This window comes from Pelophylax lessonae (genome assembly GCF_965119305.1).
Source record: "Pelophylax lessonae genome assembly, chromosome: 11".
Classification (NCBI taxonomy): Eukaryota; Metazoa; Chordata; class Amphibia; order Anura; family Ranidae; genus Pelophylax; species Pelophylax lessonae.
The window spans coordinates 34,186,070-34,309,227 of record NC_138778.1 but is presented as its reverse complement, the minus strand read 5'-3'; the positions used below and the strand labels follow the sequence as shown (position 1 = coordinate 34,309,227).

The 123,158-nt window shown below is 43.0% G+C and overlaps 1 protein-coding gene across 2 annotated transcripts; it reads left to right on the top strand.

Moving 5' to 3' along the window:
• Nucleotides 1-22,887: 22,887 nt before the first annotated feature.
• On the top strand, nucleotides 22,888-107,898 carry LOC309567151 (protein-glutamine gamma-glutamyltransferase E-like). Of its 2 annotated transcripts, XM_082272497.1 has the most exons (14): nucleotides 22,888-22,984; nucleotides 42,177-42,365; nucleotides 56,166-56,378; nucleotides 59,074-59,192; nucleotides 64,138-64,266; nucleotides 71,243-71,417; nucleotides 75,711-75,846; nucleotides 81,731-81,834; nucleotides 85,283-85,525; nucleotides 89,832-90,146; nucleotides 96,219-96,281; nucleotides 99,615-99,772; nucleotides 102,359-102,492; nucleotides 107,690-107,898. In XM_082272497.1, the coding sequence occupies exons 1-14, from the start codon at nucleotides 22,957-22,959 to the stop codon at nucleotides 107,844-107,846; spliced, it is 2,163 nt and encodes a 720-aa protein (XP_082128623.1). In that variant the 5' UTR covers nucleotides 22,888-22,956; the 3' UTR covers nucleotides 107,847-107,898. The 2 variants fall into 2 exon arrangements, with proteins under 2 accessions (XP_082128623.1, XP_082128624.1); XM_082272498.1 differs by lacking the exon at nucleotides 96,219-96,281.
• Nucleotides 107,899-123,158: the final 15,260 nt, after the last annotated feature.

Here is a 123,158-nt window from a genome sequence, read left to right as displayed (position 1 = left end):
TAGGAGTTTAAGTCACTCCAGACCCCTCCAGATATCTGGAACTTAATTTGCTCCCTTTGTTTAAACAACTGCAAGCTAATGGCAGTACATGGTGTAAACTCCCCATGTCAGTTATTGGCAGGGTCAATCTTATAAAAATGTCCCCGCATTTACATTACATCCTTCATAATCCCCCACAATGGGTTCCTCGTAGATGGCTTATGCGCATCGAAACTCTTTTTTTAGATCTTGTTTGGAAGAAAAAGGTAGCTAGAATATGGCTTTCAACGCTGCAGTATGGTAAAGACCAAGGTGGCCTAGTGTTTCCCAATCCTAAACTTTATTTTCTGGCCTCCTAGCTCCAGCATATTGGGGGCTGGAGTCTTCCAGATACTTCAGACCTCATTCATAACATAATGCTCACTGGTGTTTCCAAATACACAGCTCTATCCTAACTAGAAGTGGGGTTCCCAAATATCCCACACAAAGGACCCACTATCCTTCTTTTAAAGAAACTCGGCTGATAAAAATAGTCTGGGAATCTCTGGCTTTACTTTGGAGACACCTCTATGGCGCAACCCTACGTACACTGAATTAAACAAATTAGAGGGGTTTCAGGCATGGGACTTGGCGGGTATTCGCTACTTCTCATAATTGTATACACAGATCGTATTGAAATCTTTTTCTGAACTACAAGATGAATTCGCCCTACCCAGGCAACAATTCTTTAAATATCTATAACTGTACCACACCCTTCAAGAACAAGCACACGTGTCTACTCTGACACTGTCTGACCACCCTCTAATGCAGGAAGTATTTATTGTGCCCCAAAACAAAGGCATTCACCTGCTTTGGTGATGCCCCAAATTATTGCGCTCCTGGAAGGATGTGACCGATACTAGATACCAGATCCTATCATTTGTCTATTGAGAGCAGTAGATGAGGAGGTTTTTGTTCCCCCATGTCATATAGCTATACACAGACTTCTGTACATAGCCCAGAAACAAATGGCTCAATTTTGGATTTCCTCTCACGTTCCCACTAGGAAATATTGGATAGAACAGGTCAATTGCATTATGATAAGTGAACTACTGACATATCAACATAAAAATGCCAATTGCAAGTTTTCTTCTATCTGAGGCCCCACCTCAATTGATTATGCACAGATTATTGCAAGTGTAAGTATCTAGTAATTCTGTGTCCCTTACTCATAAGCGGCCTTAGGAAAATTATCCATATTAGCACACCTCTCGTCAGATGAACTGAGAGTCACATCGTCTTTTCTTTCACTTGGAGGATGCTCTAGTTAGTTTGTTTTTCCAGGGATGGCCAAACTCTGGGTTGTATACGGGCTTTTGGCTGATGGTTTAACCCTCTGGAAGAGGGTAAAAAGCATATTCTTGGTTCTATTGTTCTGTTTTGAGTTTTGTTTTTTGTTATTGCCTTATACTACTGTGCCTTTATACTCCTTCCATATTTCATGTGTACAATACTCCCCACGTACCCAACTATCCTGGGGTAATGTGATATCCGAATCATATTGGCAGTTCATATGATGGCAAATATGTAGAACTCTGTAATTTATTTTTGTTTTTACTTTTATTGTTCACTGTACTGTATAGACTTTTGGTACAATAAACATTTCTTTGATTTAAACAAAACAAAAAAACGTGTGTATATGATCAGTTGTCTAAAAACCCAGGCATCCCTACAATGAGGTGATAGCTGTTGGGAGTCTTTCATCTTGTACACCTTTCACCTGCGTTACTCCAGGCCAATGTAGGCAAAAATGTAGATAGGTGGTTCAAAATTACCAAATTCGGGAAATGTGTAGGAGTTTGGTTTTAAGTGGTCATTTTAATCACCTAACTGTCCACCATTTTGTTTTAAAGAAATAAAAAAAAAAAAACAAATGTATGTAAATTTATGTTTTGAGAATGAGGCAAAGTCTAATGTTCTTAGACTATATTTTCTGCTGATTGACTTCTTTTTTATCGAAGAAGAGTCAGAATGAGGAAAATATCACAGTGATGGTCTCTGCCCCTTATGCTAATACAAGAGCAGAATGACATACTAAGCCCATGATCTCTGAGCTGTTCAGCCAACAAAGATGAAGCCAAAAGATCATAGAAAAAACCCAGATCCTGCTGCTATGCCTGAACAGCATCTGGGAAACCTCCTGGAAAAGTCACAAGACTGTTTTGCAAGTATGCACGCATATTGTGTCCCGAAAGACAAAGTTCTGCATTTATAGAATTTGCATAGTCATTATAACTCAGCACTACCTGACAACTTACAAGAACATTTATGGCCCACTTGAAGGAACCCCGCGCCCTTTTTTCAAGAAGAACAGATCTGACTTGTGCAACTTTTTACTAAGCCGACTCCTCACACGTCACACATGTGTACAGCGGGTGTTAACTTCTTCAGATCCGCGCTATAGCCGAAGTACGACTACAGCGCAGACTCGAATTTCCGGGAGGCCATTTTTAAACGGCCTCCCAGAGACAGGCTCCCTGCGCGTTCCCACGAGCGCGCATCGGGGAAAATCTGTGTCGGCCGTGTCCCTTGGACACAACCAATCACAGATCGTGGTAAATGGCCAATCACAGCGGCCATTTACCAAGTGATCGGCCCATGCAATGAGAGATGATCTCATATGTAAACATATGAGATCATCTCTCATCGCCAGCACTCCTTCCTCACACAGAGACTGCATTGTGAGGAAGGAGCAGAGCCGATCAGCCGCCGGGGACACAGAGGAATGTAATCAGGGCACTGATCACCAGTGCCCTGATTACACAAGGTAAATAAAATACACAAAGTGCCCACCATCAGTGCCCACAGTGCCTGCCATCAGTGTCCCCGATCAGTGCCCACAATCAGTGCCCATAGTGCTGCCAGTCAGTGCCCATCAATGTCTGCTCATCTAGGCACTGATGAGCACTGACTGGCAGCACTATGGGCACTGAGTGTGGGCACTGATGGTGCTGCCCATCAGTGCTCATCAGTGCCGCCCATCAGTGCTCGTCAGTGCCACCCGTCAGTGTCAATCAGTGCCATCCGCCAGTGCCCATCAGTGCCGCCTATCAGTGCCCATCAGTGCCGCCCGTCAGTGCCGCCTCTCAGTGCCCAGCAGTTCCACCTCTCAGTGCCCAGCAGTGCCACCTATCAGTGCTCATCAGTGCCGCCTATCAGTGCTCATCAGTGCCGCCTATTAGTGCCGCCTATCAGTGCCGCCTATCAGTGCTCATTAGTGCGGCATATTAGTACCTCCTCATCAGTGCCACCAGTGCCCATAAGTGCCACCTCATCAGTGCCCATCAGTCGAGCCTATCAGTGCCCATCAGTGCCGCCTCATCAGCGCACATCAGGGAAGGAGAAAAATGTATTTATTTTCAAAATTTACTCACAGAAAATAAGAAAAACTTTTTTTTTTTCAAAATTTTCTGTATTTTTTCTTTTTTTTTGTAAAAAATAAAAAACCCAGAGATGATTAAATACCACCAAAAGAAAGCTCTATTTGTGTGAAAAAAAATGATAAAAATTTCATATGGGTACAGTGTAGCATGACCGCGCAATTGTCATTCAAAGTGTAAGAGCACTGAAAGCTAAAAATTGGTCTGGATGGGAAGGGGGTTTAAGTGCACAGTAGGCAAGTGGTTAAATAAACGTATCTGATTTGAAACTACTCACCGGAAGTTGATTGCTGCCTGGTCATTTTGCATACATTTTCAGCCGGTAAGTCATACTCTCACCTCCTAACTGGTCTATCTTTCGCTGCCCTGGTAAAATAAAAATAACATGCTTACAGAGATCAGTAACTCAAGCTGAAATGTACACTTAAAGCCCATTTCTGGGCAAAAAAATTTTCCCATGTAGTGGGGCTATGCCCGCACTGCGCTGGTTAATTTCTCTTTTTTGTCTAGGGTAGGGGAGAAAAGAGATTTACTTACCTAATCCCCAGTACAAGACCCAGGACCCCCACTCTCCAGTGATCTTGTATTGTTCCTGACATCAACAAGCCCAGAGCAGGCTCCAACACTGCGCCATAGGGAAGCATCGTTTTCCGATGGAGCAAAGAATTGGGTGAGCATAAGCTTTCTCCTCACTGGTAGACAAAATGAGCAGCTGATTCGTGCTCTGCAGGCATAACCCCACTGCATAGGAAAATGTTTTTTTTGCCTAGAGTTGGTCTTTAATACAGCAGAGGAATGACTCCTATTCTCTCCCTTGTTCTCTTCGGATGAGACCATATGGAAATTCAGTTAGTGCTGGTTCACATTGCAGCGACGCTACTTCGCACCGCGACCTCCGAGGTCGTGGTGCGAGCAGCGCGCCGCGACCTCGGAGCTGCCGCCACGGACTTTATAACATTGAAGTCTATGGCGGTCGCCTCCTGGTCACCCCAAAGAAGCTCCGGACCCTTTTTCTAGGTCGGAGCTACTTGTGTCGCTCCTATTAGAACGGGTCCACAGCTTCCCTATGGGAGGCGACCTGCGGCGACCTGTGAGGCGACCAGGTCGCCTCACAGGTCGCCCTAGTGTGAACCGGGACTTAGAGAGTAGGAAAGCTTCTGTTGCTCTTTAACATTAAATATTTAATACACATAGAGAAAACAATATATAAATCACTTGTTTGAAAACTCATAAAAATGAAATGTAGCACTACTCCCTTGGAAGCTGCTGGTTATGGGTTCCCCTGGGTTACCATTAGCAACAACATAACAGTTTGACATTTTCCCAAGTGTTTCAGCTCAGTCAGGAAACAGTCCAGTAGCTTTGGTTTTTGTGTTTTTATTTGGAACTTGGATAGGAAAAGGGAATGAGCGGGATACTCCAACTTTATACAACTATGCACAATAGACTGGGACGACTCGAAAATGCTGGTCACGGCTAGGCCGCTACTTCACCTTATCAGTAGCAGTGAAGTACTAAGAAATGAACTATCTGAGGTAATCTGTACTGTATTGCTGAACAACTTCAGGGCCCTTCCTGGCACCCCCTTTGTTCCTATCCTTCAGGGTCAACTACACGGCACCCCCTTTGTTCCTATTCTTCAGGGTCAACTACACGGCACCCCCTTTACTGATAAACTTCCTGTGTGAGCTAGCTCCTTGATCCCCTGACTTCTCTGGAGTGGTCCCCTCTCTTAGGCAGACCCTTAGGCAGAACTCCTGATACTCACGATACTGTTTTTTCCAACAGTCTCTGCCAGCAGCTCCACTTGTCAGCGTTCTGGATCCTCTGCATCTCAGCTCCACACCTGTTTTACTAGGCCTGAACCACCTTCCCCACACCTACAGGGGGAGAGACAGCCGTCCACCTCCTCCTGGGACTTTGCTCCTGCCAAAAGACACCCTGCCTCATGCGCGCCCCGCTTTTATCATCAATCCCATGATGCACCTGTCCAGATGCCAACCCACTGGGACAGTACAAAAGCTTGTGTATCATTGGCCAGGTTTCCTCCACTGTCCAACAGGCCTTCTCATTGGATACAGTGGGCACACTCCCTCAGACCAGATTAATACACGCTAAGCGCAGAGAACAGACCTAACTAAAGATCAGGCTCCCCCTGATAAGCATTAGATGCTTTTACCTAGCACCTGTCTAGGAGGGTGCTACAGAAATTTCCCCTCAACCATTATATATAAAGCATGCTTGTTTAGGTGTCAAAAACAAGTCAGATCACTGTCATCTGATGTCTCCAGTTATCTTTACATGTTTGCCACTTTGAACTTTAGGATTATTGCGCCTTAATGATGTCATAGAACTATTTTTATTGAGTAAAATCTTCCTCTTGGAGAATGCAGTTGTTGACTCAGAACAGTTGCTAGAAGGCTCAAAGAGTTTCAAATGAAGCCTTAAAACAATAGAAACTACAGGCCTGACAAATACTTCATCAATGAACAGTAGCTTGGAATACATTTTTGACATTGTCTGAGTGTTGTGTCTGCAAATGAGACTTTGTAATTAGTTCATGACTCATGAAGCTTTATATCCTCAGAGCATACCTATCCAAACAACAACGAATGCAACTCGTACCAGCGTCTCACAACTTACAGGAAAATAGCCTCATATTTCACTCAGGGCTGTCATTTTCTTAATCACGTCAAGTCGCTCACTTATGCCTCCTCCCTATTCTTTCCCAGCTTACCTTTCTATTTGGAAACAGTTGTCACACCCGCCATAAATCACTTTTTTAAAGCCGGTAATGGAAATGTATTATGCTTTATTCTTACAAATTAAGGGCTGTTTTATGCAAATCAAAATTTTGTGCTAACCAGTGAAAGCATGCATGAAATGCTTTTATGAACTGAGACCTAGACAACATATTTCATAATCTCCAGCCTGGGAGGAAGCACAACATAAAGCAGTTGTGGTTCTTCTTGCTGTCTTAGATAGCACTACAGGATATAGAAACTGTTGAGAAGAACCACTACATGCAGTGGGGGGAGAATGTATTTGACTCCCCAGAAGTGTAAAATAATTGCAGTGGTCAGGGAGCAGCAGTGTTTCAAAACACGGGTCATGGGAAAGGTAAGTATAAACCTTCTTCTTTAACTACTTCTGGACCGGAAGGATTTGCCCCCTTAATGACCAGGCCATATTTTGCGATTTGGCACTTTGTTACTTTAACGGACAATTGCGCGGTCGTGCGACACTGTACCTAAATAAATTTGATGTCCTTTTTTCCCCACAAATAGAGCTTTCTTTTGGTGGTATTTGATCACCTGTGCGATTTTTATTTTTTTGCTCTATAAACAAAAAAATCGACAATTCTGAAAAATAAAAAAAAAAAAACAAAACAATATTTTTCCCTTTCTGCTATATAACATTCCCAAAAAATTTTTTTTTAACATTTTAGACCAATTTGTTTTCTGCTACATATTTTTGGTAAAAAAAAATTGCAATAAGCGTATTTTAAATTGGTTTGCGCAAAAGTTATAGTGGCCACTAACTACGGAAAGATTATTGTTTTTTGGGGTTTTTTACCAGTAATGGCGGCGATCTGCGATTTTTTGCGGGACTGCGACATTGCGGCAGACAGATCGGACCCCTGACTGACATTTTTGACACTTTTGGGGAGACCAGTGACATTACTGCAGTAATCAGTGCTAAAAAATATGCACTATTACTGTACTAATGACACTGGCAGGGAAGGGGTTAACACTGTGGGTGATCAAGGGGTTAAATGTGTACCTAGGGGCGTGTTTCTAACTGTGGGGCAGCGTGGCTTGTGAAATTATCATAGAGACCTGTGTTCCTATATAGAAGGATCACAGGCGCTCTGTGATCATTCCAGGGAGAAGAACGGTCAGCTGTGTTTACAACAGCGGACCGTTCTTCTCTCTCAGCGGGGAATGATCGCAGGTGTCAGGCGGCAATTGGAGCCACCTGCCCCATGCATCAGCTGCCTGCGCGCACGCGCAGACGTATACCTATGGCGGTTTGCGCAGGAGCGGCTGCCTGCCGCAGTATAACTGCAGCGGGCGGTCGTAAAGTAGTTAACAGACATTGTTTTTTTTCAGATTTGACCTTGTAGTTATAGGGTCACTTAAAGGAGAAGTACAGCCAAAGCTTATTTGGCTGTACTTATCCTGTGGATCACAGGATTTCAGTTCGTTCTGGTCCAGGTTCGGCAAGATCCCGTCAATAAAGTCAAGATCTGCCCACATGCCTGGACAGGCACCTGGCTCAGCATCTCAGCGAAATGCTGAGAGCCTGAGTAGCCTGCTCCCACCCCCTCCACAGCCAAGCGCTCCAGTGAGCATGGGGGGGGGGGAGGCAGAGCAGACATTGGAGACTAACAGTCACCAACTCTCTGCTCAGGGAGCCCTGAGAACCGAGTGATTGGCAGTGTTTGGTTGCTTGGTTCTCAGTGTTAGCGGTGCCAGGGGACAGATTCAGTATTGTAATAAAAAATGACAGTGTTGCGCTACTTGAAATAACAAAACAAAATAACATGAAATTACATATGCAATCTTATTACAAAGGCTAGTGCAAAAAAATAATAAATGAGTAAACAGATATGAGACCCAAATTTCATAAGTGATCCATATTGTCAGAGAATTCTGGTCCATAGGATAGATGGAGTTCCTCAGCGCGTGCATACGCGCATGCGCAGACCAGCAGCTGGTCAAGCAAACATTCTTGTTCGTGAGTTAGGGAGCACGCATAGACGTATGCGCATGCGCACCCGCGCATCAATGCGCGCACCCGTCACTAATGTTGGCGCCAGACTAGCTATATAAACTAACCTTCTGCATGAACTCATTGCTGTTTGGTCTGCAGCTTCTGTGTATCGTCCCTGATTCCGTGTGACCTCTGATCTTGTTCCGGCTTACCTCTAACCTGTGATTGTCTGCTTCATACCCTGGCAGCAAGACTTGCCCTGACCCCCGCTTGTCTACTGGATTTCCATCCTGCCTTCTGATCCTGCCTTACCGTTCTCCTGGTACCGACTTGACTTGTGACCCGACCATCCTGCTGTCTACCGTCTATGTCCATTCTGCCGTACCATTGCCGACCCGGCTTGTCTGACCTTGCATCCTGCTTATCCGGCCTGCTACAACTTCAGCCCAGCAAGTCTTGCTTCCAGTTGTCTTCTACCAACCTGTTCACTGCAGCCACGCAAACTACATTACAGGCACTCCTACGTCACCGTGCTCCTGTGGCTTCTGTCTCACTATTAGTAGTCCTCGAGTCAGAGTTGTACAAGAAGCCCTCCTCTATACGTCAGGCTCACTGACCAGGTACGTGACACATATAACTATAACAGTTCATAAGTGACGGAATATCGAGTGCATCAAAATATATCCCAAAGCTATGCAAGATAGCAAAACAAGTGCAAAAAATGTATAAAGTGCTTGTGCTCTCCTCCACCAATAATGGATGGCTGCTCACCTCCTGCTCTGACCCCTTTTTTAAACAGCAGTTTAGAACTAACATTTCCCCTCTGGGGATATATGGTGTTCCTCAGTGTCTATGGGCGTTAGGGATCCTAATAATCCTCGTCAATCTTCTCCCGGCAAACACAACCGTAGGTGTATAGAAAAGAGAGGGCAAGATCTAGTGCCCTCCGTTTAAGAAATGTATTGGTAAAAAACATACGTAAAAGCAAACACTCACATAGACAGCACATAAAGCTGTGTGAGCTGGATACACAATTGTAATCGCATAGAGATGGCCGCAGAGTGACCAGAGTGTATCGGATCGATGCTGCATCCACCTAGGTAAGTATGATTCTGGAAAAATAAAACATACTTCTCTTTCAAAGTGATACTAAATACGTGCTGTATCATTTATATTGTCCCTTCTATTTATGTACATGGATGGTGTCACTGTAATTATTTTAATTAAAAAAAAAAAAATCTTAATACCCTTTTCCTTATTGATATAAATCTGTCACATGACTCTTTATTATTTTGTGGAAATAACATGGTGTGGGCGGATTTTTGTCAGTCAAGCCCCTCCAGCCTGTGTCTTAGAATAAGAGGGAGGTGAAGCCACCATTATTCTACATTTAATATCCCACCCCCATTGTGTTTAGCTGGTTAGTGGGCATGGAGGAGGAGGGAAGGAGTGTGCGGTCATTTACCACTGTGTATACACCCACATGTGTGACTCTATAGTAACATGGGCTGCTCAGATGTGATAGGGAGGAAATTCCCTGTATAGAAACTCACTGAAAACTGAGCATGTGCAGAGTTGCCACCTCAGCTGCAAAATCCCTAGCTGAATTGGGAACATGAACAGAAGGTGGAGATAGAGAGCAGAAGGATCAACCAGGTTTTTTGCGGAATACAGAAAGCAAATCTCATAGTGACTGAGTGAGTATGAACCACATGTAATACAGCGTTTACTAATAGTTTTTTATGATGTAATTTAGTGTCACTTTAAAAACGTAAACTTTCACTGCAGTGAAAGTAATTCACCTGCTTCCTGTGAAATCAGGCATTGGGGCAGCGCCATCACATTGGCTTTGCACGTGAATGTTGCAGAGAACTGCTGATGGAGTAGAACTCCTTCCCCAAAGATTTTTTTTTAATAGGAAGGGGAACAGTTAGAACCTCTGTGTTGTTTTTTCCACTATAAAGGTAACTGAGAAAAAAGACATCTGCAATGGGGTCAAAGCAAATAATTATTTTTATTTATTAAAGAATAGAAGGATTATGACCTATTTTCGTGTTTTAATGGCTGTCTTAATTCTTGCTGGAGAGATTTCATCTACTAAGAAGTTATTAAAGCCAAGCAATAATTCTAACCTTTCTCCACTCTATCATAAACTTACATGAATTGAGCCTCATTAATTCATAGATTGCTGATACACCCAGGTGCTGTCTGGTATTTTATCAGTTTGGGAGGAGAAAAAAGCACCTGTTGCCAATGTTATAAATAGATACGTAAATGGATAAATGAACCAATGCGCTAACCAAAATAGGAATATAAATCTCAGTGTGATAAAAGATAATAGCAGTCAATTTCTAGTAGTGTCACTACATACAAAAAGGATTAAACAATATTATATAAATCGGCGCTAAAATCGCATTAATAATAGTTAAAATCAAAAATCACATAAATATAGGTGTGATAATAAGTGCAAATACCCGCTCCAAAGTGGATAAGTGAGGGTGCAAATATACTCAAGAATAGTGAAAATAAATATATAAAACATGAAATGTGCAATCTTCAAAAAACATAAATAAATGTACTCAGTGTAAAACACAATAGTCCAGAGGTTCCAATGAGAAACCAAGAAGTGAGTGGTTTCCCAAAAGTTATTGCGTCTAATTAAATAACTACGGCAAAGATTTATGTCATTTTTATTTATTTTATTTTTTTTTTACTAGTAATGGCGGCGATTTGCAATTTTTTGTGGGACTGCGACATTGCGGCGGACAGATCAGGCCCCTGACTGACATTTTTGACACTTTTGGGGGGGACCAGTGACATTACTACAGTAATTAGTGCTAAAAATATGCACTGTTACTGTAATAATGACACTGGCAGGGAAGGTGTTAACATTGTGGGTGATCAAGGGGTTAAATGTGAGCCTAGGGGAGTGATTCTAACTGTGGGGGGCGTGGCTTGTGAAATGACCATAGAGACCTGTGTTCCTATATAGAAGGATCACATGGGCTCTATGATCATTCCAGGGAGAAGAACGGTCAGCTGCGTTTACAACAGCTGACCGTTCTTCTCTCTCGGCGGGGGAAACGATCTCGGGTGTCAGGCGGCGATCGGAGTGGCCTGCCCCGCGGCATCGGCTTCCCTGCTGCCGAGCGGGGGCGGGATTGCACCGCCGGTGGCACGCACTCTCCCCCTAGGCTCCTGCTCGCGACAGCCGTACAGTTACGGCGATTCGCGCAGGAGCGGCTGCCTCGGTCGTAAAGAGGTTAAATGTGGGCGGTCGTAAAGAGGTTAAATGTACATAATATAACTGGATACTAACATTCATAGGTATAGTTGATCCAGGGAATATCCAATTGCCTCTCAGGGGATCAGGAAGGATTTTTTTCCCCATATAGTTTGAACTATATGGACTTGTGTCTTTTTTTCAACCTGACTAAGAATGTAACTATGTAATGCATTACAACGGCTCAAAAATTGCAAAAAAAGCCCTTAGCCCGTAATAATTACAGCATTTAAAGAGCTTGCCTAATCATTGTATACTTCTGACACCCATATGTGCCAATACAAGAACTTGTTTATTGCCTGAATAATTATAGCAATTACACTACGTCAGTATCGCACCAATTTGGGGCACTTGCATAACATATGCAGATGATCAGCAGGGGACCCTCCACGTTTTGGACAGTCCGGGCTTTCTCTGCGGTTCCGTAAATGTAGTTTATGAGATGTTCTATATGCCCTGTATTTAATAGAGAGTTGTGACAAAGGCCGTATCGGGGAAAGGGACACCAGTGGGACCTGTTCCAGAACCAATTGCCAATTCTCTTTATCTAAAGTAGCTATATCTGTAGCCCACTCTCTTCTGCCGGGAAGCTGCATGTTACCTAAAATGCAATTCAACAATGATCTATTAAGAGAGGAGATAAGACCCTTCTTATCCATGGCGGTAGCTAACTGATCTATTACCGGAGTGTTAAAAAGTCAAAAAGACATTTGCCTAGCTGGTACAGAGAGGGCATGACAAAGTTGGAAATACTGGAAGAATCTGCAAGAGGGGATACCAAATTCGCCCTGTATATCTTGAAATGATTTCAGATGGTCAGTGTCAAAGAGCTGATAAAGGAACTGGGTTTCCCTGGAGTTCCACCCATCAAAACCTTGCAGTTTACCTGACTCCTTCAAGCACGCTTCCCCCAAATAAGAAGGTACCTGGATATCCCATCGTATCTCATTATTCGCTTCATCTTATCCTAAACTTTGTTCATAAGAATTAAGGTAGGATATGAAGAACATTCACAAAATCTGCCCACCTCCAATTGTGCCAACAAATGGTATTTACTGGATCTGGACAATAAAGGAACTGGGTTTCCCTGGAGTTCCACCCATCAAAACCATGCAGTTTACCTAACTCCTTCAAGCACCCTTCCCCCCAGATAAGAATGTACCTGGATATCCCTTAGTATCTCATTATTCGCTTCATCTCATCCTAAACGTTGTTCATAAGAATTAAAGTAGGAAATTAAGAACATTCCCAAAATCTGCCACCTCCAATTGAGCCAACAAATGGTATTTACTGGATCTGGACAATAAAGGAACTGGGTTTCCCTGGAGTTCCACCAATCAAAACCTTGCAGTTTACCTATCTCCTTCAAGCACCCTTCCCCCAAATAAGAATGTACCTGTATATCTCATCGTATCTCATTATTTGCTTCATCTCATCCTAAACTTTGTTCATAAGTATTAAGGTAGAATATTAAGAACATTCCCAAAATCTGCCCACCTCCAATTGAGCCAACAAATGGTATTTACTGGATCTGGACAATAAAGGAACTGGGTTTCCCTGGAATTCCACCAATCAAAACCTTGCAGTTTACCTAACTCCTTCAAGCACCCTTCTCCCAAATAAGAAGGTACCTGGATATCCCATCGTATCTCATTATTTGCTTCATCTCATCCTAAACTTTGTTCATAAGAATTAAGGTAGGATATTAAGAACATTCCCAAAATCTGCCACCTCCAATTGTGCCAACAAATGGTATTTACTGGATCTGGACAATAAAGGAACTGGGTTCCCCTGGAATTCCACCAATCAAAACCTTGCAGTTTACCTAACTCCTTCAAGCACCCTTCCCCCAAATAAGAAGGTACCTGGATATCCCATCGTATCTCATTATTTGCTTCATCTCATCCTAAACTTTGTTCATAAGAATTAAGGTAGGATATTAAGAACATTCCCAAAATCTGCCACCTCCAATTGTGCAAACAAATGGTATTTACTGGATCTGGACAATAAAGGAACTGGGTTCCCCTGGAGTTCCACCAATAAAAACCTTGCAGTTTACCTAACTCCTTGAAGCACCCTTCCCCCAAATAAGAAGGTGCCTGGATATCCCATCGTATCTCATTATTTGCTTCATCTCATCCTAAACTTTGTTCATAAGTATTAAGGTAGAATATTAAGAACATTCCCAAAATCTGCCCACCTCCAATTGAGCCAACAAATGGTATTTACTGGATCTGGACAATAAAGGAACTGGGTTTCCCTGGAATTCCACCCGTCAAAACCTTGCAGTTTACCTTACTCCTTCAAGCACGCTTCCCCAAATAAGAAGGTACCTGGATATCCCATCGTATATCATTATTCGCTTCATCTTATCCTAAACTTTGTTCATAAGAATTAAGGTAGGATATGAAGAACATTCACAAAATCTGCCCACCTCCAATTGTGCCAACAAATGGTATTTACTGGATCTGGACAATAAAGGAACTGGATTTCCCTGGAGTTCCACCCATCAAAACCATGCAGTTTACCTAACTCCTTCAAGCACCCTTCCCCCCAGATAAGAATGTACCTGGATATCCCTTAGTATCTCATTATTCGCTTCATCTCATCCTAAACGTTGTTCATAAGAATTAAAGTAGGAAATTAAGAACATTCCCAAAATCTGCCACCTCCAATTGAGCCAACAAATGGTATTTACTGGATCTGGACAATAAAGGAACTGGGTTCCCCTGGAGTTCCACCATTCAAAACCTTGCAGTTTACCTAACTCCTTCAAGCACCCTTCCCCCAAATAAGAAGGTACCTGGATATCCCATCGTATCTCATTATTTGCTTCATCTCATCCTAAACTTTGTTCATAAGAATTAAGGTAGAATATTAAGAACATTCCCAAAATCTGCCTACCTCCAATTGAGCCAACAAATGGTATTTACTGGATCTGGACAATAAAGGAACTGGGTTCCCCTGAAGTTCCACCCATCAAAACCTTGCAGTTTACCTAACTCCTTCAAGTACGCTTCCCCCAAATAAGAAGATACCTGGATATCCCATCGTATCTCATTATTCGCTTCATCTTATCCTAAACTTTTTTCATAAGAATTAAGGTAGGATTTTAAGAACATTCCCAAAATCTGCCACCTCCAATTGATCCAAAAAATCGTATTTACTGGATCTGGACAATAGTAGAACTTGAATAGGATTTCTGTCATTCATAGTTTCCCACCCAGAAAAGTTGTGCAATTGAGGCGCGGCAATTGAGGGAATGCCCAAGCCCCTGCTATCTTTAGGAAGCTATAGAATGGGTAGGCTGATTCTAGGGTCCTTCCCTTTCCATATTAAGTTTCAAAAAAAAGAGTCTACCTTTTTAAATCACAAAAAGTCCCAAGCACTAGTCGCTATGGCCAACCTCACTTTTTACTGTCCCAAACCAATCCGGTGCAGCCATCAGAAATTGGTACAAAATGACCATCCAACAAGCAACCAGTGTAGACAGCACTATCTGGATATGGATGATATCATGGAAGCCTCCTTTTAAATAATTAGGGGTTTGGGTCTACACTAAGGTGGAGGACTACTTGCAGTATAACCTACAACCCCTGCTAGAAAAATGTAAATCTAAGAGCAAGGCATGGTGTAAACTCCCTCTGTCTGGTATGGGATGAACAAACCTAATCAAATTATTTGGGCTTCTCAACTCTTGTATGTTCTAAACAACTCACCTGTATGGATTGCATTGCATTGATTTAAAAAGGTAAGCAACCGGTGTAGACAGCGCTATCTGGAAATGGATGATGTCATGGAAGTTTCTAAATGACCCAGTGGAAAATTAAAAGTATTTATTGAGCACACAGTTGATATAGGCATTTTTTGATGCGTGTGCTGAAATTGCTCTCAAATTGAACCCAAGTAGATTCCCACATCCCTAGAAAACATCCATTTAATGTATATTTATACATTTTTTTTTTACTGGCTTTAGAGTTTGATTCAACCACTTGCCGACCACCCGCCGCAGATATACTGCGGCAGGCATGCTCAGCTGCGTAAATCGTCGTACCCATACGTCGCTCCTCGGGAGTGAGCATGAGGGTCATGTGCGATGATTCAGGAGAGGGGAAGCTGATCTGCGGGGCCGGCAGCCGCGATTGCTGCCGGGCACCCGCGATCACTCCCTGGGAAGACAGTACGGCGGTCTGCCGTTGTAAACACGGCAGACCGTTGTTCTGTCTGTTATCTTCCCAGGGCTCATGTGTTCCTCCTATTTAGGAACACAGGCCCCTGTGTTGATCCAATAAGCCCATCCCCCTTACTGTTAGAAAACACCCCCTAGGCTCACATTTAACTCTTTGAACCCCTTCCCTCCCAGTGTCATTAGTACAGTAACAGTGCATACTTTTAGTACTGATTACTGTAATAATGTCACTGGTCCCCCCAAAAGTGTCAAAGATGTCAGTTAGGGGTCTGATCTGTCCGCCGCAATGTCGAAGTCCCGAAAATTGCTGATCGCCGTCATTACTAGTATAAAAATAAATAAATAAATAGAAAATGACATAAGTCTTCCCCCTAGTTTGTACACGCGATAACCTTTGTACAAACCAAAATACGCTTATTAGGATTTTTTTTTACCAAAAATATGTAGCAGAATATAAATTGGCCTAAAATGATGAAAAAAAATTGATTTTTACATTGTTTTTGGGAATGTTATATAGCAGAAAATGAAAAATTCTATGTTTTTTTGTTTTCTGTTTTTTCAGAATTGTCGCTCTTTTTTTGTTTATAGCGCAAAAAAAAAAAAAAAAATCGCACAGGTGATCAATTACCACCAAAAGAAAGCTCTATTTGTTGGGAAAAAAATTATATCAATTTTTTTTGGGTACAGCGTTGCATGACCATTAGTAACGCAGTGCCGAATCGCAAAAAATGGCCTGGTCATTAAGGGGGTAAATCCTTCCGGTCCTTAAGTGGTTAAAGTGGTTGCAAACCTCAGACATGAAAAATGAAACAAAGCACATCCCTCCATATTGTGTACTTACCTGAACCCAAAGAATCAAGTCCAATTCTTCTCTGATCCCTCTGACATCTGCATGAGTCTCAGATAAAACTCTAAGCCCACATCCCAGTCTCCCCAGAGATAGTCCACATCCCTCCAGTACACGGCTGATGAATCAGACTCAGCTCTGTGTTTTCCTCTGTGCTCCAGTTACAGGGGGGTGTGTCCCTTCCTTCCAATTAGCTGTCAGATTTCACAGAGCTGTGTGTTCTAGCTTTAAAGTGTATGTGATGTCAGATCCCTGCCCCCTGCTTTCTACTGCTGAGAAATGCTTTGTAAAATGTGTGCTTTGGAAGGCTGTAGATCAGGGCTAGGCAATCTTTCAGAGGTGGAGATCTACCTTAACAACATGAAAGAAATCAAAGATTACCAGGGTTTGGCACCCTTTTATTTTAATAAATTAACTAGCAAGGCCTAACTAAATAGTAAGGAAAACTTAAAGAAATATTAAAGATCAATATAATAAAACAAATATCTATCACTGTAAAATCTAAACTTAGCCTATCCACTGTCAGTAGGGCAGTGGATGGTGTCAGTAGGGCAGTGGTTGGTGTCAGTAGGGCAGTGGATGGTGTCAGTAGGGCAGTGGTTGGTGTCAGTAGGGCAGTGGTTGGTGTCAGTAGGGCAGTGGATGGTGTCAGTAGGGCAGTGGCTGGTGTCAGTAGGGCAGTGGTTGGTGTCAGTAGGGCAGTGGATGGTGTCAGTAGGGCAGTGGATGGTGTCAGTAGGGCAGTGGTTGGTGTCAGTAGGGCAGTGGATGGTGTCAGTAGGGCAGTGGATGGTGTCAGTAGGGCAGTGGATGGTGTCAGTAGGGCAGTGGTTGATGTCACTAGGACAGTGGATGGTGTCAATAGAACAGTGAATTTTGTCAGTCAGTAGAGCAGAGAAAGACGTCATTAGGGAAGTCGTTGGTGTCAGTAGGGCAGTGAATGGTGTCAGTAGTTTTTATTTTTAATATTTTATTTTTTTTACAACTTTTTTTTAACCACTTACCGCATACTAACGTAGGTCTACGTCGGTAAACTTTGCGGTAGTGTACCGGGATGATGCCTCTAGCTAGAGGCACCATCCCGGTACCGTGGTTTAGAGCCGACGGTTGGCTTTCCATCGGTACTGACCGATGCGGCTCGGGAGCCGCTCGATCGGTACCCGGGGGGGCGGGAGGGGACGCCCCCCCCTCCCGCCGCCTTCCGTGGCTTTGCCCGGGGCTCCCGTCCCACCGGGAGCCCCGAGCACCCAGCCGGCACGTCCGCCGGCTGGATGGAGTCCCGATGAATGCCGGAAACGGCATCGATCGGGTCTCCGATGACGTAACCCGGAGGCGGCGTCCATGACGTCACTTCCGGGTTACTGTGCTGCAAAAGGCGGCAAATTTGAAAAACGGCTGTATGCAAAAATGCCGTTTTCGGCGTTTTGCATACAGGGAAGTGTAGTGGAGGGGTCTAGGGTCTTTTAGACCCTCGATCCCTCCATAAAGTGTACCTGTCACTACATATTGGTGTCACAAGGGATGTTTACATTACTTGTGACAGCAATAAAAGTGATCAGATTTTTTTTTTTTTTTTAAAAAACGTTAAAAAAATAAATAAAATAAATGGGAAAAAAAAAATAAAAATTTAGCCGCCCCCGTCACCGTTAGCTCGCGCACAAAAAAAAAACGTATACAGAAGTCAAGCCGCAAATGAAATCGCTGTTCAAACCACACATGTGAGGTATCGCCGCGATCGCCAGAGCGTGAGCAATAATTAAATAAAAAGAGCTACACTCTAACTCAAAACTGGTAACCGTTAAATAAATTTAAAGCGTTGCAGATTGAGATCTCTATTGACCGTAGTTTGTCGCGATCCCACGGGGGGGGCGCAATTTTAAACCGTAACATGTTGGGTATCTATTTACTCGGCGTGACATGTTCTTTCACAATATACAAAAAAAATGGGCTAACTTTACTGTTTAGTATTTTTTAAAATTTGTGAAATGTGATTTTTCTAAAATTTTCCAAAAAAATGGCGCTTTAAAGACCGCTGCGCAAATACCGCGTGATAAAAAATATTACAATGACCGACATTTTATTCTCCAGAGTCTTTGCTAAAAAAAAATATATACATAATGTTTGGGGGTTCTAAGTAGTTTTCTAGGAAAAAATACTGGTTTTAACGCGTGAACAAAAAGTGTCCGAAATAGGGCTGGGGCTTAAGTGGTTAAAAAAATCCAATTTTATTTTAATATTTTTTTTTACAATTTTTGTAGGAGCCATGTTGGGGGGCTTTGATGAAGTATTTCAAAATATCAAAAGACCCCTGATGTCTCACTTTTAAGACTGCCCCCCGATAGCAATGTCCTCTGTTCCTCTTTACATCACTCCCCCCCTTACCTTTTTTTTTAAATGTTCAATTCTCCATGCATTCTGAATGCCAATTTTGGCACCAGATGGCTTTTTTGAGGAACAGAACTGAACATGCTGAAGACCATCCAACGACATGCACATATCTTCTTCTAAAGGCTTCCTGACAGTAAGATTACGGGATAGTATTTTCAATTATAGCATTTAGCAGACAAGCTGAATGTGCTAATCAGGCACTGGAAGTTCAGAGTTCCCTAAGGCCCCTTTCACACATACGGTCTGTTCAGTTCATCAGTTCAGTCACGTCAAAATGTATCAGTTTTCCATCTGTTTTTCATCAATTTTTCATCTGTTTTTCATCAGTTGTCATCCGTTATTCGTCAGTTGTTATCCGTTTTTCATCCGTTTTTCATCACTTGTCATCCGTTTTTCGTCAGTTGTTATCCGTTTTTCGTCCGTTTTTCATCAGTTGTCATACGTTTTTCGTCAGTTGTCATCCGTTTTTCGTCAGTTGTTATCCGTTTTTCATCCGTTTTTCGTCAGTTATCTGTTTTTCATCCATTGTCATCCGTTTCGCATCCGTTGTCATCCGTTTTTCGTCCGATCCGTTTTTTTGACGGATGAAAAATAGAGCATTCATACGTTCAAAAAAACGGACATTGACGGAAGCGGATGAAAACGGATGTTACTGATGATCATCCGTTGTCATCCGTTTTTACATAGAGATACATTGATGTCAGTTTTTCAACGGATGGAAGAAAAACGGACAAACGGACAGCATGTGTGAAAGGGGCCTTAATATATACTTAATGAGGCTCAGGTGTCGGCTGCAGCATGGCCTTACTGCAGTACACAGCAATGACCACCAGATGAAGAAGGGCCAGGATTGGCCATTACACTTCTGTGTGGTAGGTCAGAATGGACCAATTTACAATAAGGTCCCCCCTTTCATAATCTAGTCTACAGTACGTGCAACTCTACTCTCCCGTTCCCCACTAAAATCTAGTCACATGGCTATTTTTCCCCACCTCATACACTTCCGTACACTTCAGTTCCCACCTTGTATAATCCAGTCTCAATTTTCCTGTCTCCTTTTCCCTAATTCTGTTTCACTGTCTCCCTCCTCTAAACTCGGACTTTACTGCTTTTTCTCTTCCTTCACAATCTAGTTTTCCTGTCTATTTACCCCACACCCCTTCACAATCCACTCTCACTTCTCTTTTTCCTCCTCTCTTCTATGTTCAATCCAAGTTTATTGGGAATTAAAAAAATAACAAAAATACAAAATAATAATGCAAAAGTGGTACACATGTACCAGCAAAGACAGCAAAAACAAATATAAAACAATTAACAGAATAACAGAAGGCACCAAAGTGTAAAGGTGCACAAAATATATACACAGCCCACAGAGGACATAGCAAGTATATAGTAGGGATCAGTGTTAATGAAAAAAAAAAAAAGTATTGGCCGATACAGGAACATAGCTATAAAAGGAAATAGTATGCCAAATAGCACCAATTGTTAGGCTTGAGAAGGAAGTGGCCACACTACAACCTCCTAGTACCAGTAGAAATTATGATCCATAACACATCGGTCCTTAGTATTAAACAACGACTCCAGAAAAGTTGGGAGGACAAAAAAAGTTATACATGTATTGGAGGTAGGGAGGGAGGAAAAGTTAAGAAGGAAGGGGGAAGGGGTTGGGGACTGGAATAACGAGAGACAGCTAGAAACAGAGCAGATAGAGAATAGACATAAGAGAGACAGAGAGACAGGGATGGACAACCAGAGGAGACTTCTTTCCTCCTCTGTTCTAAAGTCTGGTCTAGCTTTCCATGTCCAAAATCCAGTCTTGCTATCTCTTTACCTCATTCACTTTGTGGTCTCCTCTGGACATCCAGAAGAGACTTCTCTCCTTCTCTGTTCTAAAGTCTGGTCTAGCTTTGCCATGTCCAAAATCAAATCCAGTCTTGCTGTCTCTTCCCCTTCTTCATTCACACTGCCCTCTCTACTACTTTACTACCTCTCCACAACTGTTGCTTCTTTCTCCTTCTCTTTTACTTTATAGTCTTGCTTCCCCCCCCCCCCCCCCTCTTTCCTTACTCTGCAATTCAATCCGGCTGCTTCTAATACCCCCTGCTTATAAACAGAGTCTCTATGCCTTCACTTTGCTTACCTTGCACAATCTTGTTGCATTGCCTTCTCTCCTCCACTATGTAGTCATGCTGCTGCCTGTTTGCCACCACTTGACATTATAAGACTGCTACCATCTCTATTACCCTTCCCCCACAGTTCCATCTCACTGTTTTAAATCCTCCATACTTCACTATTCAGCTCCCATCTCTTCTCTCTTTTCTCTCCACTACCTAGTCTTTCTATGTCTTGTCTTCTCGTGAAAAAATTGGGATCAAAACTGGTATAGTAAGAGTATTTGGGAATATATAGGATGCATAATGTACTTGTTGTTGACAGTGCCCATGTCATCATTTTACTGCAAAAGCAAAAGTGTAGAAAAAAAAATTCAAACAATACCGCGCTAATGTGTAACAATAGTAAAAGCAGCCGACAAAACAGAAGACAATCTGTGTAAAACCAATAGAAAAAATGTGCAGCGCTAATACATAAACAATATAATGAATAAATACGTAAATGCGTAGGGTAACCACCCCTGGCAACAGAAGGTGTATACCCAGTTTGGCATACGCCTAATGGGTCAATAAAGGCAGTAATATATGTGTTCCAAAAAAAGAAACTCACTGCTCAAGGTGGTATGAAAGCCTGATAACACACACCGGTGCACGCCCCGGCTCGCTTCCGTGGATAATCAATAAACATAAAGGAACAGCTGCACTCCAGATGAGGTCAAAATCCAGGTTTATTGACTGGACATCCCAATGTGACAAATAGTGGCAAGGTAGACGAGTTTCACACACTACAATGTGTGCTTGATCATTACCAATGTAAAAGATCAAGCACACATTGTAGTGTTTGAAACCCACTATCAATAAACATAAAGGAACGGCTGCACTCCAGATGAGGTCAAAATCCAGCTTTATTGACTGGACATCCCAATGTGACAAATAGTGGCAAGGTAGACATGTTTCACACACTACAATGTGTGCTTGATGATAATGATCAAGCACACATTGTAGTGTGTGAAACACGTCTAACTTGCCACTATTTGTCACATTGGGATGTCCTGTCAATGAACCGAGATTTTGACCTCATCTGGAGTGCAGCCGTTCCTTAATGTTTAGTAATATATGTGTAGCCATCCAGAGGGGTAATTGAATCCTGGAGGCCACTTTCCACTCAGCTGACTATATACCCATATATTCCAGTTGATATGGACACCTCCAAAGAAAAGGACCACCAAATCACTGTATGGATAGAAGTCCTCTCCATAGAAGCTCAATCAAAAGACAAGAGAACTCCACATAGTGTAAAACCACATAAAACTGGCATTTATTAGGGATTAAGAACACTTACATTCAGAAAGATAAAAAGCACTTTTCATTAGATAGCCTGTAGATCACATAGAACGCAATGACATCAATGGCAATAGACCCTAAAAGCAAAAGTGTGACTTTTCAGGAAAATAATTGGGCAGGGAGATAAATAGCCACAAAACATGTTAGATGTCAGTGAGTTTTGGCACACAAAAATAAACAGTTGGTTAATAGGATTAAGGCCACAAAAAAAAAAAAACCTGTTTGTACTCGGAAATGTGGCAGGTAAGTCCATGCCCCATCTGAACCCTAACGCAGCAGAGCACCTTAGGTAGGTGACTCTCCTGCTTCTTCTTCAGCCCGGTCCTGTTTACCACAAAATAAATGAAAAGATTGGGAAACTCTCAGAATTGACACACATCCAGGTACACAGGTATCACTAATGGAATCCCAAAGAGCTATGATAACTAATGATAACTATTTAGGTAGCTAATAGGACGAACTGAAATGTAACGTGCTACATTTGCTTTTGACACCTACTTGGTGTACTTATGCTTTAGGAACAATTGCAACAGCAAATCAATATAACACTGTGATCCACCCAGCTAATTATGAATAATAGTAATTAAAATCCAAACGAGTATGTGTCACTATATATATGCTAGCTGTGATTACTCGAGACACACAATAGTCATAGACACCGAAGTATCAACATACACATCATGGCAGGAGCTGGAGGCTTCTCATCAGGTATGTACAAGGACCAAAACATTTTAAAATGGGACAGAGTTCATTTTACCATCACCTACTGGAACTCTTATTAGATAAAGAACTGAACTATTGAACATCGGTACAGGCTGTCCCCGGGTTCTGTAGGAATGTTCTTAAGTTGAATATATATGTAAGTTGGAACAGGTAAATTTTTTAAGTATAATTCCAGCCCAAATTTTTTCTTTAGGTTTTCGATAGATAACATAGGGAAGGGTTGACACCCCTGTATTGTTTTTTTTTGTTTTTTTTTTGGCTGTCTGTGCCCCTGTTCAGAAGATTTTCCCTCACTTTGTGTCCCTGAGACAATTGGATTTTGAAAATTTGGGGTTGATGTGGAAACAAGGATTGGTGATAAAGCTTCAGTGGAGACACCTTTTTTCTCATGATAACTTTTACAAGAGTGAATTTCCCTTCTTAGGGGTAAATTTCCTCTTACTTCCTGTTGTCTCCCTCCATTTGTAAGTATGAGTTGTATGTAAGTCGGATGTGCATAACTCAGGGACTGGCTGTACCTGCTAGAGTGTGTTTAGTGATGTGATATCCATTGGCATTGACGAATTCAATTTACAGTTAGGCCCCGTTCACACTGGGGCGATCCGACTTCCCGGGGCGACCTCCGAGGTCGCGGTGCGAGCAGCGCGCCGCGACCTCGGAGCGGCCGGCACGGACTTCATAACATTGAAGTCTATGACGGTCGCTCCGGGTCGCCCCAAAGAAGCTCCGGACCCTTTTTCTATGTCGGAGCGACTTGTGTCGCTCCTATTAGAACGGGTCCGCAGCTTCCCTATGGAAGGCGACCTACGGCGACCTGTGAGGTGACCAGGTCGCCTCACAGGTCGCCTCAGTGTGAACGGGGACTTACTGTACTTACTGCAATTCTTATTGAATAAACAGCATGATTAGTTACACTTGAAATATTAAATTCGCCAAAAGCCTACATTTTAGATAAACCAATAGGCTGAACCCATTAATTGGCGTCTTGTATCACGGAGGCTGGGTTCACACTGATGCGAATTGGATGCGGTTTCCCCCCCATCCAATTGCATGACAGTAAAGTGGACTGGCTCTCAATGGAGCCAGTTCACACAGCTCTGGGGTGGCTGCGTTCCACATTAGAGCAGGGTCCTGTGCGTTTTCTGGTCCATTTCAGTTGCAAAGTCAGCCAAAAATTTGGACCTGATTTGCACCTGGGACGCACTGGACCCCCAGCTGTGAGCCGCGGCCGCAGCTAGTGTGAACCCAACCCTTTTGTCAGTTAGGGAGATGCCTCCTGCTACATTCTCCAAATTGTAAAAACATTTATTAACTAGATGTTTAACTATAAAAAATGAAAACTGCTCATAATCAGTGTTGGGAACTTGGGTACAAGTGTAATATTAATATTCAATTCAGATCAACTCAAATTCAAACCAAAACTAATATATCACTTTTGAAAGGACTTGGTTTTAAATTATACATAAAGTATAATATAGTAAAGTAAATATATAAAGTAAAGGCATAAATCATGCATGCTTTCTAAACAGTATTTAATTGGTGTTCTGATAGATGTGTATGCCTTAGGGTTAAATTGGTAATGATTTTATGAATTTATTCTTTACTTGAGCATTGATGGTTGGCATTAGGTTGCGTTCACACCTCTGCTTTTGTCATGGAGTAGATTTAAAATATTCTGCTTGCTGTAGCTCAGGTTTGGTTTGTGTCAAAATGCACTAATCCTTGGTATTAAAGGTAATGCATATAAAGACTATTTGAAATGTACCATACTGTGAATTCACTGCATAAAAGAGTACAAATGTAGCCAGAGGAGAGAATTAACCTTAAATAGACCTTTATTTGCCCATTATGTCAAATGAATATGCTGTAATGTGAACAATACAGCCAGAAGTGAAATGTCTGCCTAAAATGTTGAACTTGGTTTTATGGTTTGGTGAAACATACAAAGCAAAAAGAGATGACCGCACCCAGGATCTTGATGAAAACAGAAGTGTTTTATTCCTCACCACAGGTAACAAACTTGACAGTACATCACAGGAACAGAAAAAAAGTTGACGCATTTCACGATACTGTAGATCACATACTCATAACCGCAGGTGTGGAGAATCTACAGTATCGTGAAACGCGTCAACCTTTTACTTGTTCCTGTGATGTACTGTCAAGTTTGTTACCTGTGATGAGGAGTAAAACTATGTTTTCATCAAGATCCTGTGTGCGGTCATCTCTTTTTGCTTTGCATGTTATCTGGGTGACGGATCCGACTCGCACCAGGAAACATTGTCTCACCTGAGCGGCTCTGTCTTTGCAAACATCTGTTGGTGAAACATAGCACTCCTGAGGAATTGTTTTGTATTTGTAGACATCTCATATATACAATGTGCCTTGTCTAAAACATACGCCTGTAGAATTTCATTCAAGTGGGAGAGTAAAAAATTGCTTGTCAAACCATTCAATGGTGCCTTCATGGACTCATGAACTAATTTCAAATTATTTTTTGTTGTACTATGTCAATATCTTAATTTTTGTAGAATATACGTTGTATTTATACAAACAAATTTGGCTGGTTACGATTTTCTTAGTTGGGATTTTATTCAATGATTTGAAGTTTGTTCCTTCCCATTAGACCAAACAAAAAAATGTTCATCCTTGTCCTTTGATTCCTTATTCTTATTGAATCGTTCCCTTTAACTCTCAAATAATCGAAGGCACATTCTAAAAACAACCCTTTTCAAACAAAATTGTAAAAATTTAAGGCTAGCTTAAGCACATCAGCTGTCTATGTCACTGACCATTTTTACAGCTATGCTTTGCCTGGTCATTTGGTCTTAAAGAGTAGTTTGCCTGACAAGGCCATAACAACCTTTCAGCAATGCTCAGCAATCTATAAAGCCTAGTACACACGCAACGAATTTCCGCCGACCGGTCGTCCGTCTTTTGTCCAGAGTTGTGTTTTGTTGGTTGGAATGTGCCTAGACTGCACGCGAATTTTCCCGCACGACAAAATTCTACTTCAGAAGTGATGTCATGTGTTGGTTTGCTTTCTTTGTGTTCTTTCTTCTTTGAGCATGCCCAGTCTTGCTCATAAGATTTTTCCCTGTCGACATCTGTACTGACTGCACGAAAATCGGACGTGTTTTGACGGAGGACAAACATTTTATAGCCTGCACACCAGGATTTTTTGGGCCGAAAAGTCGGAGTGGGTTGTCGGAAGCATCATACTAACAAGCCGAAAATCGGCAGATCGGTCGTCGGACGAAAATTCCCGGCCGAATTTCGACGCGTGTGTACGAGGCTTTAGGCTCGACACATCTGATGTCTGTGGATTCCAGCCAGGCTGTCTCCAAAATTATCAATGTCTTATAAATGGGCTGATTAAGGGTAAATGTGCCACATGATGCCACATTTGGACTGGGGATGAGCTATTTAATGGCACAGCTAGGAGGAGTCCAGAAGAACTTCCAACACTGGAATAGCTTGTTCTCATTCACATAGATTTTGCAACAAGTTGGAAGATTGTGGTGCAACCAGGTTGATCCTTCCCTCTTCAGACTGAGAAGAGGTAAGGAATTGTAGAAAACACAAGTGACACTGCTTTCAATTCTCCATAACTGTTGACTAAATGACTGCAGGTTGTCATGAATTCAAAGACCAGCAGATGCTTCCTCATGAGTTATCAGGGATCCTCTCATAAGCCATGTTTTTATTATTTACTCAGCTACCCTTTTAATTTACAAACCCGATTCCAAAAAAGTTGGGACACTGAACAAATTGTGAATAAAAACAGAATGCAATGATGTTGAGGTTTCAAATTTCAATATTTTATTCAGAATACAACATAGATGACATATCAAATGTTTAAGCTGAGAAAATGTAACATTTTAAGGGAAAAATAAGTTGATTTTAAATTTCATGGCATCAACACATCTCAAAAAAGTTGGGACAAGGCCATGTTTACCATTGTGTGGCACCCCCTCTTCTTTTTATAACAGTCTGCAAATGCCTGAGGACTGAGGAGACAAGTTGCTCAAGTTTAGGAATAGGAATTTTGCCCCATTCTTGTCTAATACAGGCTTCTAGTTGCTCAACTGTTTTAGGTCTTCTTTGTCACATCTTCCTCTTTATGATGCGCCAAATATTTTCTATGGGTGAAAGATCTGGACTGCAGGCTGGCCATTTCAGTACCCGGACCCTTCTTCTACGCAGCCATGATGTTGGAATTGATGCAGTATGTGGTCTGGCATTGTCATGTTGGAAAATGCAAGGTCATGCCTGAAAGTGATGACGTCTGGATGGGAGCATATGTTGTTCTAGAACTTGGATATACCTTTCAGCATTGATGGTGCCTTTCCAGGTGTGTAAGCTGCCCATGCACATGCACTCATGCAACCCCATACCATCAGAGATGCAGGTTTCTGAACTGAGCACTGATAACAACTTGGGTTGTCCTTGTCCTCTTTAGTCTGTATGACATGGCATCCCAGTTTTCCAAAAAGAACTTCAAATTTTGTTTCTTTTGACAACAGAACAGTTTTCCACTTTGCCACAGTCCATTTTAAATGAGTCTTGGCCCAGAGAAAACACCTGCGCTTCTGGATCATGTTTGGATATGGCTTCTTTTTTGGCCTATAGAGTTTTAGCCGGCAACGGCGAATGGCACGGTGGATTGTGTTCACCGACAATGTTTTCTGCAAGTATTCCTGAGCCCATGTTGTGATTTTCATTACAGTAGCATTCCTGCATGTGATGCAGTGCCGTCTAAGGGCCCAAAGATCACGGGCATCCAATATGGTTTTCTGGCCTTGACCCTTACGCACAGAGATTGTTCCAGATTCTCTGGATGTTTGGATGATATTATGCACTGTAGATGATGATAACTTCAAACTCTGCAATTTTTCTCTGAGAAACTCCTTTCTGATATTGCTCCACTATTTTTCGCCACAGCATTGGGGGAATTGGTGATCCTCTGCCCATCTTGACTTCTGAGAGACACTGCCACTCTGAGAGGCTTCTTTTTATACCCAATCATGTTGCCAATTGACCGAATAAGGTGCAAATTGGTCCCCCAGCTTTTCCTTATATGTACATTTAACTTTTCCAGCCTCTTATTGCTACCCGTCCCAACTTTTTTGGAATGTGTAGCTCTCATAAAATCCAAAATGAGCCAATATTTGGCATTACATTTCAAAATGTCTCAGTTTCAACATTTGATATGTTATCTATATTATATTGTAAATAAAATATAAGTTTATGAGATTTGTAAATTAGTCCATTCCTTTTTTACTCAAAATTTGTACAGTGTCCCAACTTTTTTGGAATTGGGTTTGTGTATATATATATATATATATATATATATATAAATATATATTTAACTATGCATTTTAGCTCAAAAGATCACCTTCTATTGCTCTCAGTCTCCTAAATTAATTCAAAATTCAAGTTCAAGGTCTGGATCATTTACCATATTCTGCCCAATAATATATGAATTGTTGTTCATTAATTTGTTAGCTAGAGGGCCCTTCCCTGAAAGCAAAGGACTAAATATGAAGATATTTCTGTGATCTTGTGTGATCTCATTTAAATTGAACATTCACTGAGGTTTCCAATTGGCCGTCTTAATAAATAATTAAAAGGAAGACATAAAGTAGGGTCCTTGTCTTAGTATTTCTAATGGGATGTTTTTTCTGTCTTGTTACATCCATGCCTTATGGATTAGAATTGAGCAGGTGCTGGAAATCTAACAACAGGGGAATGAGCTCACTATTGGAATCAGTGTTGGGTAGAGCATCCAAATCCCTGAGAGCCTTCTCACTTCGGCCTCCTAAGCAAGCACTAAGCTTTGAATGACTCTCTTAGCAAACATATGCTACATTATATAATTCCAATAATAATGATTTTTGTCAAAAACAATCTAACTTATATAATATCAACAAATGGTAAGGAGAGTTTTATGTTGCATTTTAAAGCTGATGTCTGCCAAAAAATAATAATAGCCCAATTCTCTCTATCTTGAAAACATTGAGTCACAGATCCAGAACAAGCATGTAGCCAGTGTAGTAAAAGTAAAGTCAAAGTGCCCAATCTCCATACTTATTCCTAGTCAGTGATGCAGAATGTATTGAAGGTTCGTAGTGACAGCCTATTACTTTAGGCATAATTTTCCTATTGAGTTCTTATGAATAGTTTATTCCCTGTATGTCTCACTGCTACTGCTTAAATTTGATTTTTACCTTATACACTGAAAACATTGGAGACCAATGGATTATATGGCTTTTAGGAATACAATGGAGCATTCCTCTGCAGGGCCAGATTAACGTAGGGGCTATTGGAGCTGCAGCTCCAGGCCCCTACCTTAATATAGGCCCCGGGTTGGCCATATTCACTGTTACCGCTCTTCTGTCACTTGTAAACACAGAAGTCTGGCTTCTATGCTCGCTTCCCCAGGCAGCACCCTCAGAACCTCCCCACACAGCGCGAAGGCCGGACAAGGAGGGACAGTTGCCGATGCATGGATGTGTTTATGGGCTTCAGAGACAGCATCCCATGTTGAATTAGGCATGCATGGCTGCACCCTTCCTCCTCTGGGTGCATGCCAAGGCACGGCCCTTAAGGCCCTTCAAAGTCCTCAGCACCAAGCCCATGATGCTCTTAATCCGGCCCTGTTCCTCTGCTACGGTTAGGCTAAGTGGCATTTTACTGCGGACTTTAACCTGCAATATAAAAAATGCTGTGAATGCTGTACTTCTTGGGAAGCCTTCTATCATACATACTTATGGCTTATTTTTACTGTTTTTTCACTACTAATATGTTTCCTACTAATCTAAAGACAATCTATATCAATTAAAATTATACATGGTATTCCATAGACAAATGTAGAGAGAACGCTATTAAAAAAAACCCTGTCATGGTTTTACACTCCCAGAAGCCATTGGCTGCTAGCGCTGATCGAATGCTAGTTTTCAGCAGGACCGTTCGTCAGAGACCAGGTGGTTAGGCCAGCTTCTTTTGAACAGATAGTGGTACCCACTTATCGAAAGTCATCCCTTTACAGCTGAAGCAGCAAACCTTTAGTCTGACACCACTGTAGCAAAGCCCTCCGACCCATTAGTGGAAACCGAAATACAGATATCAACCACATCATTTTTTTTTGCAGATTTTATAAGGCAGGGATCCTCAAACTCTCGCCCTCCAGCTGTTGTGGAACTACACATCCCATGAGGCATTGTAAAACTCTGACATTCAGACATGACTAGGCATGATGGGAATTGTAGTCCCTGAACAACTGGAGGGCCATAGTTTGAAGACCCCTGGTCTAAGGCCACCTTTTTTTGAAGTGGTTCTAAAGCCTAAGAGATTTTTTTTACCTTAAAGAGGAAGTAAACCCTCCTCTGCAAGTTGTACCTATAGGTAAGCCTATGATAAGGCTTACCTATAGGTACTGTAAATATCTCCTAAACATGTACCGTTTAGGAGATATTTACCTTACATGCAGCCAGTGACGTCACTGGCGCATGCGCTCTGAAGGAACGGCCGCTGGTGCCGTTCCTTCAGAGCCCCGTGCCGTGACCGTAGGCTTCCGCACACGTGCGCGGGAGTGACGTCACCGCGGCTCCTACCAATCAGATGGCCGGATGCCGCGATCCCGGAAGACGGGCGACTGAACATGTCGCCCGTCATAGAGGTAAGCGGGCGGCTCGGCGGGGGATCGTTCTAAGGTAACTACTTCATAATGAGCTAGTATGCGATGCATACTAGCTTATTATGTGTTTCTCTTTCTAGTTGTAAAAAAAAAAAAAGTTAAACGAGTTTACAACCTCTTTAAAGTGGTTCTAAAGCCTCAAGGTTTTTTTTACCTTCTCTGCTATAGGAGTCTCCCTCTTTTTCTTACCCGAGCCTGATCCGATCCAGCGTTGTGCACGAGAGCAGCAGTTCTTGCCGCTGTCTACCTCCCCATTGGGCAGATTTGCAATCTATCAACTCCAGTGATGAGAGAGCAGGGGGTAGGGCCGAGTCCTGCTGCCTGTGACAATAGACACAGCAGCAGGGCTTAAGAGTGAGTCAACACAAGTACCCCCATGGGAATCATTTTCTTATTGGGGCCTCCAAGCAAGAGAGTAAGAGCCAGGAACACCGTCGGTGGACCCAAAAAGTAGAGGATTGTGGCCGCTCTGTGCTTTGTACAGTAGTAACTACTGAACTGTTGCCACTACTGCACTCAGGCCTTCTTTAGTCCATTTAGTTTAGGCAATGTGTTACACAAACAATTTATCCCCTCAAGTCTATGGAATATTTTAGACAATCTGCAGTAAGAATGGAGACAAACATGCTCACAGCTCAGTTAGTACAATAAAGGATCAAAGTAGAACTAAAGGCAAACTTTTTTCCCTTTTAGATAGAGTAAGGGAGGCAGTGGCCGCTGGTGCTCAAAATTTTTAGGGGGACGCAAACAGAAAAAAACGAAAAGGCACTGCTTTGCGGCAAAAAACGCGGCAAAAAATTGCATGACTTTGAGGTCACAAAAGTGTGAAAGGTGCCTTCAGTAACAAAGTATATTGTGCCCTCATCAATGCAGAGTTACTACAGCGTGCCCCCATTCAATGCAGAGTTACTACAAAGTGCCCCCATTACATGCAGAGTTACTACAGCGTGCCCCCATTCAATGCAGAGTTACCACAGCGTGCCCCCATCAATGCAGCGTTACCACAGCGTGCCCCCATCAATGCAGAGTTACCACAGCATGCCCCCTTTCAATGCAGAGTTACCACAGCATGCCCCCTTTTAATGCAGAGTTACCACAGCGTGCCCCCATCAATGCAGAGTTACTACAGCATGCCCCCTTTCAATGCAGAGTTACCACAGCATGCCCCCATCAATGCAGACTTACTACAGCATGCCCCCATTCAATATAGCATTACTACAGCATGCCTCCATTCAATGCAGAGTTACTACAGCGTGCCCCCATTGTCACACAATGGGTGGGCCTGGTGCGCACTGCTCTGCGCCCCGGGTCCACCCTCTTCTGAAGCCTGTTAGAGCCTCTGGCTCTAATCAGGAGATTAAAAAAAAAAAAACCCCATTGAACTCCATGTGTCCGGCGCCCCACATGCAGATTAGGGGGCCGGACGCCCCTGCGCCCCCAACACAACGGCCGCCACTGAAGGGAGGGTTATAAACCCGGTCAGATTTTTTTTATTTTTTTATACCATCTGTTTCCCATTGCAGAGATTTACCTTCACTTCCTGTCCCATGGCCAAACAGGAGGTGGGCAGAAATCCCTACAAATTAAGGGAATTCCTTAGGGATGCCCAGGTTACCAGAACTAGTGTCACCAGCAGTAGTGTTCCCATTGGAAGATTTCCCCTTTATTACTTTTCTGGGGACAACCCAAAATTTGGGGTTTTCTTTTAATTTCACTTTTAATGATAATGGTAAACAGGACAAATAGAGAGGGTGAATCTCCTTAATGTGGGCTCAGACAGCAAGTAAAACTGACAAGGGTTCTAACCTCTCTCCACACTGTCCAAAACTTAAAAAAAAAGTTTTGCCCTTAGTTATACTTTAATGGTACAATGTTTAAAAGTATTACCAGCTACTTTTCCAGACCAATAATTTGAGTGGTCAAATCCTTTAAGAAAACACATTTTAAATAATTGAATACATGAGTGTTCCACTACCTTGTGTTTTTTTATGTTTCCTCCTTATATCGAACCTTTAAAATTGGAATGTTAGTAGTCTTTTTTCGACTAACAATTACATATTACTCACATTGTTATGTGAACACCATTAAACATTTTTTTTACGTCATAAAGCACATATCATCTAATCTGCATACTGTGACTGACTTTACAACATCACAAATACTCAGCAATTGTCATTTATTCTATTACTCATTTATAAGGCGGAATAAGTATCAAGCCATCAGAGTTTTGGGTCTATACTAAAGGTGCATCCTTGATACTTGCAGCCGGTTTCATAAACAGGTACAAGGAGGTTCGAGATTTGCCTGCTGCCACTTTAAACTTCTGGGCGCACCAGTACACCAACAGCAGAACTCTCTTTTCGAGCGATAAACCCGCACCATGCTGAATGACCAAAACTATAAGCATATAGGTACAAGCCGGGTCTTTTTCCCTCGGCTGAATATTGGCGTTATCAATTATCAAGTGGACAATTGAATGAATCTTTTTATATACCTATCCAATTGTCAGCTTTTGGGAAATTGTCAGCTCTTTTGTTATTGCTGCCAAATAATTAGAGTGTACTCAAGACATTTTTTTTTTTTTTTTGTGTAGCACCCTCCTAGGTACGTGCTAGGTAAAGGCATTGTTTTGCTCCATCTGCTTATCAGGGGATCCTGATCAGTAGTTTTGTCTGTTACATGTGTCCATGTATGATTCACTTGGTCTGAGGGAGTGTCCCCACTGTATCCAATAGGGGAGCGTGTTGGACAGTGGAGGAAACCCGGCCAGTGACATACAGGCTTTTGTGGCTGTCCCTGTGGGAGGGCACAAGGGTGGTGCATCCTGGGATAGGTCATAAAAGCCAAGGGCACATGTGACAGGGTGTCTTTGCGCAGGAAGCCAGGTCCCAGGAGGAGGGTAACGGTTTGTCTCTCCTCCTGTCTGCAAGGAAGGTGGTCACAGGCAGTCAGCCTAGTAGACCAAGTGTGTGATGCTGAGCCAGGAGGTCCAAGATTCTGACAAGTGGAGTTGAAGGCAGAGCAACCCAGGGAAAAAAGTGTCAGTGAGTACCAGGAAGCTTGCCAGGGGTCTGCCCAGGAAGGGGACCACTCCAGTGGAGAGTGAGTGGACAAGGGGCTAGCATGCACGGGAAGTGAGAAAGGAGGTGCCAAGTCAGAACCCTGAAGAGAAATTCAGTCAGGAATCTATTTTCTACTTCACTTTAGTGGCAAGGTGAAGCAGTGGCCTTGCCGCACTCATTACAGTCAGTTGTCCTCAGAAATTGTGCATAGTTGAAGTTGGAGTATCCCACTCATCCCTTCTCCCATCCAAGTTCTAAAATAAAACACAAAAACCAAATCCCCTGGACTGTTCATTGTCTGAGCCAAGTCCTAAAGTGATAAGTTTTACGGACTGTTGCTATGGGTAACCCAGGGGAATCCACACTCAGCAGCTCCCAAGGGGGCAGAGCTACATTAGTTTTGGATAAGATGCAGAGGGATTAGAGCACCTATTAGGTCTTTATTGCTGTCTGTATCCCCATTATGGAGGTTTACCGCCGCAATGCGTCCTATTTACCATTATCATCAAAAGTGAAAGAACAATTATAGACTAAATCTTCCAATGGGCACACTATTTCGGGTGACAACCAGGGATTTCCTTAGTTTGAAGTGATTTACCCTCACTTCTTGTTGTAACTGTGGGACAGGAAGTAAAGGAAAAATTGGGACACAGATGGCAAATTAAAAAAAAAAAAAAAAAAACTTGACAAGGGGTTTTAACCACTTTACCACCGGAGGATTTTGCTGTCTTACGTCTAGGCCACTTTTTGCGATTCGGCACTGTGCAAATTTAACTGGCAATTGCGCGGTCATGCAACGTCGTACCCAAACAAAATTTACGTCTTTTTTTCCCCACAAACAGAGCTTTCTTTTGGTGGTATTTTATCTCCTCTGCGCTTTTTATTTTTTGCGATATTAATAAAAAATTGCGACAATTTTGAAAAAATAACAATATTTTTCTACTTTGACAGTTAAAAAATATCCAATATATTCAATTTTTGTCACATATTTAGGCCAAAATGTATTTAGCTACATGTCTTTCACAAAAAAATTCTCGATGAGCATATTTTTAACCGCTTTAAGAATGGAAGATTTTACCCCATTCCTGACCAGGCCATATTTTGCGATTTGGTACTGCATTATTTTAACAGACAATTGCGCAGTCATGCAATGCTGTACCCAAATTACATCTATGTCTTTTTTTTCCCCACAAATAGAGCTTTCTTTTGGTGGTATTTGATCACCTGTGTGATATTTATTTTTTGCGCTATATACAAAAAAAGAGCGACAATTTTGAAAAAATAACAATATTTTTCACATTTTTTTATATGAAATTCCCCCCCAAAATAATGTAAAAATTACATTTTTTTAACATTTTAGGCCAATTTATTTTCTGCTACATATTTTTGGTAAAAAAAATCGCAATAAGCGTATTTTGATTGGTTTGCGCAAAAGTTATCACAGCTACTAACTACAGGAAATTTATGTTATTTTTATAGTTTTTAACTAGTAATGGCGGCGATCTGGCGGCAATCTGTGATTTTTTTTGCGGGACTGTGACATTGCGGCGGAAAGATCGGACCCTTGACTGAAATTTTTGACACTTTTGGGGGTACCAGTGACATTACTAAAGTAATCAGTGCTATACATATGCATTGTTACTGTAAAAATGACACTGGCAGGGAAGGGGTTAACTTTTATTGGTGATCAAGGGGTTAATGTATGCCTGGTGCTTACTGATGTGTGTGGGGGGAGGGGACTGTGTGACACAGGCACTGATCGCAGGTTCAGCTATGCTGAATCCTGCAATCTGTCACTGTTTGTCACTTAAGAGATCCGCCCGCTTTGTTTACACAAGCAGGCGGATCTCCACACTCGATCCCCGTAGATCGGGGAAGAGCAGCGGTGATCACCGCCGCACCTTCCCTGGCCCGACTCTTGCTGTGACTGAATACAGCGGGAGTGAGCCTCCGGCGGCGCGCGCGCCGCCCACAAGGTAAGGAGTCCAGCGACGTAGGTCTACGTCGCTGGACGATAACTAACCACTTTGCCGCAGTAGTATCAATGTGAGCGGTCGGCAAGTAGTTAACCTTCCCTTACTCTATCAAAAAAGGTTTTACTTTTAGTTTGACTTTAACTCCGTAACACCCATACCTATTAAAGCCTAACTCCAGCCCCAATTTTTGTTAAAGCTTTGGGTAAAGTATTTATTCCTGTAATGGATCCTGTAAGGGAAATTTCACCTCACTTCGTGTCCCTCTGTCACCCCTACAAGAGAGGATGTGGTCATCGCTAGAATGGGAAGGCATGAACAGCAATAAAAACAGAAATGTAATCCTGCCCTAACTTTATGAATATGTTTCTTTTTTAGCTCTGTTCCCATTGGATACATTTCATATTACTTCCTGTACTGACAGAAAGTCATGTGGAAAGCATTACAACAGGCACACAGAAGGCACCAAAAAACTAACAAAGGTTCTAACTCTTCCTTGCATATTACAAGGAAGGGGTGGTTGGGTCTAGAAGAGCTTCAATGGAGCACAAAAAACCTGTCCCAGTGGAATTAAATTGACACTAAACTCTGGTTAAAAAAAAAAAAAAATGCTTTTGTATTCTTAAAGCGGAGTTCCGGGCACAGAATCGTTTTTTCAATGAACATACCCCCGGACAGTCAGGGCTAGTACATCCCACAATGGCTAGCCTCTGATCTGTCCCGGTTCGCACTTACCTGCAAGAAGAAATACTCACTTTTAAAATTTCTTCTCCAGCGTTGCCATCTCTGTTGTGGGCAGCTGAAGCCAGCGCGATCCTCTTCTGCGTCCTCTTCCGTGTCTTCTTCTCCCAGAATGCGCCTTCACTGACCCCTCTCATCACTTCCGGTGCGGCGCCGCATTCCACCACAGCTTCTGGGCATGCCCAGAAGCTGTTTAGCAATGAATGTGGCGTTGCACCGGAAGTGACGAGCGGGTCCGGTGCCGTCGCATTGATTCTTGAGAGCGATGACGTTCAGCTCCCAAGAATCATTGCAAACCGGAAGTGACGGCGCGGGCCGCAGCCACAGAGGGAGGAAGTGGAAAATAGGTGAGTATTTCTTTCTACAATTACAAGGTAAGTAAAAAAAAAAAAATAACCCTAACTATCCAAATCCTTTTCAGGTGAAGAAGAGCAAGCGGATGGACACAAAATCGATTAGGTTGATTTTGTGCCCGGAACTCCGCTTTAAAGCAGATCTTCACCCCAAAGACAAATTATTTGAACTTAGTTCCAGACCGTCCCTGTCCCACAATTCGAAAAAAAATTGTATTATGTGCTGTTGACTTTTTTTGTATTTCGTTGTAGTACTTTCCCCTTTCTCACCAAGGTGAGAATGATGTTGCACTTGATTCCAATCATGAGGAAATGTGGGCAAAGACCTTTGGCACATCTGTTCATAGGTGGGGTTTCTATTTAAATACCTGAGGACTTGCATAGTTATGCAGGTCGTAAATAGTTGAGTGTCTGAGCATGTGTGGGGAAACTCAGCACATGTGCAGATGTGCCAGGTCCCAAAGGCCAGGCAGTGACCTTTGGCATGTCTCTGAACCTGCCAGTCTTTCAAATATGGTGGTGGCAGTGAGGAGGGGTGGGGCAGGCATTACAGGGATTGATGTTACTCTAATTTTAAAAGGTATTTTCCATTGCTCTCAGTCTCCTCCAAATGTTCAAATTCCTTTTTTCTTCAGTCTTTTTTTTTTTTAGAGGGTGGCTATGTTCATTCTCTATGGTCCCACTGTATATAGGAAAGTAGCCATCAGCCACCCTCTCTTGCTCGCTCCTAAAATAGAATAGGGCCATTAGGTAGTGGATGTGTATGAATTATTTTTGGAGAATAAGGATATTGTTTAATTTCTCTTTAACAATGACAGGATAGAGAGAAGGAGCTTTGGGATGTGTGGGTGTGGAAGGTCAAGAGAAGGAGGGTGAGATGTAGGAGCTCATTCTGTAATGTTGAAGATATTTCATGTTCATCCAAACATTTCCGTCAGTTTAAAGAAGAACAATAGGCAAAATTTTTTTTCATTTTGGATAGAGCAAGGAAGGAGAACCCCTGTGAGATTTTTTTTCGCCATCGGTGTCCCATTGCTGAGGTTTACCTTCGCTTCCTGTCCCATAACCAAACAGGAAGTGAGGGGAAGTCCCTGCAAATTAAGGGAACTCCTTCACTCCTTCATCAGAATTAGTGTCCCCGTTGAAAGATTTTCTATCCAATATTTTTCTGGGGACAACCCAAAATTGAGCTTTTTCTATAACTTTCACTTTTAATGATAATAGTAAACAGGACAAATATAGAGGGTGAATCTCCCTAATAGGGGCACAGACAGCAATAACTGCTGTCAGGCCACTTAGACTGTGGAGGGGGAGCCCACAACTGCAGGAATGCCTCCATGGGAACAGGCACACACAGGACAGTTGAGTTTGACTCCCGTCTGTGTGTGTTCTCCGGACCCAGCCGCCGAACTTGGAAGCTGACACTAGCCTGGCACTGCCTTATTGATAATCTGCATTTTTATTCTCGTGGTTGATTGTGTAGGCAGGGCCCTAGTGCACTGCATTGCCCGGGCCCTTTGATGCTCTTAAGATGGCACTGCACAAAGGTATCAAAAGGCGCTTTTTCACTGCATGGAACCGAACGGTTCGGCACGCTTTTGTGCTTTTCCACTGCTGGTACTGCATGGTACGGTGTAGGAACGGTTCGGTACGGTACGGCGGCGCTTTTCCACTGCATGGAACCGAACGGTACGGCTCTCAAAAACAGTACCACCTCGATTGTGGTTCCAAGAGGTACCATACCCGGTACCATATCCCACAATCCTTTGCATGCAGTCACTACTAGCCACTGATTGGTCAGAGAATCTTTGTTATCCCACCCACATCCCAACCACTTAACTTTAGCACTACTTTAGTGGAAAAGCAAACCATACCGTACCGTACCGAACCGTTCCAACACCGTACCATGCGGTACCAGCAGTGGAAAAGCAAACCGGGCCAAGCAGGGCCGAGTAGAGCCGAGCCGGTACTTGCAGTGGAAGTGCCAAAAGTCAACGCAACACAGTCACCATAAAATAGCGCAAAGTAGATGTTGATTGTCCTAGATCAATCACTACACTGATACCTTCATCTGAGGTATTTGTACTTGTATTTCTCCTGTGATCCCCCACCTGGAAGATATATAACACTTGGTTTGCAACATGGGTTAATGCATATGGTTTATTTGATAATAATTATATACCACAGTTCTCCTGATGAAACAGAACACAAGATATGACGTTAAGCTGCTTTCTGTTCCACAGCATGAATCAGCTTTGCATTATAGAGGATATATGATTCATTACTTGGATCAATGGTGGTTGTTATTGTTCTGGACATTTTATAGACAGGCAACTCCTATCCTCATATTGATTAGTGGTTCCAAATTAATAACTACCACAGTAGGGAACAGACACAAAAAGATACACTCTGCATCTTTCCAAAATATGAATTACTAAGTCGTTGCTCTGGGTAACCCAGGGGAATCCGCATCATGCAGCTCCCATGGGAGTAGTGCTACACTTAAAAAACAAAACTGATGCAGCCACCGCTCCCAATGATTGGTAAGCTGCAATATTATGTTCTTGGTTTTGTGTTTACTACCTTTTTAAAGTCTTGCCATATTGAACCTTGACTGTTAATATTTTTATGCTTTTATATGTCTTTGTAAAATAAAGTGAAACTGTATGCAGATATCTGTTTTTTTATTGGCACCTTAAAATCCCCTTTGTAAGTAAACATTTTAACATATCTAAAGGTGTGTTATCTTACATAGTTACATAGTTACATAGTAGGTGAGGTTGAATAAAGACAATAGTCCATCCAGTTCAACCTGTGTAGGCATGTGTGGCTGTAATCATCTCCCATACCCCTGAATGTTCTGATCCTTGAGATGTAAGTCTAAGAGTCTTTTGAAAGCCACCATACTACCCGCAGAAACCACCTCTTGTGGTAGAGAATTCCACAATCTTGTTGCCCTAACAGTAAAGAACCCCCCGCGTTGCCTGAGGTTAAAACGCTTCTCCTCTAATCGCATTGTATGCCCTCGAGTCCTCATGCAATCCCTTCGAATGAACAGCTTTTTTTCTAAGCTGGGATCCCCATTAAGATATTTATAAATTGCTATCATGTCCCCCCTCAGACGTCTCTTCTCCAGGGAGAATAAATCGAGCGATTGTAGACGCTCTTCATAGTCAAGGTCCTCCAATCCCCTAATTAGTTTAGTTGCCCTTCTCTGGACTCTCTCCAGCTCCAACACATCCCTCCTGAGGACTGGCGACCAGAACTGGACGGAATACTCCAGATGCGGTCGGACCAGAGTTTTATAAAGTGGAAGGATTATAGTCTTATCTCTGGAATGCATCCCTTTCTTTATGCATGCTAATATTCTGTTGGCTTTGGAAGCTGCCGCTTGACATTGCATGCTGTTTCCTAATCTATCATCAACCAATACTCCCAGATCCTTCTCCATTTTTGATTCCCCCAAGGGCTCCCCTCCTAACGTGTATTGTGATTTTATGTTTTTAGTCCCCAAGTGCAAAACCTTACACTTCTCCACGTTAAACCTCATTTGCCATGTCGTTGCCCACTCTGTTATTTTGTCCAGGTCATTCTGCAGGATATCTGCTTCATGTTGTGAAGTTATTGCCCTGCCCAATTTTGTGTCATCTGCAAAAACTGATATCGAACTACTGATCCCGACCTCAATGTTGTTTATGAATAAATTGAACAAGGTGTGTCCCAGGACTGAGCCTTGGGGGACCCCGCTTACCACCTCAGACCAGTCTGAGTATGCGCTGTTTATTACTACCCTTTGGACCCGCCTTTTTAGCCAGTTCCGTATCCAAGAGCAAACCCTGCTATCGATACCTGCAGACCTTATTTTATAAATTAAGCGCTTGTGGGGAACTGTATCAAACGCCTTAGCGAAATCCAAGTACACCACATCCACTGGTCTCCCCCTATCTAGCTCACAGCTCACCTCCTCGTAGAATGTAAGGAGATTGGTTTGACAAGAACGCCCATTTGTAAACCCGTGCTGATTACTGCTGATGATGTTGTTGTCCTTAGCAAACTCTACAATATAGTCCCTTATCATCCCCTCCAGAAGTTTACATACTACTGATGTCAAACTGACAGGCCTATAATTTCCCGGGATATGCCTCTGGCCCTTTTTGAATATTGGAATCACGTTAGCTTTCTTCCAATCCCTTGGTACATCTCCTGTCCTAATACTGTCAGCAAAGATCAGGAACAGTGGTCTCGATATAACTTTACTGAGTTCCTTGAGTACTCTCGGATGTATGCCATCTGGTCCTGGTGATTTGTTTGTGTTAAGTTTATCCAGCCTTTCCCTGATTTCCCCCTCTGTTAGCCATGGTGGCAAGTCCTGTTTATTACTACTAACCATACAGTCATGGTCAGTGTACCCCTCCTTTTCCTGTGTAAAGACTGACGAGAAAAAAGCATTTAGCACGGTTGCTTTTTCAGTGTCCTCTGTAACCATCCTCCCATCATTGTTAATTATGTGTGCAATATGCTCTGCCTTAGTTTTTTTGCTGTTGATATATTTAAAGAATTTCTTTGGGTTTTTTTTACTATCCTCCGCTATTTGTCTCTCAAAGTTGATTTTAGCCATCTTGATTTCTTGTTTACTTTTCTTATTTGCCTCCTTGTATTGCTCGAAAGCCGATACTGTGCCCTCTGATTTATATTTCCTGAAGGCCAATTTTTTTCCCCTAATAAGTTTTATGACGCTACAGTTTAGCCAGCCAGGTTTGGCTTTGTCTCTTCTAAATTTATTTCCCATAGGAATGCACTGCAAGATGCCTTTGCCTAATATGTTCCTAAAGCATTCCCATTTTCCTCTGTGGTCAGGGATCCCAGGGTTTGGTCCCAGTTTACCTTTTCCATCATTGAGTACAATTTTGGAAAGCTTGCCCTTCTGAAGTTTAGGGTTCTTATGTTCCCCACTTGTCTTGTTATGTTGTTATTTACACTAAATGTGATCATCCTGTGATCGCTAGAGCCCAGGTTGTCCTGGACTCCTACCTCCGAGATTATGTCTGGGTCATTAGTGAGCAATAGATCCAGGACTGCGTTTTCTCTGGTGGGGGAATCCACCAACTGTGACATGTAATTATCCAGTAAGGTTTCCGTGAATAGGCGGGCCTTCTGTGAGTGTGCAGTCCCCTCTTCCCAGTCAATGTCGGGGTAATTGAAGTCCCCCAATACGATGTTATCTCTGTTAAATTTCCTTGACTTCATACTTGAAATTACTAATACTAATCAAATAAAGATTTTATTTTATTGTAACACCTGTACAAGCAATTTTAATAAAGATTATGTAACAGTATAATCTCTTCCCCACAGGTCTGCAGTTGACCAACTATGACCTACAGGTCCAATCTAATAAATCCAAACACAACTGTGACTCTTACATGGGCAATGACCTGGTAGTACGCCGCGGACAGGAATTTACGATAACAATGCAGTTCAATGCACCCGTGAAAGCTGAAGACAAGCTACAGTTCACTGCAAGTCTTGTTCCCACAACAGGAGGTAAAATTAATAACATTTTACTTTGAAATTTAATGTACAGGGTGGTATGATAGCTGTTAGCTTCTGTTTCAATTGTGTATTGAGAATAAAAATATTTATCTAATTAATATCTAAAGACCATTACATACATGTCAGTTAGCCTTGATTTCAAGTGTAACTTCACTGGAACGAATCAATGATGGTTCAAATGCTTGCCAAATTTTTATTGTTGCTGGTACTGTCATTGGGGAAATTTCCCTTACTACTTATCTTTAACACATGAATGCAAATTAAATAGGAAAACTGTTAAAAAAAATTAGCACAAAATGTATTGTCCATGTGTATTGAATATCTCTACTAATTGGCGTGTTTCTCTAGTCTCCTGGCCAAAACCCAGAATCATTCCACTGCAGTGAGCAATTATGTCTAGTGCTCCATAGCCATGGTGTTGAAGGGTTAGATCTCTATGATCAGTGTACTGGAGTGATCCTGATCTTTGGCCAAAAGAACTATGGAAAGACTGAGTAATACAAAGATCATAGGCGCCAACCTTAGTGCAGAGAACTAGTTGCAGCTTCTTGCCCATGAAAAGTCCTCTAGACCAGCCTTTTTCAACCGGGGGAGGACTTTCAGGTTTTTTCAGACGTGCCTGGGCAAAATGCTTGGTAATCACCGATCACCGGGAGACTGGAAAGTCAACTACGGAGATCATCATCAGTTTGCGGAATTACACTATTGTCGCCCCCACTTTGTTCATTTGCATGTGGCTTTGGACGGAGGACCATTTGAGGAGGAAGGATCTAGGTGTTGTCCAGCTGTGAGTCCTACACCCGTTGATTGGTGGATAAATTTGAAGGATAATTTTTCACCTATCTCTGGTGAGTGTTTCAAATAGGGGGGGAGCACAGAAGGGTGGTGGAAGCTTGGTGAATAGTCAAGATCTCTCACTCCCTTACTCTTTTTGATGGACTCCATTTGATCAAGTGTTTTATGGACTAAATGCCTATACATCCTATGAGGTTTTGAAGGACTTTTTGTTTGTACACACAAGTTCTGGTTCTAGCGCTGCTAGTGTTTTAGATTAATTTTTTAAGATTTTAAATATTCTATAACACCCTTTCATCATACAGTATAATCCGTTAGGATTACAGCTTTGTATCATCTCATTTAGTGTATTTACATTTTTGGAATTGCCGCTGGTTCCACCCCCCTGCATCGCAATGCTCGGGGGTGGAACCGGAAGACAGGTGTCGGCATCGGCCGAGCACACAGCGAGAGGACAACAGGAGGATGGCTGGAGGACGGCGGGGGAGGACGCCAGCGCAGGACAGCGGGAGGACGGCGGGGAGTACTGCAGGGGAGGATGGCTGGAGGACGGCGGGGGATCGCAGGGGAAGGTGAGTTTTAAAATATAAAACAACAGATTTCCATGCAAAACAATGTACCGCTTTTAGTACAGAAATCTGGACATAATCAGACCGCCAGGGAGGCTAAGGAGTGTAATAAGTTTTTAATTTCTTCCTTCATACATCCATATAAGTATCAATGATACTCTTGGAACTACTTCAAAACATATGCAAATCTGAATGTTGTAATGCCATATGTAGACGAAGATCTAATATTTGTCCATCTAATTAGATGCTTTCTCTTTAAGTGACGACTGTTCCCACATACATATGAAGATAACCGTTATTTCTGCTACTGCTATGAAAGATGTGCTACTTTATTTGTATTTCACAGTATATAGGAAACAAAGATTGCATTTCTCCATCATGTAGATGGATTTATAGTTGTGTTACTATCCCAGGGAATGCAGCTTCCAATGGTGGCACACAGAGAAGAGCACAATATAATAAATATTCCCCATTAAACTATTTATTAAATTTTTTACCTCAGCACTTGCAGTTTACAACTTTCAATTAGCCATGTGGATGGTCCTACGACTTGCTGGGAGCAGTCTCAGCGACCTAATCGCTTTGTGTCCATTGTGGACCCTGATATGCTTTTATGATTGATTCGTTTGTGAGTATATCTTCTTTTATTTCACATTATTAAACACCACTTGGGTAATGCGTGAGCAGGGCCGCTGATAGGGGGGGACCACCAGCCCTCTTGTAGGGGGCCCGAGCACACAGGGGGGCCCACACAGAGAGGGGGATTAGTGACTGACAACAAATACAGAAATCTTCCTCCAGCACCTGAATCTGATCTGTCCCTCTCCCTGCTATCAGCTTTTATCTGTTGAGAAAGAGACAGTCGTCCCTCACTAATCCCCCTCCCTTGTGTGGGCCCCCCTCCCAGCACTTATCTCTGCTCAGGAGTTTATTTGTAAATTGTAACTTTGTTTCTCTCTCTCTCTGTCTCTCTGATCACTGAGCTCCAACTGCCCAGCCTGTATATTTTTCTCATCTCATCTTATTTTTTATTTAAAGAGGTTGTAAACCCTTTTTTTTTTTTTTCTTTTTCACCCTGAAATCCTGCACCCTGTGCATCGCATACTAGCTCATTATGAAAATACTTACCTTAGAACGAGCCCCCGCCGTGCCGCCCGCTTAGCTGTATGACGGGCGACATGTCCAGTCGCCCGTCTTCCGGGATCACGGCATCCGGCCATCTGATTGGCCGGAGCCGCGGTGACGTCACTCCCGCGCACGCACGCAGGAGCTGACGGTCATGGCACGGAGTTCTGAAGGAACAGCACCAGCGGCCGTTCATTCAGAGCGCATGCGCCAGTGACGTCACTGGATGCATCTAAGGTAAATATCTCCTAAACGGTACATGTTTAGGAGATATTTACAGTACCTATAGGGAAGCCTTATCATAGGCTTACCTATAGGTAAAAGTGTCAGAGGAGGGTTTACTTCCTCTTTAACATAGTTTTTTTTTTTTTAGTTTTAGCAGGAATTATGCGAGTTATGTTATATTTGTGTCTGATAATAGTGATTTTGTTGTAATTTTAGCTAAATATATCTTTAATATTTTCTTGGGGGGGGCCGTGCCAGGTAGTCTGTATGGGGCCCCGCGATTTCTAACAGCAGCCCTGTGCGCGAGGCCGGTGTACTCTCCTCTTTTTCTTACAGTGTTACAACTTTCAATGTTGCTTTTCTATTGGTGCTGTTTCCCTGAACTTCTGGTCTTCACTGGAAAGAATAAAGCTGGCTATACATGGATTCAAAAATGTGATCCATGTATGGGCACTGTGGTTGTACAGAAGTTGATCTACCAATCCAGTTCTGTACAATCACTCTGTCGGAATTTTGGGCTATAGCCAGCAGTGCAGTTTAGTGTATTCTGATAACAGGGAAGTCTTAGCAGGAGAAATACCACATTCTACTTCAAGTGTGTGAACGGGGGCATTGGGCTAGTTTATTTTTCGTTCAACCCACGGTTCAAAAAAACTGACTGATGTATGGGGTGCCTTCATAGTAGACATTGCAGTCTACAGCCAGCCTGATAATTTGGAGAGGGAAGGGGGGGGGGAAAGGGGGAGGAACAGGGGAGTGGCTTGCCATCATAGGCTATAGGGCTGTGTGTCTATTGATGCAAACAGTGTAGGGAGACACAACTCTAATCACTGCTTACAAGGGTGGCTCAAGGTGCTGCCAGAGAAAGAAGCCACCCCGAAACAGGAAACCTGGTGCAGCGGTCATCCTATAAATTTAATCTGGAAGATTCGGCAAGGATTAACCACTTCCTTACTGGGCACTTATACTCCCTTCCTGACCAGGCCAAATTTCAGCTTTTAGCTCTGTCACAGTTTGAATGACAATTGTGCGGTCATGCAACACTGTACCCAAATGTAATTTTTATCATTTTTTTTACACCAATAGAGCATTTTTTTGGTGATATTTAATCACATTTAATCACAAAAAAGACCAAACATTTTGAAAAAATAAAAACAAAATGTTTTTCATATTTTGTTATAAAATTTTGCAAACAGGTAAATTGTCTCCTTCACTGATGAGCACTGATAGACTGCACTGATGGATACTGATGAGGCTGCACTTATGGGTGGCACTGATAGGTGGCACTGATGGTCACTAATAGGCAGCACGGAGAGGTGGTACTGATAGGCAGCACTTATGGGCACTGATAGGTGACACTGATAGGCGGCACTAATAGGCACTGATAGGCAGCACTGATACGTGGCACTGATGATGAGGCACTGATGGGCACTGATAGGTGGCATTAGTGAGCACTGATTAGCAGTACTGTTAGGCACTGATAGATGGCACTGGTGGGCACCGATTAGCAGCACTGGAGGGCACTGATTAGCAGAACTGGTGGGCACTAAGGGAACTAATGTCCCTCTAACAGAAGCCGGTTAACGGCTTTCTTCTTTTCTTCATGCTGACAAAATGAAGGAAAAAAAAAACATTAACTGGCATCTGTTTACTTCTGTGATCAGCTGTCATTGGCTAACAGCTGAACATGTATTAAAGGGCCTGCTGTAATTGGCCCTTTGCCCTGGGTACTCCCAAGGACTCGGCAGATCATAGAGCACACAACGAGAATGGGAGAACGTACATTTACGCTCTCCTGGCAAGTGATTAGAAGATAAAGAAGCTGCATACTCAGTAAGTGACTAAACCAGATGCTGAAAATGCTTAAAAACTGAGGGATTACAATCCATTTAAGTTTTATTATCACATGTCCAGCCACAGGTAAAATGAAATTCACAGAATGAATATCATAAAGATGATCCTTAAACATTCTTTATGATTTTGTTTTAAAACATTCAACACATGGGACTTATCATATAGATCAGGGGTCTCCAAACTTTATTTACAATTTACAATATACAATTACCTCCAACCAGTTGTCAAGTGGAGGAGAAATACTGCCCCATGACTGGTATAAGTGCCCCATATTTTATGTTATTTAAAGGAATGTTGCCCCATCCTTGGCATCAGTTGGAGGAAAAGCATCCCATTATTTGTATTATTTTCAGAAATAGTGCCCCATCATATTAGATGCGGGATCAGTGCCCTATTATTGGTATTAGTTGGTGGATCAGTGCCCTATTATTGGTATTAGTTGGTGGATCGGTGCCCTATTATTGGTATTAGTTGAATTGAATAGTGGCCCATCATTTATTATCATTAGGAGGGATAATGCCCCATCGTTGGTGTTAATGGTAAGAATTATGCCCCACTGTTAGTGTCTCTTAGAATCGGGAGGAATACTTCCCCAAGGGCAGGGTAAAGGAATGCAAAGGGCCGCAGTTTAGAGACCGCTAAGATCAGTCCGTTCATCTCACAATTATCTTAATAGCTGGTTCCTTCATATTTGCCTGGGGAGATTTAGTATTCCTTCACCATAATACATCTGCAGAAATTAAAATTTTAGATGTCAACAGTTATGTATACACAATTTGAACTGTAGTATGTTATATTTGCAACATGTAAAGTTGCAGATGTATATTCCAGAGTAGTGAGTTCTGATCTAGGGGATTTATGAGCAATACAATCTTGCAGCTCATGAAAAAACTGTAACATAAAGCGAAGTTCCGCCCAAGAGTGGATGTTCCACTTTAAGGACTCCTCACCCTTAGTTGGCATGTCATTTTTTTGGGGGGGGGAGTGGGTACCTAGTTTTTACAGATACCCATCTCCCACTTTAGCTCAGGCCGCCTAGGTGACTTGAGCAGAAGTTCTCCTCTCCCCCTCCCTCCTTCCCTGCCTGCAATCTTCTGGGACACGTCACAGGTCCCAGAAGTTTGCCCGGCCATTGAGGAGGCGCAGCGCAACTTGCGCACCCGGCTGCAAAGTCACAAGCTCTCACAGCTGGATGCCCACATGTATGATGCCAGCGCTAGGGAGAGGTGAGGGAGAGAACCGAGGGTTCCTGGGATTGCTGGATTGTGGGACAGGTGAGTATGTGTTTATTAAAAGCTAGCAAAGCCATCTTTTTCAATTTGCAATTGGGATATACAGTATGTCTAAGGACAAAGAGAAAGTACTGGTACCAGTTCATGAGTCAGTCTAGACCCGTGCAAGTGAAGATGAAGTTGTATATACATAACTTCCTATGAACATCCTTTATATTGATGGATTCCAATGGATTCAATGTACTGTATACTGTCAGGGTCCGGACTGGTAGCAGGAGCGGTGCAGGGAGTGGATCCGCTGTGTCAGTGAGGGATTGGCGTGGACCGTACCGGAGGATCGGTTCTAAGTAGTTACTGGTTTTCACCAGAGCCCGCCGCAAGGCGGGATGGGCTTGCTGCGGCGGTAACTACCAGGTCGTGTCCTCTGGTAGCGGCTCAACCTCACCGACTGCTGATATAGGCGTAGTACAAAAGGGACAGGCAGAGGCGTAGTCAGACGTAGCAAAGGTCAGGGCAGGCAGCACAGGTTCAGAGGCGATAGTCGTTAGCAAAGGGTTCGGCAACAGGCAAAGGATTACACAAATAACGCTTTCACTAAGGCAACAAGGCAACAAAGATCCGGCAATGGCTGGAAGGGGCAGGTCACTTATATAGGAAACAGGAAACAGGTCACAGGAAACAGGTCACAGGAAACAGGAAACAGGTCACAGGAAACAGGAAACAGGTCACAGGAAACAGGTCACAGGAAACAGGAAACAGGAAACAGGTCACAGGAAACAGGAAGGGAGGTTTGGACCAGACACCAATTACTGGTGCACAGGCCCCTTAAATTTCAAACGACCTGCGCGCGCTCGCCCTATGGTGCAGGGGCGCGCGCTCCGGGAACCATGTGAGCGGGGAGCGGAGGAGGGAGCCGGAGCGGGCACAGGTGAGTGGATCTGGAACGAACGCTGCGAGCGCTCCGGTCCAGAAGCAGGGACCGGAGCGCTCAGCGTTACAGTACCCCCCCCCCTTTGGTCTCCCCCTCTTTTTGGTACCCAGAAACCTGAGGATGAGGTTACGGTCCAAGATATTCTCCTCTGGCTCCCAGGATCTCTCTTCAGGACCGCAGCCCTCCCAGTCCACCAAAAAATATCTTCTCCCCCTGACCAATTTAGAGGCCAATATCTCCTGAACGGAGAAGACATCCGAGGTACCGGATACAGGCGTGGGAGGAAGATTCTTGGGGGAAAAGCGATTAAAGACCGCAGGCTTGAGGAGGGAGACATGAAAACAGTTGGGAATTTTAAGGGAGGGAGGGAGATGGAGTTGGTAACACACAGGATTGATCCTCTTCTTGACCTTGTAGGGTCCCAAATAACGAGAACCAAGCTTGTAACTAGGAACCCTGAAGCGGACGTACTTGGAGGAGAGCCAAACTCTGTCCCCAGGAACCAGGACAGGAGGAGACCGACGTTTCTTGTCCGCTTGGATTTTCATGCGGGATGAGGCCTGTAAGAGGGACAGGCGCGTCTCACGCCAGATGGCAGAAAAGTCTTGCACCAGGTCATCCACTGCAGGTACACCGGAGGAGGAGGATAACGGCAGAGGAGGCAGAGGATGACGACCGTAAACCGCGAAGAAGGGAGACTTGTTGGTGGCGGAAGACTCTTTGTGGTTATAGGAGAACTCTGCCCACGGGAGGAGGTCGACCCAATCGTCTTGACGGGAGGAAACGAAGTGGCGAAGGTAGTCGCCCAAGATTTGATTGACCTGCTCTACTTGTCCGTTGGTTTGGGGGTGGTATGAAGAAGAGAAATCCAGCTTGATTTTAAGCCGTCCACAGAGAGCCCTCCAGAACTTGGACACAAACTGGACTCCTCTATCGGAGACAATATGTGAAGGCAGGCCGTGTAACCGGAAGATGTGTCGGAGGAAATGCTTGGCCAACTGAGGTGCGGATGGTAAGGCTGGCAACGGGATGAAGTGCGCCATCTTCGAGAAGCGATCTACGACGACCCAAATTATCGTTTTCCCGTGAGATGGTGGTAGGTCCGTAACAAAGTCCATCGCGATATTGGACCAGGGGGTCTCTGGTATGGGAAGTGGCTGGAGAAAGCCGGCGGGTCTTTGGCGAGGGGTTTTGTCTCTGGCACATACAGAGCAGGACTGTACAAATTCAGAGATGTCCTTCTCCAAGGATGGCCACCAATATCTCCTGGAGATAAGTTGTAGAGTCTTTCGGACGCCAGGATGTCCTGCGAGAAGAGAAGAATGTCCCCACTTAAGAACCTTTAGGCGAAGACGGGGAGAAACATAGGTCTTTCCGGGAGGGAGGTTACGCAAGTCTATAGGTGCCACGGTGACCAGACATTCCGGGGGCACAATGTGCTGTGGCTTGACTTCCTCTCCTGTGACATCAGACGAACGAGAGAGGGCATCGGCCCTGAGGTTCTTGCTCGCTGGACGAAAGTGGATCCGGAAGTTAAATCTGGCAAAAAATAGAGACCAGCGAGCTTGGCGGGGATTTAGTCTCTGAGCAGACTGGAGGTAAGATAAATTTTTATGATCCGTGTAGATGTTCACGGGATGTACCGATCCTTCCAGTAAATGCCGCCACTCTTCCAAGGCCAGCTTGATGGCGAGTAATTCTCTATCCCCAATAGAATAATTTCTTTCAGCGGGAGAGAAAGTCTTAGAGAAAAACCCGCAAGTAACCGACTTGCCTCTCGTAGTCTTTTGCATGAGCAATGCACCAGCACCAACAGAGGAAGCGTCTACTTCCAGGTAGAACGGCTTAGTAGGATCCGGTCTGGACAGAACTGGGGCGGTGGCAAAGGCAGACTTAAGAGCGCTGAAGGCCTTCTCGGCCTGGGGCGGCCAAGATTTCGGGTTAGCCCCCTTCTTGGTTAGGGCTACAATTGGTGCCACAAGGGTGGAGTAATGCGGGATGAACTGTCTATAATAGTTTGCGAATCCGAGGAATCGCTGGATGGCCTTAAGGCCAGAGGGACGAGGCCAGTCCAGGATGGCAGACAGTTTGGCAGGATCCATTTGTAGTCCCTTGGCAGAAATGATGTAGCCCAGGAAGGGAAGGCTGGTACGGTCGAACAAACACTTTTCAAATTTAGCGTAGAGACGGTTCTTTCTGAGACGGGAGAGTACTAAGCGGACATGAGCACGGTGTTGATCCAAGTTAGTAGAGAAGATGAGGATGTCATCCAAATAGACCACGACACAGGTATAGAGCAGGTCTCGGAAAATGTCGTTAACGAACTCCTGGAAGACCGCTGGAGCGTTACAGAGCCCGAAAGGCATGACTAAGTACTCAAAATGCCCGTCTCGGGTGTTAAAAGCCGTCTTCCACTCGTCACCCTCTCGGATGCGAATAAGGTTATAGGCCCCTCTGAGATCCAACTTGGTGAAGTACTTGGCGCCTTGTAACCGGTCAAAGAGTTCCGTAATCAGGGGAAGAGGGTAACGGTTCTTTACAGTAATGCTGTTGAGACCCCAAAAGTCTATGCAAGGCCTAAGGGTACCGTCCTTCGCAACAAAGAAGAATCCTGCTCCGGCAGGAGAAGAGGATTTCCTGATAAACCCTCTCTGCAGGTTCTCCTGGACTCGTGGCTAGAGTCTCTGGAGGGGAGAGAGGATAGATTCTTCCCCTAGGCGGCGTAGTGCCAGGTTGCAAGTCAATGGGGCAGTCATATGGCCTATGTGGAGGCAACACCTCCGCCTGTTTCTTGCAAAAAACGTCTGTAAAATCTGCATATGGTTCAGGCAGACCGGAGGAGGAGAAATAACAGGTGCAGACTTGACTCGTACCGACTTGAGACATCTGCCGAAACAAGCCGAACCCCAGCTTCGAACCTCTCCGGAGGTCCAATCCAGAACGGGATAATGGCGCTGGAGCCAGGGCAGACCCAAGAGGAGTTCTGAGGTGCAATGGGGTAACACAAAAAACTCCAATCGCTCAGAATGCAGGACTCCGATGTCCATCTGGAGGGGTTCTGTACGGAACTGCACCATACCGTCGAGTCTCTCTCCATTAACTGTGGAGATGAAGATGGGCTTCAGTAAACGAACCATAGGGATGTGGAACTTGTTCACCAGCGAGGCGTCCATGAAGTTACCGGCTGAACCGGAATCCAGAAAGGCAGAGGCAGCAAAGGAGATCTTGGCGGACACGGAAATCCGCACGGGTACCGTAATGCGTGGAGAGGAGGTATTCACACCTAGCAACGCCTCTCCCACGTTGACTAGGTGCGAGCGTTTCCCTGACGCGGTGGACGGAGAGGACAGTCCTTTAGAAAGTGCTCAGTACTGGCACAGTACAAACAGAGGTTCTCATCTCTACGGCGGTTCCTTTCTTGCGTGGTCAGGCGAGACCGATCCACCTGCATGGCTTCCTCGGCGGGAGGCCCAGAAGAGGGTTGCAGTGGAGGCTGGAAGATAGGCGCCAGACGAGGAAAGCGTCTGGGACGAGCACTTCCCTTTTCCTGTAGCAGTTCCTCTCGTCGCTCAGCAAAACGCAGGTCAATCCTGGTGGCCAAATGGATGAGGTCACTCAGGTTGGTAGGGACTTCTCGTGCGGCCAGGACGTCCTTTATGGCGCTGGACAAGCCTTTCTTAAAGGTAGCACAGAGCGCCTCGTTATTCCAGGAGAGTTCCGAAGCCAGGGTGCGGAAACGGATAGCATAGTCTCCGACAGAGGAACTCCCCTGGGACAAGTTCAATAACGCAGTCTCTGCTGAGGCAGCCCGGGCTGGCTCCTCAAAAACACTCCGGAATTCCACAAAGAAACTCTGGACACTGGCAGTGGCAGGATCGTTGCGGTACCAAAGTGGTGTAGCCCAGGCCAGGGCCTTCCCCGAAAGCAGGCTAACGACAAATGCCACCTTGGCTCGCTCCGAGGGGAACAGGTCAGCCGACATCTCCAGGTGAAGGGAGCATTGGGATAAGAATCCGCGGCACAACTTGGGATCACCGTCGTACTTGGCCGGCATGGACAGACGGACTCTAGAAGTGGCGGCGGCCACAGGCTGCGGTGGTGAAGCAGATGCAGGCGGTGGAGGCGGCTGCTGCTGTGCTGGAAGAAGCTGCTGCAGCATGGCGGTCAACTGTGCCAGCTGTTGACCTTGCTGAGCGATCTGCTGCGACTGCTGGGCCACAACTGTAGTAAGGTCCGCGATACTAGGCAGAGGCACATCAGCGGGATCCATGGCCGGATCTTACTGTCAGGGTCCGGACTGGTAGCAGGAGCGGTGCAGGGAGTGGATCCGCTGTGTCAGTGAGGGATTGGCGTGGACCGTACCGGAGGATCAGTTCTAAGTAGTTACTGGTTTTCACCAGAGCCCGCCGCAAGGCGGGATGGGCTTGCTGCGGCGGTAACTACCAGGTCGTGTCCTCTGGTAGCGGCTCAACCTCACCGACTGCTGATATAGGCGTAGTACAAAAGGGACAGGCAGAGGCGTAGTCAGACGTAGCAAAGGTCAGGGCAGGCAGCACAGGTTCAGAGGCGATAGTCGTTAGCAAAGGGTTCGGCAACAGGCAAAGGATTACACAAATAACGCTTTCACTAAGGCAACAAGGCAACAAAGATCCGGCAATGGCTGGAAGGGGCAGGTCACTTATATAGGAAACAGGAAACGGGTCACAGGAAACAGGTCACAGGAAACAGGAAACAGGTCACAGGAAACAGGAAACAGGTCACAGGAAACAGGTCACAGGAAACAGGAAACAGGAAACAGGTCACAGGAAACAGGAAGGGAGGTTTGGACCAGACACCAATTACTGGTGCACAGGCCCCTTAAATTTCAAACTACCTGCGCGCGCTCGCCCTATGGTGCAGGGGCGCGCGCTCCGGGAACCATGTGAGCGGGGAGCGGAGGAGGGAGCCGGAGCGGGCACAGGTGAGTGGATCTGGAACGAACGCTGCGAGCGCTCCGGTCCAGAAGCAGGGACCGGAGCGCTCAGCGTTACATATACATTCCAATCAAATAATGAATTCAAATCAATGTATACATTCCAATCAATGAAAGCATTCCAATGTATTCCAATAGATTCACTCTATCCAATAGATTGCAATGATTCAAGTACCTATCTCTGGAATAATAACACAAATATAAATACATCTACTTAATGGGCAAATTCAGTCTTTGTTTCTGTTTGGTGGAATAATACCCACAGTAGCACATGTTTAATAGCAGTTCTGTAGATATCGGTTATAATCATATGAAACAGTCGCCACTTAAAGACAAAGTACCTAATTAGACAAATGTGATCTTCGCCTACATGAAGAAATACCTAACTTGGATGGACCTTCACCTATAGTATCTAACAAAAGTGAGTAAACCCCTCACATTTTTTGTAAATATTTTATTATACCTTTTCATGTGACAACACTGAAGAAATGACACTTTGCTACAATGTAAAGTAGTGAGTGTACAGCTTGTATAACAGTGTAAATTTGCTGTCCCCTCAAAAAAACTCAACACACAGCCATTAATGTCTAAACCGCGGGCAACAAAAGTGAGTACACCCCTCAGTGTTGTCACATGAAAAGATATAATAAAATATTTCCAAAAACGTGAGGGGTGAACTCACTTTTGAGAGTTACGGTACATGTAGCCTGACAACTTTCAAATTTGCATATGTTTGAAAGTAGTTACAGAAATATCTTTGATACCCATATGAATTGGAACATTTGCTGTTGGAAAAGTATATATCCAGCTAAGACATTTTGGCTCTGTTGCCTTTTTTTTTACATCTTTTGGATCACTAATACCCCTAATGTGGGTTTTAAGCAAAGTGATGTACAGTATCTCACAAAAGTGAGTACACCCCTCACATTTTTGTAAATATTTTATTAGATCTTTTCAGTGTGAGGAAACCATGCCGATGAGAGCAGGGGATATCTGTACAGCCCTGGCCAATAGGCACAGGAGGGACCCAGGTGCATGCTGAGTAACTGTACTTATATCTGAAGTGCACATGTGGCTCCCGGGATTTGGCTGGAGAGCCGAGTCGAGGTAGGGAGGGGGCTGCTGCCTCTCCCCAGTGCAGACTGCCATGTGGCCTTAGGTGGTCGACCTGAGGGCCAGAAACAGAGATGCTGAAACCCAGGGACTCTTTTGAGGACTGACTGAGAGAAGATGTCCATAGATCTTATCTGGACTACGACGGAAGGTTACCTGCGGACAGGGCCTTGTGAGTGCAGACTTTTCACAGGGATCCTAGCGACTGTTGCTGTTAAGATCCCCTTCTGGGTGCTAGAAAGTCAGTAGGTTGGATGTAAGCTAAAGGGGATACTGGCTAGTGTCCTAAAGAGTTTACTGAGTCTGCTGACAACACAAGCGAAGGACTTATTCTTCCATGCAAGTGCTGTATGGTTCAGCAGAAGATCTGCTATTCAGCTCCACTAAAGTGAGGCCAAGTGAGAGTTGTCCTCACCTCTACATAGTTGAATTTGGAGTGTCCCACTAATCCCTTCTCCTATCCAAGTTCTCCAAATAAAACACAAAACAAATGCCCTAGACTGGTCATTGAAGACAACGAGTGACAGTTTGTGTGAGCACCTGATAGTGTGAGAAAATCCCTGGTATCTGGTAACAGGATAATCAGAGGGAGACCTAAGATAGTTCTATACTCAGCAGTTCCTACGGCGGCAGTGCCGCACCTACTGCAATATGATTGTATGTATGTATATATAATAGTAGTGGTGGGCTCAGGCCCCCCATTTTCCCTTTGTTCAAATCTAACTGGTATTACAACAAAGACAGCATTGTTCTGTTAGCTTTTGTTTTCAGTCGCGGTTTCGTTATATATATGGTCTTTGTATGTTTTCATTAATGTAAGCACTTTCAGCACCTTTGTTACTGAGTAGTATTGTAATATTTTCAATAAAAATATTAAACAAGAAAAAATAATCCCTACTCCATTAGGTATACAAACTACTAAAACATGTGACTGTATATTTATAATCCTATTACCCATATCTTCTACAATGGTAGGTAACTCCTTCCTTGAAAACACTTTCACTGATTCCCCATCACCGTCACCGAACAGTTGGGGAGCTCAGAGAGGCTCGAGTGGATCCACCTCTGTGAATATCACCATCTTCACCCCTAGTGATGCAGTAATTGGACGATATGTTCTATACATGACGAGTGGAGGCTCCAGGCGTATCGGGGAGTTCTTTCTGATCTTTAACCCTTGGGCTCCAGGTAATAATCAGCTATATTAAAATTGCACTTCTGTTTAGTCCTGAAAGGCCCCTTTCACACATACGGTCCGTTCAGTTCATCAGTTCAGTCACGTCAAAATGTATCAGTTTTTCATCCGTTTTTGAATTTGTTTTTTCATCCGTTTTTCATCCGTTTGTCCGTTTACATCCGTTTTTCGTCCGATCCGTTCTTTTGACGGATGAAAAATAGGGCATTCAGCCGTTCCAAAAAACGGACATTGACGGAAGCAGATGAAAACGAATGTTAACAGATCATCCGTTGTCATCCATTTTTACATTGAGATGCATTGATGTCCGTTTTTCATCCGTCAACTGATGGATGAAAAATGGACAAACGGACCGTATGTGTGAAGGGCGCCAAATAGTAATTAAATCTGAACTATCAAATGTTTTCATTGTTTACTTTTCACATTCCCCATTCACACATTCCATGGTTTTAGCCCTTAAAAGACCTTGTAATTACAGAAAAATACCTGTTTATCTGACAAATGCACTCAGCTCCTAATTTTCTGTTGTGGGTTTGATACACCCCGACATTACTAAACTGAAATTGGAAGGAATGATGTCAACCCTGCCTAGCTTTCATTTTCCTGAACAACAAAATATCCCCATCCTCCACATCACCGCAACAAAAGGGATGGTGTTTTATAGTTTAAAAAAGTGAGCAAGGCAGAGCTAATTTTAGTGCTTGAAACAACAAAGGCATAATGAACAAGACAAAGGACAACTCTAAATTTCTGACAGGATCAACAGGTATATTTTTGCCCTTTTTGAACAATTAAAAAAAAAAAACGCTTATGATGTTATATTTGAAAGACCAAAATAGAGCAAATAAGAGTAGTCCATATTTAGGGTTTTCATACACTTTAACAAAGGTTAGCTGCAACAAAAGAAAAGATACGCAGAAAGATACACAAGGCAGTTCAAAAATGCCGGGCTTATGTATAGATGGAGGCTCAAGACATGCCTTTTTAATTGCGCACCCATGATGCTTCCCCAATGGTGACTTAAATGAAAGTGTGCTGTCCTAGCCTGTGTGATGTGCAGGGTTGCATCCAGATAGGAAAGCTGGAAAGGCTTAAGGTGACGTTCCTAGGATGCAGAGCTTACTCCAGAAGCATCCATGAGCCTCCCTACTAAACAGGAACCTGTCGCTAATGCTAGTGAATATGAAAAAGAAAGGATCGTTAATACTCCCGACAAGCCCAGATGAACAAAAAATAAGGAGCAGCCTCAGCCTACATATTACTACCATACCATACACCCTAATGCATTTCGTCTCACCCACCTGGACAATCCTTTCTTCTTTATATTTACTAGCCCTCTGGATTGGTATCAGGATAAGCCTGCACCCCATGGTCTGGGACACAAGGATATACTGTACTTTCGTCTCTACATTAAGCGGCGCCATAAGCTGTATAACAGGTCACTGTCGCTAATGGTAGATATACCGGTATCTATCCTCTCTAGCAGGTCTCTGCCCCTGTCTGTGACTTCCCTCGCTGTGGGCTCCACCTGAGCGACCCAGCAGGGGCTATATTTAATGCTTTGTGAGTCCAAGATGGCCGTCCAAAACTCGAGAAAGCTTTGTGTCTAACGAGACTCTGGGTCTCCCAAGAATGTGCTTAGAGTAGAGTTTACTTCAGAAGCATCCATGAGCCTCCCTACTAAACAGGAACCTGTCGCTAATGCTAGTAAATATAAAAAAGAAAGGAATGTTATTACTCCCGACCAGCCCAGATGAACAAACAATAAGGAGCAGCCTCTGCCTACATGTTACCACCATGCCATACACCCTAATGCATTTCGTCCCACCCACCTGGGTGATCCTTTCTTCTTTATATTTACTAGCCCTCTGGATTGGTGTCAGGATAAGCCTGCACCCTATGGTCTGGGACACAATGATATACTTTCGCCTCTACATTAAGCAGCGCCAAAATCTGTATAACAGGTCACTGTCGCTAATGCTAGATATATCTATCCTCTCTAGCAGGTCTCTGCCCCTGTCTGTGACTTCCCTCGCTGTGGGCTCCACCTAAGCAATCCACCAGGGGCTATATTTAATGATTTGTGAGTCCAAGATGGCCGTCTAAAACTTGAGAAAGCTTCGTGTCTAATGAGACTCCAGTAATGAACCACACTGGTCATGTGACCATTTTGTTTACCACAGAAGTAGGAAGTGATTGGTCCTGACATCACTCCATGACCTCACTCTGCTAATCTGACAGAGCAGCAGTGCCACTTATGAGATTACCAGCAGGTACACTAACGCCTGTCAACCAGTGTCTCTATACACTCATCCTGATCATCTGAAAGAGAATAGAACAGTTACTCATATGTTGAGCCCCAGCTTTTTTTTATTTAGGAATAAATTAAAAGTACTAAGATTCCAGTCTGTGTGTCATAGTTTCTGCTCATGACATTAAATGGTTTGTCAACGTGCACTGTCATGAGAGTGCACTGTCACAGAGAATTACCTAATAAGTGTCACATGCCATGTGCGGAATTTACTGTGTATGAGTAATCCACACAAGAATGCTTTTACAGAGCTGATGTATCCTGCTGTCACTCTTTTTTTGGAGCTGTGTAGTGCAATGTACTTACATGCCAAAGACAAGAAACAGACAGCTCAGACTTGTCTTGGTAACGCCCAATATTATTTTTTTTCTTCGCAGGTGATATGGTTTACTTGGCAGATCAAGCCCAAAGACAGGAGTATGTGTTGTCAGAATTTGGTGTTATCTTTGGTGGCGATGTCAGCTCTCCCGCTCAGTTTCCCTGGAACTTTGGGCAGGTACTAACTGACCTTTTATTTATTTATAATACACCCCATAAAGCATTTCCTGCATTTGTATAAACGGGGGTTTGTTTTGATCCTGTAGCAGAGCAGTAGTTTTTTGCCTCCGTCCCTATGTATCTAAAATGGGGGAAATTGCCTGGTGCCTCTGGCCAAGAAGTGGGGTGGGACTTTTACGGGCAAGTGAGTTGCATACAATTTATAAAAGGTAATCAAAAATATTTATTTACAATATTAGGATACAATTATTTATACTTATATCCAGTGCATAGGTGTTTGGGTTATAGACCCAAAGTGTGTTTAGAGGAAGGTAAAGTTTTGTAAAATATCCGTGACATAGGTGAAAAAGGGGTGACTTTTGTTTTTGGACGTTGTTCTCTGTTTTTTCCAGGCTGGAAAAAACAGAGAACAACGTCCAAAAACAAAAGTCACCCCTTTTTCACCTATGTCACGGATATTTTCCAAAACTTTACCTTCCTCTAAACACACTTTGGGTCTATAACCCAAACACCTATGCACTGGATATAAGTATAAATAATTGTATCCTAATATTGTAAATAAATATTTTTGATTACCTTTTATAAATTGTATGCAACTCACTTGCCCGTAAAAGTCCCACCCCACTTCTTGGCCAGAGGCACCAAGCAATTTCCCGCATTTGTATAAACAAAAGAAGAGTTTTTATCAACCTTTCCCACACTTTTTACCCCAGTGTAACCCTTAAAAAAAATTACAGGTCTCAAGGAACACCTGTTCAAAATAATCACTTGGCGGTAATTGGGCCTATGCCCCTTACATTATAAGTGGTCGGTGGGAAAATTGCCCCCCTTCCAGTGGTGGTCAAAATGCTACCCTTGCAGTCATGCTGCTGGCGCTGCCAAATTACATTTGTCCTGGAACTTTGTAGGCACCAGCACATGGGAGGTAAGCAAGTCAAAATTCAAGTAACCCCTGGCTACCTCTTGAGGAACCTTAGGGGTACCCTGGTGAAGAATGGCTGGTTTATATATTGAGTAGAGATGGGCAACCAGTTTGAGACAAGCATAAGTTCAGCCTGAACTTTTCCTGTTCGACTGTTCAGCAAACGTCCACATTTTCGGGTAGCTCGGCAGGATGTTTACCTGCCAAGCGTTCCACATTGCACTGCGTGCTTCACAGTGCATTTTAGGGCCCTAATTGGAGGAAGCCTAGCACCTGACCGCTGGTCAATTAACACTGTCAGGGCCCTGACTAGACAAAGTGAAAATTACTTTCTCCAATCACGGCTCAGTACTCATAGTCCCACCCCACACTATAAATGGTTTTAACACAGCTTTACATAACATTTGACTCAGTGTAGAGTAGACATGTGCAGAATGGAAAAATTTGTTTTGTTTAGTTTCGGATAATTTGTTATGTTTCTAATTTCGTTTCGTTATGGAATTCATTTAGTTTGGTTTCGGGATTAGTTTCATTTCGTTTTCCTTAAATTTAATTTCGTTTTCATTCAAATTTGTTTAATTTATAAATTTTCTAACAAATTCCAACTTTTTAGAACGATTAGAATTCGGATTGTTGGAAAAACGATCAACCGATTTGAATTCTGTGTAAAGAAATAGCTGGTTGTTAAGCAGCGGGCCAGGAAGCAGGCCGCCCACATCCTTAACAACCATGAGTTTCAGATCTGAAAATGGCTGTGCACCGACGCTCCCCATTCAACCTGATGGAGCTTGAGAGGTCCTACAAAGAAGAATGGTTCCACCATCAGGTTGGATGTGGAGCGTTCGGTGCACAGCCTTTTTCAGATCTCTCCAGAGATGTTCATTCGGGTTTAAGTCTGGCCTCTAGCTGGGCCACTCAAGGCCATTCACAGAGTTGTCCCGTAGCAACTCCTTTGTTATCTTGACTGTGTGCTTACGGTCATTGTCCTCTTGAAAGATGAACCTTCGCCCCAAAAATAGATAAAAAAAGATGAACCTTCGCCAAGCTTGTAGCATCATTTAAAAAAGTCTTTGGTGCCAAAGGTGCTTCAACAAAGTACTGAGCAAAGGCTGTGAATACTTATGTACATGGGATTTTTTCATTTTTTAATTTTAATAAATCTGCAAAGATTTCAAACAAACTTCGTTCATGTTGTCGTTATGGGGTATGATTTGTAGAATTTTGAGGAAAATAATGAATTTAATCAATTTTGGAATAAGGCTGTAACATAAACAAATGTGGAAAAAGTGAAGCGCTGTAGATACTTTCTGCGTGCACTGTAGTATGTGGAAATAATGTCAGTGTAGTGTGTTAGTGTAGTGCAGTGTTTAACACAGCATTACATTACATTTATTGCTATATACCTCCTATTTTTTTTTTCCTCTTTTTTTGTGTCTTCTTTTTTTGTCCCCTGCCTGCCCCCTTTTTTATAAATTGTTAGGCACAGTTTTTCTCACTGCGACGTGGTGTTCCCACTTTTTTTTTTATAGTTGTTACATTTCTGTCAGCATTAGTCCTCAATTTAAAGTGCACCAAACACCAGTTTTCATTGAATAAAGTGCATTCAATTACAGTACACATTTCCCAGTATATATCACCTTCTGTGTATTTGCAGAACGTGCTGTAACACAATGGAAGGTTCCCAGTCACTATTTCTTTTCACATAAGGCTGTACCAGTTCTGTACCATCACGTGGAAGGCAATGTTTTGGAATCGTTGGGGAAGGCAGTCAGCCACAAGCTCCACCTTACTGCTGATTCGTGGCCCAGCAAGCATGGTCAGGGATAATATATATTTCATTCAAAGCACACTGGGAAAATCTGCTTGCAACTAGGAAAGATGTAGAACAGGGCTCAGTGCTGGAGCTTGTTTTGCCGCCACATCTCCATACAGCTGGTGGTGATTATGAGAGATCTGTCAGCTCCACCCTCTCCTCCTCCATGCCCTCTTCTGCTGAATTTTCCTATGAACCACCAGTACCCCTAAGCATTCAAGGGGCCATTTATTGAGTCAGACTAAAAGATGCCATGCAGTGCTTCAGCTGCTCTGTCTAGGGGACAGGAGCCACACCAGAGCAGAGATTCTTGCAGCTCTGCAGGGGCAGGCCGAAAGGTGTATCATGCCACTGAAGCTTGAGCCAGGAATGCAATGGTGGACAGAAAAAAAGCAAGTCTGTTTTGTCTGCAAGGAGATACCCTGACCCTTTAGTGTTGATGAAAAGGAGCACTGGTTATGTGTAACATCACAAGAACTACCTTTCAAGTTCCCACAGTAAAACCACAGACCACATACAGTATCTCACAAAAGTGAGTACACCCCTCACATTTTTTGTAAATATTTTATTAGATCTTTTCATGTGACAACACTGAAGAAATGACACTTTGCTACAATGTAAAATAGTGAGTGTACAGCTTGTATAACAATGTAAATTTGCTGTCCCCTCAAAGTAACTCAACACACAGCCATTAATGTCTAAACCGCACTCATCTTCTTTGGTCGACCAATGCGAGGCCTGTTCTGAGTGGAACCTATCCTGTTAAACTGCTGTATGGTCTTTGCCACTGTGCTGCAGCTCAGTTTCAGGGTCTTGGCAATCTTCTTATAGCCTAGGCCAGTGATGGGCGGACTCAGAGGCGCCTGTTTTCTCTTCTGTTTGTTGCATGTTTGGAGATCGCTTCTGCTCCCCAACAGGCTGGCCCTGAGCATCCAGACTATTTCCTCATCTCACCTTAAGACTTTATCATAGCCTTGATGTGCTATTATATGGACTATCGTTTTTATGTAGTGCTAACAGCTTGCGCCACTTGTTCCATTTCTTGTCAGTGATGGGCGAACCTTGGAACCCCAGATGTTTGGGAACTAAATTTCCCATGGTGCTCATGCACTCTGCAGTATTGTTGAGCATCATGGGAAATTTAGTTCCAAAATATCTGGGGTGCCGAGGTTCGCCATCATTGCCCTAGGCCATCTTCATGTAGAGCAACAATTCTTTTTTTCAGATCCTCAGAGAGTTCTTTGCCATGGGGTGCAATGTTGAACATCCAATGACCAGTATGAGACAGTGAGAGTGATAACACCATATTTAACACACCTGCTCCCCATTCACACCTGAGACCTTGTAATACTAATGAGTCACATAACACCGGGGAGGGAAAATGGCTAATTGGGCCCAATTTGGACATTTCACTTAGGGGTGTACTCACTTTTGTTGCCAGCGGTTTAGACATTAATGGCTGTGTGTTGAGTTCTTTTGAGAGGACAGCAAATTTACACTGTTATACAAGCTGTACACTGACTACTTTACATTGCAGCAAAGTGTCATTTCTTCAGTGTTGTCACATGAAAAGATATAATAAAATATTTACAAAAATGTGAGCGGTGTACTCAGTTTTGTGAGATACTGTAGGTCCCATGTTGAGAGTCCAATATCCAGATGGTACCTGCTATTACCGATAGTGGTTATATTATTCCATCTGTGATTTGTGTTGTTTGTAGAACACAATGTGGAAGACACAGTTCTCTGTGCATATGTTTTTTTAAGCAAATATGTTTGTTTTAACATGTTTTGAATAAAACTGAATTTTATTGAAAGAATGTGATAATTTTCTATATGGTACCATGAAAGTCCATAGATGCCTCCAAAATATTTGTTTCCATATTTAGATAGGACGTAGGTACCCATTCTATGTATGATCTATACCGGCACCTTCCCTGTTCCAGCTTTCTGATGTTGTCTGTGTCATCGTTCCATTAGTGACTTTCCCTTACTTCGCACCAGAGTGACAATTATCAATGGGACATTAATTGAAGAGAAATCTCCACAGCAAAGCATCAGGCAAAAATAAAAACCTGGCCTAACTTTCCCCCCACTTCATCCAAAATGAAAAAAGTTCAACTTTAATAATTATGGTTTTATTTTTTTAAACTTTTTAAATGAAAAGTTGTCACTAGATGTCTAATTCACAGATATATTTGTATTCAGTTTCAGGCACAGATTCTCTACATTGCTCTCGTACTGCTGGATTCAACGCTGAGTTTTCGCAGAAATGCTAATGAAGATGTCAGAAAACGCAACGACGCTTTACATGTCTGCAGAAACCTGAGTGCTATAGTGAGTGAAGAAAACATCTACAGTCATAATTGTTTAGGCTGCATTCACATGTCAGCTTATAATCGCGGGCAGAACCGCCGCGGTTCCGCCCGCGATTCGGAGATTTATTGCAAATCGCGGGACGCCTAGCGTTGCCCGTTGATTTGCAATAGCCCCCCAAACGCCGAGCGATGTTGCCGCGATTTACGCCCGCTGAATCGCGGCAACATCGCGCAAACAAAATCGCGGGACGCAATACGCTCCAAAAAAGTACAAGAGCTTCTTTGGAGCGTATTGCGTCCCGCGATTTTGTTTGCGCGATGTTGCCGCGATTTGGCGGGCGTAAATCGCGGCAACATCGCTCGGCGTTTGGGGGGCTATTGCAAATCAACGGGCAACGCTAGGCGTCCCGCGATTTGCAATAAATCTCCGAATTGCGGGCGGAACCGCGGCGGTTCTGCCCGCGATTATAAGCTGACATGTGAATGCAGCCTTAAGGCTATGTGTGCGATGAACTCGACATGTTACAAAGTATTAACCATGAGCATTATTTTTCCCATGGAATCCAATTCCTGTATTTATTCAGCTGACACCCACTGTATGTCCACCTGCTATTACCGTGACCTGAGGCCTCACTTTTATGTTTTTATGTATGAAGCAGCATGAATGAGACTACCCACCTGCAGCAGGAGAATTATGCCTCGCTTCCACTGAGTGGTACGGTTCGGTTCAGTACGGTACGGTTCGGAACGGTGCACCTTGCGTTTCCACTGCCAATAGTACCCTTTCATGATAGGCGTGGTGTAGCAGGAAAGCTGTGATAGACGATTCTCTGTCAACCAATCAAAGTTCTGCAGAGTGTAGCTCCACCCTGTTGGTACGGTACTAATGTGTTTGGTACCCCAACGAAAGGGTACCAAAAAGTGGTACGGTACGGTTCGGAATTAGGGTACCATTCACAATGGAAACGGCAAAAATAGCGTACCGTACCGAACCGAACTGTACCGTACCGCTCAGTGGAAACGAGCCATTAGTATTCTCTGGTGGTGATTAGCAGAGCCAACAGTTCTGGCTTGGACGAGCGAAAGGAATTCTGGTTAGCCGTACGTCCAGCAAAAATCACCTTTATTTTAGCAAGTCCATTAAAACAAAACCAAAAACACAAATAGAGGGGAACAGCATGACCAGCTAATGTGTTTCACGCATACCTAGCGCTTAGTCATAGCTCACTGCTTTAGCCATGGCTTGGAGATATCACCACTGGAGTCATGAACAACTGAACAATACTTGTGAATTGTTCAGCTCAACATTGCATGCCTATGAGGGGGAAGATATACATATATATATAGTCAGACAGACGTTGTACTAACAACCTCCATTTTCATAGCCTTACCCAATTTTAAGAATGTTTGCTCATTGCTCTAATTATTAGCAATTCAGATTGTTTGTTTCAACTGTAGTGATGAGAAAATTAGAGGGAGTAGGCTGGAAAATTTTCCCCTAATGAAAGAACTTCTAGGAGTGTGTGTGGTTTTCATTTGATAAAGTCCAATCTTTCCAAAATTGAATGCAAACAAAATGTTGCTTTTACTGAGAATGTTCATGCTAATGTAGCAGTACTCCCATTGGAGCCGCTGAGTGTGGGTTCCCCTGGGTTACCATTAGCAACAGTAGAACATTTAAAGAGGTTGTAAACCCATAAAAATTTTTTCAACCTGTAAGAGAAACACATAATGAGCTAGTATGCATCGCATACTAGCTCATTATGAAATACTTACCTTAGAACGAGCCCCCGCTGTGCCGCCCGCTTAGCTGTATGGCGGGCGACATATTCAGTCGCCCGTCTTCCGGGATCGCGTTATCCAGCCATCTGATTGGCCAGAGCCGCGGTGACGTCACTCCCGCACATAAGCGCGGGAGCTGACAGTCACGGCACGGGGCTCTGAAGGAACGGCCGTTTCTTCAGAGCGCATGCGCCAGTGACGTCACTGGCTGCATGTAAGGTAAACCAGTCCAGTTTCTTTGGTTTTTAGGGTTTATTAAGAACTTGGATAGGAGAAGGGATGAGTGGGATACTCCAACAACTGAACTATGCACAAATAGGCAGGGACTATACAGAATTGCTGATTGACGCTGTTTAGCACTGACTGACGCTGATTAACGCTAACTGACATTGGTCACGGCTATGCCGCTTACTTTAGCTTCACCTTTGACTGTGAAAAGTCCTTTAAGCCCCCTAAGGTACTCTTTCCTGAGGTAGCTGACCTGTAGTGCAGACTGTACTGCTGAGACACTTCAGGGCCCTTCCCGGTGCCCTCTTTACTCCCTATTCTTCAGGGCTTCACAACTTGGCACCCCCTTTACTGCAACATCCCAGGTTAGCTGGCTCTCTGATCCCCTTGACCTCTCTGGAATGGTCCCCTCTCTTAGGCAGACCCCTGGGCAGATCTTGAGTACTCACAACCACTGGTTTTCCAGAAGAATCCTGTCCCACAGCTCCACTTGGTCAGCACACACTGGATCAGAGAGAGTCAGGACACACTGAAGAGAGAGAGTGGGGCCGAGTCGCTGCACCATGGGCCTATGGTTTGTACTTGCCCCCTGGGCTGACAGTTGTCAGTCAGCACCCTACTCCCAATACATACATGGTATTGGGTAAACAACCCCCAGGGAGTGTGTCTGTATTTGGGGTCGCCTCCACCTGTAGAGGTTACCATGAGGCAACAGCTACCAACTGAGGACACTGTCCATGGGGCTTCTTTCTTCCAGCTTAGTCTGATTATGTGTCTGTCCTGGTGCCTTCTGCTTCCCACACTGATCTTCCAGATTTTAACTGTAAGTGTGCTATCAATTTGTGCTAATAAATCAGTTGCTTTTATTCTAACTTGGATCCCACGCTCCTGCTTTTCTGTTGTTTGAGCTGCACTGGATTTCGAGGGACTGTCCCTGATTTGGAACAAAGTCCCTCTGTCCGCCTTTCCTCCTCATGTGTCCCTCATTTTGGTGTGATCTATATAGTATGTATAAAAAATGCACTTTTTATCTTTCCCAGTGCTAAACCTTTCATCCAATTTCTAAATTGCCGCATCTGTATATTTCAAAAGCCAATATAAAGGAATAGTAGTGGTGATAAAAAACACCTGTGGGTTTAACCATTTTTTTTTTTATAATTCTCCGGTAGGGGTTGTGTCCTATACCTACATACTTTTCTAATAGGTGTCCCTCACAGGGCCATCTTACCGAATGGGCATGCTTGGGCAGTTGCCCGGAGGCCCTACTTGCTCGGAGGGCCCCACCTGCCCAGTGACCCAGCCCCAGCCCCAGCCAAGCATCAGTCCCGATTCCCGTGTGCATCCCGCTGCCGAACTTAGCAGGTGGCAATGCCTGTCGGTCCTGCGCTGCTGTCAGGCCACTTGGGGCGTGGAGGGGGAGCCCACAACTGCAGGAATGCCTGTCCACCTCCACTGGAATAGGCACACACAGGACAGTCGAGTCTGACTCCCATCCCTGTGTGTGCTCACTGGGCCCAGCCGCCCAACTTGGAAGCTGTCATTAGCCTGGCACTGCTGTACCAATAAATATCGCCTTATCGATAATTTGCATTTTTATTCTCATGGATGATTGTGTAGGCGGGGCCCCAGTGCACGGCATTGCCCAGGGTCCTTTAATGCTCTTAAGATGGCACTGGTCCCATCTCAAAAGTTTGGGAGGTATGGTATAACACCCTGTTTTGGGATGTGGGATGGAGAATGCCCTGGCTGTGGGTGATTGGGTTGGCACTGACAGCTTCCTGGCATGGGTTCAGACTTATCGTAACCCAAATTTTTCCATAGTGACAGTTTTCATTGGGAAAAGTGATGGGAAATTCAAAATTATAGAGTTGTCACCAGAATAGGAGCAGAAGGTAAAACTTCCAGTGGGGACACCCATTTCAGTGGTAATATAAATATAATTCAGTACAACAACGTAAGTAAACGTGATTGACAACCCTAACAACTTAATCTAGCTGACTCTGGCACATAAATCATGTCACTGTATTTTGGCTCTGTTCTGCATATTAAATGTTAAGCCTTAGGAAAACATTGCTCAAGCAAATGATTTTGCTTTGCTGGCCCAGCAAGCTCCTTCTTGTCTATAATGATCACAAAATAGGCATAAATATGTTTAAGGTGTAAGGAATATATATATATATACTGTATATACAGTGCCTTGAACTTTTCAACCTTTTGCCACATTTCAGGCTTCAAACATAAAGATATAAAACTGTAATTATTTGTGAAAAATCAACAACAAGTGGGACACAATCATTCAGAGATCCTCACTGAACTTCTGGAGAGAGTTTGCTGCACTGAAAGTAAAGGGGCTGAATAATTTTGCACGCCCAATTTTTCAGTTTTTTATTTGTTAACAAAGTTTGAAATATCCAATAAATTTCGTTCCACTTCATGATTGTGTCCCACTTGTTGTTGATTCTTCACAAAAAATTACAGTTTTATATTTTTATGTTTGAAGCCTGAAATGTGGCAAAAGTTTGCAAAGTTCAAGGGGGCCGAATACTTTCGCAAGGCACTGTATATATATATATATATATATACTGTATATAAACAAAGGTAAAGCTTGTACTGCTTATATTTTGTTCTATAAGTCCCGGTTCACACATATTCTGTGTCAGACATCGCATGTGATTCGCAGCGCACTGCTCTGCAAATCACATGCGATGTCTGTGCATTGTGAATTGTATGGCTGAATTCGCGTTCGGACCAAAGTTGCACAGCACCTTTTTTTATCTGTACCAGAATCGGATCGCATGGGTGTTCACACCTATGTGATTCTAACTGGCAGTTCGCACTGTGATATGCAAACTGATCTGGGGGTGTCGTTAACTTTGTATTGACACCCCCAGCGATTCGCATATGGCAGTGTGAGTCAAGTGTGATGTGGGATCCCGCAGCGGATTTGCAGGGTCCCTGCATCGCATAGGTGTGAACCGGTGTAACGTTAAAAAAAACCATACCCCGTGGAGAAACCATACCGTCGTCACTTCCGGTCTGAAACAGCTGAGCAGCGCAGCAGTGCGCATGCTCAGAGCGCCGGATACGTAAATGAACATGAAAGAATTTGACAAGTGCGCATGCTCGGTGGGCATGAAATTCTCACGGCACTGTGTCTAATGTAATACTTGCGGCGGGTACATTAAAACCCTTCGGCTGCAACATTAATCATCTCCTCTGCTATCGCTGTATCTTCCCTCATCTCCGGTAATAAATATAAAAGCGGCGGCGGGAGTATGAGATGTAAATGTGACGGCGATCGCGGCTCCGTGATCCGCTTTTATATTTATTACCGGAGATGAGGGCAGTGACAGGGCGAAGAGCGGAGATGATTTATGTTGCAGATAAGCTGTTTTAATGTAAGCGCCACAAGTGTAACTACCGTGAGAAATCCATACCCTCCGTAGCGGAACCAGAAGTGACGAGGGTATGGTTTTCTCACGGGTATGGTTTTTTTCACGGAACACCGGCACTAAAACAAAGTAGGATTTGAAAAGTTTAGCAGATGTTGCTCTCCACCAGCTGCCCCCTTCCAAGATAAATATTATTACTTGAGTGAAATCCCTCTCCCTCCCTCCCTCTCCTACCTCACCCAATTTAAGTTTCGAGAGGCATTATCTAAATGCAGCTGCAGGGACTTTATTTCTGCTTCCCCTGGCTCCTTTGGCTCCCAGATGGAGCCCAATCAGTTCATTTAGAGGGCCCCAGGATGCTGTATCATGGAGAGACTTTTCTTTTTTTTTAATCCATGCTCAGGTGGATTATTACCACCAGGAACCGCATTTTGCGACAATGAAATGAAGGTTTCGGCCCTGACCCATTACTGCCTGACTCCTTCAGCCAATGGGTGCTGAGGAGAGGGCGGGCTCAGGCTGAGGGGGAATAAGCGGCGGCGGTGACACAGCGGCGCGTGTGTGCGTGGACACTGAGAGTGACAGGCCCCCACAGCAGGCTGGTACAGTGAGGAAAGTAGAAAGAATCAAATCTGCAATGAATTCCTTTGTCTCCAAAAAGGTCCAGTAACACCCTTCACCTAGGCCAGGGATGGTGAACCTTGGCACCCCAGATGTTTTGGAACTACATTTCCCATGATGCTCATGCACTCTGCAGTGTGTTTGAGCATCATGAAAAATGTAGTTCCAAAACATCTGGGGTGCCAAGGTTTGCCATCACTGATGCCATGCCCTGGCTGTTGCTCACGATGAGGAATTATACAGCAGCCAAATGTGTTTATCATCATTATCTTCATGATAATCACACAGTAGAGGTGCATTGAGCCACAGCACCTATATTGTGGGATTATAATGATGATGAGAGTGAAAATAATCTTTTGGCCTCATTTACGCAGGGAGTGCTGCAGACATGCATCTAACATGCAGGGCTGTCATTTACTGGCTTTAGGATGCATAAAGTGTTGCATATATCCCTGTGCCGGCATCGCATTTATTTCTACTGAGACACACAGCCACTGTGTCCCAAAATGTCAAACCAATCAAAATACGCTTATTAGGAATTTTTTGATGTTAGGAAATGTTGAAAAAAATAGAGTTTTACATTTTTTTTGGGGAATGTTATATAGCAGAAAGTGAAAAATATATATATTTTTTTTTTTTTCAAAAGTGTCGCTCTTTTTTTGTTTATAATGCAAAAAATAAAAATGGCACAGGTGATCAAATACCACCAAAATGGTATTTGTGGGGGAAAAGGGACAATTTTATTAGGGTACAGCAGCGCATGGCCGCGCAACTGCCCGTTAAAATAACACAGTGCCGAATCGCAAAAAATGGCCTGGTGATTAAGGGAGAAAATCTTCCGGTCCAGAAGTGGTTAAAATAACGTAATTTGTTAATGCTGACATGCCAAGTTGAGATGAGAAAATTAACGATAGGCTCGTGGTAATTCTGAAAATGTCAGTACAAATCTTGTGTACAATTTATTTCTGCCAGATAAACAGTAAAGACGATAATGGCGTGGTGATGGGTAACTGGAGCGGGGAATATTCTGATGGTACAAACCCCAGCGCCTGGAACGGAAGCACAAGCATTCTGAAGAGCTGGTATGAACGCAGACAGCCGGTAAAATATGGACAGTGCTGGGTATTTGCTGGTGTTCTGTGTACAGGTAAATTTCTATTCTAATACAATATGATTTTTACAGATGTATCATTATTTTTTTTTTTTTAAAACAAACAAGCAATTAACCGTTGAACTGTGGGCACAGGTATGGCTTTAAAGCATCATTAAATCCACATCATTAAAAACTTTCAGTACTGTCTGTTCACTGTCCCTCCCTCCTTGTCTGTGTCCCCGCTGCAGCCTGAGATTGTGTAGACCAAGGGTCTTCAAACTATGGCCCTCCAGTTGTTCAGGAACTACAATTCCCATTATGCCTAGTCATGTCTGTGAATGTCAGAGTTTTACAATGCCTCATGGGACTTGTAGTTCCACAACAGCTGGAGGGCTGTAGTTTGAGGATCCCTGGTGTAGACCTAGCCATTGCCACATCTACTGAGCATGCTCCAGTTTCAGTTCCCTTCTAAGCTGTTCATCAGTTATCACCTCCTTTTTTAGATCTGTGCAGCCCATATGACTATAGAGCAACACATGTGGGCAGAAACACTCTAGATCGGCCTTTCTCAACCTTTTTAACACAGTGGAACCCTTGAAATAAATTTCTGGTCTCGGGCAGAGATGTATAAAGTACTAGAGACCAAGACTTGAGTAAAAGTACAAGTGCTCTATCAAAAAAGTGACTTGAGTAGAAGTTGAAGTGCTCTTTAACCACTTAAGCCCCGGAAGATTTTACCCCCTTCCTGACCCAGGGGGTATTTTGCGATTCGGGACTGTGTGACTTTAACGGACAATTGCGCGGTCGTGCGACGCTGTACCTGTAAACTAATTTGACGTCCTTTTTTTCCCACAAACAGAGCTTTCTTTTGGTGGTATTTGATCACCTGTGCGATTTTTTGATCATGCGCTATAAACAAAAAGAGAGCGACAATTTTGCAAAAATAACAATATTTTTCACATTTTTTTTATATGAAATTCCCCCCCCCCCCCCCCAAAAATGTAAAAATCAAAATTTTTTAACATTTTCGGCCAATTTGTTTTATGCTACATACGTTTGGTAAAAAAAAATCGCAAAAAGCGTATTTTGATTGGTTTGCGCAAAATTTATCGCGTTTACTAACAAAGGGAAAGATTTTTGTCATTTTTTTAACGCGTAATGGCGGCGATCTGCGATTTTTTTTTCGGTACTGCGACATTGCGATGGACAGATCGGACCCTTGACTGACATTTTTGACACTTTTGGGGTTACCAGTGACATTTCTACAGTAATCAGTGCTATACATATGCACTGTTACTGTAAAATTACACTGGCAGTGAAGGGGTTAACTTTATTTGAGAGGGAGGGGCTTTGTGTGTCCCTAGGGGCGTGCTTCTAACTGCGATTGGCTGTGGCTTGAGCTGTAGAAACAGTGATCAACGGTCCTACATAGTAGAACTGTACGATCACTGTTTCTACACAGGGGAGAATGACAGGCGGCTTGTTTACATCAGCCACCTGCCTTTCTCCCTCTGCACCGACGATCGCCGAGTGACACATGCGCGGGGGGGTGCATGACCGCGCCTCCGGTGGCGCGCGCTCGCTCCCCAGAGCCTCACAGGCTAGTGACGTATATAAACGTCACTTTGCCTGTGAGGGGCTGACCGCCTCAGTATATTTACTTGCGGCGGTCGGCAAGTGGTTAAGCACCACACTTAAGTAGAAGTACTAAAGTATTCAACATTTTTTGTACTTAAGTATTGCAAGTAGTTTATTTTAAAATTTACTACTCAAGTACTGAAAGTAAAAGTACAAGTATTGTGTTATGTAGTTTTCAATGCAGAGTGCCCACAGTGTGCCCCCTTTCAATGCAGAGTGCCCACAGCGTCCCCCCTTTCAATGCAGAGTGCCCACAGCGTGCCCCCTTTCAATGCAGAGTGCCCACAGTGTGCCCCCAATCAATGCAGAGTGCCCACAGCGTGCCCCCAATCAATGCAGAGTGCCCACAGCGTGCCCCCTTTCAATGCAGAGTGCCCACAGCATACCCCCAATCAATGCAGAGTGCCCACAGCATGCCCCCTTTCAATGCAGAGTGCCCACAGCATGCTGAGAGACCAGCACATACTCACCCGATGTGGCGGCGGCAGCAGCTTCTCCTCAATCCTCCGCGTCTCCCTCCTCCTCCTCCTTGGCCAATGGCAATTGTTCTCCTTTAGGCCAATCAGGAAACGGGTCTCGGACCCGCTTCCTGATTGGCCAGGAGGAGGATCAGAAGGAGGATCCGTGTGACAATAGCGAATATTCACTGCTCTGCGCCCTGTATCCACCCTCAGCACAGCCCTGTCACAGTAACGAGTAACGAATGCAGCAACGAGTAACGAATGCAGCACATAAAAAAAATATCTGAGTAAAAGTATTAAACTCATTGAAAATATGTACTTAAGTAAAAGTGGAAGTAGGAAAAAAAAAACTATACTCTAGTAAAGTACAGATACCGCCTTTTAGTACTTAAGTACAGTAGTGAAGTAGTTCTATACATCTCTGGTCTCGGGAAACCCCTGCTAAAAACTAAAAATCTACAACTCATGACACATTAGTGTGACAGTCAGTGGGAAGAATGCTCCTTACTCTTGTCATCATTGGGAAGAATTACCCCCCTACAGATAGCTAAAAGGAACAATGGTGTCATTGGAAACTTATCTGAGAGGCAGAAATTGCCCATCGCTCAAGGAACCCCTAGCAACCTCAGGAGGAACCCTAGTTGAGATACCCTGCTCTAGATAAATGAAAGCCCACTCCCTCCTTCTCCATGCATACTAAACAGCAAAACGCAATGGAGGAAGGATATTATATGTTAATTGATGGAGGCTTCGCCTCCCTATAATTCTAAGCACATACAAACAATAAACACAGGCTGGAGGGGGGTAAAACAGGCTGTGATTGGTGGAAGCTCCACCTGGATAGCCCAACACCATTTTTTTGCACACAAAAAATAAAAAGATTTGAGATCAAATACATATTTGTGTGAAGATTTAAAACATTTGATATGTATTTTTCCTTTGTATTTCGAAGGCTTTTTTTTTTTTTTAACATGTGACTAGCAGCAGAGAACTAAAAGCTCCTCCCACCAATGTTTCCCTGCAGATGTCACATGACAGCTATATATTGATCATTAAAAAAGGAACTTAGATTTCTTTTTTTTTTATATATTAAAATAAATACAGTGCCATCATTCATATACAGAGGAGAGATTATGTAAACACCGAGGTAATACAAATATGCGTCATTCGGCTTCTAGTGGTTGTACTGGGATGATGTCTGCAACTGCAAGCATCACCCTGGTACCGTTTTTTTAGAACAGACGGTCAGCTTTCTTGTAAAAACAACTGATGTGGCTAAGAAAAAAAATTAAAGGTACAGTGTAAACATAAAAAAAAAAATACAATATATTAAAAAGGAAAAAAAAAATGTAAAGCACCCCACTCCTCCGTGCTCGCGCGCAGAAGCGAACGCATATGTAAGTCGCACCCGCAAATCTAAACAGTGTTCAAACCACACATGTGAGGTATCATCATGATTGTTAGAGCAAGAGCAATAATTCTAGCACTAGACCTCCTCTGTAACTCTAATCAGGCAACCGTTAAAAATTTTGAAAGCGTCGCCTATGGAGATTTTGAAGTACCATTTGTATGTTTGTGGCCATTCCACACGTTTGCACAATGGTAAAGCATGACATGTTAGGTATCCAATTACACGGCATAACATCGACTTTCCCTTTATACAAAAAAATTGGGCTAACTTTTTTTTTTTTAAATATTGAACGTGTATATCTTTTTTAAAAAAAAAAAAATTGCATTTGAAAGGCCGCTGCGCAAAAACAGTATGACATAAAATATTGCAATGATTTTATTCTCTAGGGTCTACACTAAAAAAAAAATATATATATATATATATATATATATATATATATATATATATATATAAATATAAAAAAATATATATTATATATATATAATATAATATATATAAAATATATAAAAAAATATGTATATACTGTATATATACATATTACATATTACATTACATACATATTAATATATATATATATATATATATATATATATAGATATATATATAGATATATATATATCTATATATATATATATATATATATATATAATATGTTTGGGGGGTTCTAAGTAATTTTCTAGCAAAAAATACTGATTTTAACTTGTAAGCAACAAGTGTCGAAAAAAGGCTTAGGCATGAAGGGTTTAAACAGTGAGTGTTTCATATCACTTTAAGACTATAAAATTATTAATAAGTGTATTTCCTTTTAATCTGATTCTCTATTTTTCCCCTCTTTAGTCAGTAGAGCCCTGGGTTTACCCTGCCGGGTGGTTAGTAACTACAATTCCGCACATGACGCAAATGGCGACTTGCTAATTGAGAAATTCTTTGATGTAACCGGAGAACCAGTAACGTTAAGTGATGACAGTGTTTGGTAAGTATTAGACTACTGTGTAATGATCCGTCTGATTGCAACTTGTAATTTTCAATAAACAGTCACACCTCTGCTAAGCATTTTGAGAAAAACAATGACATCATTTACCCTTATTCACCCCATGGAATCGGATGCTGTAGAGCAGGATTGTACACTTTCTACACAATGATGTATAGGGACATCTAGTGTTTAAATATGTTGGCAATTTTGTTTTATTTTCCTTTAAATTAATATTTAATTTTATAGAACAGAAAATAAGATTGCCATCAAAAAAGTTTCGATTTTGATCCAGCACCTACAACCTGCCATTTTACCTACTTCCCACCCATCACATGATGTCCTGAACTTTGAGTGGAGATAACTATATGGTTTTCTGCAAAGTAAAAGCCCTCATAGTGGCTGTTTAGCCCCTTAATTGCATTTCAGAGGTGGGGGGCAGATGCCCCCCCCCCCAACCACCACCACCACTCTCCAATGCTTCTCTCAATTCGCCCATGCCATTCCGAGCCAGAGAGTGTGAACCCTGACGTTTTTTTTGTTTTTTTTTGCTGGGAAGCCTTTTTTAATCTCAATCTTTCCAGCCTAGAGGAGAGATGTGGCGACTTATAGACCCCAGTTCTCTCTGTAAAGAGGACCTATCATGCCCTATTCCTATTACAAGGGATGTTTACATTCCTTGTAATAGGAATAAAAGTGATCAAAAATGTTAAAAGGAAAGTGTAAAAAAAAAAAAAATATGAAAGTAAACTAAACAATAAATAAAAAGAAATTAAAGTGCCCCCACCTCCTAGTGCTCACACACAAAATCGAACGCATATGTAGATTGCACCCGCATATATAAACGGAGCTCAAACCACACATGAGAGCAATAATTCTAGCGCAAGACCTTCTCTGTAACTTTAACCACTTGACTACAGTGAACTTTCACCCGCTTCCTATCCAGGCCAATTTTCAGTTTTCAGCACTGTCACACTTTGAATGACAATTGCGCGGTCATGCAACACTGTAACCATATGAAATTTTTATCATTTTTTTCACACAAATAGAGCTTTCTTTTGGTGGTATTTAGTCAGCTCTGGGTTTTTTATTTCTTACAAAAAAAAAAGAAAAAAGACAGAAAATTTTGAAAAAAAAAAAGTTTTTCTTATTTTCTGTGAGTAAATTTTGAAAATAAATACATTTTTCTCCTTCACTGATGTGCGCTGATGAGGCGGCACTGATGGGCACTGATAGGCTGCACTGATGGGCACTGATGAGGTGGCACTTATGGGCACTGAGGTGGCACTGATGAGGAGGTACTAATATGCCGCACTGATGGGCACTGATAGGTGGCACTGATGGGCACTGAGAGGTCGCACTGAAAGGTGGAGCTGATGGGCACTGACAGGCGACACTGATGGATATTGAGAGGTGGCACTGATAGGCACTGACGGGTGGCACTGATGGCACTGACTGGCAGTACTATGGGCACTGATTGTGGGCACTGATGGCGGGCACTGTGGGCACTGATGTTAGGCAGTAATTGGCACTTTATTTACATTTTGTGTAATCAGGGCACTGATGATCAGTGCCCTGATTACTTGTACTTGTCTCCCCTATGAGGAGGAGCCGCTGATCGGCTCTCCTCGCCTCACGCACTGACAGTGTGAGGCGAGGAGAGCCGAATAAGGCACTTCCTCGTTTACATGTGACCGGCTGTGCACTGTAGGCTGTCATTTGACGGCGGGAGGGCGGTAGCAAGTGGTTAAACTGGTAACCTGTGAAAAATGTTAAATATATATATAATGTTTGGGGGTTCTGAGTAATTTTCAAGCCAATAATGAATTTTACATGTAGGAGAGGAATGCCAGAATTGGCCCAGTATGGAAGTGGTTAAAGTGACACTAAATTCTGGTAAAAAAAAAATTATATATATATATATATATATATACATATACAGTAAAACCTTGGTTTGAGAGTAACTTGGTTTAAGAGCGCTTTGCAAGACAAGCAAAATTTTCAAATAAATTTTGACTTGATATACAAGCAATGTCTTGATATACAAGTAGCCTCAAGTCACAGCTAAGTATAAAAGAGAAGAGAGGCGCCTCTAAGTGTAGCAATATGGTTAAATTTAATGAAGGTACAATTAGCAACTCACATGGTTGATAATTGGAACAGGCACATCTAAGGATGCAGGCACCCGGGGTAAAGCTGTCCACATAGACGTCTCCCTCACCGCCATCTACGTCATCCCTTCCATGCTGCCCCTCGCTTTCAGATCGCTTTACTGCAGGGTGGTCTTCCCAGTCAGGATTACAGACTGGCAGCTGGCGGTGTAGAAGATAGTCTATGTGGACAGCTTTATCCTGGATGCCTGCATACCTAGATGTGCCTATTTTATTCATCAACCATGTGAGTTGCTAGATGTTGTACCTTCATTAAATGGAACCATATTGCTACACTTAGAGGCACCTCTCTTCTCTTTTATACTCTGAAGCTCCTGCTGGATTTTGCTTCTAATCCCCTTATGGAAGCGGCTATTTGTGGATGGACATTTTATGCAACCTATCGCAATGCTATAATCTTTTTATATGGACTATAAACTGAAGGACTTCTGAATAAATGGCTGTGGAACGAATCATCTGAGTTTCCATTATTTCTTATGGGGAAATTTGCTTTGATATAAGAGTGCTTTGGATTACAAGCATGGTTCCGGAACGAATTATGCTCGCAATCCAAGGTTTTACTGTACAGTATATATTTAATTATGCATTTTAACTAAAAAAAATCACCTTCTATTGCTCTCAGTCTCCTAAATTAATTCAAAATTCCTTGTTTTTGCTGCTGTAATCTGACTTCCTGTTCATTCGCGGTGGATGCAGGATTTTGTATGTAGGAACTTGACCAGCCGCTCTTGCTCGCTTCCAAGCTGGTCCGTGAACTATAGGATTTGTAGTGTGCATAGAGCAGTGCACATGACCACAACTAATACCCACTGCTCATTCCAAACAAATGGAAGTAAGGGGGGGGGGGGTTAGGTTTGGGAGCTCATGGAGGATGTTACAAGCAAGGGGAAAAACACAGTAAAAAACGATTTCATTAAAATTGATTACAGAGCCATTAAGTAGTGGATGTGTATGGATTATTTTGGGGGAATTAGGATATTGTTTATTGTCACTAATAAAAAGTAAAAAGAAATAGTTTTAAACATTTTTAAATTCTCCATCCCCATCCCACCTTATCATTTATTATTTTCTTTAGCTCTTACCAGCATTGTTGGTGCGTGCTTTGGGTTGCCTGCGATATACAGTAACTACATAAGAAGTGTCGCCGTTCCTTCCCCCCCCCCCCCCTAGATTCCAGGAGTGTTGGCTTCATCTCATGTTTAATTCCATGTAATGTAATTGAACGGCTCTCTGGGCCTTCCCCAGAATCAAATATATCCATGTTATTGTTCTGGTTTATTTTGTTAATGTATTTTGAAAAATTCCAAATAAAATGTATAAAAAAAGAAGTGTCGCCGTTAACTGATAAACAGGACCAAAGTAACTGCATTGAAAGTTGTGGATGTAGATGTGGGAAGAGTCAAAGCTGCAACCCACTTAAAAGGGAGATCACCTATCCCACCAATGGAAATTGGTGTCAGTAACTGAAGGTTGGGTTGTGGCTTCTATCAAAGCTACTAGATATACTGTATGTGTGGCCCCAAGCCAGAAAATAAGATTGCCATCAAAAAAGTTAGCACCTTGATCCGTTCTCGATTTTGATCCAGCACCTACAACCTGCCATTTTAACCACGTCCCGCCCGTAGGGCATCAATAACCCCAATTGTTTGTTTTTTTCCTTTATGACCTGCTGTATGTAAAAGTCAGTTGGATTGATGGCCGTAATGGGGATTTTCCTTTAGAAGTGGCAAGTGAGGTGGTGCACAATCAAAGGTGTTCAGAAGTTTGGAACTCTATTACTGTATAAATGCATATATGCTTGACAGCGAATGATTCATTGTAGATTTTTTTGATTGGATTGGAGTCTTCCTATACCAAAGTCTTCTTTGCCATGTGGAGTGGAATAGCACCTATAGCTGGAGTGTGAAGGAGGTCAGTTAAGTGGCTGCCTTTCAACAACTAGACGGTGGTGATCTGTAAGAACTTGATCCACTGTGGCAGTGTGTCTATTCCAACAGTATACTCATCCTCCTTCTCTAGGCCATAGTGCCCAGTGGTACACCATAGGGCACCACCAGCATAAAGACAATCCTGTTGTCCTGTTAAGGACCATGGGAATGAATGTTGAATTCCTGAACAAATGACATGAGCTTAAGTAAAGAATTTTGAATCACCAAGAACAAACTGCTCTATATTTTGGCAAAATGTGGAGCCCATTATGCAGAGCAGATGCTCTATTGATGGATAGTTCTCTATAATCTTATGTGAAAGGATGTTTACAGTGTGTGGACATTTAGAGCTTTCCAGTCCCTGTGCAGAGGTTATTCTGAATATATAGGAATGATAGAATATTTATAGTATGTTTTAAACAAGAGAGGAGGGCGTATTTTGATGAATTTAATGGTTTTAACAATTTATTGTGTGTAATTTTGATTATATAAAATAAAGTTATTTGTAGTGTGTATGGATCAAGTGGAGTATTGCTCCATAGCGACTAATATACCCTTTGTTTATATGTATATATGTTTTCTAATGATACTAAGGAGGTTGAGTCACCACCAGGCTTTTTATCCAAGCTTATTCAGGAAAAGTTTGACATAAATTGCAAGCCCTTGTTCCCTTGATCTTCGTTGTGATAACCAGGAGAAGGGTTTTATTTTCTATTCAATATCCCCCTCCTATACAGTAATATGGTGCCTTATACCAGTGATGGCGAACCTTGGCACCCCAGATGTTTTGGAACTACATTTTCCATGATGCTTATGCACTCTGCAGTGTAGTTGAGCATCATGGGAAATGTAGTTCTAAAATATCTGGGGTGCCAAGGTTCGCCATCACTGCCTTATACCCTCCCCTTCTGTCAGAAAGGGGGGCTGCTGCACTACTTATACAGTTTCCACTCTTTGTAACATAGGGAGGATGATCACGTACAATCTCCAAAGGGGTAGCTTAGCTCGCATATCCCTTTGCCAATGTCCACCTACCAGACATTGGATGCACCCCCTATCACTCTCCCAATCCTCACAGGGCGAATTCTATTTAACTTGATAGCCAAAAACCCAAAAACAGTTGTCTGGGGGCATAACACCGTGACTGTTTACTTACAGATGCAATATCCTCTTCCACATGAATCCTTCACACCCAACACTCAACTGCCCATGTTACCTCAAAACATTTACCACCAGCTCATTTGTTCTGTGGACGGGCTCCAACTCATGGGTCAGTTGTTACCCATAACAAATTATCATGAAAATATCAAAAAAACATTCTAAAAACCTGCATGACTCAAAATATTGGAATGGGGACCTGTCATTCTATTACAAAACCAGCACAGTAAAGTCAAATGTATTAAAAAGTCAGCATTAATTATTTAATTACCCTCATCCTTGTTCTGCTGACAACTGTAACATTTGGGATTTTCATCTTTTTTTATCAGGAACAATGGGCCCTATGACAAAAATAGAGGGTGAATCTATCCAGCTAATACATGGACAGCAATAAAAACCTGGCAGAGGTTTTTATTTTTTTCCTACTCTTTCCAAAAATATAAAAATATGTCTATAGGGTGCATACACTATAGTTCTACAGTTATATTTTCTGTATATCCATTTACTGGTAATTTCATTAATATTTTCAGTTTGCACCAGGTCATATCAGATTTATATTATCTGACGTAAGTAATATTTTGCTTTATTCAAAGACAAAGTAACTCATTTTGTTTTTTTTCCTGAATATAGGAATTTTCATTGCTGGAATGAATTTTGGTGCATTCGACCTGATCTTGGTAGCTTCTATAATGGATGGCAGATTTTCGACTCAACTCCCCAAGAAACAAGCGATGGTAACAATAAAAAAAATAAAAAAGTTTTAATATTTTATTAAAGTAAAGTTTAAAATATTTATTTTTATAGTTAAAGTACTTTGATCAAAAATACAATTTTCCTCTCATGATGCTATTGGAGATTTTTTTGTAAATTAAGATGTCATTCTGCATGATGTAACAAAGGAGGTGGGCATAGAGAGGAAGGAAAAATATTGATTAGTAATATTTAGTATTTTTTCCTGAATTTATGCAGGCTGTGAAGAAACTAGTGATCGACTGATATCGGTTTTTCGTTGCCGATACGGATACCGATATTTTGGCCATTGCATATCGGTATCGGCCGGTATTGGCTGATATTTTCATACATTTAAAACAATGTATTTATTTATTTTTACTTGACAGGTACTCTTGTGGAGGGATCTGGGGGTCTAAAAGACCCCGAACACCTCCTCTGCACTTAAAACCATTCAAAATGCCAAGTTTTGCTGTTTTGAATGCTGTCATTTTTTTTAATCTGGCGCCAGTACACGGAAGTGATGTCATAACATCACTTCATTGCTTAAATCTTTCATTTGTACATATGTGAGTGGCATATTCAATAACATTTGTAAACGGAATTATGCTATGTGACATGAGCAATATTTGGAATATCGGCAATATCGGGCAGTTCCGGGGCCAATTCAGATATATCGGCAAAAGTCAATATCGGCCCTCGATATATCAGCCTTGCCGATAATTTGTCGATCCCTACTAGAAACAAATCTTTTTTTATGCTTGCACCTAGCAGAGAGTGGGCATTGCTTTACAGAAATACGTTTCCTTTCAGAGATAAAGTTATTGTTTTTACCAAAATATACAAAAACATGAGCCAGCTGGTACTACCATGAGTAAAAACATACCTTCCTGGTGTGTAAGTGATAGGTAAGGTACTACTTGTTTTCTTTTACTGCTTCTCTGGGAAATAGATTGATTTCAATATAAAACTCCCCATAAGCTATGGTAGGATTAGTTCCAATTTATTTTTGGACAAATCTGAAGTCATCTGGAAGGTACTTGGGAATATGTGAGACAATAATTGATGAAGATTTATAACTGAAAACTCCCAAATAGTAAATTTATCATGCTATTGTAGCCCCATTGTTATTGCAGATAGAAAATTTCTTCTAGTACGTATGCATTGTTGTAGTAACTAGAGATGAAGCCTCCTATTTTGGAAGAATGGGATCTTCCTCTAGGAGTTTTCTGGTAGTGCTTTTTGGTTTAGGGTTTAATATTGCCCTAATGCCTCTACAACCCTCTAGAAACCCTTTTCTGTTTTTAAAACAATGAAAAAGTTAATCTGTCTCGCTACTTGTGATGTTATATGTAGCACTACTCCCATGGGAGCTGCTGGTTACGGGTTCCCCTGGGTTACCCATAGCAACAACATCACAATTTAGCATTTTCAAAGTACTTGGCTCAGTCAGGAAACAGTCTAGGAGTTTTGTTTTTTTGTGGTTTTATTTGAGAAATTGGATAGGAGAAGGGATGAGTGGGATACTCTCACTTGAATAACTATGCACAATTTGCTGGGACTGCTGAATAACTGAATGTGACAAGGCCGCTGCTTCACCTTGACTATGCAGTGAAGAAGTATTTAGATAAGCTGTACTGTACTGTAGAACACTCTTCAGGGCCCTTCCTGATACCCCCTTTGTCCCTATTCTTCAGGGTTCTCTACACGGCACCCCCTTTACTGTAACTCTCTGTGTGAGCTGGCTCCCTGATCCCCTGACTCCATTGGAGTGGTCCCCCTTCCTGGGAAGACCCTTTGGCAAATCTCCTGGTACTCACGGACACTGTTTTTCCGAGAGAATCTGCCAGCAGCTCCACCGTCAGCTTCACTGGATCCTCTGCAGCTCAACTCCACACCTGGTTCACTAGACAGACTGCCTGAAACCACCTTCCTCATACTCAACAGGAGGAGAGACAGCCATCAGCCTCCTCCTGGGACTCTGCTTTTGCCAAAGACACCCTGTCACATGTCCCCTCAGCTTTTATGAGCAATCCCAGGATGCACTGATGGATGCGAGATTGCGAGAGTGCCCACCCACTGAGACTCCCACAAAAGCCAATGTGTCACTGGCTGGGTTTCCTCCACTGTCCAACAAGCTCCCTCATTGGATACAGTGGGGACACTCCCTCAGACCCAGTGAATCACACCTGGAAACACGCAACAGGCAACCTAACAGATCAGGCTCCCCTGATAAGCAGAAGGAGCAATAGATGCTTTTACCTAGCACCTACCTAGGAGGGCGATACATATATATTTTTTTAAAGTCTTCCTGACTAGAGGTGAATATACATAGGGCTTGCAGCGTGGACGAAGCCATTCCACTAGTTTCTGGGTAGCAAGGCACCTGAGTAAAGAGTCTGCAGAATTCTGTATACAAACAGACAGTGGAACCTCAACCAAAACCATGTATAGGGTGGGAAGGGTTAGAAAGAAAGGGGAGAGAATCCTTCAATGGGGGACACAAACCTCAATCGAAACGGTGATTAGTATTGTTTTATCCACTTTATATAAAATATATTGTAAGGGATTAGCTCGGTGGTAGGCGTATGGGTGACCCCTTTGGGGGGGGGGGGGTCGGCACACAGGGAGATAGCCGAGGAGTGGTTGAAAACAATAGTTTGGTTTATTAGGTCAATTTCTTCAAACCAGTGTATGCAGCAAAACATCAAAATAAAATAAAACAAAATAAATCCTTGCCTCTGTGGGCGGCTACCTTCTCACAGCTGGAACCTGCCTAAGAAGTCTTCCCAACCTACTGTTGGGCCGACACTGCTGATCCTACAGCAGACACTCAAATGTCCATTTGTTCGCTTTTCACACAGCACAAACATTGTCCATTGAACATGTCCCTTTGTTTTCTTTCACACAGAAACACTTCGTCTTCTCACCTTTGAGACGTCTTCACTCGTTTTTACCCTCCTGAGCGCACACCGCTTCAGGAGGTCTTCCCCATGCTCACTCAGCTTTCAGGGGGCACACAGGACTGTCCTCTACCCACATGGCGTCAGGATGCAGCAATGCATAGACTTTCTTTGGACAAATTATAGAGGCCTTAATTTCCTCATTCTGAACAGCTGAAGGCCTTTCAACTTCTTTACACCTTCCTGCTGCCTTTGGCAGCCGACACCCTATAATAATTAGTGAACTTTTCAAAGCAGGTGGGAATGTGTCTCCTCTCAGTGACTACATTCCCAGATTTACCTGACTTCCTGTCACAATATATATATATTTTATTGCTGTTTGTGTCTCCATTGCTGAGATTTTGCTCCAGTTCCTATAACCACAAAAAGAAATGATGGAGAAAAATCTCAGTGGCAAAACAGACAGCACAATAATAACTCTAACCAAGACAAAAAAATAAATAAATAAATAAAAAAACACTTTTAATGGACTTCATGATTATATTTACAGGCATTTTCCAACTAGGTCCATCATCTCAAGTTGCAATAAGAGAAGGAGATGTGAATAAGTCTTTTGACACTGTTTTTGCATTTTCGGAGGTAAATGCAGATGTCAACTACTATACTGTACAGAGGAATGGATCAAAGTCAAAATACAAGACAGATACAACAGAGGTTGGCATATTAATCTGCACAAAAGCTCTGGGTACATCTAATTATGAGGATATCACTCATTTGTACAAGTACCAAGAAGGTAAGATTGCTATATTATAAACAGTTGATGATATCAGCAATATCACATATTGAAAAAATGTAGGAATTTTTGAATTTACTACAGAGATCAGCAGTTTTATAAATGTGTAGGACTGCATACATTATATAAATGTTAAGTATTCCTAAAGAGGCCCTCTCATCAGACCATTCATTTCAACAACAATTAGGCCCAGTGTTGTATAAAGTACTCGAAACCCATACTTGAGTAAAAGTACAAGTGCTCAATCAAACAGTGACTTGAGTAGAAGTGGAAGTACTCGATCAAAAAGTGACTTGAGTAGAAGTACTAAAGTATTCAACATTTTTTTGTACTTAAGTATTGCAAGTAGTTTTTTTAAAAAATTTGCTACTCAAGTACTGAAAGTAAAAGTACCAGTAGTTTTGAAAAAAAAATTGCTACTCAAGTACTGAAAGTAAAAGTACAAGTACTGTGTTATGTAGTTATTAAAGAAAAAAGTCAAAAGTTTGAACATCATATTGTTTTTTATTATTTCAAATGCAGCTTTTATTTACACATACAGTAGCATTTATTTTCGTATGCGCTGATAATACACATGGTTTGAGCTTCATGAAACCTGCCATCTACTGTTCTGGCAGTGGTAATTTTTATAATTGTAACGAGTAACTATGCAGCACAAAAAAAAAATATTGGAGTAGAAGTATTCAAATCATTGAAAAAATGTAGTGAAGTAAAAGTGGAAGTAGGAGAAAAAGATTCTACTCTAGGAAAGTACAGATACCGCCCTTCGGTACTTAAGTACAGTAGTGAAGTAGTTCTACTTAGTTACTATATATCTCTGATTAGGCCTGCTATTTACCTGTATAGTTTTTTTCTTATGTACATACTGTATGTGGCTTTAGCTACAGCACTTGTGTTTTTTCGGCTGTGGGACTTGAACTTCTCATCCCACACATAGAACAAAATAGAGTTGTGATAAAAGCTGCTCAGCCATTCATAGGCAGCTTTGTATGTTATGAATAAATACAATTCTTCCTGATTGACTAAGGCAGAAAAGTGGGCAGGTGACATCACAATCTCAGAGAATACAAAGCTGGCTATGTATAGCTGAGCCTGAATCAGTCTTGTTCTGGGAGTGTGAAGTAAAGTTCCCATCCCTCTGCCAGAACCCAGTGCTGTATACTATATGTTGCTGAGGCTACATACAATTTATACAGCATGCCCAGCTGGAGCATCTGTTAGTATAGGAACTAATTTGATTGGGCCAGCAGAAAAGTGGGCAGATGACATCACAAGCTCAACCTAAACTGATCAGAGGAAACCTTATATTCAGAGAATAAAGACCTGGCTATGTATAGCTGAGCAGTGATAAGCCTGATTCAATCTTGTTCTGGGAGTCTGAAGGAAAGTTCCCATCCCACTGCCTGAACCCAGTGCTGTACCCTGAGGCTACATACAATTTATACATCATGCCCAGCTGGCACATCTGTTAGTATAGGAACTAATTCAATTGGGCCAGCTTGGCCCAAACTAACTAGCTAAATGGCCAGTAAACCTGGGGATCTGCTTTAAGCTGTTTATATTTTGCCTCCCCTAGTTTCTCCTTTCTGCCCTTATTAACATGCTAAATACATGGTTAAATAAAAAATGTCTGTTCACATTGCATACCTAATTTTAGACCCACTGATATTATCATTGAGTTTCTGTGTTTCTCTATGCAAAGCAGACAGGTTATGGCTGGTGGGTAGGCCCATCAGGCTGCTGTACTTTTGTCAGGACATGGATTTGAAACTAAGACCTCTGCTGTGCATGGCTGTAGCTCTTCTTGCTTAGCCACCTGTGATGCTGGACAGCTCCCTCCCAGCCCTTTGGAAAACTTACTTTCTATCTTGTTTTTAGTGAACCTTGAGCCTCTTGCTCCTCCCATGAACTTCCTATTTAAGTCTCCCCTTTGCACTTCCTTTTTGCCAGATTATTGTGCTCTTCTCCAGCTAATATCTTGCTCATTGCACTCCTGCTACTGTCTGTGTCTTTATTACCATTCATTATCGACCTTTGGCTTCTTCCTCGACTATGCTTCTGCTTGGTCCCAACCTGCAACCATTTGTTGCAGACCTTTGGCTTGTTCCTCAACTACGCTACGCTTCCACTTGATCTTAACCCGCAACTACCTATTACTGACCTTTGGCTTGTTTTCTGACTATGTTTCTGCTGGATCCCTATCTGATCAGCTGCTACTTTATTCCAGCTTGCTCACCTCATGATGGGGCGATCCTGAGGAATGCTACCTGGCACTAGCACACAACGAAACCCATCTCCACCATCATCAGCTCTGGTGAAGACCACTTAAGGCTTAGCACACAAAACCAAAGAAAGTTCCCAGCTCCACTTACCAACCAGCATGCAACTAACCAAAGTATCCTGTCTAACAGTATGCGTTAAAAACAGGGGTTTTGTTTGCACACATTTGCAAATACACGTGTAAGCTGCAGAGCCATCCCAGTATTATCTGCAGTCCTAACTCTACATTTTGAGAGCCTCCATAGTAGAAGCATATGCATTATAATAGATAGGTAGAAGGCAGGTGAACCTGGGGGGAACCCAGGTGAACCTCCCTAATAGACACAGGGGTGCACTGGATACTCAGCCCATAGCACAATGGCAGCAAAGGTGTCCAGTGCGTCTCCTCACCAGTATTCTAACAGTACAAACAATGGCCACTGCCCCCACCTATAACCGGCCTTTGCAGCATGGGGCACATGGAAGAGCGACGCATGTCAAACAAAACCAAAGAAAATTTTTACCTACACTTAGCAACCAGCCTGCAACCAACCAAATTATCCTGCCTAGCAGTATGTGTTAAAAACAGGGGCTTAGTTTGCACACATTTGCAAATACATGCCTAAGCTGCAGAGTCACTTACTGGTGAGGGGACGCATTGGACACCTTTGCTGACATAGTGCTATGTGCTGGGTGTCCAGTGCACCCCTGTGCCTTTAAGGAGGGATGGACTCCCTCCGGGCTTACCTGCCCTCTGCCTATCCATTATAATGCATGTGCTTCTACTATGGAGGCTCTCAAAATTTAGAGTTAGGACTGCAGATAATACTGGGGTGCTGTGAAGTGGCTCTGCAGTTTACACATAAATTTGCAAATATGTGAAAACGAAACCCCTTGTTTTTAACGCATACTATTAGACAAGATAATTTGGTGGGTTGCAGGCTGGTCAATAAGTGGAGCTGGGAATTTTCTTTGGTTTTGTTTGACCTGCGTCGCCTTTCCATGTGCTCCTTGTTGCACATTCCAGTTATAGGTGGGGCAGTGGCCATTTGTTTGCACTTAGTGCATAGACCCTGTGCCTTAGGTGAGTCAGCGTCATCCGCGTGGAGAATCTGCTTGTGTAGTCATCCTGCTGGTTTCTTTGTGAGCCTTTCCACTGCTATAGTCACTGGCCTCTGAGCCTAACCCCTGATCATGACAACATAACTTCCTGAAAACCTCACAATTGGCTACAGCCACCACTTGATAAAATTTTCCAACATACCCCTTCAACACAAGTCAATCAAGTGATTACCATCTGACAAGCAGAGATAGCCACACATTAATCAGAATTCGGCCAGTCCATGCTCAACCAGCCAAATTTTGATCAGCGTATGACTAGCTTAAAGTTGGTCTAAAGCCAAAACATTTTTTTACCTTAATGCATTCCTTGCATTGGGGTAAAAAATGTTTAGGTAAATGTAATGCCCCCTCACCCCCCCCCCCCCCACCAATACTTACCTGAGCCTTTACTCAATCTAGTGCTGTGGCTCTCCTCTAACTTCCCGGTCTCACAGGCTTTGCTGAGGCATCAGAAGCCATTGTCTCCTGTTGCTGTCAGTTGAATCCTGTGACGAGGGAGCAGGGGGCAGGGTTAAGTCTATGGACACAGACAGCGTGGCTCGAGATTGAGCCCACAGGTATGCCACAATAGGAAGCAGCTTCCTTTGGTGGCACACGAAGAAGAGGAGGAGCACAAAGCAGGTAATTATAAATCTGTTTGTTATTGTAAAAAAAATGCATTTACAATAACTTTAAGGTGGGAGCTTAGCTTGAATAGATGCAGAATGATAGATAATGATGACCACAAGCTCACAGACACTGAAAGACATTGACATAGAAAGACATATACCAGCTGAAGAAAGAACATAGCTTTAGTCAGAGTAGGTGTCTGCCGATATCTAACATTGAGTGATTACTTTCAGAAAGGGTTTCAAATACAAAAATGTGGACAATGCTGAGATGCATAATATCAACACTCTGTACTAACAATGAGTTCTCCTTTTAGGCGCTTCCAAAGAGAGAGACATTTACAGGAAAGCCCAGAAAATAGTTGGTGTAAGTTCTGGGTTCACGGCATTTTCAGCTGATGGATCTGCAGATGATGCCCCTGCTCGAGAACAAGATGTTTCTGGAGCAATAACCTTTCCTGGAACACCCCAAGTAGGGGAAGATATCACCGCAATACTCACTCTAACAAATTTGAAACCTACGATCAAAAACGTCACTGCCAACATATCTGTGGCTGCTGTTGTGTACACCAATGCAGTGAGACGCTCCATTCTCAAGCAAACTGTCAATGTGCATCTTAATCCAAATGAAGGTACCCCCTTTGAAATAATATTGAATGATTAAATTACCTATTTCTGCTTTGTCTCTTTGGAAAGCTAGTGATTAAGCTACTAAGGCAAGGGTGCCTGACCATAAGAACCTGGTGCTACTGAGTTTCGGTTAATGCACTGGAGATCTTCTATGTTTTTGGTGGTTGGGCATAACTCAAGGTAATGGTGGTGGTAGTGCCTATGCTACTAGACACCAGTGGAGTATAGGCTTCATGCACATTAACGTTTTCAGATATCAAATATGGCTTGCTTAAAAAACATAGCATCTTCCCACAAGGGGAGAGCCACTGCTGGGGTGCACTGCGAGCCAAAAAGGGAATACATCAATGGTTCTGTGTAACACCATTTACCTCAGCATGCGTGCACAAATGTTTCAATGCAGCAATTCTGCATTTATGGAAATAGATTGAGGGCACATTTGCTGGTACACAAACATCTGTTTACATGAGTACAGGGAAGGACAGCCATTCACTTCTATGGGTGGCTGTACTCCCCATCTGTAGTTGGGTGTGGGAAACTCTGTTTTTTTTACTAGATGCATATTTTTGCTTGCAAATGCCCATGTGCATATAGCTTTAAGCCCCTGCTATATTACAGTAAGTGCAAAATAAGTGGAAAGAATACCAACTACTCAGTAATCCTCTTTTAATAACTACTCTAGTTACTGATTACTGTACATTATTGGCTCTTTGGTTTTCCTATTAAAGCTTACTTGTGCCCAGACTAAGAGCATTAAAGTTTTAACATTTCTAGCTGCTTGTACTGTGAAGTAATGCATCCTAAGATATCACAATAGAGACACTAAAGTCACGTTTTAGTCTGTTTCTAGCAGCTTACAAGCACATGCTGTTAGTTTACTTTATGTTCTGCATCGAAAATAAAGGGTACAGGATCTGTGATTTAAAGTTATATTAAAGGGACCTGCTGATTAAATGACTTACTTGTTATGCCCCCTCTTCTTGCATTTAGCCATACCTTTCCTCCAGTTCAGTACTGTCCACACATCACTGACCACACTTTCTGGTTCTAGAGTGGCTCTTTTCCCTCACAAGGATTTGCATGCGAATTCCCGGTCAGGACTATAGCTATGTACTTATTATGTGCTGAATGCAAGCCAAGACCCTACCTCCTTTCCACTCCAAGTTTATTGATGGACAGTTGCCAGCCCCAGCACTGTCTCTGTCACTGTCTCTTCGAGGCCTACTATCCCAGTGCTTGCTCTGCAAACAGGAAGATCAGGGGGAACCGCACTGAGGGACCTGCATCCAGCAGCACTGAGCAGTATCTAAAGAAAGTACTTGTGCCCACATATCAAGAAGACTATATACTCGAGAATGTAAAATAGACTTCTAGAATGCATTCTTTAAAAAAATAAAATAAAAATGGCCCATTTAACGCTAAAGTTTAACTAAAAAATATTTTTAACCATACAGCTTTAGTGAACTAATCTACGTGAAGTTAGGAATATTCCACGTTGTGCTGGATCCTGGGGTAATCTTCACTGCAGGGAATTTCAAGCAACCAGCACATTATGAAAAACTTACCTTAGAATGAAGCCCCCACACGGTCGCCCAGACACTGCTGAGGGAGCGGACATGTTCTCTCGGCGTCTCTTCCGGGTTTGGCGGTTCCGCCGTTGTGAGTAGCTGGAGCCGCAATGGCGTCACTCCCGTGCATGCGCATGGGAGTTCACTTTCCAGGAAGGAGCTCTGAAGGTCCGGCAAGATACGCCGGACCTTCAGAGCGCATGCGCCGCTGGTGGCATAGTAGAGGAGGGTCCCAACCCCTGTCAGATATTTTTTTGCCATGTGTGTCCCATTGGGGAGATTTCCATTCACTTCCTGTTCCATAGCCAAAACAGAAAGTGAGAGGAAATCCCTGCAAATGAAGGGAATCTCTTGGGGACCCCCAGGTCACCAGAACTAGTGTCCCCAATTGCAAGATTTCCCCTCTATTATTTTTCTGGGGACAACCCAAAATTTGGGATTTTTCTTTACTTTGACTTGCAATGATAATGATAAACAAGACAAATAGAGAGTGTAAATTGCCCTAATGGGGTTATAGACCACAATAAAAATGTGTTGATGTTGTAATCCCTCTCCACTCCAATACAAATTTAAAAAAAAAAACGCCTTTAGTTAAACTGTTTGTAAAGGCTTAAGAATTATTTTTTACCTTAATACGCTCCATTAAGATAAAAAAAGTTCCATGGTTAGCACCACCCCCCAAAATACTTAACTGAGCCCTATCTCAATCATAGAATAAACAGCAGGACCCACTGTGAGGAGGGAGTGGTGAATCAATAAACGCACACAGCCCGGTGTAACGTTAAAAAACCCTACCTCGTGAAAATTCCCTACCCTCGTCACTTCCTGTCACATACTGTACGTCATGGAACAGCTGAGCAGCTTACCAGTGCACATGCTCCCAACTCCGGATACGTCATGGAACAGCTGAGCAGCTTACCAGTGCACATGCTCGAAGCTACGGAGGGTAGGGAATTTTCACGGTAGTGTGTTGTATCGTTACACCGCATCAGCTGACTTCCCTGATCTCGGCTACTAAATGTAAAAGCGGCGGGTGTATGAAAATATAAATCACGGAGATCTCGGCTCCGTGATTTATATTTTCATAGACCCGCCGCCGCTTTTACATTTAGTAGCCGAGATCAGGGAAGTGACAGGAGTAAGAGCGGAGATGATTTCATGTTGCAGCCGAGATGTTTTAATGTAACCGCAGCAACAGCTGATGCGGTGTAATGTTACAACACACTACCGTGAAAATTCCCTACCCTCCGGAGCTCTGAGCATGCGCACTGCTAAGCTGCTCAGCTGTTCAATGACGTAGGTGCACCGAAAGTGACGAGGGTAGGGAATTTTCATGGGTAGGGCTTTTTCACGGAACATCGGCTCCGGATTGAGCCCACACATCTGCCGCATAGCAGGCAGTTTTTGTGGGGCCCAAAGGAGAAGAAGAGGGGCACCATCAAGGGACCAGGAGCTGCTCTGTGGGAAACTATTGCACAGAATAGGTAAGTATAACATGTTTGTTAAAAGTTTCATTTTAAGATTTGCTTGATATGTCTGGAAATGCTAATGAACTGAAGGGATTTTAAAAGTGCACTTATCCTTTAAGTTGGATTAGTTAAAAGTAAATTGCTTCACTTTGCATTTCATCACCACCATCATCACTGTTTTATTGAGCTCCACTGGTGTCTATAACACAGGCCTTATAGGATTTTTAACATACGTACGAATTTCTTAGGGTCTCAGTGACATTATATAGGTTTTTCATGTTCTTAGAAATTTGTGAATATGTGTTCATGTATGATGTATTCCTGACCTGCATTTTTTTTTTTGCATGATCCATTGCTGCCTTTTATTTTATGTAAAGTAACATTTAATGTTGGCTTTACATTTGCCCCAAACCCTCGATTTGTGCCCTTTCTTTTCCTCTTCTAAATTGGTTTTCTTTGCTTGCCAGGAACAATCTCAGGTTTGGAGGTTTGTCCATGGAAACATATGTGGTTTTCATTAATGACCAGAGTAAAAACAGTGTTTACTTTATTACTAAACCGTCATTAGTGGACATGTAGTGTTCATTGATCCTCCAAAATCAACCAGAGTTCCTGGAAATAATTCTCAATAATTGACAATTATTTGTTGTATTTTTCACCCCATCTAACTGCCTTCTATTCTACAGTGCAAACAATATTCTGGAGATAGCAAAACATTATTTATATAGTTCTCCCCACAGTGGACTGGATTTAGTAGTCTCCCCAAGAGACAGACGGGGTTCCTAAGGCTGATATATTTAAGTATCAATTCAAACTAGAAATCCATGCATAGCTTGGAAAATTGTTTTGCTTGTGTTCACTGGTGGACCAGAGAGGGCATTTGTGCACAGAAAACCATTGGTGATCATTGTTACTGACCCAAACTATTGCCGAGGCTTTTTCAGGGTGATGGCTGCCAGTCTTTGTCTTTACCAGCTTTGCATGTTTGTTGTTGGTCAAGGATGCCCTGTAAACACTTCCAAGGTGCAATGGCTCACCCTGCTCCTTGTCTCTGTTTCATCCTTACACACATCACCTATCGATGTGCTTACTGCTGCTATCCATGTTATGTCCTGTGGTATCACCAGCACAGAAGGATCTGCAGACCTAGAATGTGATCACCCCCAAGAGTGGTCTGGGTAATCTGCAGAAAGGAGACCCAATACCAGCTCTCTATTCATACCTGACTCTTTATATTTCCTTCTGAGATTCCTTCTATTGTCTACTGATGAACCCTCTTGTCTTTTTTGGAGCCCCTGTGCTCTAGAACAGGCTGCACAAGAAATATATCTATCCCAGCTGGTGTCTTCAGAGAGCATTACATGTGAGTAACTAAATGAGGATTACCACGTGTCATATAAGACCTGCGTTGCCCACTTCACCTTCAGTGGATTAAGCCTGATTATAAGTTATATGGGTAAACAAGCTAAACTTTGCTCATTTATTGAACAACAGAAATGCAGAAGAAAACTGTTCATGAATAAGCACACTGCGGGACGTAAAATCAGCTATTCGTGGAAATTCTAACATTTTGTGGTACCACATGCAGTGGGTGGTAACCAATGAGGATCCTTAGTTGTAATACAGTGGTTATGGGTGGTGATCACCAAGTGTGTCCCTGCAAAGCCTTAAGCCCCGTACACACGTACCGATCGTCGGCCGAACGATCGGCCGTCTTTTGTCCAGGGCTGTCCTGTCGGTTGAAAAGTGCAAAAGACTGCACACGAATTTTGTCGGCCAACAACAGCCGACTGCAGAAGTGATGTCATGTGATGGTTAACTTTCCTTGTCGTTTTTCTTTTCTGAGCATGCCCAGTCTTGCAAATCTGTTGTCTGTCGGCCGAATTCTGTACTGACTGGCGAACAATCGGCCGTTCTGGTGTCGGCATACAAAAATTTTAATGCTTGCACGACAGATTCTGTTCGGCCGAAAGTGCGCTGTCGGCTGTCGGAAGCATCATACTAACGGCCGACAATCTGCACGTGTGTACGGGGCATTAGTCGCATAGTGGCTGGCAGGTTGGAACCACAATGTTCAGTGTGGGATGCAGGCATCAAACACACCCAGAAATGTTTGATGCTGAAGGTTTTTTGGCCAGGTTAACTGTACAAGAGAGTCAAACCCAAGTCACCAGATGCTGGATTAGAAAGGCTTATGCTTCTTTTACAACAGGTTTTTTTTTTCTCATTTTTCACAATGCAGTAGCTTTATGAAACATTTTTACCTTGATGAAAGCTAAAGATGAAGAGAAAATATACATTTACCACATGAAGATCCATTCTCTGGTGTGAAACAATACACTACAGCATTGAGATGCTAAATCAGAAAGGGTTGGTTTTTGGGTACAGAGGATCCCAGTGGAGGAGAGGTGAGTATGCAAACAAGGCATTAGATTTACATAAATAGAGTTTTGATGTTAGGGTTGGGGTTAAAGGGAGAGTTAGTTTGAAGGCAACCTTATAGTAAAATATCTATATTTGGAGGCCAAAAACTTCCAGAGCCAAGGTTCCAAAGGTGACAGCAAATATGTTGTATCTGGTAAGTCCACAGCCATTTTCTAATAACTGATCACCATCACCAACCACGTACTACTCTCCTGCATTTAATCACCCTTTTTCCTGCAGAAACCGCACTAATACAATCCAAAATACCCATGCTCAAATCCCAACCCAATTTACCATTTCCTGGTTGTTCAAGCTGCCTGTGGGTATAAAGGAATGAGAACATATTTTGTGCCTTCCCTTCCTTTGTCTAACATGCAGTACAGACTTTTCTTCAGTGTGTTCCTAGCATAAAACCATCTATTGTCCTCTTGTTGTGCAACTGCTTAAGGAAATAATTACAGTCAAAACTTTTCTAGAACAATTTTGTTTAAATAAAAAAAAAATTGTGTCGGTCTTAGGGTTTACATAATGTGGCTTAATGACATGCTGAGGGTAGAATGGGCAATAATGGTTTTAAATGGCACCAGTTAATCTTGTACTTGTCCTACCATAGGTGGGGGGCAGGGATTTCCTGCTTGCTTGTCCTGCATTCCAACTAAAAAGAAAAAAAAGTTTGGTAAGTCTTAACTGCATTTTAATTGTTATAGTATTTGTGCTATAATGATGTCAGATAATGTAATTAAGGTTTATACATAATACTTTCCTGTGCACCATGGCTTTCTTTTACATTAGTGATGATGGTTCCTATGTATTTTCAGTTAACCTGCAAAGATTGGTTTGTTTTAGACCTTCTTTGCCAATAATGTGCCTTAGACATTAGACTGTCATGATCAGGGGTCAGGCTCGAAGACCAGTAGCTATAGCAGTGGAAGCTCACACAGGAACTCTCAGGATAGGAACACAGGCAGTTCACCCAGGCAGATTACGCAGGATCCCCTGAGGTGCAGAATCGAAGTACTAACCGGTGTTCACCAGAGCTCTGATGGTGGAGATGGATTTTGCTGCGTGTTAGCACCAGGTCACGGTCCTCAGGTCCCAGGAGATGAGCAAGCCAGGGTCCAATAGCAAATATAGCAGGTAGAAATCAACCAAAAATGTAGTCAAGGAATAGCCAAGGTCGTTAACAAGTAGTTGTAGGTTGGGATTAAGCAGAAGCGAAGTCGAGGAACAAGCTAAATGTCGATAACGAATGGTAGTGAAGATACGGACGGCAGCAGGAGAGACACGCAAGATATTGGCTGGGAAGGCACAATATTCTGGCAACCAGGAAGTGCAGAGACATGGCTTAAATCAGGAAGTTTATGGGAGGAGCAAAGGGTTCAAGGTTCAAGGCAATTAAGATTCATGGCAGGATCGTTCAAGGATTTGTCCAGGGAACTGTCCAGCAATCCAGGTGGCTCAGCAAACAGAGTCACTGCCAGACACAGTGGCGGTCCCAGATTCAAGCCCTGGTCCTGACATAGACACTGACAGATACCCCTTAGATATTACATTTATTTGTCAGATATGACCACATCTTGTCCCTTGAACAACATTACAGGCCACACCTGCTCACAACTCTCATTAAGAACTTAGCAAAAGGATGGTCACTGTTTGTGTATAGACCACCTGCCCTGAAAGGCAGAGAACTTGAGCAGCTTACTCTTCACACGAATGGACAGCTTTATTCTACAAGAGCTTTGAAAACATTTTATTTTGTATAAACCTTAATATTTTAATTGTATTTGATATGCTTACAAAGCCTAGTAAGTGGGTAAGTAGAAATTACTTTTCTGTTTGTTACATAGCCACTGCCTTAAAGCCTTTTCATTATAGTATTTAATTACAAAAGAGTAGAAAGTTCAGTTAGTCCAGAAAATGCGTGTTCGATTCAAATACCCAGTCATGGCATGAAGAAAACAAATAGTACATTTGCATTGCGCATAGTTGGGTATTAAAGTGAACACAACCTACTTACTCTACTCCTTCATTAAATCAACCCAAATGTGTTGACATAATGGGGTTGATTTACTAAAGGCAAACAGGTTGTTTACTTTGAAAGGGAATTTGCACATTGCAAGTTTTGCAAAAAACACCCAATCACATGTAAGGAAAATTAAAAACAACAGCATTATGCTTACACATGATTGGAGAATGGAAGTTGGCAGAGCTTTACCTCGATTACTAAGCTCTGGGGAAAGTTCCCTTAGAAAGTGAACAGTCTATTTGCTTTTAGTAAATCAACCTCACTTTTAATTAGTGTTTATTTAGCTACCAGATTACGACTTATTTCCACTTGCCCCAATATGTCAACCTATTAAACCAGAAGAATGAACCCAATAGCAACATGAATTTTCAACGGTTCATGTCTGAAATCTAAGTTGATCGTTTTCCAACAGGGCCTTGGAGCAGGCATCTACGGCATTGGTTATGTTCACAAAATAAAATTGATTTTAAGACTTAACTATTCTTACTAAAACTTTTTTTCCAAACTCCAGGTTACCGCAGTATATACCTCCGCCTTTTCTCCAAATGCTAAAAAGCAAAGGGCCTTCACTATTGGGTTAATTGACCAACAGGCAGAAGGAAAAAAGGAAAAATGCTAAGAAGCATATGAACTGCAACACCGGAAAAAGTTCATGTGTTGACTATGAACACGCTGATAAGGGTAGAGTGACAGACAGATAAGCTTTTTACTGTGCTGCTTCAGCTTCACTGTGAGTAACAAGCTTAGAGTGGGCCCATGATGGTTTGGACTCAACGTTAGTGGATTGAATGATGCTATCTGTCTGGAGGACATCACGTGGGGTAAAATAAATAATGCAAGGGAGATCTGCAATGAATCAAAACTTTTATGTTATTTTTAAAGGGCTTTTATTTCTAGCTTATGGTAGGATTTCCGCTTTAAGTTTAACATGGAAACCATGTTAATTGCTATTGAAAACTTGACTGCTTTTTGCACCAGTTTTCTTATATTGGCAAAAGGCCCTAGAAAAGCCCTTGTGTGTATAAAGAGACTATTTAAAGAAGACTATCAAATGATGATGATATGAACAAAAACATGGACAAGACAAACGTAATGGGGTAAGAAAGACGAAGACACACATCTGAAGATCCAGCTTCCTGACCAAGTTGTGATGCAGATGACTCTAAGAAATTTGACCACATCTGAGGACCCAGATTTACTTGGCATCCCTGCCAAACTTCTATATTGCATACAAGACAAAATAGATTCATTTTAATTATAAATTACTGGTAATTTGTAGATTTAAGCAGTGAAGACACATCTCTGCACAGGCCATTCAAATGTTATCCTGTTAAAGTTGTTGATGAAGCTAAAGAAGGTTGTATAAGCAAATTAGAATAACTATTAATAAGAAGGTGCAGCCATCTAAGTGCATCTATTTATTGAGGATATAAAAAAAACAAGTAAAAAGATTGCACTCACAACATAGGAGGGGGTTACACAGGCACATCGTGTAACCCAGTTGGCTGGTCCAATTCTGGTGGGGGTCCAATGGGAGCCAGGAAGAGAGTCGGTGTTGTCGGTTGTTGAAGCTATCTGGGTGTCCCGCTGGAGATAAAGGGGGGCCCCTGTCAGTGGTTCCATGGAACAAGCGGTGACTGCTACTGGCACGCCCCATATTGAGAGAAATCCAATACCCTCAAAAGAAGAGCTGCAGCATTTTCAAAGTGAACAGATACTCATGGAACTTTCTCCTAAAAGACCTTTGGGAAATTAGATCCAGCCAGTCTCTGGTTGCGCTAAGGGTTTTTTACAATTGTATAAGCAAATTGTAGAATATTTGGCGAGCTTAGAACGCAATCAGGAATGAGTATCTTCTACTGCATAAATAGCTATAGCAGCTGGTACTAGAATATTTTTTAGCATCAGGTTATTAGGTTTTATAAGTGAGTACCTGTCATCAGTAAAGGAACCAATCTTCTGTTAATTTCTATTTTTTTTAAGTGAAAGAGATTCCAATTCATGTGAAATACTCTGAATATGGAAAAGTCTTGACAACAGATGCTATGATCCATGTGACGGCAGTTTGTCAAGTCGAAGGCTGGGGTGATCTAATGGTGGAAGGTACTAATACATTGAAGAAACCAAATCTCATAGTTCAGGTGACTTTCCTTTTCACACTAAGTAACTTGCAATCATGTCTTAAACTTCTGTATCAGTCTTATTTTTAGAAGTTTTGTATCAAAAAACAAGCCGTTTATTCTTTTTATTAAGTTGTATCCCAGGCCCACCTTTCCTAACTATAGTATGTGTGTTTATTCTCCCAATGAACGTAAAGTGTTCTTTGATTAAACAAGATGGAGAACATGATATCACCATCCTGTCTCTCCACCTTATCCACCTTATTGAGAAAATTCAAAGCACAGGATTCAGAAGCAAGTGGAGATTACTGTTGTAGTGGTGTCTACTTACCAGTGATTTTCAGTTTCTAGAGGGATGCTACAGGTATGGTACATGCATAGTTACACTGGTCCAAGCTGGACCAATGTGATGTAGCACCCTCCTAGATAGGTGGAAGCAGGATTTCTAGTCTGGCCTGTTGCATGTGTCCATGTGTGATTCATCTGGTCTGAGGGAGTGTCCAATAGGGGAGCTTTTTGGACAGTGGAGGAAACCCAGCCAATGACACACAGGCTTTGTAACTGTCCCAGTGGGTTGGTACAGACAGTGGTTCATCCTGGGATATGTTATAAAAGTCGGGGGCACATGTGGCAGGGGGTCTTTGGGTGGGAAGCCAGGTCCCAGGAGGAGGGTGGCGGCTGTCTCTCCTCCTGTTTGATGAGGATGGTGGTCACAGGCGGTCGACCTTGTGGACCAGGAGTGTGGTGCTGAATCCTGAAGTCCAGGAAAGCTGACTGGTGGAGGTGTAGGCAGAGCAACCTTGGGAAAAACAGTGTCTGTGAGTAACGGGAAGCTTGCCAGGGGTCTGCCCAGGAAGGGGACCACTCCAGTGGATAGAGTCAATGGACGGGTGTCAGCACACACAGGCAGTGAAAGGAAAGAGGGTGCCAAGTTAGAACCCTGAAGAGAATGATCTAAACAGGAACTTTCTACATTATCTTCACTTCAGTGGCAAGGTGAAGCAGCGTTCTTGCCGCACACTACAGCTAGTTGTCCTCAAGATTGTGCATAGTTCATAGTTGGAGTATCCCACTCATCCCTTCTCCCATCCCAGTTCTCAATAGAAAACACAAAAACCAACATCCCCTGGATTGATTGTTGACCGAGCCAAGGACTTTCAATGCTGTTTGTCTGCTACCAGTTGCTACGGGTAACCCAGGGGAATCCAGAAAGTATAATTCTCATCAGTCCTCTAGGGGGCAGTGCTACAGTAATATGGTAAAAATATCCATACCTGAAATTCTTCTTTAACCACTTCAATACCGGGCACTTTCACCCCCTTCCTGCCCAGGCCAATTTTCCCCTTTTAGCGCTGTTGCATTTTGAATGACAATTGCGCAGTCATGCAACACTGTACCTACACCAAATTTATGTCATTTTCCCCCTACAAATAGAGCTTTCTTTTGGTGGTATTTCATCACCTCTGGGTTTTTTCCTTTTTGCTAAACAAATAAAAAAAGACCGAAAAGTTTGAAAAAAAAAAAAAGAAGTTTTTTTTGTTTATGTTATACATTTTTGTAAATAAATAAGTTTTTTCCTGCACTGATGAGCACTGATGAGACTGCACTGATGAGGAGGCACTGATGAGGATGCACTGATGGGGTGGCACTGATGGGGTGGCACTGATAGGCAGCACTGTTAGGCAGCACTAATAGGCACTGATATGCAGCATTGGTGGGCACTGATAGGCAGCACTGCTGGGCACTGATAGGCGGCACTGATGGGCACTGATAGGTGGCACTAATGGGCACTGATAGGCGGCACTTATCGGCACTGACGGGCGGCACTGATGGGCACTAATGGGCACTGATAGGCGGCACTGGTGGGCAATAATGGGCACTGGTGGGTGACACTGATAGATAGGGATGATGGGCACTGGTGGGCAGCACTGATAGGGATGGCACTTGCGGGCAGCACTGATGGGGAGGGCAATGGGGGGCTCCCTGAGCCCGGATTGCCATCCCTGGTGGCCATAGTGGGCATCCCTGGGGTCATGGTGGGTATCCCTGGGGTCATTGGTGGGCATCCCTGGTGGTTCTAGTGGCACCCCCCCCCCCCCGAGGGTCTGAACTGGTAATCAATGATCTGATTGCCAGTGCCGACCCCCCCCCCCCCTGTCAGGGGAGCCGCCGAACGGCGCTACTTTACTCGTGCCTGTCAGGCACGAACTAAGGAAAGCCGATCAACGGCTCTTCCTGTTTAATATGTGACCAGCCGTGATTGGACACGGCTGGTCACATGGTAAAGAGCCTACGTCAGTCAGTCAGGCTGACACCTCGCATCACCGAGCGCCGCTCTGCGCGTCCCCGGGGGCTCCTGAGCTTTTACAGAAAACCAAAATCATTTTTTGTCTCCATTGTGCAGGAAAATTGTTAAGAAAATAGATTGAAGTTAGCACAGCTTTATCTGGCCAAATTAGCATTTTAGTGTTTGGTCTATTGATCCCTTCATCTCTGCATTCTTAATTTTATGATGGCCCCAGGTTGTTTTTTTTTTCTTTAGCATTTGTTGTATTTAGTAAATATTTTCATCTGTACTATTGTAACTTTTGTCCTTTCATCTGCCAGGCTAATGGACCAGTCAAGGTGGGAAAATCAACACCTATTGAAGTTAAATTTACGAATCCTCTACGTCTCCCAGTAAATGATTGTGTGCTCACAGCAGAGGGTAGTGGTTTAATAGAACATGAAGTAAAGAAGAGGTGAGTACTATATAGCAGATAAAAAATGTTTTGTTTTTTTTGTTTTGTTTTTTTGGTAATCATTCACAGAGGCGTAACTAGAACCATCAGGGCCCCGGTGCAAGAAACCATGAAGGGCCCCCGGGACCCTTCCCTTCAAGCATGGGGCTCTTCCCACTGATCCTGGGGCCCTTTATTCTCATTGCGGGGCCCTTTATTATGGTTCTGCAGTGGGCCCCCTTCCTGCCATCTTGGGGACTCCCCATGGTGGTGGAATGCCAGGGCCTGGTTGCAAGTGTGACCTTTGCGATCCTTGAAGTTCACCCACTGGTGTCAGTCGTTTTTAAATTTTGGTATTTTAATTGTATTATTTTTTTATAATTTTATTTAATTTTTTTACAATGTCACTGACTATGACTCTGTCCATTCAGAAAAGGAAGGAGCTGGTAAATTACATATTAACCGATCCCTTCCTGGTTCTCCCCTGCAGCAGCCGGGAGGAGAGGGAAGGGAGCACAGTGGGGGGGGGGGAACCAGGGGAGCACACAGGGGCCCAGAGACAGCAGAACACAAGTGAACTGGATAGGAGGAGTGACGGGGGCAGCATGCAGATGAACCAATCTCCTCCATTTTCCTCCTGCAGCTACAGGGAGAAAAAGGAGGAGGACAGTGATTTCTCTACATGCTGCCCCCACCGCCCCTCCTATCCAGGTGTACAGGAGAGCTGCATGGGCCCCCTGGAGTATCGGGCCCCGTTGCATTTGCAACCCCTGTAGTTACGCCCTGATTCACACTGCTAAAATTGCTAGCAACATTGCTAGGAGAAGCTATATATCTATACATAAACAAATGGAACCAATGGTTTTCTGTGGTTTTCGTTACATACGTAGCACGTATCAATAATTAATTTCACTTGATTGCATAGTGCTCCAATGATGTGTGATTGATTTCTGCTTTTTGCTACCTGTATAGATCACATCATAGAATGCTTGGAATAGGCAAAGTATATAGAAATGGCTCCTTTCCTCTCCTTTGATTGAAGGGCTCTCAGCAAGGTTGTAGTATAAAATCTATGAATGACAAAAAGACAACCCCCCAAAAAAAAGTATTCTTAATTGAACTGGACCGGATGCGAGAAGATGGCAAAAATGTGTTCAAGGACACAATAAACCATAAACTTTAGTCCTTTGAGCGGACCCTTATGGTCATGTTCAATCTAATTAAGAAAACTTTTTTTTTTGGGGGGGTCGTTTTTTTTGTCATTCATAGATTTTATACTTCAACCTTGCTGAGAACCCTTCAATTGAAGGAGAGGAAAGGAGTCATACAGTATCTCACAAAAGTGAGTACACCCCTCCACATTTAAATTTAAAAATATTTTATTTTATCTTTTCATGTGACAACACTGAAGAAATGACACTTTGCTACAATGTAAAGAAGTGAGTGTACAGCTTGTATAACAGTGTAAATTTGCTGTCCCCTCAAAATAACTCAACACACAGCCATTAATGTCTAAACCGCTGGCAACAAAAGTGAGAACACCCCTAAGTGAACATGTCCAAATTCGGCCCAATTAGTAATTTTCCCTCCCCGGTGTCTTGTGACTCGTTAGTGTTACAAGGTCTCAGGTGTGAATGGGGAGCAGGTGTGCTAAATTTGGTGTTATCGCTCTCACTCTCTTATACTGGTCACTGGAGGTTTAACATGGCACCTCATGGCAAAGAACTCCCTGAGGATCTTAAAAAAAAGAATTGTTGCTCCACATAAACATGGTCTAGGCTATAAGAAGATTGCCAAGACCCTGCCTGAAACTGAGCTGCAGCACGGTGGCCAAGGCCATACAGCGGTTTAACAGGACAGGTTCCACTCAGAACAGGCCTCGCCATGGTCGACCAAAAAAGTTGAGTGCACACGCTCAGAATCATATCCAGAGGTTGTCTTTGGGAGAAAGACATACGAGTGCTGCCAGCATTGCTGCAGAGGTTGAAGGGGTGGGGGAGCCAGCCTGTCAGTGCTCAGACCATACGCCGCACACTGCATCAAATTGGTCTGCATGGCTCTCATCCCAGAAGGAAGCCTCTTCTAAGGATGATGCACAAGAAAGCCCACAAACAGTTTGCTGAAGACAAGCAGACTAAGGACATGGATTACTGGAACCATGTCCTGTGGTCTGATGAGACCAAGATAAACTTATTTGGTTCAGATGATGTCAAGCGTGTGTGGCAGCAACCAGGTGAGGAGTACAAAGACAAGTGTGTCTTGCCTACAGTCAAGCATGTTTGTGGGAGTGTCATGGTCCGGCACTGGGGATGTACAGTTTATTGAGGGAACCATGAATGCCAACATATACTGTGACATACTGAAGAAGAGCATGATACCCTCTCTTTGGAGACTGTGCAGCAGGGCAGTATTCCAACATGATAACAACCCCAAACACCTCCAAGATGATCACTGTCTTGCTAAAGCAGCTGAGGGTAAAGGTGATGGACTGGCCAAGCATGTCTCCAGACCTAAACCCTATTGAGCATCTGTGGGGCATCCTCAAATGGAAGGTGGAGGAGCGCAAGGTCTCTAACATCCACCAGCTCCGTGATGTCATCATGGAGTAGTGGAAGAGGACTCCAGTGGCAACCTGTGACGCTCTGGTGAACTCCATGCCCAAGAGGGTTAAGGCAGTGCTGGAAAATAATGGTGGCTACATAAAATATTGACATTTTGGGCCCAATTTTGACATTTCCATTTAGGGGTGTACTCACTTTTGTTGCCAGTAGTTTAGACATTAATGGGTGTGTGTTGAGTTATGTTGAGGGGACAGCAAATTTACACTGTTATACAAGCTGTACACTCACTATATTACATTGTAGCAAAGTGTAATTTCTTCAGTGTTGTTACATGAAAAGATATAATAAAATATGGACTCACTTATGTGAAATACTGTATCTACATACTTTGCCTAAGGACATATTCCCTGCCTGTTTGACTCATACTGTTGGTGAGTGTGGATTTCAGGAGACGGGGCGGCACCTTGGATTTCACTAGAAGTATTCATCAACGCTTGCACTGATGGACTATATTTGATGCACTGGCACTTTATATGATTTAATATATGTGACTTATATGAGGAAGCAGCGCTAAGTTTAAATTTCAATTTTTGCTGTTAGTTTATGAGGTTATTTCCCCGTTCACTATAGCAGCAGCTCCAAACACTTTTATTTAGATTTTTTTATATCTTGTTTCACGTAATTACATGTTTAATAGGGATTTGTAACGTACAACCATAGCGCGGGTATACTTACAACCTTTTGCAGGTAAGTATAACATGTTTGTTATTTTTAACCAGGGCTTTTTTCAGCTGGAAATTGGTTGCAAGGAAGATGCAGGTACCAGGGGTGCAGTACAGATGCTGACACCCCACTGGATAATCTCACAAGTGAGAAAGGCGGAGCCAACTACAGTGGGTGGGGAGGTATTAGAGCCAACTGGGTGCTTCGGCTGAATACAGAAACAAAAGTAAGACATGTGGAAGATGGTGGAGCTTTTAAGGAGGTGAGGAGAAGATGGAGGCAGTGGTGGGGAGAGGTTGCTTGCAGAGGTCAGAGTTGAAGAGGCATGAAAGGCAGATATGGATGGAGATACAGAGGTAAGCATGCAGGTAAGAAGTCTGAACTGCATTGTGTGTAGCGCACCCCTGAACTCTGCATTATGTGTGTAGCGCACCCCTGAACCCTGCACTATGTGCGTAGAGCAACCCTGAACTCTGCACTATGTGTGTAGCACAACCCTGAACTCTGCAGTATGTGCGTAGAGCAACCCTGAACTCTGCACTATGTGCGTAGAGCACCCCTGAACTCTGCACTATGTGCGTAGCGCACCCCTGAACTCTGCACTATGTGGGTAGCGCACCCCTGAACTCTGCACTATGTGCGTAGCGCACCCCTGAACTCTGCACTATGTGCGTAGCGCACCCCTGAACTCCGCACTATGTGCGTAGCGCACCCCTGAACTCGGCACTATGTGCGTAGCGCACCCCTGAACTCTGCACTATGTGCGTAGCGCACCCCTGAACTCTGCACTATGTGCATAGAGCAACCCTGAACTCTGCACTTTGTGCGTAGCACACCTTTAAACTCTGCACTATGTGCGTAGCACACCCCTAAACTCTGCACTATGTGCGTAGCACACCCCTAAACTCTGCACTATGTGTGTAGCACACCCCTAAACTCTGCACTATGTGTGTAGCACACCCCTGAACTCTGCACTATGTGCGTAGCACACCCCTGAACTCTGCACTATGTGCATAGTACACCCCCGAACTCTGCACACTGTTGGGGGTTGTGGTTGAGTTTCTGTACATATTTTCTGAGGAAAAAAGCCCTGTTTTTAACCAAAAAAAAAAAAACACGAGACATAAAGTGGTTGTAAATCTCTTTTTTTAAATAACAAACATGTTATACTTACCTGCTCTGTGCATTGGATTTGCACAGGGCAGGCTGGATCCTCCTCTTCTCGGGTCTCTCTTCGCTGCTCCTAGCCCCACCCTTCTGACGAGTGCTCCGACAGCAAGCAGCTTGCTATGGGGGCACCTGAGCCAAGCTGCATCTCTGTGTGTTCATTCAGACAAGGAGCTGCCATTCGGCCACATCCCTCTCCCTCCTGATTGGCTAACTGACTTTGATTGACAGCTGTGGGAGCCAATGGCACCGCTGCTGTGTCTCAGCCAATCTGGACAGCAGAGGGACTTATGGACATTGTTGGACAAAGATGGAGCTCAGGTAAGTATGAGGGGGGCTGCTGCACACAGAAGGCTTTTAATCTTAATGCAAAGAATGCATTAGGATAAAAAAAACCTTCTGCCTTTACAACTCCTTTACCAATTATTAAAGGCTGGTGATACACTAGTGGAATTTTGTTTGAAAATAATCGTTAGTGGGGTCCAAAGGATGTTTGCTTTTGAAGTGAAGAGAAAATTTGAAAAGGCAGGACAGAATTATTTTTTTTCTTGCATGAACAAATTTCCAATAGTGAATGTGGTTTTCGTTCAGGAAAGTCCTTTTACTCCAAAATGTACTCCAAACAATTTTTGAAGTAAAATCTAACAACATTCGTCATGCCACCCAATATAATAATGAGAATGTTCATAGAAAGGCCATAGCACAACCTGTTATGAGATATTTTCAGAACACGACTGCTTAATCATATTATCTGTTTATTCTTACAGTTTTGGTACGTTGGAACCTGGGAAAACGATAACTGTTACTATGGACATCAAGCCTTTTGCATCCGGACACAAACATTTGCTACTCAATTTATCAAGTGACAAATTTAAGGATATTAAGGAATTTGTATCTCTGTCAGTGTCAGAACTTGCTTCATAACTTTGGCTGCAATAACAGCTTTTTTGTTTTATTTAATTTTTTTCAGAACCCACTGGTATTATTCACTAAAAATAAAAAAATCATTTACTTCAATAAATCATGGATGTCATTTCTGTTATATATACAACTGTACTTGTGCTTTTAATGTGTGATTTGTTGGATAAAAAAAAAAAAATTATAATTTCTTATGTGAAGGAACATTTTGGATTTGTTTATATGATTTTTATTATAAAGCAATAATGTCAAAATGAAGCTTAAGAATGTCACATTTAGCTTTTACTAACTAGATTCTCAGGTTATCCTAAACTTGTATTTTTTAGTTTTTTAATAAACTCTTTTTATTAGGTTTTAACCACTTGCCGACCGCACGCCGCAGATGTACGGCGGCAGTCTGGCGCTCCCAGGCAAAGTCCCGTACATGTACGGCGCTCGCCTGGGAGGAGCTAGGGGGCGATCGCGCGCTGCCGGAGGCGCGCTCCCGCCCCCGCTCGTCAGCGGGGAAGCTAGTGCGTGTGACAGGCGGCTCCGATGGCCACCGGCCACTCGCAATCTCCCGCCGTTGACAGAGGACGGATGGCTGATGTAAACACAGCCGTCCGTACTTCTCCCTGAAGTGATCACAGATGTCATGTGATCCTGCTATATAGGATTACATGTCTCTGTGATGATGTCACAAGCCACGCCGCCCCCCCCCCACACAGTTAGAATCACTCCCCTAGGCTCACATTTAACCCCTTGATCACCCATACTGTTAACCCCTTCCCTGCCAGTGTAATTTTTACAGTAACAGTGCATATTTTTAGCACTGATTACTGTAGCAATGTCACTGGTCCCCCCAAAAGTGTCAAAAATGTCAGTTAGGGGTTCGATCTGTCCGCTGCAAAATCGCAGATCGCCGCCATTACTAGTAAAAAAAAAAAAAAATAAATAAAAATGACATAAATCTTTCCCGTAGTTAGTAAACGCAATAACCTTTGCCCAAACCAATCAAAACATGCTTATTGCGATTTCTTTTTACCAAAAATATGTAGCAGAATACAAATTGGCCTGAAACGTTAAAAAAAATTTGATTTTTAAATTTTTTTTTGAGAATTTCATATAAAAAAAATGTGAAAAATATTGTTATTTTTTCAAAATTGTCGCTCTTTTTTTGTTTATAGCGCAAAAAATAGAAATTGCAGAGATTGATCAAATACCACCAAAAGAAAGCTCTAGTTGTGGGGAAAAAAGGACGTCAATTTTGTTTTTGTACAGCATCGCACAAATGCGCAATTGTCCGTTAAAGTCACACAGTGCTGGTCATTGAGCAGCCAAATCCTCCGGTCTGAAAGTGGTTAATACAGTACAACCATATAGACCAGGGATATGCAAACTGTGGCCCTCCAGCTGTTGCAAAACTACAAGTCCCATCATGCTTCTGCCTCTGAGTGTCATACTTGTGGCAGTCAGTCTTGCTATGCATCATGGGACATGTAGTTCTGCATCATCTGGAGAGCCACAGTTTGCATATCCCTGATATAGACAATACAACAGTCTTCTAGTCACAGGCACTGAACCCAAGCAGGGGCACGAAGGCAGAAGGGACATTAGGTGTTTTATTAGTTTGGTACTACAGTCTTAAGGCTACTTTATAATACATCCAAAGAACCTGTATTTAACCACTTCTGGACCGGAAGGATTTGCCCCCTTAATGACCAGGCCATTTTTTGCAATTCAGCACTGCGTTACTTTAACGGACAATTGCGTGGTCGTGTGACACTGTACCCAAATAAGATTGATGTCCTTTTTTCCCCACAAATAGAGCTTTCTTTTGGTGGTATTTGATCACCTGTGCTAATTTTATTTTTTGCGCTATAAACAAAAAAAAAAAAAAAAGGGACAATTAAGAAAAAAAAAATATATTTTTTTTCACTTTCTGCTATATAACATTCCCAAAAAAGAAAATTTGTGTTCAATTTACTTAATTGAGTATCAAATTGAGTAAAAATCCTCCACTTTCCCATTCTTGGCCTTGGGGAACAGGTCTATTAGCGGGAACCCCCACCTTTCCGTGATTGTCATGAACACTTCCTGGTTCAGGGTCCATTCCGTATGGTAAATCTTCTCTCTGCTTAAAAGATCTGCCAAATAGTTCAGCTCTCCTTTGAGGTGAATGGCCACCAGCGAGAGGGTGTTTTCTTCTGCCCAAGTAAGGATCTGTTTTGCCACCAACATGAGGGAAGGTGCCAGTGCCCCCCTTGTTTGATTATGTAGGCCACTAGAGCCACATTGTCTGACAGAATCAGAATATGCCTTCCTTTTATGCTGGGCCAAAAGGCAACAAGAGCCTTCCAAACTGCTTTTAGCTTCCTAACATTGGAGGAGTCATTTCTCTCTGATCACAATTTCCCTGGGTGGTTAGCTTTTCTGTGTGGGCTCCCCAGCCCTTGCATCCTTTGTTATTCGGACAGGATTTTCCTGTGTCCAGGGTCTCACCATGGCCAGGTTGTTCTCCTGTAGCCACCAGTGTAAAGAGTTTTTTACTTGTTCCGGCAGAATTACCCATTTGTTCATTTTGAATTTCTTGTATACAACATTCTTGTTGACTTCTTTTAAGTTCAGAATTATTCTGTATTTTCCTGAGCACCCCTCACAGACACCGCTTGGAACCTGCAAACTCTGCATCCTTCAAGGACTGGGTAAGGCCCCACTAAGACCCCTCCCAGGACGAAACTAGAGGGAGAGGGGTCCCTCCATCTCCCCCCTCCAGCTCCAGCGGTACCGGGGGGGAGCCCCGAATTCCCTGACACTCTCCCCAGGGACATTGCCCCAGTATAGGAAAGGCCAGGGTCAGGAGGCTCCTGCCATCCAGCACAGAACCTGACAGCATCCGGACTTTCGAGTGATCCTGTCTGGCCAAGGAAACACAAAAAACTGAGGGGGATCTGCCTCTAACCTATATTTAAACTAATGGTGGTTGTGTTTCCTGTTCCAGGTGGGAGGAGCCTATATCTCAATTAAGCCATCCTGGAAGATGACTTGGGGAAAAAAATATAGAAAACAGAATTAGAATAGAACAACGATAAAACAGAAAAGAATACAATAGAAAGAATATATAACCATTTTCTGAAATTCAAATAGAATAGAAAACACTAGAAAAGAATATAATAAAATAGAAAGAATGTAACAGTTATATTCTTTGTATTCTATATTAATTGTTTCTCTATTCTTTAATATTCGAAATTCAAATTTCTGAAAATGGTTAGGTTATATTCTATTTTATTGTTTTTCTATTCTATTATTTTCTATTATTTTGGATTCCATTGTTTTGTATTCTATTCTGCACTGTGAAAGATGTGCATGGGGCACTGGTGGTAACCTGTGACAGATGTTGATGGGACAATGGTACATTGTGGCAGATGTTGATGGGGCACTGGTTTTACACTACAACAGATGTTGATGAGGCACTGTGACAAAGGGCATACCACCAGTCCTCCTGTACAGGGCCCAGGTCAGCAGGGGGGCCCAGGTAGCAAGGTGAATTCAATTTGGGCAGGGAGGGTGATCGGCCCAGGGGGGGGGGGGGGGAATTACTGAAACTGATCCCTGGATGACTCTCTCTGTTGCAACTAACAGCTGACTTCTTCTCCTCTCCCTCCTACTGGATTTCAGCTTCTGCAGAGAGCCATACAGGGGGATCGGTACCAGTAATAGCCCCCCCGCCACACTGATCAAACTCCCTGTGCACCATATGTTTTCACCTGCCAGGCCCCCCCTGTGTGCTTCCCTTACCCCGGCAGTGCTTCCGGCTTCCCTCCTCTCTTACTGTCAGCAGGTGCAAGCACACAATTGGATTCTTCAGGATAAAGAGTGGGGGAAGAGTCCAGTAAATATGTCATATTTACCAAACCCTTCCTTTCCTGAATGAACACAATGAGTGATTGGTACCAATCACTCACTTGGCTCATTCATAACTGAAGCATAGCAAACTAATTATTTGGGTGGGGCCCCTTTCAGGTTGGCTGTATGGGGCCCCAATGGTATCTTACAGCAGCCCTGCCTGTGACAAATGTTGACAGGACAATTGTAAACTGTGACAGGTTGATGGGGCACTGGTACACTCCGACAGATGTTGGTGGGGCACTGGTGATACCCTGTGACAGATGTTAATAGGACAATGGTACAATGTGAGAGATGTTGATGGGGCACTGGTGGTACCCTGTCCTGTGACAGATATTGATGGGACTATATTAAGAATAGAATATATAACCATCTTCCGAAATTCATATTTCGAATAGAATGAATTGAAATTTGAATATAACAGGTTTGACTAGAGCAGAAAAGAAATTAAGATAATAGACAGAATGAAGTAGAAAGAATAGAACATTTTTATGCTTTCTATGTTATTCTTTATGAATTGTTTTTCTAATCTATTCAAATTCATTCTATTCGAAGTTCAGAAGATTGTTATAGTCTTTAGATTTTATTCTATTCTTTTGTATTTTATTATTATTATTATTATTATTCAGGATTTGTATAGCACCAGCAGTTTACGCAGCACTTTACAATGTTAGAGGGAGACAATACAGTTTCAATACAATAAAAAAAAAGAGGATTAAGAGATTATTGTTTTCTAATATATGTTTTGGATTCCATTGTTTTGGATTATATTATAATCTATTCTGTTGGAATTAATTCTAACTGAAATTCGAATTTTGGAAGACGGTCATATTCTATTTTATTCTATTCTCTTATTTTCTATTCTATTCTATTCTTTTCTATTAATTTGGTTTCCATTGTTTTGGATTAAATTCTAATCTATCCTATTCGAATTTATACTATTCCAAATTAGAAATAGGAAAACTCAACCACCCATAAAGTTAGAGGGGAGGAAGAGGAAAATGGGTTGGGGATTTTTTAGGTGCCAATAAACAGATAAATCATTTAAATGCAAAAATGTATTATTATGTTAAAATGAAAAAACAAAAAAGGTATACAATATTAAAATCGATATTTGAGCTGGATGTGTAATCAATTCATATAAAAATATGTATATTGGTATCCCGACATGTTTCACCGAAACGGTTTCCTCAGGGGACAATTTCTGAGCTACTTCAGTGATGAAACAGGTAGAAATTTTCAATATATTATACCATACATTAGGGTGGTTATAAACGGATCAAGGAGCGCTTCAAAGGGATAATAGGTCAACTATATAGACCTGAGTATCCTTCGGTATATGATTCCGGAAGGAATACATCTACTATAATTCATTCTATATCCATCTAAGTTGCAAGCCTTGTTACTCTGACATTCCTGTATTCCTGCCCACACCCAAAATGGCAGCCATGCCGAGGCGAACTGCCCTCTGCCAATCATCAGTACTGTATCAAAAGCCCATGCACCCATTTGTCAGGTTTCCTCCCACTGTTCAACATGTCTCCGTATTGGACCAGCGTGAAACACTCTCTAGACTGAATGATTGCATGCTGAGCACATTGAGCAGACCTCTCTGACAGATCCTGCTCCCCGGAAGGCAGAGAACATTCTATATAGATTTACCGGCAACTCTTCTGGTAAGCAGAAGAGTTAAGAGCAGCAAGAATCTTGGACAAATGTAACATATTTGTGCATGCCCAGGGAATTTTGCCTGTAATTTTTCTAAGATTAATTCCTATATCATCAGCTCCATCTGGTGGCCAAAATGTGGTAAAGTTTTCTGAAATACCTATACTTTCTCACTAGCACCTACCTAGGAGGGTGCTACAGTAACATTCACAATAATCTTAACTGATTTTTCCCATCACCTGTACTCAAGGACCAGTAACCGATGAGGTTTTCCACACTTTAAGGCACTGGTGCAGCTATGTTGTTAGTCACAGTTTAAAATAATCCCTTGAACCGATCCTTGTGAACTGCAGAGCTGGAAACTGTTAGCGGCCTTACATGTCTTACTTCAAGGCCTCTAACCTAATGATTATCGTACAGTACAACTGAGGTAGAAGGTCCTTCTATGAGAAGCAGCACAATCAATTAAAAGGAGCATAAATCTATTTCAAGATTACAATAACTGAAGGATACAAGTTAGATTTGCTGAGAACCAATCATGAATGACAAGGCTTATTCAAGAATCTGAATCTTGGACGAATGGAACAGATTTGTGCATGCCCAGTGAATTTTGCCTGTAATTTCTCTAAGATTAAATTCCTATATCATCAGCTCCATCTGGTGGCCAAAAGGTAGTACAGTTTTCTGAAATACCTCAATGAGAAAATATAACACATTTTGGCCACTAGATGGAGCCGATGATCCTAGGAATAATATATTAAAGAAATGACAGCCACAATTCCTAGAGCATGCACAAATGTGTGCGACGTTCATCCAATGAATTATAAATAGACCCCTAAGTGTATAGGCTTTCTTATGAAAGTTGTATATTTGCTTCCAGAGTAACACTACTTTCAGGAAATCTGAGACCTCAGATTCAGTGTTAGTAGTTATAAATTACAGGCACAAAACAGCTGCCTTGCCAACTTCACCTCACATACCATCCCTCAGTGCTGAAGAGTGCAAAGCAGTGTTAACTAAGTCAAGTGGTTAAAACCAATGTAAAGATGTCCAGGACTCTGTTATTCGATGCTGTTATACTGTACATACTTGTACACTGAGAGACAGCGTATGAGACCAGGCTTCAGGTGAGTTTTAACCCGTAATAGTGAAGTTGAAGTTTTCTGGATAAGAAGATGATGAGCGCCAAAAACACAAATCAATGATGCGATCAGGTACATAAAAATGGGATATTTGACTTTAAAATCCAATTCTCTGATGTTTGACAGACACAGCTCTTGATACTCATAACCATTGGGTTATACTGCCCCCTACAAGGAGTAGGACACTAGGCAGAAAAGAATTCTGGCTATACCCATGGGCAGTCCCAGGGGGTATACTCACTCACACTTCCATAGCCACCTAGTTTTGTTACAAGCAGTGGTCAAGAGAATTATAACTCCACAGAGGGGTGGGTGCTCTGTCCGTCAAAGAACATCAGAGAAATGGATTTTACGGTAAGTCAAACATCCCATTTTCTCTTTCGCTCATTGACGGACACAGCTCCTGATATTCAAAACCATTGGGACGTTCCAAAGCAGTGTTAAACATGAGAGGTGGAAAAAACAAGACAATTCCCAAGGCTAAACATTAGCAAACAAGACAACAGGAGCTCAACCAAACAACTGGAGCCCACCTGAAAAAAACCTACACACCCTCAAAGAGAATCAGGTCCTCTTAAACAGCAGCCTGCAAAACCTTGTGGCCAAAAGAAGCATCCGCAGATGCTAACACATCCACTTTATAAAACTTTGTAAAAGTGTGCACCGACGACCAGATGGCTGCCTTGCAAACCTGTGTCACTGACCCCTGATAACGGAAAGCCCAGGAGGCACTAAGCCCCCTAGGAGAGTGTGCCTTGACAGGGAAAGGAGGAACCTGACCCATGATGGAATAGGCCTGAACCGTCTGTCTGATCCATCTGAAAATGGTCGCAGAGGAAGCTGACAACCGTTTGAGGTCCATCCGTGAGCACGAAGAGTCTGATTTCCTGAAAGACTCCGTAGCTGCCAGGTACACCCTAATTGCCCGGACCACATCCAAGGCATGCAAAGCAATTTCCTTCGGATGTTTAGGCCTAGGACACATGGAAGGCAACACAATGTCTTCATTCAAATGAAAATCAGAGACAACCTTTGGAAGGAATGACGGGCGAAGAACCACCATATCCCTGAGAATCACCAGGTAAGGTGAACGACAGGATAACGCCGCCACTTCCGGCACCCTGGGCACAGAGGTGATAGCCACTAAAAAGGCCACCATCTGGGAAAGCAAGGGAATCTCCTGGATATTTTCAAAGGGAGGCTTTTGTAGAGTTGATGGCACCAAAGATCCCAAGGCAGCAACGGAGCAGCACTGGAGAAACCAAATGTCGGACACCCTGAAGAAAGGTATGCACCAGGGAGTGTGTAGCCAAAGGACCTTGGAAGAAGACCGCCAAAGCCGACACCTGGCCCTTGATGATACTCAAGGCCGATTTCTGTTCAACCCCCGTTGAAGAAAGGTCAATATCCGAGCAACCGAGAAAGAGCGAGGATGAACCCCAAGAGACTCACACTACGCAATGTACATCTTCCAGGTACGATGGTAAATCTTCCTAGAGGTAGATTTTCTTGCTTTCAATAGTGTAGGAATCACTGACTCAGATAAACCCCTATCCTTCAGCACCTGGTGTTTAACAGCCAAGCCGTCAAAGAGAGCCACTATAAAGCAGGATGGAAGATCGGTCCTTGGGACAGCAGATCCTCTCCGAGAGGTAGCTGAAAAGGAACGTCAGCGACCACCTGCACAAGATCAGCGTACCAAGCCCAGCGAGGCCAGCCCAGAGGCACTAAGATGACCGGAATCCCTTCTGCCTCGATCCTGCGTAGAAGTCTTGGCAGAAGCTTAAGAGGAGGGAAGACGTAAATCAGATTATTATACAGGATTTATATAGCGCCAACAGTTTGCGATGCTACCCCTCTTTGCCAATCCCTCCACTGGCCACTTTCAGACGATCCCTGAAAACACATCTCTTTAGAGAAACCTATCTGGCAACCACCTAACAACTGTACTTTTATTTTCTCCATCAGCCCATCCCCCACAGTTATTACCTCTTGTATCTCTTGACCCTCCCTCTTAGATTGCAAGCTCTAACAAGCAGGACCCTCTGATTTCTACTGTATTAAAGGGTATTGTATTTGTACTGTCTACCCTCAAGTTGTAAAGCTCTGCGTAAACTGTCGGTGCTATATAAATCCTCTATAATAATAATTAGACATCTTCAGAGACCCGTTAGACTTCTTGCTGGCTGGTGGGTGGGGTCTGTGCTCTCATAATGCCTTCGGATTGGCTGGTGAGTGGGTTCTGCGCTCCCATAATGCATTCTGGCAGGGCTTCTGACTTGCATACGGTGATTTGCCTCAGACAATATGCTGTATTCTTATTATAATCAACTTTTCATTTCACAGACATTATTCCTCAGGAAAAAGGTAATTTATAGAATCATATATATATATATATATATATATACACACACACATATACACACATACATAATGTACACACACTGATGATTACCTCCTTTTGAAGTGTCCTCACTTCGGCAGGACATATTGTGAAATTGGAACGATACAGAGAAGATTAGCATGGCCCCTGCACAAGGATGACATGCAAATTCGCCAAGTTCTCCACTTTTTCTTGCACCCTAAACAATGCTGAAGCTTTACACTCTTCCTCTGTACAATCGCCACCATGGCTATATGAAAAATAGCAAATGTAATGCAAGTCACATATTGCCCTTAGATTGCTGCACTTTTTTGCCGAGCTCTATGACCAGTCTTGGGAAACGGCCCACTGGCCACAAGGGTGAGGATGCAAAAGTGCACCCCTCCCCCCCCCCCCCAGCTCCTTAGTTCAGGAAAACAAAAAAGGAACAAAGTAACAATAAAATGAGAGCTCCCTTACACCATAAGCTGCATTCGGAACACCTGTGGGTACAGGGTGTAATTGTGGAGGTTCAAACCAGCGAAGGGTTTTACTCAAACTTTTTAACAGTGCCAAAACCAAATGGGGAGGTAAGACCCATTCTGGATCTCAAAGCACTGAACCAGTACCTGACCATTCAGTCGTTTCGGATGGAATCAGTTCACTCGGTGGCAGCCTCTCTAGGAAGAGGACATTTTTTTGGCCTCCATAGATGTCAAGGACGCATTCCTCCATCTGCCAATCTTCAAGTCGCATCAGAGGTTTCTGCGGTTTGCAGTAGGGCAGTGCCATTTCCAGTTCATAGCTCTACTGTTCGGTCTGGCTACAGCTCCCCGGGTGTTTACAAAAATATTGGCCCTGGTGTTAGCCTAAGGTCCCAAGGCATCTTTGTCAAGGGTTACTTCGACGACCTACTGTTAAAGAATCGTTCAAGCTTAGGGCTGACTCAAGACGTGTCCCGAACTATCCAGTTTCTAGAGGGTTTGGGTTGGATTATCAATCTAGAGAAATCCACATTAAAGCCTGTTCAAGTCTTGGAATATCTGGGTCTGGTTCTCAACACAGTTCAGGCAAAAAAAAAAGGTTGTGGCCCTAAGAAGCCTGGTTCGGTTTGTGAGGAGAAAAAAAAGTTTCCATCCATAGGACTATGCATGAGGCTGTTGGGCAAAATTGTGGCCTCTTTCAAGGCAGTCCCTTATGCTCAGTTCCACTCCAGACTGTTTCAGAACAATATTCTCTCTGCTTGGCACAAGAAGGTTCAAGTGTTGGATTCCCCTATGTCTCTTCCCCCGAGGGTCAGGCAGGATCTGTCTTGGTGACTGATTCTCATCAACCTAAGCAAAAGGAAAATCATTTTTGCCAGTAACCTGGAAGGTAGTAACCACAGACGCCAGCTTGAGCGGCTGGGGGGCTGTCTTGGAGGGTCTTTCTGTCCAAGGGACTTGGTCTCAGGTGGAGACATTCTTGCCCATCAACATCTTGAAATCCAGCATGGGCCGTTTGGCGCTGTGTCATTGGACAACTGGCTTGCAGGGGTGTCCTGTCAGGATTCAGTCCGACAATGCAATCCCTGGTGGCTTATACAAATCATCAGGGGGAACCAGAAGCCAATTGGTTCAGAAAGAAGTGAACCACATTGACATGGGCAGAGAGGTATGTTCCCTGTCTGTCATCAATATTTATCCCGGGTGTGGACCATTGGCAGGCTTTCCAAGCAAAAAAGGATTTTACAGGTAAGCTGTAGAAAAAATCCTAGTTATTCATTTTTTTAATTGAAACCCTGCAAAGAATAGTGAACCTAGGGAGAAAATGAGAAATTGTATTATTTACGTCTATACATTCCGAACGGATTCTATAAATTACATTCTTCATGAGGAATAATGTCTGGGAAATTAAAAGTTGATTATAATAAAAATACAACATATTGTGTGAGGCAAATCACTGTATGCAAGTCAGCAGCCCTGCCAGAATGCATTAGGGAGCGCAAAACCCGCTCACCAGCCAATCAGAAAGTATTGTGGGAGCACAGACCCTGCCCACAGCCAGCAAGAAGTCTATGATCTCTGAAGACGTGTAATGCATTCTGGCAGGTCTGCTGACTTGCATACAGCGATTTGCCTCACACAATATGCTGTATTCTTATTTCCTTTATTATCGTCAGCTTTTCATTTCACAGACATTATTCCTCAGTGAGAAGGTCAATAATAGAATTTGTTTGGGATGTATAGATGGAAAAAAAATTTAAAAATTTTGACTCGCCATAACTTGGCTATTTTTATGCATTGGAGGGTTTAAATACCGCTCAGGACCTATGTAGAGGTGCCATTGTATTGGCAGACATATAGTTGAACGTAAATGGATCGCCTGTCCATTTACACCCAACTGCCATCCAGTCCACCAGACAGATGGGGAGCGCATCCTTTTCAGTCTGTTTTTAGGGGATAGGATCGGATGTTGGTGGGACACGTGCCACTCCATAGAGGAGACTTGAGGGTCGGCCTGAAAAACTGACAGGTGGATCTCATCAGTCCTCCAGTGTCAAAAGTCCCTTAATCCTGTGTCCCAGTCTTTAGTCCGTCCTCTTTGGTCTGGCTGGGGATCCTCTGTACAATGAGAGCCGATAGTGTCCAAGCCATTGTGCTGGAATTCCGCTGGCAAGCACTGGCCCGGCTGAGACATAAATGGGGCAGTCATAGCCCATATATAAATGGGCAAGAGAGCTGTCAAATAAAATATGCACCTTTAGTAGCTCTGCTTCTTTTTCAGGAACGGTGGTTGAACTTACATACCTGCTGTTCACACATTTAGTGATATGTGGAATGCTCCTCAATAATACAAGTGTAGTTCTGCCAGTAAGATGTCAAATACACAAATAATTCACAAATTTTTTTGCATTTAAATTTTTTATTTTTCTTTCTACAACTAAAAAATATCATCCCTTTTATCTCAGTGTTCCAAAGAAGATCACTTGACACAACAAACATACATGGTTTTCAAAGATACAAGAGAACTTTATCAAAAAACTGTCTACACCATGTGAACGGGCCAGTCGACAAAGTTGAGAAGTCTAGTTGGACGGAGATTGGTAGGATGAGCTACCCATTGGCTTCCTGAATTTCATGGAGATTCTGATGACTAGAGAACTTCATTGTTAGCAGTCCTCTGCTGCCTATTCCAGTGTAAAATACCTGAAAATTAAAATGTCAGCTCTGCTTGTGGGGAAAAGAGATTCTGCTTTTCAACTCCAGGGCTACCTGGGTGTGATGTGATTAAAGAAATTGTACTGACAGAATGATGTTCTAAAAATGACCATAGCCTTGCTGACTTAGGCCTGTTTCACACAGCCTTCATCCTGCATAAGAGAAGTGGGAGTGGCAAGCTTTGCTGAAGTTTTTTAGGTTCCCTTTTAGCTCCAGTTTGCAAATGCTGATAACAGGTCTTAATGGAAGCACTGATTACCACTTTATACAAGCTGCTAGCAGGCTTCAACACTGCTTGAAGATTGTTTAAAGTGACAATCAGCACTCCTATTAGGACATTTGCAAACAGGTGCTGAAGGGTGCTTAGAGAAAGCTGCATGAAGCCTTTGCAAATGCTTGCTGAAAAGCGTCATAAAAGCTTGCTGTTCACATTGCTCTTATACAAGCTGTAGTCCGTGTGAAACACACCTGACTTTCTCAGTGCCAGTGTCTACTGATCGACCCACACCAGCAATATATACTGATTGACCTATGGTAGAAGTTCACTCTGGGTAAGCTGCAACGTTAGAAGTTTACCAGGGCTGGATGACATCACTTCCCAAATAAAGTGCTTGAATCTGGTGACTGGCCCCTACAGGCTTGAGTACAGCTATGTTGGAAAGGTCACATGCTCCTCCATAACCCAAAGCCCCACTCCATTGAAGCAAGGGCTCTGACAGAAGATGGCATTAGCAAAACGACAGTATCTCTAATACACTGACCTGGCACAAGCACACGGATCAGGTTAGTCTGGCCCTGAATACTTGTTCCAGGTCAATGACTTATGTCCCTGGATCAGCAGGATATCCACGGAACTAGTGTATTCAGTCAGCAATAAACACCTAATTCATCACTGCAGTTTTTTAATCACCCATGTGGTCCTGGTCCCAATGGGACAGACTTAGGGATTCTGCATTTAAATAGATGCAATATTCACTCTAGTGAAATGTTAAGTTCATCTTATGGCACGCTTCTGAGTCACTGCGTGGAGGGGAAGCTAAGTTACTGCTGAAAGAACAATTTGAAATGCATTTGGTGCTTCTACTGCGGGTTGAATTGCTTGACAATGCCTATGTAGGTCAGCAACGGCTTGCTTTAAAGTTAAGTTACATGCAAATATTTGAATGCCTATAGTGGCCACAGTTACACTGTAAAGGACAAAGTAACCTTGAATTCCTTCAACAAGGTCCTAGCTGGATATTCTTCATACAACACATTTGCCCTCCTAGCCCAATTTTTTATTATTAGTAACCTGTACTCATGGCAGCTGCAGCGATCCCTCCAAGTAGGGCTTACCTATACGACTGAATTGGATCCCTGAATATGAAGACCATGTCAGAGGAAAGCTCACTGGACCGAGGAGAGAGAAAGTGGACCGAGGAGAGAGAAAGTGGACCGAGGAGAGAGAAAGTGGACCGAGGAGAGAGAAAGTGGACCGAGGAGAGAGAAAGTGGACCGAGGAGAGAGGAAGTGGACCGAGGAGAGAGGAAGTGGACCGAGGAGAGAGGAAGTGGACCGAGGAGAGAGGAAGTGGACCGAGGAGAGAGAAAGTGGACCGAGGAGAGAGAAAGTGGACCGAGGAGAGAGAAAGTGGACCGAGGAGAGAGAAAGTGGACCGAGGAGAGAGAAAGTGGACCGAGGAGAGAGAAAGTGGACCGAGGAGAGAGAAAGTGGACCGAGGAGAGAGAAAGTGGACCGAAGAAATGGACCGAGGAGAGAGGAAATGGACCGAGGAAGTGGACCGAGGAAGTGGACCGAGGAGAGAGGAAGTGGACTGAGGAGAGAGGAAATGGACCGAGGAGAGAGGAAGTGGACCGAGGAAATGGACCGAGGAGAGAGGAAGTGGACCGAGGAAGTGGACCGAGGAAGTGGACCGAGGAAGTGGACCGAGGAAGTGGACCGAGGAAGTGGACCGAGGAAGTGGACCGAGGAGAGAGGAAGTGGACCGAGGAGAGAGGAAATGGACCGAGGAGAGAGGAAATGGACCGAGCAGAGAGGAAATGGACCGAGCAGAGAGGAAATGGACCGAGCAGAGAGGAAATGGACCGAGCAGAGAGGAAATGGACCGAGCAGAGAGGAAATGGACCGAGCAGAGAGGAAATGGACCGAGCAGAGAGGAAATGGACCGAGCAGAGAGGAAATGGACCGAGGAGAGAGGAAATGGACCGAGGAAGTGGACCGAGGAAATGGACCGAGGAGAGAGGAAATGGACCGAGGAAGTGGACCGAGGAGAGAGGAAATGGACCAAGGAGAGAGGAAATGGACCAAGGGAGAGAGGAAATGGACCAAGGAGAGAGGAAATGGACCAAGGGAGAGAGGAAATGGACCAAGGGAGAGAGGAAATGGACCAAGGAGAGAGGAAATGGACCAAGGAGAGAGGAAATGGACCAAGGAGAGAGGAAATGGACCAAGGAGAGGAAATGGACCAAGGAGAGAGGAAATGGACCAAGGAGAGAGGAAATGGACTGCACCCAGGCAAACATGAAGTTGCCGTTTAAAGCATAACTGTGGCTGGTTATAGCTAAAACATATTAAATTAAAAAAATAAAAAATAAACTTTAAAACAATCAAAAGGTCAGTTTGGCAGACAGCAGCTAACCCACCAGTATGTCTGAGCAGTGGAGGGTAACAGGAGAACCAGGAGGAAACCCATTTGAACAAGAACTTCTATAGACCGTATGCAATTAATGCCCCTGCTAAAAACTAAACCCTTGGACCTCTGGACTGCAAGGCAAGAGTGTAAACCACTTAGCCACCCATTTTGGCTTACGTTAACTTTTGCCATACCTCAACAGGAAAAACAGAATTGCTTCCTACTGGCAACAAGAAACAATCTTTAGACAGAGCTTTATTAAAAAAAAAAAAAAAAAACGACTTTTCGATTTAATATACTCCTTTCAAACTGGTGGAGTCCCCCAGCGAATTCTCCTGCCCAGCAGGGGAGCAATCCACTGATCCCTCCTGAGCAGGCGGATGACAGGTCTGCGTCTGCTCCGCTAATGCAGATTGGACAAAGCCCACG

Excerpts from the sequence above, each read along its gene's own strand:
- LOC309567151 (XM_082272497.1), top strand. The coding sequence starts at position 22,957 with ATGGCAGGAGCTGGAGGCTTCTCATCAG. Across the intron at positions 85,526-89,831 it reads TTTGTACAAGTACCAAGAAG|GCGCTTCCAAAGAGAGAGAC; the intron begins GTAAGATTGCTA and ends TTCTCCTTTTAG. Across the intron at positions 99,773-102,358 it reads AACCAAATCTCATAGTTCAG|GCTAATGGACCAGTCAAGGT; the intron begins GTGACTTTCCTT and ends TTCATCTGCCAG.